General features: G+C 40.2%; 1 protein-coding gene across 1 annotated transcript; it reads right to left on the bottom strand.

Moving 5' to 3' along the window:
• Positions 1 to 15,847: 15,847 nt before the first annotated feature.
• Positions 15,848 to 85,477, bottom strand: lifr.L (LIF receptor subunit alpha L homeolog). The gene is made up of 20 exons (XM_018266325.2): positions 85,339 to 85,477; positions 60,224 to 60,376; positions 53,384 to 53,501; positions 49,779 to 49,927; positions 47,518 to 47,681; positions 46,789 to 46,963; positions 44,474 to 44,728; positions 42,955 to 43,084; positions 39,236 to 39,396; positions 36,967 to 37,109; positions 35,578 to 35,743; positions 34,664 to 34,740; positions 32,271 to 32,499; positions 28,691 to 28,861; positions 27,877 to 27,978; positions 25,597 to 25,764; positions 24,898 to 25,068; positions 21,374 to 21,467; positions 19,851 to 19,929; positions 15,848 to 17,726 (listed from the first exon to the last, which is right to left on the bottom strand). Exons 2-20 carry the CDS (start codon positions 60,303 to 60,305, stop codon positions 17,085 to 17,087), a joined length of 3,276 nt encoding a protein of 1,091 aa, XP_018121814.1. The 5' UTR covers positions 60,306 to 60,376; positions 85,339 to 85,477; the 3' UTR covers positions 15,848 to 17,084.
• Between the last annotated feature and the right edge of the window lie 37,805 nt (positions 85,478 to 123,282).

Here is a 123,282-nt window from a genome sequence, read left to right as displayed (position 1 = left end):
TCTGGGCTGCTTAGTGATCGTCATGAATTATCAAAACTGCACAAGTCAAATAATATCTGCCAGAAGCCGATACAGCAAGACTGATTAATAATCAGAATATGCAGACTGCACTGGGTCCTGTGTTGTCATGTAATCTAATGTGGATTTTTATTTGTATTGTTTAATACAAACTTTCTACAGTGGCTGCAGCAAAATAATCCTCCAAATAGAATCCCAGTTTATCTGTTTAAATCTGGCTCCATGATCTTTGTCCCTGCAGCTGGAGTTGGAAACAGTAAAGGGAATGTAAAGGCAAATATAAAATCCAATACAAATCTCTACACAGTGTAATAAGGGTTACTCACCCTGGTGGTCTAGTGGGGGGGCGGCAGGGACACCTGCCAAGCAATCCTCTTCCTCTGAAGTGATCCTCCCTAAGGCGCACGCGCCGCGTGTCTCTCCTATTTAAAGGTGCATGCGCACTGGCGTCATGACGTCAGTGCGCAATTGGCGCGAAATTCAAATGTTTAAAAGGGACATTCAGGTTTAGAATCTTTGCCCGTTATAGGATCTTGTTCCTGGTGCTTTGTGCTTTTGAAGCTTCTGTATTTTGTATTCTGATTCTGATACCCGTTTTGACTCCTGCCTGGCTTTGACGATTCTACTCTCTGTATCCTGACCCTTGCCTGTTTACCGACTCCGATTCTGCTTAACCCTCTGATTGACTTCCTGGTTTGACCCTTGCCTGATGTGACTACTCTATTGCCTAACGCCTTGTACTACGACCTTCTGCCCAAAGACTTTCGCTAACAGTCGTGCCCCTCTGCCTATCCAGAACCTCATGCCTTGCACCTCTCGTTTAAGTCCTGGTGGCATCCAAATAGCCGAGGGCTCCTCCCGAGGCCAAAGGCGGTCACACTACAGGTGAAGCACGAGCCGAGACCAGGGTGCTTGGAATTTGTTCTGGTGTTGGGTGCCGACCATGACACACAGTCGCCGACTGCTCTACAGGGAAACAAACAAAGCTGCTTGAGTTCTGCATGGCTGTATGTATGTATAATTATGATTTTTTTTCCCCTGCAGAGCAGTTAGGGACCGTCTGACAATTCCTATCCACAGCAGTAAATGAAGGGAGAATTTCACTGCATACAGTCAGGTTTCTTATAAAGACGGTACACATTTTTTCATTAAAGTATATTGGAGATAGGTTTCTTTTTAATTAAAGAAAGTAAAAATTGGATTTTATTTTTTTGCCTTTACATGCCCTTTAAGTTCTTTTGGATTCTGTAATACTGATCGTTTCGTAAAGAAGGGAAAAGGTCCTGATTGGCCAGCTTTCATTTTAATGGAAATATGCTCTGGATGGAACATGGAACACGTGGAGGCCTATTTGTCAAAGGTCGGATTTAAGTGGTTTTAGAGGTTTTTGAAACGACAACTAAACTCACAAACTCTAAAACTACAAATGTCGTGAGATTTATTAAAAAATCCAAATAAAAATGGTGTGAACAGAAAATTACACTGAACCATATAAATGTATAAATATAAATACCTTGAAAACCTCTAAAATGTGAGTTTTTCTGACAATTCCTAGCCTCTAAAAGTCTGAATTGATTTGGAAGTGTTCCAATAGGATCGGAGCAACTCTCATTGACTTCTGTACGACCGTGACAACTTTTACCTGCCGAAGTTTTGTATTAGAGGTTTTCGTGGTTTTCTCAACTTTGTAGAGCTTTTTTAAATGAGAAAAACCACAACATTTTTGATTCATGGAAAAAATTAGTAAATGGGCCCCCAAGTGTTGTAATGGCTTCATTTGTTGTTCTTTTTTAGGAAAAAAAAGTGGCAATAGAACACTGGAAATTTTCTGTTTCTCAGTTTAGATACTTGTAAATAAGGTGCTTTGGGTAGACATGACCATCAGTATCAACCTCTGAATCATACACCCGGCAGTTCTGAATGACTACAAGAAAAATGGGGTTGAGACAATTCTTGGTAACTTGCCAGCTAAAATGTTGTGTGTCATAGCTCTTACCAAAACCCTAGTATCCTTAGCTTTTAGCTTGATTTAAAATAACTGGTTATTGGTACAGGTATGGGACCTGTTATCCAGAATGCTCCGGACCTGGGGTTTTTCAAAAATGATCTTTCCATAATTTAGATTTTCATACCTTAAAGGAACAGTAACATAAAAAAATAAGTGTTTTAAAGCAATGAAAATATCATGTAGTGTTGCCCTGCACTGATAAAACTGATGTGTTTGCTTCAGAAACACTACTATTGTTTATATAAAGCTGCTGTGTAGCAATGGGGGCAGCCATTCATAGGAGAAAAGGCTGAGATTACACAGCAGGTAGCAGATAAGCTCTGTCTGTCTGGTGTTATCTATTATCCATTAGTTAACCTGTGCCATGTAGCCGTTTTTCAATTTCCGCCATTGCTACACAGCAGCTTGTTTATATGAACTATAGTAGTGTTTCTGAAGCCAACAGATCAGTTTTACCAGTGCAGGGCAACACTACATGATATTTTCAATAATTTAAAACACTTTCATTTTTTGGTGTTACTGTTCCTTTAAGTATGAAGATTTAGTCGCCTGGCGATAAATCGCCTTTTATTCGGGGCGACTAATCTCCCCGAACTGCCTCCCATCGCGTAGAATCTAACTAGGAGTGCTTCGTTTTCCGAAGTCGTCTGAAATTTCCATGTGAGGCAACTTCAGGCTACATCGGAAAACAAATTGCACCGATTGCCATCCCGTCGGCGGTTTAGATTCTAGCCGACGGAAAGGCAGTTTGGGGAGATTAGTCACAACAAAGAAGAGGAGATTTGTCTCTAATCTCCCCAAATCTGAGCGTGTGTTTCTGCCCTTAAAATGCAAGTCACAGTTTCCCCAAGAGATCTGCTTATCTTAAATAGCTAAAAATGTATCTAACTGCAGAGTATTCTGGGCTCTCTTAAGTCAGAAACTTTGTATCTTTTTCTGGCTGTTCATTGCAGGAGATCAAAGAGAAAGTCAGGACATTTCAGGAACAAACCCAGGACTGTGGGTTGAGCTGTCAAAATTGGGACTGTCCCACAAAAACGGGACATTTGGGAGGTATGCTGACCATGGCTGGTCTGCAGAACTGAACAGTAGGTGATGCTGTTGTTTGAAATTCCTATACTTGTATAATTAGAGCATCGACTGTACCACTTGGACCCCATTGTCCTAAGTAGACTATTAAAATGGCTTCTAACCAGTGAATTAGACATGCGGCAGCACCAATAGGTCCTATTCCAGGACAGCAGGAGCAGGGAATATGGCAGGAACTTGAATTTTAAAATGATGTGTAATAAATGATTCCTAATAAACTGCCAGAACCTTCTATGTATGCAAATCTCTTTGAGGAACCTCTACTAAAATAAGAAGAAATTACTCTTTTTAACACCGACCTGTTTGACTGTAAATATTGCTCCTTGATAGTTTTATAGAACAGACCTAGATCCTTTGTAAAGTATATACTGTAGACATATATTTTTAATAGATAAATAATTATGGACTCAACCAAAAAAAAAAAAAATTGAATTTAGATGTACTACTTGTTTGCACAAAACGCAATACTTGTTTTTCTGTACTATAAATATGTGTGCGCGGTTTTGTGTTTGGGAATAATCATTGTAAGCGTTTCCATGGCACCTGTTAGTTTTGTAAATGGTTGTATATTCGTCTTGTTTCAGAATAAATGATTTGTGTTATTGTAGTCCCTGGTTTTGCCAGAATTCTGGAGGAACGAGGTCAGATTTTCAAAGTGAAATCCAGGGGACACCTTTAAAAGTTTGGTGCACGAAAAGCATTGTGCAGATTATTTATTTAAGTCATGCTTACTTTTTTACCACTCCCCTTTAACCACACCCTTTTTAAGGAGAACTAAACCCTAAATACAAATATTGCTAGAAATGCCATATTTTAAATACTGATCTTAGTGAACCGGCCTAAAGGTTCAGCAACTCTATAGTAGTAATGATCCAGGTCTTCAAAGCTGTCACAGGAGTTTCCCATTTTGGATTTTGTTAGGAGTGTCTGTGACATGCACATGCTCAGTTTGCTTTGAGCAGCTGTTGAGAAGCTAAGCTTAGGGGTCATTGTAAACCATCAAGCAGATAATGAGGGTTGCCTGTCATATAAGCTGATGCTACAAGTCTGATTATAAAATTATGATGCTACAATTGTGCTGGTTTCTGAGCTGCCATGCTCCAATAATTATTTACTGGTCAGGTTCAGCCTTATATTGTGACATTTATATTATATATATTCAGTATCCTGTCCGTCGGCCCCTAAGCAAAGTGACAGCAGCACAGACCATGTACAGTTATTGATGGGGAGCTACTGGGGCATCTTTGGAAACACAGATCTTTACTGCTAAAGGGCTGTGGTTGCCTTGGGCTATTACAGAAGCACAAAACATAATGTATAGCATTTCTACCCACGTCTACCCACTAGGAGGACATTAGAGGGTGGGTGTTACATTTGCAATCTGTATGATCCCCTCTTTGGGTATAGGCCCACTTTATGCCCAGGTTTTATCCCAAACAGTAAATAAGCACCCTACCATCAATCTTAACTGGACATAAGTCAAGGCCTCTTGACTCTAGTATAATGAGTTCTCCAACTGGAATGTCCACAGGTTGTAGTCAATGTCTGAAATGTACTGTATGTATTAATAAAGCTTGGAAATCACCATATACCCAATAGCACAGGTAACTGGCACTTTTCATGAAACCTCACAATGCCCAGGCTACTCCAGAAACAACCACCTGGGCTTCCTTTTGTTTATATTTTTTATATCTGGAACGGTCTATTTCCTATGACGGACGAATGGCTAGTGTCAGAGGGTCAATATCTATTACCCCCGCCCTCTATGATGCCATAACGCTATAGGGCCCAAGGCAGGATGGACTATAAGGGCTAATGGTCAACTGTGGACAATGTCATTCATATAACTTATACTAGGCAATACAAATAAATGATCTCCACTCTGTTATTTAGATTCCAGAGTGTCAGCATAGTGTCAGTATGTCTCTTGGGGCCCCTTTTGCAGAAGTGTTGCTCAATAGCTGGCTGTACCACAATGGCTATGTTTAGCCAACAGATGTTTACAAGGCTGTGGACTTTATGTTGCAAAACTGCACATCTTACAGGAATGTATAAATGTATATGCCAGTAAGTCTCCTCGCCAGACCATGTATGGTATTTCCGTGTACCCCTTGTCACAATTACTGTAAATGCCTTCTGAAAACTATATAACGCTTGGACCAAGAGGTGGGTCTTTGGTAAGTCCTTGGGTGACATTCTGTGTGTTACTCCAACAGCTTACCCAGACAAAACTGTTATGTTGTATTCTGTGTGAATAAATTGCCTGACTATTACTAAAGGTTTTCCTTTACTGAGTTTTGTCTTACACAAGGTCAAAATGGTACTACTAAAAATACCATCACTTTCCAGATCCTAGCCTTGTGTCTGTTGGTTTTCTCTAATGCAGCAAGGCTTTTAGTGTGGTGGACCTCATGGGCCAGAGCTTGTGCAGTTGGTAAGAATCCAACTGCACATGCTACAAATAAGGCAAATATGGTGTTCCATTACCAAAGGAGACTGAAGACCTGGAAGATGGCGCCCTTGCGCTACTTTCTTTTCTTTAGTGTATACAATAGAGTCAGAGTTCCCAAACCCACCTCATAGCTGCACTGATGGCTCAGCTCAATCTAGTCAGTGGCTGACTCAGGATATGGTTCATAAAGCTTTACTAAAAATTAATTTGAACAAGGTGCCAGGGCCACATGGCATACACCCCTGGGTTCTAAGAGAGCTTAGTTCAGTTTTAGACCGGCCTCTATTTCTGATTTTCTCATTTCATCTAGTATGTATCATACCAGATGAAAGTGAGTCTGAGAAAATCAGATTGGAAGAAAGCTGTCATTCCTATATTTAAAAAGGAATTACAATCTCCGTCTGGCAATTATAGGCCAGTAAATTTGACATCTGTGGTAGGAAAATTATTTGAAGGCTTGTTAAGGGATCACATTCAAAATTTTGTCCTATTGAATGGCATTATGAGCAGCAATCAACATTGCATTATCAGTTTCGGACTGGCCTGCCGGGGCACCGGGAAAATACCCGGTGGGCCCCAGCCTTGGTGGGCCCCTTGCTTTAGTTAATTTGGGACTTGCGATGGTTTATGTAGTTGGTGTGGGCCTCACTAAAATCAGAATTGCATCGGTGAATGATTGGCAGTAGGCCCACCGCTTCCCGCTTCCTGTGTCAATCAATTTGCTTCCGCCTATAGTTAGCTGCCTGCTGCCAGTACCTTTGGTTGGAGTCGAGGCTGCTGAGGACCCTGCTATCCATTCCCGCTGCCGATTGGCTGCACTGCGTCTGCACGAAAAATTCTACGTTGGCAGGAAGCAGCAAACGTAATGCTGTCCCCGTATTCACACCGAGTCCGGTAAGTGTGACTGTTCCGGGATCTGGTTCGGAGCACAACCGCTTGTAAAGGTTTCGCAACTGTCCCAAGTTTGCCACCCGTGTTACTGTGGCGCTATCCGGGGCGCTTTTTCATTGCACGTACTTGCGCCGGGTGCAGTGGAAGAGTTAACGGGGTGTGAGGCCGCACTAGTGTAATCTCTGCCCATGTGTGTCCCGGCACCCAGCTTTGCGTTGTTCACCCTGTTATACTGGTAAGGAGGTAGGAGAGTGGGGCTGCGGAGAGTCAGTACCTAGCGCTTATGGCTATTGTAACGCTGTGCTGGGGGAGTATTGCTGGGCACCTGTGTGCGGCATTATAGGTATATAAACTGTAGCACAATGCCGCTTTCTCTTGTCTAAATATTGTTTTATCACTTGCCGTGTTTGTGTTTTATTAAATCTACTTTATTAGCAGGGGACCCAGAGGTGCACGGCGCGTCTGTCCCACTCGGGTGGTGCGGGGCTTGGGGTGACAGAGAAGGGGGGCAGGCTGGAGCACTGCTGGAAAAGTGGCGCCCCAGCAGCTGTGTGTAAAGAAGCAGTAAAGGGGAAAGCTGACCCTGTGCACCTAGGCTCCCCTGTCACACACCAGCACAGTGTACCCACTAACACTCCCGTCCATAGGAGGCAGGCGCTCTCACTTGCACAGGCGGTCCAAAGCCCAGTCCATAGCAGCAGCACAGCCCTCACTTACACCAGAGGCCTTAGGGGTGGGATAGTGAAGGAGAGGGAGCGAACAGAAAACCAGGAAACGCTAGTGTGGCAGCAGCAATGCCATCTACGCCACATGTCGCTAGTTCATGGAAAGTGTGTGATGGACACTCCGAGAAGAACATGCCGGAGGATTTCTCCTTAAACCAGAGCTTGCTGAACTTCCCATTCCTGGCCATGTGTTCCACCTGTGGTAAGCCCGGGATTTTTTTTGTAAGTGTTGGGAGGCCACACAATTGGGGATGTTCACGCTGGAGAAGAGGCGCTTAAGGGGTGATATAACTATGTATAAATATATAAGGGGGATCATATAATAATCTCTCTAATGCTTTATTTACCAGTAAATCCTTCCAGCTGACACAAGGTCACCCATTCTGATTAGAGGAAAGGAGGTTCCGGCTAAATATTGGGAAGGGGTTTGTTACAGTGAGAGCTGTGAAGATGTGGAATTCTATCCCTGAATCAAGAAGGGGTTGGATAGCTTTTTAGCAAGTGAGGGAATACAGGGTTATGGGAGATAGCTCATAGTACAAGTTGATCCAGGGACTGGTCCCATTGCCATTTTGGAGTCAGGAAGGAATTTTTCCCCCTCTGAGGCAAATTGGAGAGGCTTCAGATGTTTTTTTTAGCAGTTAGGCAGGTTTTATATAGACTTAAAAGGTTGAACTTGATGGACGTGTCTTTTTTTTCAGCCAAACTTACAATGTTAGTCTGGAACAATTTTTTTTCTTCTGTGGAGATAGAAACAAGTTGTCCTACTCAAGGAACCCCCAGATGCCCTTTCCCGCGCACCAACTTAAACTTCCTTATACGAGCTTGAAGAAACCTAGTCTCATGAGGCATGTCTACAAAAACGTAACTGGCCAATAGAAACATCCACTCCTCATTACAATTCTTGACAGGACATACAGTCACTGCTTCAGACCAACCTCAGGTGACCCACCCATATCATTTTTCCTTACACATTTTACGAAGAACAATCACAGGCAGCCACTCAGGAGTAAGAAAAATATATTTATTATAACATGATTGCAAAATGGACACATGCATCAGTGTTTATAACATTTAAAGAGGGTAACAGAGTTGCCATGACAATAGGTATGTTCTTACATGACCAGTAAAGGTGGCATTCTAGATCTTGGTATCCTGGATGTGAATGCTACATCATGCACTAATTGTCTATAATATATTAATTTACACGTTAATAGTTCATTTTAAATGCCCTCCTGTATAATAAGCAGAATTAAAGTTTACTGAAAGCACTGGCCACTAGTGTCCCTTGTATCTGCAGCAACGGCACAGATAAGACGCGCGTGCAATAGAACTACTCTGTGAAATAGTGGTTTTAATCCATTTCTTTTCTCAATGTTCATTCCCTCTTCCTGTATCTGCATTTATAAGTAGAAGTCATATTGTTCCAAATGAAACAGAGCAGCAAGACTGATAAGATGGTCAGTAGCTCTCAGTCATTAAGGCAAATAAACTAAACTGAAGGTGGACAATAAGATTTTTGCCCTGGTAAATGATAATTCTATAGGTGTCACACGAGTACCAGGAAGATGGTAATTTAAGACTCATTAAAAGTAATAAACATTCCTAGGCGCAATGACTTGAGAGCTTCTACATATACAGACTAGGGTCCAATCAAAACCTCAAGTCTGGCCATCAATAGGCAAAATATGTCTTACCTTCTATACTGGCAGAACTATATGGACATCCCCTCCCTACTTGCCTTGTGGTATTACATTTGCCAGTGCTATTATCCTCGCAAGGTCCTTCTCAAATGCCTTATTAATGAAAATACCTGCCTTGGTATCAAGAAGAAACCATAGGGCAGTGGTTCCCGAATTGTGGAGCTGGGTTTGAAGCAGAAGCATGAAGAGCTTAGCGTGAAGGGCTGTTAGGGTGATAATGAGGAGAATGGACACGTGGCCTCATAGATACACCAGAAAGCCCAGCTTGAAGGACACTTAGGGTGACATTTGGGGCGGAATATGTATTTGCTGTCTTAGATATTCTTGAAACTATGGCTAACTAACATTATCCTACATCTGTACTCATTTCTTGAGCTGAGAGAGGACCTAACTAAAGGTTGGACCCTCAAGAGGGACCATTGCCAAAAGATAGACCTTCAAGGAAGCTTGAACTAAAAACCACTGTCCTAAGGGACATATATTAAGGGATGGCAGCCTGCAAAACTATCACAGAGCCCTTGTACTCCTAAACAGCATGCTAACTGCCACACACCAGCACAGGGTCCTGCAAATACAGCCTACTCAAGAGCTTCTCAGACTGTGCTGCTGACCCCCTTAGAGGGATTCAAGCAGTGGATAAGAGGGTGGAAGATGGCAGCTTTAGTTGCTGCTAAGGAGTCAAAAGTGCAGGCTTAATAGGAGGATGCTGAACTGTGGGCCTGAGCAGCTGGTGGGATACCGTTCAGAACATCCTTGAACCTTGACCATAACATGAGCTAGAATGTCTAAACCCAGCATTCATCACAAATGGCAATTTCTACACTCCCAAAACAATCACATGTCATACATTTGCAACAAATAGGATACAAGCCAGTGTGTTAATGTGCAAAGAAATCTTATTGGCTGTAACATTTTCCCTTCAGTCATTCGGTGGCAAAAAGACCCGTACGAGAAGATCGAAAGCTTTTTAGGTCCAACAGCCGTTAAAAGGATAAAACTATAAAAATATATGCATACATTAAAGAGACATGTAACAACTTAAATTGGCTCAACATATAAACAAAAAAAAAAAACAATTGGCTCAATATAAAAAAAAAATAGAATTTTATACATTTAGGGAAATACTGCTTTAGCTTATGTGTACTTGTAGATCAGATATTTCATTTTTACATTCATTTGCATATATACATATATACAGCATGTACAAGAACATATGTGCCAGTGATTCCCAATCTAGTCCCAGAACTGGATGGACCACAGTTCCAAAAACTTATTACTGATGTTAAAGGACGCTGGGAGCTAAGTCCATACTACAATTGGGAATCACTGATTCGCACCAGTCAGGGACTTTACAGGCAGTATCACTTGCATTTATAACACATTTCCCCCATTTAATGCTTGGCTGCCGTTGAAATATATTCACTTTGCATCTAAGGATAGAAATCTACAAACATATAACACCAGGGGGGGGGCACAAACTGAATTTTTGTCCGGACACTGACGCCAGCCATTACCAGCAACATCTGCCCAGGTCTAGTATCCAATAACAACCAGATTGGATACTTCCTACATATTTATTTTCTGCTGGTTTCTAGACTCATAGCAAACGTTGCACCTTTTATTTTCACCCATTATTTGACCACACGTTGGATGATCCTTTAAGGCAGGGATCCCCGACCAGTAGCTCATGAGTAACATGTTACTATCCGACCCCTTGGATGTTGCTCCCGGTGGCCTAAAAGCAGGAGCTTATTTTTGAACTCGAGACTTGGAGGCAAGTTTTGGGTGTATAAAAAACCAGTTGTACTGCCAAACTGGGTCTCAATGTAGGTTGACAATCCACATAGGGGCAACCGAATGGCCAATCACAGCCCTTATTTGGCACCCCAAGAACATTTTTCATGCTTGTGTTGCTCCCCAACTGCTTTTACTATTGAATGGTGCTCACGGGTTCTAAAAGTTGGGGATCCCTGCTTTAAGGTATTCAACCAAGGGGCCTGTAGAACAACTGGCCCTACACAGACAGTTGTGTTATATAGTTCTGTTATAGTTTGGGCCTACAGCCTGAATGGACAGATCTAAAAAGGCGTGAAGAGGAGCTGTGGCTCTTCTACCTCCATCATCTGCTGATATAAACCTGACCTTAAAAATAAGTGAATGTAAAATTAATGAGGGTGCTATTCTAAGCACTTTTGCAATGTACATTCATTATTTTTTTTTTATTCAAAGATATTAAAGGATACATGTACTTTTAACAGGAATCAATTTTGTTTCAACAGCGCCACCTGCTGGTCATTTTCCCACCAGTCTGACCACCAAGTAGTCAAGGAAGTTGTCAGGAGAAAGAAAGAGGCTGCTCTGATGTTCTTCTGCTTAGGAAAACAATTAGAAACCTTTCTCAAATCTTTCCTAAGCAGAAGAACATCAGAGCAGCCTCTTTCTTTCTCCTGACAACTTCCTTGACTACTTGGTGGTCAGACTGGTGGGAAAATGACCAGCAGGTGGTGCTGTTGTAACAAAATTCATTCATGTTAACAGTACATGTAGCCTTTAATATCTTGGAATTATACATAAAAAATGAATGTACATTTCAAAAGTGCTTAGAATAGCACCCTCGTTAATTTTTTTATTCACTTATTTTTATGGTTTACTTATCCTTTAAGTTTAGGACTGCAGTCAGACAAGATCGGAGGAAGATATGTTGAAACTGATCCTCGAGTGGACATACGTGTCCAGAAAGTCAAGCATTATGGCTGAAATGAGTCAAACTGTGATGGAGAACATTAGAGGAGGCATTATATGGTATAGTAGATAAAAGATAAGTACTGTAGTGGGGCCTCCATGGAAGTCTGCATCAAAAAGAAGGCTCTCCAAAGAAGATGGAACCATATTGGTCTGTTCTTGCTCAGGCAATGGGCAGCCCAGAACCTAGAAAAGGGACCGGATACAGACTGAAGGTCCAACTATAACTGGGCTCTGTATAAAAAAAATACACTCTACAGTTGCACTCTATACAGACACCAGATCAGTGACAGCGTACTGAACCTATGTACATAAAGGTAGCTGAAAAGAATCACAATTTCACTTGATACTGTGGCTTTATATCTCTGAGTAACGGGCCACAAGGATTAGGACAGCATATATACGATTTTGCATTGATATTAGGAATATGTACAATGTTACTGACAAAAGGTGCTTTAACTTCTTATTTGAAACTGGATGTAACATCAATATTAAACTGCAATAAAAATTAAAGATTTTTTAAAAAAAATACACTCTACACTAAGAGGACCATTTATCAAACTTTGCACTTGTTATTTTGCTACAAATTGCGGAGTAAAAAGTTGCAATCCTGACCACAAAAGGCCGGCAATTATTTTTCTGTTCAATTTAACAGGAAACGGTTGTGAAAAATAAAAAGGTATCCAAAATTACGCCTACTAAAACCTGATGAGATGCCATAGCAGTCAATGGGAAGTTCATCTTCACCACTGAAAAGCAAACTGGAAGAAATACCAATTTTGTTCCATTTTACTCTTAAAGGAACATTAACACCAAAAAATTAAAGTGTGTGAAAGTAATGAAAATGTCATGTAGTGTTGTGCTGCACTGGTAAAACTGGTGTGTTTGCTTCAGAAACACTACTATAGTTCATATAAATAAGCTGCTGTGTAGCAATGGGGGCAGCCATTCAAGCACAGGGTACACAGTACATAACAGATAAGTACTACTATAGTTTATATTAGGGATGCACCGAATTCAGGATTGGGTTTGGGATTCGGCCTTTTTCAGCAGGATTCGGATTTGGCCGAATCCTTCTGCCCGGCAGAACCGAATCCTAATTTGCGTATGCAAATTAGGGGTGGGGAGGGAAATCATGTGACTTTTTGTCGCAAAACAAGGAAGTAAAAATGTTTTCCCCTACCTACAAATAAGTACTACTATAGTTTATATAAACAAGCTGCTGTGTAGACATGGGGGCAGCCATTCAAGCACAGGATACACAGTAGATAACAGATAAGTACTACTATAGCTTATATTAGGGATGCACCGAATCCAGGATCCGGTTCGGGATTCGGCCTTTTTCAGCAGGATTCGGATTCGGCTGAATCCTTCTGCCCGGCTGAACTGCATTTGCATATGCAAATTAGGGGCGGGGAGGGGAATCACGTGACTTTTGTCACAAAACAAGGAAGTAAAAATGTTTTCCCCTTCCCAAGGGGGGCATATGCAAACTATGATTTGTATTTGGTTCAGTATTTGGTCAATTCTTTCACAAAGGATTCGGGGGGTTGGCCGAATCCAAAAAAGTGGATTCGGTGCATCCCTAGTTTATATAAACAAGCTTCTGTGTAGCCATGGGGGCAGTCATTCAAGCACAGGATACACAGTAGATAACAGATAAGTACTACTATAGTTCGTATAAACAAGCTGCTGTGTAGCCATGTGGGCAGCCATTCAAGCACAGGATACACAGTAGATAACAGATAAGTTCTGAAGAATCCCATTGTATATTACAGAGCTTATCTGTTATCCGCTGTGTATCCTGAGTCTTTTCTCCTTTTTCATCTTTGAATGGCTGCCCCCATGGCTACACAGCAGCTTCTTTAGATGCATTAAAGTTTCTGAAGCAAACACACCAGTTGTGCCAGGGCAGTGCACCACTACATTATATTTTCATTACTTGAAAACACTTTCATTTTTGGTGCTACTGTTCCTTTAAAATGAACTCGGGAAAAATCAAGATCCTAGCTAGTTGCAATTATATTTCAAGTCGCAAAATTGCATGCAAGTTTTGATAAATGCACGGCCAACGAGAATTCATCGGCATTCATCTACAGCTCAGGAAGAATATGTTCCTTTGGGAAAATGAATGAGGAAGCACTAAAAAAAAAAAAATAATTAGCACCAAGATTTGCTTTTCGTTTTAACTGCAAAAATTAGAAAAACGGGAGGTTACAAAATTCTGCAATACATAAAAATTAGTGTTCAGCAACAGTTAATATAAAAATAAGGCTTTTCTTTAAAGCGTAATCAGGAAGACTAAATAAACGGGGTCTCATTTATGAAGTTTCTCACTCTGTTCCCTACAAGCCAAGTTAAGCACAGGAGACAGGCAACTCTTCGGAAAACCCATTTGGTTCAACTAAGGATCTGTCTTACAAATGGCTGATTCCATAAAAATCCCAGACAACACAAGGCAATGTTAGCAGCAATGTCACAAAGAAATCCTGCACAGAATGTGCCATCAGCCTGGCACCAAATCTCATTCAAATAAAAGGGGGAGCCCGAGTTTTACAGGAAGCAACTGAAGGGCCACAAGTCATGAACACTAAGGGGTTATTTATCAAAGTCCGATATCAATCTCAATATTTTCTGCTACAAACTCCGATCAAATCCATTTGGGTTTTTACGCTTATTAACTATTACATTTTCCCGAAAAAGTTGCTTTGCGTGAAAAAATCCGATTTTCACGATTTCTTTTTATCCGATTTTCACGATTTTTCCGGAAGTTTTGGGGTATTGCATGAAACCGAGCGCACATCAAAAAATCGTTGGGACTTCTCCCATTGACTTATACACAACCTCGACAGGTCTGAGATTTTCAGATTCTGACTTTCCATTCTCAGGGTTTAATAAATTCCGAAAAAATTCGTGATTTTTTAAAAGTCAGAATTTATAAAACAAAATCACACATTTTTCGTGATTTTTAGCATTCAGAGTTTAGTAAATAACCCCCTTAAAGTATCTAAGGAGGCAAAACCAGCCTATGGGTTTATTTAATGTTTACATGATTTTCTATTAAGACTTAAGACATGAAAATCCAAATTACGGAAACCTGTACAGGTATGGGACCTATTATCCAGAATGTTTACGGATAAGCTTTTTGTAATTTGGATCCCCCATACTTTGTCTTCTAAAAAATCGCGTAAACATTAAATAAACCCAATAGGCTGATTTTGTTTCCAATAAGGATTAATTATATCTTAGTTGGGATCAAGTACAAGCTACTGTTTTATTATTACAGAGAAAAAGAAAATAATTTTTAAAAATTTGGAGATTTCTGGCTTTGCGGGCGCTGGAAAGCCAATTTATAAATCAGCTTCTGGAGAGGAAAGGCTAACTCTGCCACTAAATGCAGAATATGGACATTTGGGGGCCGATTCACTAAACTCGAGTGAAGGATTCGAATGAAAAAAATTCGAATTTCGAAGTTTTTTTTGGGTACTTCGACCATCGAATTGGTTAAATTCGTTCGAATTCGAACGAAATCGAACGAATCGAACGAAAAATCGTTCGACTATTCGACCATTCGATAGTCGAAGTACTTTCCCTTTAAAAAAAACTTCGACCCCCTACTTCGGCAGGTAAAACCTACCGAAGTCAATGTTAGCCTATGGGGAAGGTCCCCATAGGCTTGCCTGTGATTTTTTGATCAAAGGATTTTCCTTCGATCGTTGGATTAAAATCCTTCGAATCGTTCGATTCGAAGGATTTAATCGTTCGATCGAACGAAAAATCCTTCGATCGATCGATCGCAGGATTAGCGCTAAATCCTTCGACTTCGATATTCGAAGTCGAAGGATTTCAATTCGAGGGTCGAATTTAGAAGTATTTTTAACTTCGAAATTCGACCCTTAATGAATCTGCCCCTAAGTGGCAGATTTATCTGTATTCAATCATTCGAATCGAAGTAAGATCGTATTCGATCGAATACGATTTGAAGTATTTTTTTTAAAAAAAAACCTTTGATTTTTTAAAGTTCATCAATTGACTCCAGATAGGTTCTAGGAGGTCCCCCATAGGCTAAAACAGCAATTCGGCAGGATTTAGATGGCGAATGGTCGAAGTCGAATTTTTGAGGAAAAAGAACATGATAAATTTGATATTCCAATTTTCAAATTCTTTTTAAATTCATATCGAATTTGGACTATTCCCTAGTCGAAGTACACAATAATAGTACACAATAATTCGAATTTTCAATTTGACCCTTGATAAATCTGCCCCTAAATATCTGCCCTGGACAGATAATTCCATTCAAAGGAGAAGAGAAACGTAAAGAGGCAACACACTACACTACGATCAATGTAGATGTGTTCCGTCTACTGTTCTAAGAGGAGACTCAGCGTGGGGTAGGAGCCAAGAGACTAGATTTACTGTGGGTGCCCAACAACTTGGCACCCCTGGAAATTCTACTTTTCCTTCTCCTTTCCACTACAATTCTCATCAGCCAGAAGCTGGGATTAGTAGTTTAACAACTGGACCCATGTAGTTGCTCAAAATTATAGTCCAGAATAAGAGGGTATTTAACTAATGCTTTACATTTTCATTGCTAGTTTTTTTTTTAAATTTTCTTTAATAGTTGATTTTTTTTTTATTGGTTCGGAAAGCGATTTCGGTTGTCCAGTGTACGAGGAATCAAATGATAATTCAATGTTAATGCTACATATTCTATGGCCTTATGTGGCTTTACTTATTAAGGTGTCTACAGATGCGACACACAAAAAAAAAAAAAATGTAAAAAGACTAAAACCTTTTTTAAAAAAAGTTCATCGAGAGAACATTTGAGGCGCTGGTCACCTCTTGTATTCCTGTTGTTTGACTCTCAGCCACCTTGACTTGGAGGCTGTGATCTCTAGTTGCACCAGTCACCCTCTCCTGTTCTATTTGGTGATATTTTCCATTGAATTGGCTCACTCAAACATTTGCCATAACCGCTCAATAAAACCAAAGTAGTGTTTCTTACAAAGAAAACAGAACCAAATACATTCATGAATGCCCTGGTCACAAACCAGGAAGACCCATTACATTTTCACAGAAAAAAAAAAAGCGACTATCCAAAATAAGGAAATACAGACATGTCCAACGTAAAATAGAAAGCCACGAGGGCTAATGTCTCGTTGATGGACTGATACTGAGCGTGGATGGTGTTTAAACCCATTTAAGGACCCCTCCACATATCTGCAATTGCTACTGGCAAGTGTAAGATCAAGAACAGGTTTCCTGTATGGAAAGGATACAGGAGAAAATACATTCCGCTCCTTTAACATTCACAGATGCCCTTTAGGGACGGATTTGTGAGCTAACCCGTTTCCGTGCAGAAGGCTAGAAGAAGACCATCGCTCCTTGATAATCATTAGAAGAGCCACGTCCTTCAATACTGACCTGACAGACAATAAAGTCATTCGATTCCACATTCAGTCTTCTTGCTTGTTCTGAAAGAGCGATGATAAGGACCATCCGACATGGGTGGGTTTTAGGTTGTCTTTATCATCTACAGGAGGAATCAGGAAATGTCTGGAGGTAATGGAACAAGGGCTTCCAAAGGAAGCATTTTCACTATTACTACCCAAAGATGTTGGGGAGTCTGCTGAAGCAACAGCCCAAGTGCTTGGGTTTTCCTGAGGCCTATAACCTGCAGCAAAAGCCTCTTCTACATGAGGCTGCTGCTCCATATTCACAGTGTTAATCGCTAGCTGCATCTGTGGCTTGTAACCTGCACTATCCATAAAGTTCCCGTCGGGTTCTTCTTCGGAATTCGCCTGTGGCTGGTACATAGATTGGATATCGATGTACACAACTTGGGAGGAGGCTGCAGACTCATCTAAAGCTGGGTTCCCCGTCTCCTCATTGGAAGAGGGTGGGCAATAAGACACGACAACATGATTTTCATCTTCTGTGTCAAAGTCCTCCTCTGGAGTCTGACCATTTGGATCCTCAGTCACTGGAGAGTGCAGTTCTGTATCCAGAATCTTTGGGACTGTCGAAAAGGTCTCCACCACTTCCACGTTATTGGGGGTGCAGGGGTTCATCTCCAATGTTTTGATACCTTTGTTGGCCTGAAAATGTACATATTATAATTACTTTACATTCTATGTATAAGCAAGCCTTATGATACGTGTGATGGCTGGGTGCAACACACACTAAGGAAATTCATATATGCATTCTCCCCCTAACAATAGGCAATAGCTTATATTTTAAATAGCGGACAAAGAAAACAGAGTATTATTTGGCATTTAGGCCGCAGATAGTTAGGCAGGTTCCAAATTTAACATTAAACGGATACTTAAAGGAACAGTTACAACAAATGAGTAGAGTTTTAAAGGTAAGACAATATAATGTACTGGTGCCCTGCATTGGTAAAACTGGTGTGTTTACTTCAGAAAAACAATTATAGTTCATATAAACAAGCTGCTGTGTAGCCACGAGGAAGCCATTCAAGCACAGGATACACAGTAGATAACAGAAAAGTACTACTATAGTTTATATAAACAAGCTGCTGTGTAGCCATGGGGGCAGCCATTCAAGCACAGGATACACAATAGATAACTACTACTATAGTTTATATAAACAAGCTGCTGTGAAGCCATGGGGGCAGCCATTCAAGCACAGGATACACAGTAGATAACAGATAAGTACTACTATAGTTTATATAAAGAAGCTGCTGTGAAGCCATGGGGGCAGCCATTTAAGCACAGGATACACAGTAGAGAACAGATAAGTACTACTATAGTTTATATAAACAAGCTGCTGTGTAGCCATGGGGGCAGCCATTCAAGCACAGGATACACAATAGATAACTACTACTATAGTTTATATAAACAAGCTGCTGTGTAGCCATAGGGGCAGCCATTCAAGCACAGGATACACAGTAGATAACAGATAAGTACTACTGTAGTTTATATAAACAAGCTGCTGTGTAGCCATGGGGGCAGCCATTCAAGCACAGGATACACAGTAGATAACAGATAAGTACTACTATAGTTCATAGAAACAAGCTGCTGTGTATCCATGGGGGCAGCCATTCAAGCACAGGATACACAGTAGATAACAGATAAGTACTACTATAGTTTATATAAATAAGCTACTGTGTAGCCATGGGGGCAGTCATTCAAGAACAGGATACACAGTAGGTAACTGTAAAGAATCCCATTGTATACTACAGAGTTTATGTGTTATCTGCTGTGTATCCTGAGCCTTTTCTCCTTTTTCATCTTTGAATGGCTGCCCCCATGGCTACACAGCAACTTGTTTACATAAACTATAGTAGAGTTTCTGAAGCAAACACATCCGTTTTACCAGGGCAGCACAACAGTACATTAAATTTCCATTACTTACATTTTTTGGTGTTACTGTAACTTTAATGAAAATTGGTTACTAAATGTTACATTCTCACAAAGTTGGTACATTTCAGTAGCTAGACACACGTAGACTGAATATCATACTACGTCACCAATTGAGCAAAGGCCCAAATTGCTGCATATTGTTTATTTTAGTTACATAACAGTGTCTAATATTGTATGATTTACATCAGCAAGGCCATATGTTGGATATTGTGCAGTATCTAATAACCAATTGGATACATATTGGGAGTCAGTGGGCAACAGGGTTGGCCAATCAGCTCATGGGTAGTCATTGTAGGGATGCACCGAATCCAGGATTCGGTTCGGGATTCAGCCATTTACAGCAGTATTTGGACGAATCCTTCTGCCCGGTCGAACCAAATTTGAACCCTAATTTGCTCTTGCTTCTAACCATTTGGCCTATTTCATGGTCATTCTCTATTTCTTTATGGGGGAAACATGCTTAATAATTGAAGAATATAGTAAGTAAAAGACTAGGAGAATAAAGCGGTTGAGTGAGGAGAGGAGGAATAATAGTTTGGAAGGTGGGTCAGTGGTCTTAGGTTTTCTGGTGGACCCCTGACATCCCAGTCCAACACTGTCCCTAAGTCATTGTTTAACTAGTAATGTTGGATGCATGGATAGCTTTTGGGAAGTAGAGGACCTACAGCTGTAACTAAGGACACATTTTTGCAATCTCAAGGGCCAAGAGCCCATCTCTTCTCTGCCATGAAACTATCTATACACCAAGAAAAACTGATTGCAGTATCCAGAAACTGCTCCTTTCAATCCCCTGCTGCCATGTGGAACAGTAATAAGCAGCTTTGCTAGAAAGACTACCTCGTTGACATTCTTCTGGAACTGCAATGCCTTGCTGTTCTCTGGATTGGGAATATCTGGATAAAACGTTTCCTTGATCCTACAGGCAAAAAAAAAAAAAAGTTATCAGAAGAACAGCTGGGTTTTCCAAGAGAGTAATAGAAATGGTTAAAAAAGACATAGAGAATAATGTCTGCTTGATTCTAAAATGGAAAAAAAAAGTAGTGAGGAGGTCCATGATCATATGAAGGTATAAGGCCATGAACTGAATACTTTTATACAGGGCATGGTTCTCCAAAGAATCTTCTACTATCATTATTCTTTACAACTTAGGTACATTATGTTTTAATAATGCTTACATTCCAAACAGTCATGTCACTCAAATGATTGATCAAAAGAACCGATTGTAGCTGATGGCATCATTAAACATCAATTTAAGGGTAGACTTGTGGATTATACAGGGGTTTTAATATAAAACTTCCATGGCTTTATAGAGGACCAGGCCACATTCCAACGCCAACTTCTAGGGGCAAATTTATCAAGGGTCGAAGTGAAAATTCAAATTAAAAAAATTAGAATTTCGAGCTATTTTTTTGTGGAATAATCCAAATTCGATTCAAATTTGAAAAAAATGTGAATATTGAAATTTATCATGTATTGTCTCTTTAAAAATTTGACTTCGACCAGTCGCCATCTAAAACCTGCAGAATTGCTGTTTTAGCCTATGGGGGACCTCCTAGAACCTATCTGGAGTCAATTGGTGGACTTAGATAAAACTTTGAATCGAATTTGATCGAATATGATGTTACTTCGATTCGTATGATTCAAATTCGAACTAAAGCGGGTTATTCAATTGTGAAAAAAACTTATTTTTTAATAAATTTCGGTTGGTCTTTTGTTTTTCCGAATTTTTTTTTTTTTTATTCGAAATCCAACCCTTGATAAATCTGCCCCCTAATGTGTTTGGCAATACATGGAAGTAGTGGGTTCATTTAGTCTAGAAATATGTATCACGGTCTGAGTTTAGAGTATCCTTGCCTTCTGCTTTCATTCCGCTTATCTGAATTAAGAAGTTATTTTTTATATCCTTTTTAGCAGAGGGAATAAAATAACACAAAGATGGTATCAGTCCCCAAACCATGGTATTGTTAAAAGTGCTGTAATCATTGCTGCTGTGATGAAATGTTAGGTTTCTGTAAAGATCAATTAAAAATTTTTTTTTAGCTCTACCAAAACGTAATACAGTAAATGCAAAAACAATCATGAACAAAAAAGAATATAATAAAGAGCAGAAAAATACCCAAATTTCACCCCAGTCTGAGTGCATATATACAGTACAGAGACAACAAGGTTTGTGAGTTTTTTTCAAAAATTATAAACCAAAAAGTGGTTAAACATTTAAATTAGGACAATCCCTTGTCCTAATAAATTTATTTAAATTTTTAACCACTTTTTGGTTTATTATTTTTGAAAAAAACTCACAAAGCTTGTTGTTTCTGTTAATATCAGTTAACACTGAAGTCATGTCCCCTTCATACACTCACCATTCCCTCTTCTTGTAACATATAGTGCTTGCCACGATCCCAAGAACAACGGCCACCACAATGGGGATGAGGATGGCAAGTATGAGACCAAGAGCTAAGGAGGAAAAAAAGGTTTTGTATTAGCTTTCATTTTTCTTTGTAGGTAACCATAAATAGGTACATTAGGTAGAAATGTCGAATATGCCTGTGCGTGTCTTTGTGTTTACTAACACTCGGGCAAATAATTATCTTTAAAAGGGACAAAAAAAACCAAAAAATGTAATTATGTGTATCCAGGAGCAGTAAACATCTTGTATATGACTTAAAGGGGTTGTTCACCTTTAAATAAACTTTTCGGGGGTTATTTACTAAACTAAATTTCACAAATTTTTCACCATTTCGAGGGAAAAATGGGAGAAATTCGCCCATTACTACTTATTACTTTTAACAGCATTGTGATGTATTTGTTAGATAGTTTAAGGGGTTATTTACTAAACTCCCAATGCAAAAATCACGAAACATTTGTGATTTTTTCCCCCCCTAAAATCGGACTTTTAAAAAAATCACAACATTTTCGGAATTTATTAAACCTAGAGGATGGAAAAGTCAGAAATCAGAAAATCCAGCATCTCAGACCTGTCCAGGTTGCATATAAGTCAATGGGAGAAGTCTCAATGATTTTTTGATGTGCGCTGGGTTTTGGGCAATACCCCGTAGTTTTCAGACAAAAAAAAACCATAAGAAATTGGAGTTTTCGGGTGAAAAATACGAAAAAAATCTTGAAAATAGGTTTTTTTTCCCCACAAAGCAAATTTTCGGGAAAATGTAACAAATAATCGTAAGTAACTCGAGCACATTTGATCGGAATCCTTCTGCCCGGCCGAACCCAAATTTGCATATGTAAATTAGGGGTGGCGAGGGAAAATGTGTGACTTTTTGTCACAAAACAAGGAAGTAAAAAATGTTTCCCCTTCCCACCCTAATTTGCATATGCAAATTAGGATTCCGTTCGGTATTCGTGCGAATCTTTCAAGAAGGATTCGGGGGTTCGGCCGAATCCAAAATAGTGGATTTGGTGCATCCCTAATTATTTAACTTTTTATTCAGCAGCTCTCGATTTTGCAATTCAGCCATTTCGTTGCTAGGGTCCAAATTACTCTAGCAACCATGCATTGATTTGAATAAGAGACTGGAATATGAATAGGAGAGGGTCTGAATAGAAAGGAGTAATAAAAAGTATCAATAACAATACATTTGTAGCCTTAAGGAGTATTTGTTTTTTTAGATGGGGGTCAGTGATGAAAAATATCAGAAGGCAAATAATTCAAAAACTATAAAAAAAAAATTTAAAGTTGCTTACAATTAGCCGTTTTATAACATACTAAAAGTCAACTTAAAGGTAAACTACCAGTTTAACTACCAATTCTGTATTTCATTAAGAAAAATGAAAAGACTCAGCTCCAGATTAATATCTATAGTTATTATTAATATGAACACAAAAAAAAAGACTCTCTTTACAAAATATGTTTTGCCTTTTGTTATATTTATAACATGTGCTGTGAGTTGTGTCTTTAATGCAAGTGCATGCATGGTTGTTTGTATTTTCTCTGAGATCTTCCTTTTGTAGCAGGATGAATTTATTCTGTATTTCCACAAAAGTGTTCCTTGTGTACCATGGTTTTTTGGGCTCCTTTCCTGTTTATTTTGCCCAAGTTGATGACATTACTGAGCCCAAGAACTAACAATCTTACATTTAAGATAATTTCTTATTACAACTGGTGGAGACAATCGGACTATAGTTGTTTCTCTCAGTTGCAGGAAAAGTAACCGCTGTCTGGATTAACGGCACACAAGGTGCTTCGCTTACTGATTCTATTCAGTTTAAATCAGACAAAATGCCCCTGTCCACACTCTAGATTTTTTGTATGACATAATTTTTACAAAATTACACCCAACCATGTAGTATAGCAAATGATGGTCTCATGATGACATGTAAAATGCTGCACAACACTGTTCTAGAACATTCTGAGTGGATCTGCATGAGCTGCGACTGGCGCTTATATACTGAAGCATGTTAAGGCGCAGATTTATTAAAGGGGAAGTAAAGTCTAAAATAGAATAAGGCTAGAAATGCTGTATTCTGTATACTAAACATGAACTTACTGCACCACAAGCCTAATCAAACAAATGATTTATGCTTTCAAATTTCACCATCTTGTAACTCTGTCATACATCTTTGCATGACCAAGACTGTGCACATGCTCAGTGTGGTCTGGGCTGCTTAGGGATCGTCATAAATGATCAAAACAGCACAAGTCAAATAATATCTGCCAAAAGCCAATACAGCAAGACTGATTAATAATCAGAATATACAGACTGTACTGGGTCCTGTGTTGTCATGTAATCTAATGTGGATTTTATAGTTTTTATATTGTATAATACAAACTTTCTCTCTGCAGAACCAGTGGCTGCAGCAAAATAATCCTCCAAATAGGATCCCAGTTTATCTGTTTAAATCTGGCTCCATGATCTTTGCCCCTGCAGCTGGAGTTGGAAACTTTAAAGGCGATGTAAAGGCAAAAATAAAATCCAATACAAATCTCTACACAGTCGCCGACTGCTCTACAGGGAAACAAACAAAGCTGCTTGAGTTCTGCATGGCTGGGAGGTAAGGCGGGGGCTCCCCCTGCTGTTCATAAATATGATTGTTTCCCTGCAGAGCAGTTAGGGACCGTCTGACAATTCCTATCCACAGCAGTAAATGAAGGGAGAATTTCACTGCATACAGTCAGGTTTCTTATAAAAACGGTACACTTTTTTTTAATTAAAGTATATTGGAGATAGGTTTCTTTTTCATTAAAGAAAGTTAAAATGGCATTTTATTTTTTTTGCCTTTACACGCCCTTAAATGGTCGAATAGTAATTTTGAATTCGAATTTTCAGATTTTTTTGGTGCCAAAATTCATACATTCAAATTTTAATCCCCCTATTCTAATGTAAATTTGAATTTGAAAATGTATCACACCTCAACTATGGAAACAGTCCTAATTCAAGTATTTGCCACCTAAAACCTGCAGAGATCATTTACAATGACAAAGGTCCATTGACCCATTTGGAGATGTTGATAGCCTTCTGACATTCGAGTTTTTTTTTCCAGAGAAACATTCGAATACGATTTGAATTTTAGGGTCGGAACTATTAGATCGAATATTGGACATTCAATTGTTTTCTTAAATAAATTCCCAGTTGGATTGTATATGGAGTATATTCAAATTAAAAGAAAATTCACATGAATTCGAATTTTGACCTTGGGCCTCTAAATGTTTAGTCACTGCGCTTTCCCCTGGCCAGGGGCAAGATAGAGAATGTGCATCAAGAGCAGATACACTAAAACTCTACTGATTCTAAATACATCTGTTGATCAAGTGAATGGTGACACCATGAAAAACTATTTTGGTTTCCTCTAGAAAGGATATGCTACACCACCTAATAATGGAGATCTGTTCATAAAACTACAAATGGCAAATGCTGTTTTGTATACTTACCATTGTCATTGGTAACTACATTGGAAGATTTAATGGGTCCATTTCCACCTCCGGTGTAAGCCAGCAGCCCCAATCGATAACTTGTCCCACTTTGTAGGTCTTTAATCTTCAGCATGCCCACTGCTGGGTTAGTGATGTTAAACTTTTTATTTTTTGTATCTGTGTGATCAGCTTTAAAGGGAAAAGGGAAGAAAAACTGTAAATAATATGTAACAAACTAGTAATACTACACTACTACTACTACTACTACTACTACTGTACGACTTCAGCAGCTATCCAGCAATCCTGTTGCAAGGGTCCAAATTACCCTAGCAACCATACACTGATTCGAATCAGAGACTGGAATATGAATAGGAGAGTCCTAAATAGAAAGATGAGTAATAAAAAGTAGCAATAACAATACATTTGTAGCTGTACACAGTATTTGTTTTTAGATGGGGTCAGTGACCCCCATTTGAAAGCTGAAGAGTCAGACATAAAAGGCAAATCATTCAAAAACTATAAAGAAAAAAATGAAGGCTAATTGAAAAGTTGCTTAGAATTAGCCATTCTATAACATACTAAAAGTTAACGTAAAGTTGAACCACCCCTTTAACGTTGTTCCATGTTTTGACTTGAATATGATCAAGTGTAGGACAAAAAGCATTCCATCTCAGTACTGTTACTGATAAAAGCGTACGTGATAGTAACCAGACTTACCAAAATCCATGAAGCTGGAATCAGATGTGGCATTTTCCTGCTTCACAATATACACAACGTAGCCGTGCAGAAACCCTCGCAGATCCTCCTCTGGGATCCCCTCCCATTTCACATAGACAGAGTCTGAAGTGGTCTCCACTACAGTATAATTCGGCGCTACTCTTGGTGCTGTAATAAAGGAGATGAGCATAAAAGTGACTGAAAGAAAACACACACAGTCACTGGACAAGGTATATTTTTATTAACATGAGGTAAAACCAAGGCCGGCACTAACCTCTTCAGTATGGTGCATAAAACATCTAAATAATCTCTGATTAGTGCTATGGAATAGGGTACAGGTATGGATCCTTTATTCAGAAGCCCATTATCCAGAAAGCTCTGAATTACATAAAAGCCATCTCCCATAGAGGTTTTTATAATCAAATAATTAAAAATTTTAAAACATAATTCCTTTTTCTCTGTAATAATAAAACAGTAGCTTGTACTTGATCTTAACTAAGATATAATTAATCCTTATTTGAAGCAACATTATTTAATGTTTATATGATTTTCTAGTAGACTTAAAGGGGACCCGTCACCCAAAAAAAATTATTAAAATCCTATTTTATCACATTAGTCAAGCAAAATGAACTATAATTACACTGTTTAAATGATTTGAATCTTGTTTCCTTCAGTCTTGGAATTCAAAATGATAGCAAGCAGGCAGCAGCCATTTTGTGGACACTGTTTTTAAGGAAAGCCATGCATCATCTCAGAATCTTGTTTGTGCACCAGAATGGTGGACCCGATGTCCATCCCCATGTCCTGGTTACACAATTAAATGGTAAAGAGAACGGGGGAATGTGTGGAGAGCAGTGACATCTAGGAAGTGCTGAATGGAAAGTGAAAGTAATTGTCTGCCCCGCCTCTATGCCCGTGGCATAGAGGAGGGGCAGACAATATTTGATTGACAGCTGAGATTTTTAAATGAGCTTACAGCAGTTATGAATGCTTTAATAAAAAATAGAAATTGGATTTCATGTTTAATTTGAAAAGGACTTTTATTATACAGATTTTTGTGTCTGGGTGACAGGTCCACTTTAAGGGTCAGGGCACACGCTCAGATTCGGGGAGATTAGTCTCCCGGTGACAAATCTCCTCTTCTTTGGGGCGACTAATCTCCTCTTCTTTGGGGCGACTAATCTCCCACGAACTGCCTCCGGTATGGCACTCGAAGCGCTTTGTTTTCAGAAGTCGCTCGAAGTTGCCTCACGAGGAAACTTCGGGCGACTTCGGAAAACAAAGTGATCCGAGTGCCTTCCCGCCGACGATTTACATTCTAGCCGGCAGGAAGGCAGTTCGGGGAGATTAGTCGCCCTGAAGAAGAGGAGATTTGTCACCGGGAGACTAATCGCCCAAAATCTGAGCGTGTGCCCTGACCCCAAAGGGGTTGTTCACCTACCAAACACTTTTTTTCAGTTCAATTGTTTCCCAAAAATAAAGACTTTTTTCAATTACTTTCCATTTTTTACAGTTTTCTCAAAATCTAAGTTTAAAGTTGAATGTCCCTGTCTCTGGTGTTTCAGTCTGGCAGCTCAGTAATTCAGGTGCAGATTCTGAACTGTTACAATTTTACAACATTTAGTTGATCCATTTCTCTGGAGCTTCTCTAGTATCAGCAACTATTGTTTCAAATCTAACAGCTGCCTGTAATGAAACTCAGGGATTCTGCTCAGCAGGGACAAAGATAAGAAAAGTATCAGCTACTGTAAATGTATCAATTTAGAACAGTTTACAGGGTCAGCGACCCCCACCTCCCAGAGCTGCTTTATAAGGTGAAAAATGAAACTTTACACTTCAATATTAGAAAAACAGTCACACATCGAAAATGGAAAGTGTTTGGAAAAAGCCTTTTTTTCTGGTGACCTATCTGAAAGTAACTGAACTGAAAAAAGTATTGGAAGATGAACAACCCCTTTAAGGTATGAAGATCCAAATTACGGAAAGATTAATTATCTGGAAAACCCCAGACTCGAGCATTCAGGATAACAGTGACTGCCATTTAAAGTGCTATGGTTCATCTCTGTGCCTTGTATGAGATTCTGTGTTCACACACAAACCAAAACCACACACATGCTAGGTTACATCAGCCAATGAATGGCCAGAACACTTCCTGTTCCAGTGAGATCACAGTGAGGTTAGATGATCTCTGAGGGAGCACACACACAATATCACAAAATGGTGGCAAGCCAATAAGGAGGGCTTTTGTCTGGAGGAATCTGTACATCTGAAGGAACTTACTTAGCTCTTCTGTGTAGCCAGTGACTCTTTTTATTAGTCGGTGCTGATGGTCATTGCAGGCAAATACGGTTATGTCATGCCTCACGCCAACAGGGAACTGATCTGTGAATAAAATCATAACAGGCCATTAATACAACACCACCAATCATTTTTTTTTAATTTAAAGGGGATAAAAATTTAGTTTAGGGATTCTATTAGAATTACTTTTACGGATGCACCGAATCCAGGATTCAGTTCGGGATTCGGCCAGAATTCTGCCTTTTTCAGCAGGATTTGGCTGAATCCTTCTGCCTGGCTGAACCGAATCCTAATCCTAAGGGGCGGGGAGGGAAACTGCGTGACTTTTTGTCATAAAACAAGGTAGTAAAAAATGTTTCCCCCTTCCCACCCCTAATTTGCATATGCAAATTAGGACACGGATTCGGTTCGGTATTCGGCCGAATCTTTTGCAAAGGATTCGGGTGTTCGGCTGAATTCAAAGTAGTGGATTTGATGCATCCCTAATTCCCTAATTTATTTTTTTACCTATGCACCATAAGAAAATTATTATACATGGCACATAAGTGTGATGACATTAAGGTGCCATGTATAAACTTTTCTAATTATTCAAATTTTCTAATTAGGCCCTGCTCCCCAGCCACATTCACTTCCTTTCTGCACAGGGCCAGCAGACCTGCTACAGCTCATCCTAACTAGCCCTTAGCATATTTTTATGGTAGAAGTTATACTAAAATACACATTTCATTTATTTACAAAGATATCCGTTCATGCAAAAGTCTAGCTAAACAACACTCCCCCTCCCATTACTCTGTACCTGATCTAATGAAACAGCCATTGGCATTTAAGCGTTTCCACCTCAGCGCAGAGATGTTAGAAGGAGACGATGGCTTCCACTGCACCACATAACCGCAAGAGGCATTCGCATCAAGCTGCCAGGTGATGTTAATTCCTTCTGCGTTTCCAACACCGAGTTCAGTAACGACATCTACATGAGAAATGAAGGGACATTTAGGGGGTTGTTTACTAAAACTCTAATTTTTCTCATAATTTCAATAAACCAAATTGACCAAACTCCCATCCATGATTTTACCTTATTTATTAAAAAACAAAACTCGAAATATTCGGTTCAGGAAAAGTCTCGATAATACTGAGTGAAAACTCAAATTATACAATTTCGGATTTTTGTATGAATCCCAGGGCAGACTACGATATAGTCAAATTGGAAAAAGGACTTCTACAGGACCTCGGCAGGTTTGAGATGGAGTATTTTTTGGATTCGGACAGCTTCGGGGGATTATAAATGTCGAAAAAATTAGAATTTTTTTCTCAACAAATTTGCATTTTGAGCTTTAATAAATAGCCCTCTTACAAAAAAAAAATAATAAATTAAATTGTAGCCTTGTTCTTGCTTAAAGGTACCTTTCATTTACAACTGGATTACTCATTTAAAGGGGGCCTACTACCACCCTAAGAAATAACTCCAAACCCTATTTTTAGTCAAGCAAAATACATTTCACTTATACAGTGGATTATTTAAATCTTGTTTCTGTTAGTCTTGAAATTCACAATCACAGCATGCAGGCTGGCTCTATTTTGTGGAAACAGTTATTAAAGGAGTTGTTCACCATTGCGTTAACTCTCCGTCTAATGTAGGGAGTGACATTCTGAGACAATTTGCAATAGTTTTTATTTTTTAGTATTTGTGGTTTTTCAGTTAACTTTTTAGTCAGCAGCTCTACAGTTTCCAATTTCAGCATCCTGGTTGCTAGGGTCCAAATTACCCTAGTAACCATGCACTGATTTGAATAAGAGATTGGAATATAATAGGGGAGGGCTTGAATAGAAAGCGGAGTAACAAAAATGAGCAACAACAATAAATGTGTAGCTTTACAGAGTATTTGTTTTTTAGATGGGGTCAGTGAGACCCCCATCTGAAAGCTGGAAAGAGTCAGAATAAGAAGGCAAGTACTTTAAAACCTAAAATAAATAAATAATGAAGAATAATTGAAATGTTGTTTGAATTGACCATTCTATATTGTATCATGCTCCAGAATGGGGCATGTGATGCCCATGCTCTAGCTTTACAATTAGATTGTGAGGAGGAAGAGGAAATTTTGGGAGAACAGTGATATCTAGGAAGTACAAAATGGAAAGTGAATGTAATTGCCTGCCCCACTTCTATTCCTAAGGCATAAAGGGGGCAGGCAATATATGATAGACAGCTCCTATTTTTAATGACTTTATAACAGGTATGGATGTTTTAATTAAAATAAATACATTTTTATGTTTAATTTGAAAAGGGCTTTTATTATAGAGTTTTTCATGTCTGTGTGACAGGTCCCCTTTAAAGGGCAGCTATCATTCCTGATATGCTTCCACCAACAGAGCTGATACAGCTTGATCTCTGGGTGGCAGAACTACTACTGACATGGGCACTACCAGCTGCATGGTAAGCACAAGAATATTCAAGGCCAGTGCATGCCCATAACAAACAAGCATCCCATAGGCACTCTGGAGACTTGAACATGCACTGGCAGCAAACTAACACACACATTCTAATGGCTATGCTCACAGGGCCATATTGGCTAGAAATGGTTTAAAGGAGAAGGAAAGGCTAAAACTAAGTAAGCTTTATCAGAAAGGTCTATATAAATACACCAGTAAACCCTCAAAGTAATGCTGCTCTGAGTTCTCTGTCAAAAGAAACACTGCATTTCTTTCCTTCTATTGTGTACACATGGGCTTCTGTATGTGACTTCCTGTTTTCTGCTTAAACTTCCTTGCCCTGGGCGTGAGCATGCTCAGTTTGCTCCTCTCTCCTTCTCTCCTCTCTGCTGTAATCTGAGCCCAGAGCTATGAGTGAGCAGGGAGAGACTCAGGCAGGAAGTGATGTCACACCAAGCTAATATGGCAGCCGCTTTCCTAAACAAACAGAGAGCTTCTAAAGATGTTTACTCAGGTATGGTAAAGAATTCTGCAGAATAAATATAGTGTTATAGCATGCACTATTGTGGCTAAACTATTGGCAATAAACTGCTTCGGTAGCTTTCCTTCTCCTTTAAGGATAATGCCTAGCAGGTCATGCCTTTGTCACAGTATATATTTATCTCCCCACCCGTAGAGAAGGCTGCATCATTTGTGTGGCCTTGTTTTGCTTACTTCTAGGAGAAAGTGAGAACTAAACCTATGGCTATAAATGCTATATTTTGTATACTGAACTTACTGCACTTCCGCATTTCTAAGACAGTATTGATCCAGGCCTGCAAAATTGTGCCCAGGAAACCCTATCTGAGTTAGGAGTGTCAGCGGCACTGCACATGCTCAGTGGGCTCTGGGCAGCTGTTGAGAAGCTAAGCTTAGGAGTTGTTGCAAATCACCAAGTAGAAATCAAGTTTGTCTGTGATAGAAGCTGATGCTACAGTGCAGATTATGGGGCAAATTTACTAAAATGCGAAGTTGCGCCAGGCGCAACTTCGCCGCACTTCGCCAGGTGTAGTTTCGCCAGCGCTTCGCAAATTCACTAAAATCCGAAGTTGCGCACAGGGGTAGCGTAAGGTTGCAGAGTTGCGCTAGCGTTGTTTCGCTATATAAAGCGAAGTTGCGCTAGCGAAGGCTAATTTGCATACGGCGCGAAATTCAAATTTCAATGGAGGAACACGTATCTGCACTACAAATGCCTAGAAAACCTTCAAATCTGCAAATAAAAATTTTATTTTGCCCTACACATGTGCCCACTGTCTAGGTAAGTTGCCATGAGTCAGGAAATGTAAGGGGGAGGAAGGGGAGCCACAAAAAATTTTCGATCTTTTTCAGCCTATCAGCCATCATGTAGAAAACACGCCAGCGTTTTTTGGGACTTAGAAAAAATTTTGACTTTTTTTTTAAACAATCCCTATCTACTCTATTGCGCTTCGCCAGGTCTGAGGTGGCGAAGGAAGTCTAGTGTAAAAGGTAGCGTTCACTACACTGCGCAAGTTAGTGAATTTGCGTAGTTTCGTCGCTAGCGAAGATTCGCCTGGCGTAAGGTTGCGAAGTAACACTAGCGAAACTACGCCAGCGTTCGTTAGTGAATTTGCGCAGTAGCGAAAATGCCAAACGCTAGCGAATTAACGCTAGCGTTCGGCGCTTCGCGCCTTAGTGAATTTGCCCCTATATGAGAATGTGAATTAGCACACATGCACGAGTGGTTATAGCATACATCTATGTTCTGATAGAGTTAAATATATTGCAGATAAACTGTAGGACAGAGTGTGCTGGAAACTCGCCATTCTCCCGGCAGAGAGTCAGCACTTATAATTTCCAAGAGGGAGGGTCTGCCATTGTTCTAGCACAAACACAGCGCTGAACTTTACCTGCCCTACATAAACAGATTATCTCTGAGTGCATGAATGTACCATTTGTCAGTTGCACGGTTGTTATCCTTGAAGGTGGAGATAATCCTGCAGAGTTGATGGCCACTACGGTAATTTCATAATCCCCGTTATCGCTGCTGTTAAGATTGATCTGTGTCCTGTTGAGAGGCGCTGGCAATACAATATTTTGAGGTTCCATGCGGCTGCCGAGTGGACTCCAAGACACGTTATAGGAATATATCTTTCCGTTGGCCTCAGTGATTGGTAAAGGCTTTAAGTAAAATGTAAATATACAATTACAAGACATATGTGCTGATGAAGAATGATTACTTTTATTGCAGTAATGATAAGGAATGGACACTTGTGGGTGCTCTACTGCTGCCTAAGGGCTAGTCCACACGGGGAGATAGCCCTGCGTTTGCGGTCGCGGCGACAAAGCGCCGCGCCAGTCGCCGCGACCGGCGCAGGCGACAGTTTTGTATGGGCGCCTATGTAAAAACGCCTGTGCTAACCACACGAGGCGATGCGCTTTTCAACAGTCGCCTGAAAAAGCCTGGCGAGGCATTTTCAGGCGACTGTTGAAAAGCGCATCGCCTCGTGTGGTTAGCACAGGCGTTTTTACATAGGCGCCCATACAAAACTGTCGCCTGCGCCGGTCGCGGCGACTGGCGCGGCGCTTTGTCGCCGCGACCGCAAACGCAAGGCTATCTCCCCGTGTGGAATAGCCCTTAAGGTGGCCATAGACGCAAAGATCCGCTCGTTTGGTGACATTGCCAAACGAGCGGATCTTTCCCCGATATGCTATTAACGAGCATGGCTATATCAGGGGTAATCTGAACGTTCGGCCATATGGCCGAACAATCCGATTACGATGCTCAATGGGCTCCGGTGGGATCGGTCGGGTCAAAATCAAACCTGTCCGATCGACCAAACGACCGATCTCCGCCGGATGAAAGATGTCGGCACTCTCCACACACGATCCGAAAATCATACAAATCCTCGATTCGAACGATAGGATCTGTGCGTCTATGGCCAGCTTTATACATATGGAACACATTATTAGGCATCAAAAAATGTGGTGGATCAGATACCATAGAAGTGTGTGTAAAAAAGGCCCTAAACAACATTGGAAGGATGCAGTTCCTCCCACAATGTTAGAACTCACCAATTTTTTAATAATTTACAGAGAAACTGGAATACTTTGATGCTAGAAATAAATCTCTACTATATAAACATAATAAGAAATGGGCTCCATGGAAGCTTATACTCAAAAATAAATAAGAGTAACTCCAATTAAGGGACCACTGGAAAAAACTGTGATATATTTATATAACTTGATTTAGTTGTATTTTACATGCCATTTTCTGTTTTCCTTTTCTTTCTTTCTTTCTTTCTTTCTTTCTTTCTTTCTTTCTTTCTTTCTTTCTTTCTTTCTTTCTGTATGTTAATTATTCTTTATTGTTTCTTCATGGCCGTTATGGGTCAATTGTATACTTAACATTGTTGAATCGGCTCACTAACAAGTATGTTTTATTGTATTATGTGAACCTATTCATATGTTCTAATATGTAACAATAAAAAATTCTAAATAATAAAAAAAGGTCCTAAAAATTAAACACCTTTTTATTAAAAAAAAAGCCTTAAAAATATGCAAAGTCTTGTGTTTCTTCTCTGAAATCTGCAAAGTGTGTTCACGCCACGTCAGATGTGAACAGAGATGGAGGCTACTGCCCACGGTAGGGACTGAAATCAGCCTGCGTCTTTCAGCAGGCTGATTTTGGCCCCATGTGGCCCTAGCCTTAAATTACAAAAATTTAATTGTTTTAGAGTAATAAAAATATAATGCAGTGTTGCCCTGCACTGGTAAAACTAGTATGTTTGCTTCAGAAACACTACTATTGTTTATATAAATAAGCTGCTGGGTAGCCATGGGGGCAGCCATTCAAAGGAGAAAAGGTTACACAGCAGATAAACTCTGTAGAACACAATAGTGTTATCTGTTATCCACTATTTAACCTGTGCCATATAGACTTTTTTCAATTCCCGCCATTGCTACTCAGCAACTTGTTTATAAGAACTATAGTAGTGTTTCTGAAGCAAACACATCAGTTTTACCAGTGCAGGGCAACAGTACATGATATTTTCATTGCTTTAAAACACTTTCATTTTTTGGTGTTACTGTTCCTTTAAGCGGATCATTATCAAGGGCTTCCCAGTGGACTAGTAATTAGTTTTATGAGCTTCTCTGAAGTTCTTCGAGATCAGGAAGTGAAATGAAAAAACTCAAGTGAAATCATAGATATTTCTTAATTAAAACAACTGGAAAAACACATGTTCAGCACAAGCCCTATTCATTGAGCTCATTTTGAAAAGGCGTGTATACTGTCCCTTTAAGGTATAGTGAAATAACACAATTAAAACAATGTGACACATACCTTCCAGTAAACTGTTATAGTTCTACCTTCAGGGTGCCTTGCATTCACTAACCAGATATCCAGATGTTTTGCTGGGGCTTTGAAAAAAGAACACAAGTGAACATAGTGTTAGTAAAACCAATTTTCTGTGAGAGATGAAAAGTAGGGATGCACCGAATCCAGGATTCGGTTCGGGATTCGGACAGGATTCTGCCTTTTTCAGCAGGATTCTGATTCGGCCGAATCCTTCTGCCCGTCCAAACCAAATCCGAATTTGCGTATGCAAATTAGGGGTGGGGAGGGAAATCGTGACTTTTTGTCACAAAACAAGGAAGTAAAAAATGTTATCCCTTTCCCACCCCTAATTTGCATATGCAAATTGGGATTCGGTTCGGTATTTGGCCAAATCTTTCGTGAAGGATTCGGGGGTTTGGCCGAATCCAAAATAGTGGATTCGGTGCATCCCTAATGATAAGGATATGATTTTTATGGCTTGTTAAAGGGGATCAAAACCCCCAAAAAATTAACTAAGCACTTATGTATAAATATGTGTTATTTTTCTAATTTTAATGGTTTCTAAGATTGGGTCGATGACACACTGAGTTTCAGATTTAGCAGTATAAAACTGTGAATATCTCAGAAACCACTAAAAACAGAAAAAACGTAAATTGTATAAATGCTCAGAGAAGTGCTATGAGTAAGCTTAAATTAATTATTTATTTGCATCTAGATCACCTTTAAGAGTTGCCGACATACCAGCTGTCAGCAGCAAAAGCTTATAGGAGCCTCCTAGTGTCCATACTCCAGGGCCTACACAAGATATATAGGCATTAAGCAGAGGATGAGCCTGCTCGTGTTAGTCATGAGGCGGCTAGTCAGGAGCAGAGAGTCTCTGGTTTTCCATTCACTGTACATAGGGTATAGATGAGTGTTACCTGCTTCAAGAGTGGTGTGTCCCTTCACAGCTGTCCAGTCGCTCCACTTCCAGAACGGATCCAACGCAGCACAGCGAATGCGAATATCGTACTTATGGAAAGGCTGCAGATTGTCTATAATGTAGCTGTAATTTCCATCTTCTGAGCCAATAACTGTAGTATTGTGCTGTTAAAGCAAACAAACCCCAGGTCATAAATCTGCATTAGCACTGAAATGCTCCTACAACAGGGGTCCCCAAACGCTGAGCCGCAGACAGTCTTCAACTGGGCCGCCGAATTGGATACTGTAGCACCAAATTGGACGCCGTTTCCCCAGTCCACGGGCCAACAAAGGTTGGTGACCCCTGTCCTACAAGTTTAGATCAGACTGCAAGTCCTTGCGCCAGTGTTTGCCTCCGTTGCCAGTAATGCAAGAAAAGCCAAACACTAGAAGGTGAAATCACCAGACAAGCAGATCTGGGCCTGATTTGTCCACCAGACTCCAGGCCAAATCATATGGAGGGGCCTACAGACACACTGACATTCATTTCTTTTGAGGTTCCCTCTAAAGGAGGAATATAGTAATAAGCAAAGTAAGCTGAAAGTCTAGTAACCCATAGCACCCAGGACTAGACTGAAGACTTGTAAAGCTGGATAGACGTGTTTAGGACTGATTTGATAATTTGACCGCTAGCCCATGGATCCCAATAGGTCCCTGGTCAATGTCAGACATGTATGGGCAGCTTAAGTGCTAATTGGTAGCTTAGGGGTACAAGACAAGGAAAAAAATGTTCATCTGTTACAACATTCTCTACCTAGCTGTCCTACATGATGGAAATAGTGGCTCACAAACAGTTAAATTTAAGTTGGCCACAGGCACAGATTTTTTGCACTATTCACTTTTCTCAATGAGCAGCTTGTGCAATTGCAGCAACATTCATTGACTAAAGGTCCTCATTAGACACAAAGATTTATATTTGGTGAACCACCGATTTTAGTGCAATCCAACCAATCCAAAGTCAAATTATCACGAAGTTAGTGGGAATCAAACGATGGTGCATCTAACGATTTTCTGTCCGACATCTGTTGGCCAGGTTAAAAAATTTTCATTGGTCAGAGTGAAATCTATGTATGTTTGCAGGGACAAGCAGGCAGCTCCCCTCAGTTTTCCTGGCTTCAACTAGACAACACAACTTGAAATGGTCTTTTTAGTTGATGGACAAATCGTACATTTAAACGATCGTTTCAAGATAATCTTGGTCTCACGGAAACGAAAAGATCTTTTGAAAATCTTTACATTTATGGCCAACTTAAGATGAGGAAAAATAAACCCAAACTAAACATATGCGTACTGACTAACTGAGCCATTCTTAGAAACACTGCACACATAATACACACGGGTCCACTTACCATTTTCACCCGCTTGTTGCTTTTTACTTCAATTTCACATGTGAGTTGTAGAGAGACAAATTTTCCATCCAAATGCCAAGCGAGAGAAATTACTTTATGGCTGATATCTTCTAATCTGACCTTCTCTGGGGCCTTGGGATGAACTGCAATTGTATAATAGACACATGAAACTAATGTACAGATTTATACTGGGTACAAGGCAACTGATGCCTGACGTGGAATACAATAAAAAAAAAATGTAGTGCTAATACTTTAACAACATTCAAACTTTAAAATGTTTTCATTGAAGGGATACTGTCGTGGAAAAACATGTTTTTTTCAAGATGTAGCAGTTAATAGTGCTGCTCCAGCAGAATTCTGCACTGAAATCTGTTTTTTAAAAGAGCAAACTGATTTTTATGTTTAATTTTAAAAGTTGGCATGGGGCTAGACATAATGTCCATTTCTCAGGTGTCCCCAACCATGTGACTTGTGCTCTGATAAACTTCAGTTATTCTTTACTTCTACACTGCAAGTTACACCCCTGCCTAATCAGATAGCAGCTACCTGACACAGACTTGACGGGAGGTGAATTTTTTTTTCGGGAGTTACCAGATTTTCAGCTCGGTTCCTCAGTCTCCCATTACTCTAATGCATTTCCACAATGTGACAACAGCAGAAGTTACGCATGTGCAAAACCTCGCCTGAAGTCACCGAAACTCCTCTGTGCATGCGCACTTTGCTCCAATAACGTCAATTAAATGTTCTGCGCATGCGCACACCGGATTCTTGCCTGCAAATGGGTGGAAATCGCCAGCAATCGGCAGAAATTTTGGGAATGCATCAGAGTGCCGGGAGACCAGGGGACAGAGCTGAAAATCTGGTAACTCCCGAAAAGATCGGGGGGAGTCGACAGCTCTGCTGAAGGATTTATTTGCATTGCTAAAAACCCTGACTGGGTGCTATTCTCATGTCTATCACTAGGTGGGGTTGGGAGCACGACTTGGGTCGTACTTAGGGATGGGCGAATTTTTTCGCGGTGTGCGTCAAAAAAAAAAGACACGTGTCAAAAAATTTTTTGCCGCGCAACAATTTTTTTTTTGACACCCATAGACTTTAATGGGCGTTGGCAACAATTCGCCAGCGGCAAATTTTTGGCCAAACGAAACTGCTCAAATTTGACCATCCCTAGTCATACTAAATTACAATGAGAAGGGGAGAAACAATAGCTGTCTCAAAGCAGTTCCATCCTGAAGTGCTGGCTCCTTCTCGAAGCTCAGACCAGTCTACTGAAAAGCCTCCCTCATTAAATTAGGAAATAGAATGTAGTGCATAAAATAAAATCCATAGTTAGCTCTTAATTAAAACAATATTTAAAAGTACGTTCAGCACAAGACCAGTTCATTGAATATATGTTAAAAAAGGGGATACGCTGCCCCTTTCATTTGTGGTATACTGTCGCAATATAGGTAAATGCAAAGCAAATTTGTTCTGAAAAAATATAATTTATATTACTATGAATGATTTTTTTGTAGGGATGCACCGAATCCAGGATTCGGTTCGGGATTCAGCCAGGATTCTGCCTTTTTCAGCAGGATTCAGATTCGGCCAAATCCTTCTTGCCGGCTGAATCCGAATCCTAATTTGCATATGCAAATTAGGAGCAGGGAGGGAAATTGCGTGACTTTTTGTCACAAAGTAGAAAATGTTTTCTCCTTCCCAGTCCTAATTTGCATATGCAAATTAGGATTTGGTTCGGTATTCAGCCGAATCTTTCACAAAGGATTCCGGGGTTCGGCCGAATCCAAAATAGTGGATTCGGTGCAATCCTACTTTTTTGTGCTTGCACAGGGATGAGATAAAAAAAAGCATAGTCTAGGCCAGTGATCCCCAACCTTTAGAACCCGTGAGCAACATTCACAAGTAAAAGGAGTTGGGGAGCTCCTGGGGTGCCAAAAAGGTCTGTGATTAGCCATTTAGTAGACCCTATGTGGACTGGCAGCCTACATTGAGGCTCTGTTTGGCAGTACATCTGGTTTTTATGAAACCAAAACTGAAATTAAAAATAAGTTACTGCTTTGAGGCCACTGGGAACAATATCCAAGGGGTTGGAGAGTAACATGTTGCTCACGAGCTACTGGTTGGGGATCACTGCTCTAGGCAGAACAAACAAAACCACTGCATGCTGTACATCTATAAATCTATGATAATTAGAACAATGAAAGAAAAACAAAGGTGTGGATAAAAATAAAATCCCTATAACATCTGTGCAGAGCGGCCAGGAACTCACCTCGATGTGTGACATTGAAGGAAAGAGACGCTTGAGACTTTCCCAAAGGATTCTCAGCTTCTAGAGAATACGCATAAAAGCTCTGGTCTTTGAAGACTTCACACATACAGCTGTACTCTTCCTCTGTATTGTGACACGTGACACATGTCATCCCCGAGAAGCTGATGGAAGAAACAGAAAGTTCCTAGTAGTGAAAGAGGTTCAATACCCTCACGTACAGCACTGTGGAATATGAAGGCACTGTATACAATATCAAGTTAGTAGTTTTGAATCGTCTCTTCCAAGTTTGGAAATACCCCCATATTACTTTAATGTTCATTTTACAAAATTTGGCAGGTTATGAAAGTTTGAAAATATTTCTCCTTATCTAAACTGTTTTTATGTGTCTCAAAATTGTTACAAAGTATCTTATTTGCACCAGTTAGCTGTTCCATTATTTTGGATTCGGCCGAACCCCCGAATCCTTCTTGAAGGATTGGCCCAATACCAAACCGAACCTAATTTGCATATGCAAATTAGGGATGGGAAGGGGAAACCGTTTTTTACTTCCTTGTTTGTGACAAAAAGTCGCATGATTCCCCTCTCCTAATTTGCATATGCAAATTAGGATTTGGTTCGGACGGGCAGAAGGATTCGGCTGAATCCGAATCCTGCTGAAAAAGGCAGAATCCTGGCTGAATCCCGAACCGAATCCTGGATTTGGTGCATCTCTAGTTTAAATTAACTTTTAGTATGATGTCGAGAGTGATATTTTGAGACAATTTGCAATTTTTTTATTATTTTATTACTAGCCATCTGATTGCTAGGCTTCAAATTACCCTAGAAACCATGCAATAATTTGAATAAATAGGAGAGGCCTGAACAGAAAGATGAATAATAAAAAGTAGCAATAACAATACATTTGTAGCCTTACAGAGCATTTGTTTTTTTCTCTTTTTTAGGGTAATTTGTTTTTCTTTTTTATTATTGTTGCAACCAAAACAAAGAATAAACATGTTTTCTTAAAGGGATACTGTCATGGGAAAAATTTTTTTTTTCAAAATGAATCAGTTAATAGTGCTGCTACAGCAGAATTCTGCACTGAAATCCATTTCTCAAAAGAGCAAACAGATTTTTTTATATTCGATTTTGAAATCTGACATGGGGCTAGACATATTGCCAATTTCCCAGCTGCCCCATGTCATGTGACTTGTGCTCTGATAAACTTCAATCACTCTTTACTGCTGTACTGCAAGTTGGAGTGATATCACCCCCTCCCTTCCCCCCCCCTCAGCAGCCAAACAAAAGAACAATGGGAAGGTAACCAGATAGCAGCTCCCTAACACAAGATAACAGCTGCCTTGTAGATCTAAGAACAGCACTCAATAGTAAAAACCCATGTCTCACTGAGACACATTCAGTTACATTGAGATGGAAAAACAGCAGCCTGCCAGAAAGCATTTCTCTCCTAAAGTGCAGGCACAAGTCACATGACCAGGGGCAGCTGGGAAATTGACAAAATGTCTAGCCCCATGTCAGATTTCAAAATTGAATATAAAAAAATCTGTTTGCTCTTTTGAGAAATGGATTTCAGTACAGAATTCTGCTGGAGCAGCACTATTAACTGATTCATTTTGAAAAAATGTTTTTTTCCCATGACAGTATCCCTTTAAGTTAACATTTGTCTCTGGTTTTGTTCAAACCTATTTCCCTATTAACAGCAGAGTTAGACACCAGAGACTCCATACTTTGTCAAATATGGCATTACCTCTAGCTTTATATTTGAGTTTAATTTTATTATTTAGTATTATTGAGTTTACTAGATTAATTCAGGAGTCCAGTGTGGGAGGGGTGGGCCCCATCCAAGGTATTATTATACATTTTTTAGTCTCAAACTTGCATGGGCTGTACTAAGTGGTCCACACACTTTGGGGGAAAGTACTTGCAGAAAATCTAGGGTAGACGCGAAGGTGTGATCAGTGACCCCGACTTGAAAGTTCAAGTCAGAAAAAGGCAAATAATTAAAAAAACTATAAACAAGAAAACAATGAAGAGCAATTGAAAAATTGCTTAGAATTAGCAATTCATAGTTAAAGGGGACCCGTCACCCAAAAAAATGATTCCAAATCCTATTTCATCATGGTGGTCAAGCAAAATGAACTTTAATAACACCTTATAAATTATTTGAATCTTGTTTCCTCCAGTCTGGGAATTCATAATTATAACAAGCAGGCAGGTGCCATTTTGTGGACACTGTTATTAAGGCAAGTATTTTATCATCTCAGAATCTTGTTTGTGCACCAGAATGGGGGACCTGATGTCCATCCCCATGTCCTGGTTACACAATTAAATGGTTAAGAAAACGGGGGGAATGTAGGGAGAGCAGTGACATCTAGGAAGTGCTGAATGGAAAGTGAAAGTAATTAATTGCCCCGCCTCTATGCCTAAGGCATAGAGGAGGGCCTGACAATATTTGATTGACAGCTGATATTTTTAAATGAGTTTACAACAGCTATGAATGCTTTAATAAAAAATAGAATTTGGATTTCCTGTTTAATTTGAAAAGGACTTTTATTATACAGCTTTTTATGTCTGGGTGACAGGTCCACTTTAAGGGGCCAGTTCCTGCTAATGCTATGGCTTGAAAACTCCACCTTCAATGCTGGCTACACCCCCAGTCATATTGTGACATGCAATCGGCCCTAGGCAATTCCACTTAAAACTTAGGGTGTGCCACAGTCCTTCATAGCTTGGGGGGGATTGTGCAAAAGGAAAATAATGATGCCCATTTAATTTGTTAATATTTTCATTAGACATTCAGAAAATTAGAATAGGAAAAAAGAAATTGCAGCCACTAAAAAAATAACAGTATATTGTGTGTGTTCTCTATTCAGGTGATTGCAAAGTTAGTCAACTGGGGGGTTGCTTTGAGTGCTTTAACCACCATGTTTTTGTCTACTTAAAAACACGGTGCTTAAAGGAGAACTAAACCCTAAAAATTAATATGGTTAAAAATGCCATGTTATATATAATGAACTTATTGCACCAGCCTAACGTTTCAGCTTGTCAATAGCAGCAACAAACCAGGACTTAAAACTTGTCACAGGGGGTCACCATCTTGGAAAGTGTCAGTGGGCTCTGAGCAGCTGTTGAGAAACTAAACTTAGGGATTGTCACAAATTATAAACAGAATTGGTCTGTAATATCAGATGATGCTACAGGGCTGATTATTAAATTCTGATGCTAATTGCACTGGTTTCAGTGCTGCCATGTAATAATTATTCCTATTAATTACTAATCAGCCCTATACTGTGAGATTTATATTCTAGATGTACTGTACATTTTGAGTCGGCCCTACGCTCAGTAAGTGACAGCAGTGAATCAGCAGAAAAGAAGATGGGGAGCTACTGGGGCATCTTTGGAGACATAGACCTTTACTGCTAAAGGGCTGTGGTTGCCTCGGCTGGTACAGAAGCACAAAACATAATGTACAACATTTCTAGCTACTTATTTAGTTTAACTTTCCTTTCCTTTAAAGCAGCCAAAACAGCCTCCTGTGCCATAACCCTAAAATGTATATCAAGGGTCCACCCTGTAGGCTGGATAATAGAATCATGGGAACCACTTAGGTGCATTGTCCCAGTGCCCACACCACTATGGGCAGGTTTATTTGGGGGTGGCCATTTTTTCTGCATCAAATACTTTAGAAACTGGAAACAAATTTGCTTCTTTCTTTTTACCTTTCACGGAGTGTATATTTTGTTTCTCGATCACTATACAATCCTGTTAACCTTCCAGGGTTCCACCAACACTTGATTTGCCGCAGATTATTTGTTTCACAAGTGAAGTTCTGGGGTATATCAGGAGGGTCTGTACATAATGAAGAAGCACACTGTTAAGATTTATGTAATGCCATTTGTATTTGTCTAGAAGTGGAAACAAAAAGGAATTCACAAATATATTTCCAATTTTAACAGCAGATTATACAGGTATAGGATCCATTATCCATAAAGCTCCTAATCAAAGAAAGGCCATCTTCTGAAGACTCCATTTTATACAAATAATCCAAATTTTTCCTTTTCTCTGTAATAATAAAACAGTAGCTTGTACTTGATCCCAACTAAGACATAATTAATCCTTATTGGAGGCAAAACCAGCCTATTGGGTTTATTTAATGTTTACATGATTTTCTAGTAGACTTGACGTATGAAGATCCAAATTACAGAAAGATCCATTATCTGGAAAACCCCAGGTCCCAAGCATTCTGGATAACAGGTTCACTATCTGTATATTTATTGTCTCTCTCTTTCCAATCATCCTCCTCCTCTCCTTCCAGTCAATACCTGGTCACAAACGCAGCAATATACTGATGCATTCATGTGATAATTCCAAGTTTACACTTATCTATTAATATCCAAAAGAACAGTACCATCTGCTGACTGGCCACAGTCGGCTGAAAATTAGGTTAGTGAGCAGAAGAACTTCATGTGATGTTGATCTGCTTAAAACTGACCAGAGAAAGGTTAGATGATGGCTCAGCTCAACCTTCATTCTTTGAACAGAACAACATGACAAGACGTTGTTAACTAATTAAAAACTCTGAACAGAGTATATGGTCTAAAAAACGAGGAAAGAGAAAAGATAGGCCAGAGCATGGAAATATTTTAGGGAACTTTACTTCAAGGATAGAGGAACATTGCCACTCCAGATTTGTGACTTGCACTTTAACAACAACTGAATGGCTATAGGTCTGTCAAAATTACCATGAGCTAGTATTAACTAGGGATGCACTGAATCCAGGATTCGGTTTGTGATTCGGCTAGGATTCTGCCTTTTTTCAGCAGGATTTTTATTTTTAATCCTAATTTTAACATGCAAATTAGGGGTGGGGAGGGAAAGGAAGTAAAAAATGCTTTCCCCTACCCACCCCTAATTTGCATATGCAAACAATGATTCGGATTGGTTTTCAGCCGAATCTTTCACGAAGGATTCGGGGGTTTCAGCTGATTCCAAAATAGTGGATTCGGTGCATCCCTAGTATTAACGTCATCTTCCCTACTAAACAAGAGAAATATCGGTAGGGCTGCAGGCTGGCCATGGTAGTCCTGTTAGGGGTTAATAATTTCAGCAGATAAATATTTAAATTTTTTAGTGGGTAGGGCCCCAGCATACATGCTTCACCAGTTGAAATAATTCTCCTGGAAAGAAACCAAGTTGAACACCCAATAAACAAAGGCTAAGCCTTAGAATGATACTTACATCCTACAAAGACCACAGTTCCACAAATCTGTTGATCTGTAAAGAAGATCAAGTTTGCACCACTCTCCTCTGACATTGCCAAGTTCTGGACTCGAATGCCACTGCTGTTGCTGCTCAGTGGGATTAATGGATATTGGTCATTCCCCAATTCTGCAGACAATATCTTAGTCCCGCTCTCCACTGTGCAGCAAAATGTCATGTTTGTGCCAACAGGGACCACTTTATCAATGGGATACATCTGGTGTTCGCTGCTGCCTGGTAACAGTAAGGCAAGTATTTGTTAGGAGAAGATGGCAAAGCATAAGTAATACTTAAGAAAGAGAAAGGGTACTTCCATGCCTGAGAAATACTTAGATAGAGCAAGTAGTGATGTGCAGGTCAGGTAAAACCCGACCCAAACCCGCCCTCCCTCCAACCGCGCCTGACTTCTGGTTCCTTTTATAGACCTGCGCCGCCCAGTCAATGACGTCATAAAAGGTGGCGGGGGGAGCAGACGAGCGGTTATAATAGTGGAAGCAGGAATCTGATTCCGGCAGTGTAAGGTGGTGGGCGGGGAGAGCTTGACCCGGAAATGGGGGTGCGAGGATGGCCCGAACCCTGACCCACCCTTGGGTTCCGCGGGTATCGTCCCGGCCCGCAAATCACTAAGAGCAAGGCTACTGCTATGCCGGAGGAATACTTAGTTATAACATAGTTACATAGTTAAATTGGGTTGAAAAAAGATAAAGTCCATCAAGTTCAACCCCCTCCAAATGAAAACCCAGTATCCATACACACACCCCTCCCTACTTTCACATAAATTCTATATACCCATACCTATACTAACTATAGAGCTTAGTATCAGAATAGCCTTTGATATTATGTCTGTCCAAAAAATCATCCAAGTCATTCTTATAGTCATTAACTGAATCAGCATCACAACATCACCCGGCAGTGCATTCCCCAACCTCACTGTCCTGTCTGTGAAGAACCCCCAACGTTGCTTCAAATGAAAGTTCTTTTCTTCTAGTCTAAAGGGGAGGCCTCTGGTACGGTGATCCACTTTATGGGTAAAAAGGTCCCCTGCTATTTGTCTATAATATCCTCTAATGTACTTGTAAAGTGTAATCATGTCCCCTCGCAAGCGCCTTTTTTCCAGAGAAAACAACCCCAACCTTGACAGTCTCCCCTCATAATTTAAGTTTTCCATCCCTCTAACCAATTTAGTTGCACTTAGTCTCTGCACTCTCTCCAGCTCATTCACCAGGGACCTATAAAGAGGCAGAATTATGTTTTCATCCCTTGAGTTAATGCCCTTTTTTATGCAAGACAGAACTTTATTTGCTTTATTAGCCACAGAATGACACTGCCCAGAATTAGACAACTTGTTATCTACAAAAAACCCCAAGATCCTTCTCATTTAAGAAACTCCCAACACACTGCCATTTAGTGTATAACTTGCATTCATATTATTTTTGCCAAAGTGCATACCCATAGTAGCTCCATGCCTGAGGAAAGCAAGTGCTCACTAAAGCCTAACAAACGCTCTACAATGGAGGGCACTGATGCACTGGAGTCTTGATGAAATACATACACTCTGAATAAAATATTTTCACCCCATGGTGAATATTTTACCTAACTTAAATACAAGTGCAAGCAGGCCAATGGTTATAAAAAGGGAAAGGCACTGAGGCGAAGCAAATTAATAAGCAGTGGTACATTAAAGGCGTTGTTTACCTTTGAATTAACTTTTAGTATGAGGTAAAGAGTGATATTCTGAGACAATTTGCAATTGGTTTTCATTTTTTTTTTTATATTTGTGGTTTTGCCAGTTTGTCATTTTGGAAATCTGGTTGAGTGGGGTTCAAATTACTCTAGCAACCATGCACTGATTTGAATAAGAGACTGGAATATGAATAGGAGAAGCCTGAATAGAAAGATGAGTATTAAAGAGTAGCAAAAAGAATACATTTGTAGCCTTACAGAGCATTTGTTTATGGGATCAGTGACCCTATTTGAAAGCTGGAAAGAGCCAGGAAGAAAAAGGCAAATAATTTGAAAACTTTGAAAAAAATGAAGGCAAATTGAAAAGTTGCTTAAAATTAGCTATTCTATAACATACTAAAAGTTAACGACGAAAAAAAAGGTTAATAGGTGCAGGAAGGAGATAATGTTGATCATCGATACATTTGGATGAGAAACATTTGCACATACATAAAGGGGAAATTATTAACACAGAGGTATATATATATATATATATATATATATATATATATATATATATATATATATAAAATAAATGTAATACATTTGTTTTGAAATTTGGATGTACTTACCATATACAGTATGAAGCCGACTCCAGTTGCTCCAGTCTTTCTGGCCATAATAATAGGGATCATCGATGAGGCATCTAATTTTGACAGAATATGATGTACAAAGCAAGGGGAAGTCAGACGTCCAATTCCAGTAGAATACAGTGTCATTTGGAGTCCAATGTTTCTTCCATAAAGCCTAGAATGTATAATATAATTAGTGATGCACGAATCCACTATTTTGGATTCGGCTGAATCCCCGAATCCTTTGTGAAAGATTCCTAATACCGAACCGAATCCTAATTTGCATATGCAAATTAGGATGGGAAGGGGAAATTTTTTTTACTTCCTTGTTTTGTGACAATAAATCAGGTGATTTCCCTCCCGCCCCTAATTTGCATATGCAAATTAGGATTCGGATCGGCCGGCCAGAAGGATTCGGCCGAATCCTGCTGAAAAAGGCCGAATCCTGAACCGAATCCTGGATTCGGTGCATCCCTAAATATAATACGTGATATGTAATATGTATACTTTACACTACATTATATTATCAACACAAACACAGCTACCAGTATTTTACTCCCAGCACCATAGATTCCTAAAGGATGTGGAAAGTTTGTACTGAAACAACTGGAGTCATTGGACAGTAATTACATACAGGCAAGCAGTTCATCTAAGACACTTATCAGTCGACAGTGGAAACATCTCAACCCAAGTGTCAGTGAAATTCCACACATACAAAGGGTCACCTACTTTTTCGACAATATCCATGTTCTCGCTGCGTAGAATTTGGATCTGACACCGGACTTCAACTTCGCTCAGTAAGGTGGAATTGTCCACACTCCATTGTACGTGTAGTTTATCAGTCTCGTTATCAGGCACGAATGAGAGAATCTCCGGGGCATGGGGAATAAAGGCTTGAAGACAAGAGGGTACAATTAGAGGAATATTATCTAATATATACCCTAACAATGTTAGAAAGAGGACTTCCTATGACACAGCTAAAATAAGCTCATGGACAATTGGGGGTTATTTATTAGCCCAAATTTTAAAAACTCAAATTCTACGATATTTATTATAACCTGATGCTGCAAAAAGCTGAATCTGAAAATCTGTCATCTCAGACCTGGCATGGTCATGTATAAGTCAATGGGGGAGGTACCTATCTCAATTTGAAGTAGGGATGCACCGAATCCAGGATTCGGTTCGGGATTCGGCCTTTTTCAGAAGGATTCGGCTGAATCCTTCATCCTGGCCAAAACTGAATCTGAATCCTAATTTGCATATGCAAAAACAAAACAAGGAAGTAAAAAATGTTTTTCCCTTCCCACCCCTAATTTGCATATGCAAATTATGATTTGGCACAGAATTCGTCGAATGATTTGGGGTTTCGGCCGAATCAAAAATAGTAGATTCAGTGCATCCCTAATTTAAAGTTATCGGGTCTTCGCCAGAAAATCCAACTTTTTCTGGGTTCTCGGGCAAAAACAACACATTTGTAGTCTTACAGAGCATCTGTTTTTAGATGGGGTCAGTGACCCTCATTTGAAAGCTGGAAAGAGTCATAAGAAAATGGCAAATAATTCAAAAACTATAAAAAGAAAAATGAAGACCAACTGAAAATTTGCTTAGAATTAGCCATTCTAAAACATAGTAAAGTTTAACTTAAAGATGAACCACCCTTTATGATAAAGGCAACCCTCAGGAGTACAAAAATGTAATTATGTCACATGGACTGTTGGGGTGAACTGAAATGAATAGAAAACAGATGGGGTCACCCTGCCTGTTCTTTACCAAATCCCTGCTCCAAAGAGACCAATGGCATTTTCCCTAATATGACTGGAAAGTGACCAATGGGACAACAAGCCAGGGTAGAGCATGTGTCTTACAGACTGGGGTTTAGAGAACCTGCTATGACATTACCACGTTGTTTGAAAGTTTGGTGCCAGGGATAAAGGACTTTTAAAGATGCCGGGTAAGAGGATTTCATTTAGTTGGTGAGGATTCAGTGTTGTAGGTATACCCAGTAACATATTGGTCTTTATGGGTTACTGAGACTTTGTCTACTCAATCACCTCTCTAAAGGTCTTTGACTCAGAGAACACCAAAAAAGTTAAAGGAACAGTAACACCAAAAATGAAAGTGTTTTAAAGTCATGAAAATGTCATGTACTGTTGCCCTGCACTGGTAAAACTGATGTGTTTGTTTCAAAAATACTACTATAGTTCATATAAATAAGCTGCTGAGAAGCAATGGTGAAAATTTAAAAAAAAAAGTCTATATGTCACAGGTTAAATAGTGGATAACAGATAACACCATTATGTTTTACAGAGCTTATCTGCTATCTGCTATGTAACCTGAGCCTTTTCTCCTTTGAATGGCTGCCCCCATTGCAACTCAGCAGCTTGTTTATTTAAACTATAGTAGTGTTTCTGAATCAAACACATCTGTTTTACCAGTGCAGGGCAACACTGCATTATATTTTTATTACTTTAAAACACTTTAATTTTTTGATTTTACTGTCCTTTAAGATCAACCAGGCCTAGCCTTCCTAGTCATTGAACACACTCCATCACCAATATGTTACCCCACTGCATCTTCACCACATGGGGAATCTTAACAGGGCCTATTGCTCCAAACATAGAGAATATATTTATATATATAATTTTACACATGATTAAGTCTTGCCCAAAAATAATGACATTATTTTTAAGGTGACGGAAATTCATCCTTTGCTCAATCCCCAAATCTGTATTCTTGGTATAAATAAATTATAATAAAAAAAAAGTCGCAATTCCAAGTATACGTATATGGATACCCTTAAATGCCTTATATTAAACTGGCCCAATGTTTTAAAGGTATCTACATATTATTGTATCTACTGTACATTTCCACATACTTCCCTGTTACTACAATTCAAATCAATAAATAAAAACCATTTTATAAAAACCACTGTAATTATTATTATGCAGGAAGTAATTTAACCAATAAACAGCTATTTAAGAAATACTTACGAATATCGCTCATAGTTTTCTGAAATCTGATTTCAGGACTGCCCTGGGCATTGCTAGCTTTTATACTTATGCTCAACGGTGCAGTCGTTTCAAACTCAACTTCCAGAGAACTTTTGTTGGAACTGAAACATACTGAAGAACCAGAAGTGCTAAGGAAAAGAAAAAAAATATTTAGAGAATAATCTTTCTGAAAGTGAACCAGAGACAGTTTTATTTATTTATTGGTGTGTGAACCCCCCTTGAGAAATGCTATTATGCAGAAATGTCAGGTTTATTCTCATTTTGGGCGAGTGTATCCGCTTCTTGTTATTCTTTTTGTGCTTTGACTACGATCAGGGTGTTGTGTATTTTCACTATACTATTGAATTGGACTAATCTGTATGCATGATCAATTAAAAAAAAAAAATATTGCTTTGTATGACACATATTACCTTTCTATTAAAAAAGATCTTTTTTGTAATACCACCTTGTTTTGATAATTTGTTTGAGTGTGCAAGCCCATTATAAGGATAATTGTGTATTTTAAGCTACCCTATAAGGGGGTGCTTTTTGGGCTCTTACCTAATAGTGTATATACTCAAGTTGTCTTTATTGGTGTACCCTCCATTGATTTGTATTCTTGTTCAACAATGGTGGCCATATTAGCACCATATGCTGGCTGCAGTCAGCAGAAAATTTCATTAGTGAGCAAAGCAAAGTCTTTTGAAGATGATTTGCTTGGAACTGACCACAAGATCATCACGACTCTTCTATGCTCACTAACTTAATCTTTGGAGCAAAGCAAAATCACACGAGTGAACAGCAAGCAGTGCTGTTGTTTTAGATTCTCTATATTAGCAATGTAAAAAAATAGTGATATCTTGCAAAGCAGATAAAATGTGCACTTTTTTGTGTTAATTTGGATTAATTTAGAATAGGTCAGGTTGGGCTAAGAGTAAACATAACCTAACACTAATGGTAAAGGCACACAGGCAGATCCGGGGATAATTAATCATCCTGCTGGCGATTTCTCATTATAGCCGGCGGGAAGGTAGGGGAAGGCAGATCGAGGAGATTGTCGCCCCGAAGAAGAGGCCATTAGTTGCTGGGCGACTAAATCTCCCCGAATCTGCCCTTACCCTTAATATGCATCTCCCTTGTACAAGGCCATTAAATAAATAGGTGTAAGATGAGCCTTTACACTCTGAGGTAAGTGTGAGATAATGGACTGAGGGGAATTCATTTGTTTAAATATAATATTTTCAGATCAATAAAGCCGGCTACCATCAGTTTAATAGGGGATACAAAGGAAAAAGTAAAAAGCTTACAAAATCCAGTTGGTGTAACATAGAGCTTCTCTGGCTCTCCCCTCCCCATAGCTGTGTCTCTAGAATAGTAATTAAAGAAGAGTCTTGCAACTTGCACCCATATTTGTACCTATTGGGGTAACTGCTTTATTCAAAACACAACCTGATACTTGACGGTCACCATAAATGCTGACAGCATCAAAGATCAAAAATGAAGCTGTCAACAGAGGGCAAGCGAAGTGAGGCAGAAAATCCTACTTTGAGACCCCTGAACTGCACCCATACTCACATCTGCAACTCCTAGTCCTGCACTGGGGACTTTAAAGAGCAGACAGAGGCAGGAGCACATTAAGGGCAAGGTCAAACATACTGTTTTTACACTGCGTTTTATAAAAATGTGCAGTCGAGCGGAATTACGCACCGAATAAAGCCAACATCCGCCATGCAACACCAGTATTTGCTTTTTTCAGCAGAAACGCCAATACGTCAAGGAAACGCCATATTTTTAAACTCCGCAGGTTTGGAAATACACTTCAAGCAGGTCACGATGATGCGGCAATGGCAGAGCTCTTCCCGTCCGTACCGTCTCCTACTCGATCACAGCTGTCGCGATATGCCGATCGCTTCACGTTGGCTACAACATCTTCTCCTGAATCACTTCTGATGAAGTGCCTAGCTTGCGGGCACGAAACACGTTAGAATTGCACACCCACCGTTATAATGTAACTGAATTTGCGCTTCAATAAAGCCGAGTTGATATTAAAGATCTGCAGCGATTCAGGAGGAGATGTTGGAAATACACTTCGCCCAAATACACCTCGTAGTTTCAATACGGCGGCCAAACTCTTGTGAGATGGATTGCGCATATACATAATTGCGGCATTGTATGCTGCTGACGTACTTATGTTGCATATTGACGATCAGTCCGGCTACAATTTGCATGTAAATTGCTTTTCCGCTTGGCTATTTTTCACAAAGGTTTACTAGAATTTTTCCGAGTGGAATTGTGGGGGAATGAGAAAAAACAGAAATGCATGTTGGGAAAAGAAAACGACAGGAAAAATGCATATTATCATGCGAGTGTGGTTGCACTGGTGTATTTATGCTGAACTGTGCGTTTTTAAAAACACAATGTAAAAACCTCACCCTAACTTACACTATACAAGTGTTTGCACAGAAAATAAAAAGCACAGAATACGCACGAGATCTGTTATCTGGAGACACATTATCCAGAATGCTATGAAACCAGCACCGCAATGTAATTAAACAAACATCTATGTATTCGTGTATAATTATCTGTAATACAAAACAACGTCTGGTGTTCCTAACCCAAAATAAATCAATGTTGATGGCAAAACGATGACATTGGGTTGTCTGACCCTTTACATGCCAGCAAGCTACAGATATTATATGCAGACAGTTCACTACCGACTGTTTTTCCACCCAATAAAAGAATGTACTTCTAGCATATAAAACTTGTGCCAGCCTGGGTATAAATGGCTCTGCCCGACTCCTCTGCAAACTTTCACCCTCCCTCAAAAAATCAACAGATTGCCATGCCAAGCATGTAGGCACAGTCAGTCCAACAAAATAACCTGAACCCTACCCAACAACAGGATTTCTATAAAGTAAAGCCACAGCTAAAGGCCAGTCTCGCTCTCTCTTGTAACAATCAGTTTCCTTTACATCCCTCTCATTCTGCCACTAGGGGTCACTGTTATTTAAGTTGAAGGAGCAGCATTTTTTGTTTTTTAGGGTAGGGGTTTGCAGAATCTTAATTGAGAGCAGGACAATTATGGATAAATAGCTGCCTGTACAGGTTCTATATTCAAACGTTTATGCCTTATAGAGTATTATAAACCTAATACATTTAGAATTATTGCTATTTAAGCAGCACAGGCTTAGAAAGGGCAAGCTAGGGGTAACATGATAACTTGTTAGTGATATGTAAGGTTAGCGTGGGTGTTAGACAAGAGTAACGGCTATAGCTCCATGCCATGTCTGTATAAAGGTGAAACTGCAAGGGGTGCACATTCACATGCTACTTATGTTACCAACAGGCTGCGTGCAGCATGAATATACACCTGTATTCTGTATCAATACTCATTATACTCATGTAAATAACATGCTGCATACAGCATGAGCATGTAGCTGTATGATTACTATTGGTAATATACTCTTGTAACTAGCAAGAGCATACAGCATGAACACACACCTCCGCTATGTGTATTACTACTCTTTATTTTATGACCATGTCTGTACTTAGCCTACACTTAGTAATGCACCAGAGTAGTACGTACTACATGGATAATAACTCACCTATAGCAAATCTGATATAGAATGTCCGACTTTGTAGTGTTTGGTGCAACCCAGGAGCAGACGGCAGTCTCTAGATTGTGGGTGAAGCATTGTAGGTTCTGAAAAAATCCTGATGAATCTGAAACAGCAGAAGTGTAGCATCAGAACAACAAGGAGCAGTCACAGCAGTAACAAGAGATTATATTCTATTGGCAGTTTACAAACCAGAGGAATCCAAACAAGTGCCTCCTGCTATTGCTGAGCTTCAGCCACTCTCAAGACACTACTGATGATTCTCAGTTATTAGTCGCTTGAGGCCCACAAAGACTTGCTGCAGTGTCCAAAACAAGACTAAAGGCGGTCATACACTGTAAGATTCGCTCATTTGGCTAGGTCGCCAAACAAGCGAATCTTCCCTCAGACAGGCCCACATTGGGAGGGCGATGTCGTGGTAATGAAATCGTTTGGCCCTAGGGCTAAACAATCCCATTACAATGAAGGGGATACGAAAAGTCGGAGCAAGGACCGCATCTATGAGCCTATACAGTCCTCGATCCGACAGAAAAATCAAGCCTCCCTGAGCAAAATCTGCCCGCTTTTTGGTCAGATACCGATCGGGGAGGCCTGTCGGAAGGCCCCATACACGTACAGATAAACTGACAAATTGGTCTAAAGGACCCGAATCGGCATCTTGAATCTGCCCGTTTATGGCCACCTTTAATCTACCCAATAATGGAACAAAATGTCATTCTAAGCAACAATCTAGCAGAAACCAGCTATTGAACAAGCCCGGAGGAGCACTGGATTCTGCTACATGAATTCAAGAGTCAGAACCAAAGAACAGAAAGGGACAGAGGCATAACTGTGGGGGTCAACATCCTCTGGAGATGCTGGTGGCTCAGAGTGGGCTGGCAGGAGGCAAGGGGTGGGCGGCTAGGTGGTGGAGAGTGGGCAGACAGGCAGGGGGGGCTGATAAGGGATCTCTGTGCAATGGGCCCCTCTCTAAAAAAAAATTCTGGGGGGCCTGGCAACCACTAGCTACACCGCTGGAAAGGGATAAACAAATCCAGGCTGGGGTTGCCTTGGGAAAAAATCCAGTTTTCCCAAGGCAACCCCAGCCCTTTAGCAGTAAAGATCTGTGTCTCCAAAGATGCCCCAGTAGCTCCCCATCTTCTTTTCTGCTGATTCACTGCACATGCTCTGTGCTCTCTCATTTACTGAGCTTAGGGACCCACTCACAATATACAGTACATATAGAATAGAAATGGCACAATATAAGTCTGATTAGTAATTAATACAGATAATTACTACATGGCAGCGCAGAAACCAGTGCAATTAGCATTAGAATTTAATAATCAGCCCTGTAGCGTCAGCTTATATTACAGACCAAACTCATTTTCTGCTTGATAATTAGTGACGAGCCCTAAGCTTAGCTTCTCAACAGCTGCTCAGAGCCCTCTGAGCATGTGAGTGTCACAGACACTTTCCAAGATGGTGAACCCTGTGATAGGTTTGAAGTCCTGGATCATTGCTGCTATTGAGAAGCTGAACTTTATAAGTTCAGTATATAAAATATGACATTTTGGCCATATTCATTATTAGGGTTTAGTTCTCCTTTAAGCAAAGAAGGTTTTGGGAGGAGACTTCTGATGGACACTGCAGCAAGGCTTTGTGGGCATATTTGGGCCACTGTTCAGGGGCCTGAAGCAGGCAGAGGCCGAATAATACAGGTCCTCTAGGGGTATGAAGGGGCCCTCTGATTTCTGATGGAAATCATTCAGCATAATTCAGTTTAGGGTCCCTTAGCACAAAAAAAAGTTACACCTATAGCCTGGGCCGACACTTTGATCATTTAACCTTTAATGTTTTTTTTAACCCTTATTAATACTCAGTATTAAATATACTGGCCCACAAGCTCCCAGTTACACACTAGTAGTATAACATTCCAATATCCCTTACTGACAAAACTTGCTGCCTTTACACTCATACGCAGCAGCATACACAGAGACACACACACACACACTTTCCTGGTAAAAACACAAATCATTTAACATGTAGATCTAGGAACGTTCCCATTTGATCTTGGAACAAGGTCTATTTTTGAACTGGCAGAAGCAGAGAACTGATTCACACTGATTTATGGCTTTTCTAATGACATGCCTGTGTGTGACTAAATGTTTATACTGCAGTGAGGATGTTGAAAGTGGTTGCAACTGAGGATTAAGCTGGAATGCAAGAAAACAACATTAAAAAAAATGCTTATCTGTGTCAACGCACAACCATGTTGGGCTCTTGTGAGCAATCTACTTGTCAATTAGTGTACTGTGAGTTCATCAGTACAAGTTGGATACAGACAGGCAAAAGAACAGAATAAAGTCCTAGCAAATGTACTCTTACCCCACACAATGATTTGGCAACTAGAGGCAAAGATGGGTCTTTATGGGTCTAGGAAAAATGTATATCCCTACACTGAGCTCAAAGAAAAGCAGCTTTAGGCTAGGGCCAGACGAAGCAGAAATCAGCCTGCCGAAAAAAAATTATAGTTCTCTGGGAAGGGAGTGTGACTGTGGGATAGCAAGTATATTAGGGAGAGATGGTGCCTATAGTAACAGTGGGATAATAGTCTCTGGGAAGGGAGTGTGACTGTAGGATAGCAGGTATAGTAGGGAGAGATGGTGCCTATAGTAACAGTGGGATAATAGTCTCTGGGAAGGGAGTGTGACTGTGGGATAGCAGGTATAGTAGGGAGAGATGGTGCCTATAGTAACAGTGGATAATAGTCTCTGGGAAGGGACTGTGGCTGTGGGATAGCAGGTATAGTAGGGAGAGATGGTGTCTATAGTAACAGTGGGATAATAGTCTCTGGGAAGGGAGTGTGACTGTGGGATAGCAGGTATAGTAGGGAGAGATGGTGCCTATAGTAACAGTGGATAATAGTCTCAGGGAAGGGAGTGTGACTGTGGGATAGCAGGTATAATAGAGAGAGATGGTGCCTATAGTAAAAGTGGGATAATAGTCTCTGGGAAGGGAGTGTAACTGTGGGATAGCAGGTATAGTATGGAGAGATGGTGTCTATAGTAACAGTGGGATAATAGTCTCTGGGAAGGGAGTGTGACTGTGGGATAGCAGGTATAGTAGGGAGAGATGGTGCCTATAGTAACAGTGGATAATAGTCTCAGGGAAGGGAGTGTGACTGTGGGATAGCAGGTATAATAGAGAGAGATGGTGCCTATAGTAAAAGTGGGATAATAGTCTCTGGGAAGGGAGTGTGACTGTGGGATAGCAGGTATAGTATGGAGAGATGGTGTCTATAGTAACAGTGGGATAATAGTCTCTGGGAAGGGAGTGTAACTGTGGGATAGCAGGTATAGTAGGGAGAGATGGTGCCTATAGTAACAGTGGATAATAGTCTCTGGGAAGGGAGTGTGACTGTGGGATAGCAGGTATAGTAGGGAGAGATGGTGCCTATAGTAACAGTGGGATAATAGTCTCTGGGAAGGGAGTGTGACTGTGGGATAGCAGGTATAGTATGGAGAGATGGTGCCTATAGTAACAGTGGATAATAGTCTCTGGGAAGCGAGTGTGACTGTGGGATAGCAGGTATAGTAGGGAGAGATGGTGTCTATAGTAACAGTGGATAATAGTCTCTGGGAAGGGAGTGTGACTGTGGGATAGCAGGTATAGTAGGGAGAGATGGTACCTATAGTAACAGTGGGATAATAGTCTCTGGGAAGGGAGTGTAACTGTGGGATAGCAGGTATAGTAGGGAGAGATGGTGCCTATAGTAACAGTGGGATAATAATCTCTGTGATCAGTTTCGGCCTTGGTGAAGTAAACGCCCATCTGTTCATATAAGTGGTTCCTGATTGGCTGAAGTTGATTGGTTGCTATGGGAAGCCCTGTCCTATAAGATCACAGGATACAGACATGTTTCTCACAAATGACTGAGGAGATTGTTAGAGGGAAAACATTGCATTCTACTGTGTTACTTTGGAATGATGGCCACTTGGTGATTACAAATTACACATGCTTTTCTGTCCCTCTCTAGCCCCGCATACCAGTAGTAGATCAGTAACTAGTAGAGAACCAGGGAAGCATAAATACAGTCAAGTAGAAGCATGTTACTAAATAAGTCATAAATCACTGGGGCTCGTTTTTGTCAGGTTTATATTCTTTTAATTCCCTGTGACTCACATTAGAAAATGATTGCAGTGTGTATTCAAAAAGATACAGATTTAAATTCTCGCCAGACACAGTGTAGTGAAGCAGCAGGGCACAGTTTAGCCATACAGCACCATTATTGCCTTCAGGAACTACAACTCCCATAATGCCGAGTGCTGTTGTTCAGAGCACTTGTCCCAATAAAACTAGGGTTTTATTTTACCACAGTGGATTTATGATGATGTTACAGCAGTGTGACTGGCTTTTATGTTAACCACTTTCCTGCGCTCGATACTTTCCCATTTACCTAAGTGCAGATTTACCGGCACTGGTTTTCATTTTTTACTTTAATGGTTGTTTTTCATTCTAATTCTATGTGTTGCCTCACAGTAATAAGTCCCTACAGCTGAACAGATTTTCTTCCTTTGCGGTCACACTAAGCAGAGACTTCTCAGCGGAAACAGATGGCTTCCAAATGGACAAATCTACCATTTACCAGCCGCAGAAAATTGCAATTTGCTTTGCGAGGATGCATTAAATGGAGAATGTACCCTATTTGGACCGTGTCTCTGGCTTCCCTTTACCTTCCCTTGAACAGACAGCTGAGTGTGATAGGATGGCTTTGTACCTAGAATTATTATTATTGGTATTATTATTGATAACATGGCCCCTGTCCCTGCATAATTACTTTTATATATAAGGGAGGAGACCATATGCTTCATTTGTTCAGCAGAGTTATTCTCCTTTGTAATGGCAAAAATATTCAGATCTGCACTCGCCCTTACCTGCTCCTTCTTCCGAAAGGGGTGGGGGGCAGCCACCGGGGACACTATCCAGCCAACAAAGGGGTAAGCTATCAGGAGCACAGCCACTGCATGCAAATCAAAAGTTCTGTGTGTGTGCTGCTGGTAGCAATGCTGATCCACATGCAAAATCATGGCCCCTTTCTTTGGTCTCCCACTGGACCTGTGGCTAAACCCAAATTGTCTGGCCATCCTGATATTATCCAATCAGGTTGCCAACTAAAGGCACCATCCCTCCTTACTATACCTGCTATTCCACAGCCACAGCCCCTTCCCAGAGACTATTATCCCACTGTTACTATAGGCACCATCTCTCCCTACTATACCTGCTATCCCACAGTCACACTCCCTTCCCAAAGACTATTATCCACTGTTACTATAGGCACCATCTCTCCCTACTATACCTGCTATCCCACAGTTACACTCCCTTCCCAGAGACTATTATCCCACTGTTACTATAGGCACCATCTCTCCCTACTATACCTGCTATCCCACAGTCACACTCCCTTCCCAGAGACTATTATCCCACTGTTACTATAGGCACCATCTCTCCCTACTATACCTGCTATCCCACAGTCACACTCCCTTCCCAGAGACTATTATCCCACTGTTGCTATAGGCACAATCTCTCCCTACTATACCTGCTATCCCACAGTCACACTCCCTTCCCAGAGATTATTATCCACTGTTACTATAGGCACCATCTCTCCCTACTATACCTGCTATCCCACAGTCACACTCCCTTCCCAGAGACTATTATCCCACTGTTACTATAGGCACCATCTCTCCCTACTATACCTGCTATCCCACAGTCACACTCCCTTCCCAGAGACTATTATCCCACTGTTACTATATGCACCATCTCTCCCTACTATACCTGCTATCCCACAGTCACACTCCCTTCCCAGAGACTATTATCCCACTGTTACTATAGGCACCATCTTTCCCTACTATACCTGCTATCTCACAGCCACAGTCCCTTCCCAGAGACTATTATCCTACTTCTACTATAGGCACCATCTCTCCCTACTATACCTGCTATCCTACAGACACACTCCCTTCCCAGAGACTATTATCCCCACTGTTACTATAGTCACCATCTCTCCCTACTATACCTGCTATCCTACAGTCACACTCCATTCCCAGAGACTTTTATCCCACTGTTACTATAGACACCATCTCTCCCCACTATACCTGCTATCCCACAGCCACAGCCCATTCTCAGAGACTATTATCCCACTGTTACTATAATATAGGCTACAAACAAAGGTTCCACTCGCACACCCTGGCCTACAGCTCGATGCCTGGTGCTCGGTGATGGAGAGGTCGGCACCCTCCGAAATGTACAATCGAACATTGACAAAGGGGTTTACCCCGGAACGTTGCATTTTTTCTGCTGAATAAATACGCAAGGGCTTGGCCCTGCTTGCACCTGCCTTTGAGTGCCAGTGATTCCTGTTCGACTATAATATAGGCACCATCTCTCCCTACAGTACCTGCTATCACACCAGTGAGGGCTGTTTTTTCCAGTAATCAGTGTTCCTGTAAAAAAAAAAAAAAAGAAGAAAAAAAGGCACCATGGCCGATGGTGGATTGAATTCAGTGGGAGATGCAAACTACCACCCCCAAGTTTTCTTGTCCTTTAAAATTCTGCTTTGGAATGGGGAGGGGGCTACACATCCCACTCCTATTATGGAGCCAGGAGATTACCATTCAGGGCTATATAGGCACAATTCAGAGCATTTGCCACCTGTTCAAACTGAAAACACAAAAATGTGGATTTTTTTTATCCTGAAATCTGTAACATTTTGCATTTTATTTGCCCTAACAACTGTGGCAAGAAATAATGTATAGGAATTAAACAACAACCCAAGCAGGACGAGAAGGGTGCACTCACCTTGTTCCTGACTCTTGGCGAGACTGGACACCCAGCAGAAAACCACTGCAAGAAGAAGGCAGCAATGCAGCTTGTTCTTCATTCTCCTATCAAGTCTGTCTCCCTGCAGCTGCCAGAGCTTATGTCAGCCAGAAAGTCGGCCTCATCTCCCACCTGTTAAAGATAAACTGTTAGTTAGGCCCGTTTAATGGAATATGTTCATTCACGTGAAGAGAGTACAGACTGCTGTGCCAGAGCTGTATAAAATTGCATAAAATGTATAAAACATTCTTATGAGATTCACTAAGTCACCAACAACTTTGTTATCACAAAAGACGGAGTAGGTTAAGGGGCCCATGCAGCTAGCAAACTAGGGGCCCTTTGTTATGCAAAAACATATTGACTCTAGACCTCTAACAGCAAAAAGCATTTTAAAGAAAAGTAACACCAAAAAAATGAAAGTGCTTTTCAGGAATGACAATATAATGCACTGTTGCCCTGCACTGGTAAAACTGTTGTGTTTGCTTCAGAAATACAACTATAGTTTATATAAACAACCTGCTGTTTAGCCATGGGGGCAGCCATTCAAGCACAGGATACACAGTAGAGAACAGATAAATTCTGAAGAATCCCATTGTATACTACAGGGCTTATCTGATATTTGCTGTGTAACCTGAGCCTTTTCTCATTTTCAGCCAATGGCTACACAGCAGCTTGTTTCTATAAACTACAATAGAGCTTCTGAAGCTCAATACACCAGTTGTACTAGTGCAGGGCAACGATACATTATATTTCCATTACTTTAAAAAACTTAAATTTGTTGGTGTTACTGTTCCTTTAACATACTTATATAAGAGGCATGAGCAAAATGGCGCCCTGGGATAAACACAATGGGTTTTCCTGCTTTCATCCACATGTCCTACACAATATGCCTACAAGTGGAAAACATATGCTTCAGATTAATATTGTTTATGAGAAAAACAAAATTATAATTTTAACCATCTATCTTCTCCAGATGTTACTAAACTACCAGTCCCATCATCCCTATGGGAATAGACGTTTCAGACATTTCTTCTCAATAGATTGTTTGCTTTCAGCAGGTCACAAGCCACATACTGCCAAAGTGCATTCATGGACTGCTGTCCAAAATCTAGGTCTTCCCATCTCACAGCTGTTTGGTGTGATTGGATATTTACTATTTTGGATCCCCGAATCCTTTGTGAAATATTTGGCCGAATACAAAACCGCATCCGAATTTGAATATGCAATTTAGGAGCCAAAGTGATTTCATGCACTGCGGTCCAAGATCTATGTCCTCCCATCTCACAGCTGTTCGGTGTGATTTGACATTTACTATTTTGGATCCCCGAATCCTTTGTGAAATATTCAGCCTAACACCGAACCGCATCCGAATTTGAATATGCAATTTAGGGGAGGGAAAGGAAATAGTGACAAAAAAAAAATTCTTATTTCCCTGTTTTCTGACAGGGTTCGGATTCGGTTAGGCCAGGCACAAAGATTTGGCTGAATCCAAATCTTGCTGAAAAAGGCAGAATCCTGGCTGAAACCTAAACCGAATCCGGGATTCCGTGCATCCATAATATTTACCCTCTTTAGGGTTTTCTTTCTGTAAGATGGTCTTTCTGTAATTTAGTTTGCCATACCTTAAAGTCTGCAAATAATTATTTAAACATTAACGGGGTGGTTCACCTTTCAGTTGACTTCTAGTATGTGATAGAATGACCGATTCCTATCAACTTTGCAATCGGTTTTCATTTCTTAATTCTAACAGTTTTGTAAATATTTGCCTTTCTCTTCTGCAGGGAGAGTGAGAGAAAGAGAAAGTGAGAGAACATGAAGACATGCCCTTGAGGTATTGTGAAAAACAGAAGCCAGTTGATTAAGAGACCTTGCACTTTATTTTATTTTTTTTGTTCCATGAAATATATGCCCATAGTTTTTATGGAAAACTCCACAGCAGAAGCAGGTAGCAATATTTGTTATTTCAAGAGTCAATCAATAGAACAGAAACGGATAAACAAACAGGACTTTCAGTAATAATTACATTTACAAATAGTCGTCGATCTATAAACTATACACCTGGGCTCAGCTAGAGCACAATAAAAAGAAAACTAATTCTGCCTTTTCTGGAAGTAGCAGCTCTGTATAAACAAACCCACCCCTTCCCTAAATGGTTAACTTTGTGAGGACTTTGAGATAAAGAAACAAAGAAGCCAAGAGTAAGAGAAACCCTAACCATTACTCAGTTCAATTCTTGGTATGGCATTAACAGAATAGAGTAAAAATAACAAGTGACCCTAGCAACCCGGACAGCATTATAAGTTTCCCTTTGTAGGGAACAAACTATTCCCAAACCTGTAGTAAATACAACCAGCCGCAGCAATGCTAAGATTCCCTTTATCTGCATCATGCCGATTGCTAATTTAAGAGCAAACTTTTCCATTGATATAAATACACATGTAAAAACTAGAAGATGTTAAACCATACTGGACAAGCACGGGCTACGGTGGCAATTAATCATCTTAATATCCTTGTAAATATCCTGGCGAGACTCTTTACTAGACTAATCATGTTAATGTGCCGGAACGTTTATTTGGATATACTTCAATGATGTCTGTCCTGCAAATAGCAGGGCTACAGGAGCATCCGACAATTTACTTGCTAAAAAACAAATACAAACCATGGGCTAATGGTATAAGGGATTGAAAAACAGAGCAGTGCCCACCCAAAACTGCCTCTGCTGTTAATTTTGCTTGCAAGAGGGCAATCAGACCAGTCCCTAGATCAACTTCGGACTATGAGCTAATTTCAGTATCTTTCTAATTTTCTTTTGCCATCAAACTTCCTGAGGCTAATAAATCTATCTAATGAATCGGCCAGTACAACCACAATTTGGCATGATAGGATGGAACTTTTCCTCTTCCAATCAGAATGAACGCCCTTGTGTCAGCCTATTATTATTATTAACATGTATTTATATAGCGCCAACATATTGCGTAGCACTGTGCCTACTGGTAAATAATTCATCTTCCCAGTGCATAAATAAACCGCCTGCATTAGGGACTTCTGTTTGTCTGTAAATCAAAGGGTGAATGGAGGGGGTTGTTTATGCAGAAATACACAAAAAGGGGCACTGTGGGAGCAATCCAAACCTAAGTAAAATATATATTAAATAAAGTACCCCCTAAAATATAAGGATACTATAAGTCACCGAGGAGTTTCATGACCATATAAAAGAACGAGGCAGAAGGTCATGGAACTCCAGGGTTAGTTCTAATATCCTCATATTTCCCAACAAGGGTACTTTATTTATTATAATACACAAGTTTTAGTGAGTCATGTGACAAAAATTACATCACTACTCACTGTTTATAACTGATGACATCACTAGTCACCGGTTATATGGATATAATTTACAAGATCTAAATGGCTTTTGTGTATTAGATAAGTATAGTGAAAGTGAATGGAGAAATTATACAGGTTGGCACAATACTGAACTAACAAGAATGTGGTGCATTTAAAAAATGTTTATACAGAAAAGCCTTACACGTTTCATGCCTAAAGAGCACTTGATCATGAGCCGGTGATTAAGTGCGCTTTAGGCACGATACATGTAAAGGTGGCCATACATATAGAGATCCGCTTGTTTGGCAAAATGATGGAGTGGATCTCTCCCCGATATGCCCACCTTCAAGGTCGGTTGGATCATAATGCAGCAGCAATACCGGTGGTCGGATCGCGGGACCGCATCAACAAACATGCAGTCCACGATCCAACGGGATTTTTACCCCTGCCTGATCGACATCTGGCCTACTCTCAGCCAGATATCGATCGGGGAAGCCTGTCGGGGGGGGGCAAACTCACGGGCTAATAAACTGTCGACAGTAGGCAGCTTTTATCGGCCACTGTATGGCCACCTTAATGTTTTTTGTATAATGCTTTTTTTTTTTAAAATAGACCACTTTCTTGTTAGTCCAATATTGTGCCAACCTGTTGACATTTCCATTGACATTTCCGGCTGAAGGCTTCGAGGTGTGTGCACTATCCATCGTGCGGCGCTCGATTTCTCCTCCCTGCCTTCTATAGGAGATAGCCAGGGAGGAGAAATCGAGTGCCGCACGATGGATCGTCGCCCTGCCGCCGTTTCTGAAGAGGAGCGCATGCAGAGAATCTGTAAATAATTTCTTAATAAAGACTTAGTTAAAACTGCCTTGGTGTTTTTTTTCGTTAAGTAGAATATAATTTTTTTAACTTTTTTTTTATGTTACTGGTGCTTTAATAGGCAGCCAATTAAAACAGAGATAAAACAGATTCAATTCAGTAAAAAAAAGGTAAAAAACCATGGACGAGATTTAATTTGAGATGCAATTCAATACAGAAAAACTGTTTATCACTGTTTATTGAAGTCTATGGGAAAAAAACTAAAACTGAATTAGGAGAAAAGTTTTTTTCTCCTCGAATTGAATCTCGTCCATGAGTTTTCACGTGATAAAACCATGAGATAACATTTTCTCACTGTGGCCCAATGCAGGAGGAAATTCTCTAAAGTGAATTAATTAGTATCCCAGTGTTTCCCAGATTCTGTATTATTATTATTATTATTATTATTATGCTGCTTATTTAGACAAGCAGACATCCATGCAATAACTTGCACAGCAGTAACATCCTAGGGATTCATTTGTTTTGACTTGTTGTTTAACACAATGTCCCAAAGCACTAGGCAAGGAAGCCTCTCACTCTGACTCGAGGCGAATGGGCCGTTTCATCAGGCAAGAGAGAGCAACAGATGTGCCCTGAGCCTGGGTCCAATTCTACATCTGCTAAATAAACCAAGGATAAATGTCAACAAAACTAATATTCTGTTTATTCAACAGGAAAAGTCCTATTATTACATACCCAAATGCATCATAAAAGCTTCCTGGCAGAATCCATCCAAAAATGTTTTTTTCTTGCCTAATGAAAGAAGATGCACGTCTTTCCAATATACAGTAATTAAATGGGGTGGTTCACCTTTAAGTTAACTTTTAGCATGTTCTAGAACAACCAATTCTAAGCAACCTTTCAATAGGTCTTTATTATTTATTTTGTATAGGTTTTTAATTATTGGCCTTGCTCTTCTGACTCTTTTAAACTTTCAGATGAGGGTCACTGACCCCATCTAAAAACAAATGCTCTGCAACGCTTCAATTGTATTGTTATTGATCCTTTTTTTTTTTTACTCATCTTTCTATTCAGGCCATCCCTTATTCATATTCCAGTCTCTTATTCAAATCAGTGCATGGTTGCTAGGGGGAATTTGGACCCTAGCAACCTGATTGCTGAAACTACAAACTGGAGAGCTGCTGAATACAAAGCTAAATAACTCAAAAACCACAAATAATAAAAAGTGAAAATCAATTGCAAATTGTCTCGGAATATCACTCTCTATATCATACTAAAAGTTGATTCAGAGGTGGACAACCCCTTTAACTGTTAGTATGTTATAGGATGGCTAATTCTAAGCAACTTTTCAATTGCCCTTCATTTTTTCTTATTTATAGTTGAATTATTTGCCTTCTGCTTCTCACTTTTTCCATCTTTCAAATGGGGGTCACCGACACAATGCTCAAAGGAAAAGTCGCCGGGCCGGTGCAAACTATGAAGCAGGGGAGCACTGGCCAAGGGAAGGAAGTAGCAAATCACTGGGGGGGTCTCTAATAGCAAAGAAAGGTTTTTGGCCATTGTACCGTCATCCTCCCCACCCTCCAACGTGTCAGAGAGGAAATTCTAGCCATATGCATGTAAATATAGTTATCCTCTGAATTCCTTTGCACGGGACTAATTACTTGTCTAATTTTGCCCAGGAATGTGTTTTTTTAAGGAAATGTACAAAGCTTGTGTAGTGGAAATTGTGAATTCCAAAGTCACCAAAGCTTCCTCACTTGTAACACTTCCAAGGAATAATACATTGCTGTAAGGCAGCCAGGACATCTGGTAGACATGTTACATTAATGGTTTCTCAGGACAGAGACAAGAGATGAATACAAATATGGAGTTTAGGGAACGAGCTATCAATCTGTGCCTTGCAGCACTGGGAACCCAGGTTTGATTCCAGCCACAGCATTATCCAGGAGTTACAGTAACAAAAGTGTTTTAAAGTAATAAAATTATAAAGCATTATTGCCCTGCACTGGTAAAACTGATGCGTTTTCTTCAGAAACTCTACTATTGTTTATATAAATAAGCTGCTGTGTAGCAATGGGGGCAGCCATTTAAATGAGAAAAGGCTCCGGTTACACAACAGATAGCACATAAGCTCTGTAGAGCATAATGGTGTTATCTGTTATCCCCTATTTAACCTGTGCCATATAGGCTTTTTTCAGTTTCCACCATTGCTACACAGCAGCTTGTTTATATGAACTATAGTAGTGTTTCGGAAGCAAACGCATCAGTTTTACCAGTGCAGGGCAACACTACATGATATTTTCATTCCTTTATTACACTTTAATTTTTGGTGTTACTGTTCCTTTAACTGGGAGTCTGCGTGGGTTTCCTATAAATACCTCGGTTTCCGCTCACACTCCAAAACCCACATAGACACATGGAGAACATACAACTCCTGGTTCACTGGCTGGAGTTAAAGGGATGGTTCACCTTTACGGTAAGTTTTAGCATGTTACAGAATGGCTAATTGTGAGCAACTTTTCAATTGGTCTTCATTGTTTGTTTTATTTATTTTTCTCTCTTATTCAAATCAAAGCATGGTTACTAGGATAATTTGGGCCCTAGCAACACGATTGCTGAAATTGCAAACTGGAGAGCTGCTGAATAAAAAGTTAAATAGCTCAAAAAACACAAATAAAAAAAAAAAACCAATTGCAAATTGTATCAGAATATCACCCTCTACCTCATACTAAAAGTTAATTCAAAGGAGAATTCAACTCTAACATTAAAAAAACCCTACCCCCCTACCCTACATAGACCCCCTCCTCCCCCCTGCCTAAGTGTTATCCCGGTCAAATGCCCCTAACGTTTTACTTACCCCTCTGTGCAGATTCAGGCATCGGAGTTCACGGGCGCCATCTTCTTCTCTTCGGTAATCTTCGGAAACGAGACCGTCGGATCGGCGCATGGGCAGTTGGAGCAATTATCTGTATTGCGACAACTGACCATGCGCCGAAAATCACGTAAATTTACGCCAGTCTCATTCCGAAGATTACTGAATCGGCTTAAGACGGTGCCCATAAACTCCGCTGGACAGAATCTGCACTGAGGGGTAAGTAAAGAGGTAGGGGGGGTCTATGTAGGGTAGGAGATTCTCCTTTTAGGGCTAGTCCACACGAGGAGATTCGGGGAGAACTGCCTCAGCGTTTTTCCCCATAGGCTACAATGAAAAGTCGTCTGCGCTAATGCACAAGCGGTGATCCGTTTTCAATAGTCGCCCAAAGTTGCCTCAGTGAGACGAGGCGATTAGTCGCCAGGCGACAAAATCTCCCCGAATCTCCTCGTGTGGCCTTATCCTAAAGGTGAACAACCCCTTTAAACCGAGAGCTCCAAGGAACCAATGCTGACCACTGAGTTGCCATAATATGCAAAACCACGTCAATGCCTTTCCAGTGAAAATCCTCACAATGAGGCCCGTATAAACACGGATCTGCCCGCTAGCATCTCTCTAAATCTAATTTCACTTCAGAAGGAAAAAATTGTCTGATCATCTGCCTCCATTGTTATAAATGTCAATCGACTTGATTAATTGCTGTAGCTTCGCAAAAAACGTTGGGCCTTGGGGAGCTGCCAGATGAGATCTGCTGCCACCTGTATCCCGGGCTTTGCTCCCAGCGCTGGCACACAAAGGATCCATTCAAGCAAAGCGCTCCCTGTGCAGTCTGTTTATGTAATACAGATTCAACAGGGAAACATCACGGCACTCGGTGTGGAAAAGTCTTTGCAATCGCTCAAGCAACGAGAGAATTGCTTTAATTACCCACAGTGGCATAATTACATGGTATCACCCTGCCCTGGCTTTGATTCGTCCTTACAGTGGTACGTCCCACTTCTGGGCCCCAAGTAAAATCACACGATGCTTGATTCTTGGCAGTTATTTTGTATTGCTACAGTCAGACACCTTTCTCTGTCTACAGCCACGTCTGATTATTTATTATTATTATTAGCTGCTATTTATATAATAACAATGTGCTGTTTGTTTAGTCATTCACATCATTTACTGCCCCTACAACTGTGATTAGGGACTGGGTATGGCTGGGACCGGTTATCCAGTGTGCACAAGACTTGGAGTGTTCTGCATAATGGATCTTTCCATAATTTGGATCTCCATACTTTGGGGTGGTTATTTTACGAAGCCTCAATTTTTTGTGGTCGAGGTTTTTTGGACAAAAACTTGAATTTTTAGAGGAAAGAAAAACTCTCAATTTTTGAGAATTTTTCAAGATTTATTATACCCCAAAGGTGCAAAAAGTGAAACCTGTCGAGGTCATGTAGAAGTCAATAGCAGATGTCCCTTTTACAATTTGAAGATACAGGTATGGGACCTGTTATCCAGAATGCTCGGGACCTGGGGTTTTCCAGATAACGGATCTTTCCGTAATTTGGATCTTCCTACCCTATGTCTACTAGAAAATCATGTAAACATTAAATAAACCCAATAGGCTGGAGTTACTTCCAAGATGGATTAATTATATCTTAGTTGGGATCAAGTACAAGGTACTGTTTTATTAGTACAGAGAAAAAGAAAATCATTTTTAAAAATTTGAATTATTTGGATAAAATGGAGTCTATGGGAGATGGCCTTTCCGTAATTCGGAACTTTCTGGATAACAGGTTTCCGGATAACGGATCCCATACCTGTATCATGATCTGCACTGGGTTGCGTCTGATAAAAAATTCAGGGGTTTTGGTTGATAAACGATAAAGAAACAAGTTTTCGCTTGATTTTATCAGGTTTTTCCTGACTCCACTTTTTCGAGTTCTTTTATTGATAGATAAAATAAAATCGTGGATGGGAGTTTGGTCGAGCTTGGTTCAATAAAAATAAGAGATATATTCAAGTTTTAGTAAATAACCCCCCTAGGTCTACTAAAAAAATGTAAACATTAAATAAACCCAATAGGCTGGTTTTGCTTCCAATGAGGATTAGTTGTATACCTTATTTGGGATCAAGTACAAGGTACTGTTTTATGATTAGAATAATGATAAAATGAAATAATTTTTGAAAATGTGAATTATTTGATTAAAATTGAGTTTATAGGAGATGGAAATCTGGTTGCTAGGTTTCAAATTACCATAGCAACCACGCTTTGACTTGAATAAGAGACTGGAATATGAATAGGAGAGAGCCGTATAGAAAGATGAATAACAAAAAGTAGAAATAACAAACAATACATGTGTAGCCTTAGGGCAGAGACACACGCTCAGATTCGGGGAGATTAGTCGCCCCAGCGACAAATCTCCACTTCTTTGGGGTGACTAATCACCCCGAACCGCTTCGTTTTCTGAAGTCGCCGAAGTTTCCTCATGAGGCAGCGTTCCGAGTGCCATCGTCGATTTACATTCTAGCAGCAGGAAGGCCGTTCGGGGAGATTAGTCGCCCGAAGAAGAGGAGATGTCGTCGGGCTACTAATCTCACTGAATCTGAACGTGTGTCTCTGCCCTTACAGAGCAGTTGTTTTTTAGATGGGGTCAGTGACCCCCGTTTGAAAGAAGAAGGCAAATAATTTCAAAACGATAAAAAAATGAATAATGAAGGCCATTTGAATTCTATAACATACTAAAATGTAACTTAAAGGTGAACCACTCCTTTAGTTATGCATACATGTACACTGCCGTCGCCTGCTGGGAAATGTGCACATTCAATAGCAAAGGGTGGGATAGGTGAAACAATGCCTAATTAGGCAGAAGCAGCGGGGGCACAATGGATCGCAGCCGTGAACCTGAGCATGAGTTCACTATTCTGTCTCACCATACAAAGCCACCTACAGATATATGCAGCACTCATTTCCCTGTCTCCCCCAGAGAAATTCCCTTCCTGGAAATAAACAAGCAGGTTCCCTCATGTTCCTTGCATGCTGTTTGTAACTCACTGTTTATTCAATCTGCTGCTTTCTAAGCCTGGTGCCATGCAACCCGCATTCCTGAGCAGCTTGCTCTATGGCAGCACGTCTGCTGCTTCTCAATGGGGTCTAGCCAGCTGCTCAGTCTATATAAATAGCCTATATATCACTGTACCAGCACTGCTAGCCAACAGAAATCCACTTTATCTGGATCTATATAGGAATACAGTAGCACTACAATAGTATTCCCCTTGCAGCCAATGGGAACATAGAATAATGGGAGCAAAGAATATGGGGCAGATTTATCAAAGGTTGAGGTGAATTAGCGAATGAAAAAAAAATTGAATTTTGAGCTATTTTTTTTGTACTTCGAATAGGGAATAGTCCAAATTCGGTTTGAATTTGAAAAAAATTAGAAATTTAAAGAGTACGGAGTCTTTAAAAATTCGACTTCGACAATTCGCCGTCTAAAACCTGCCGAATTGCTGTTTCAGCCTATGGGGGGCCTCCTAGAACCTATTTGGAGTCAATTTTTTATGGGAAAAACTTTGAATCAAATTCGATCGAATGCGCTATTCCTTCGATTTGGACTTGGGCCGAATATGGACCTATTTGATCGAAAACGGACCAAAAACTTCAACTTAATTTCGGTTGGTCTTTTTGAATTAGAATTTTAAGTTTTTTTCAATTCGAAATTCGACCCTTGATAAATATGCCCCTAAATGTATCTTATTATCCTCACACTCCTCGGGAGGGCGTTTACTGTATCAGCTGCAGTTTTCCTGTAATAAAGCAAGACCGTCGTCCTGAAAACAATGTGAAATATTTTCTTTTTGGACGCATACATTTTACTTTACAGCTTTAGAAGTTATTGGCATTCTTTGTGCTTGCATGAAGAAATAGCAAAAGAGAGAGTAATATTCCAAGACAATTTGTAATTGGTTTTTATTGTTTATTATTTGCGTGTTTTTTTTTTTAATTCCAAGTTTGTTTAGCAGCTCTCTAGTTTGGCATTTTAGCAGCTATCTGGTTGCTAGGGTCCACATTACCCTAGCAACCTGGAAGGGGTTTGAATGAGAGGCTAGAAGATAAAAAGTAACATTGGAGCCTTGCAGAGAACATCGGTTGCCGAGGGTCACTGACCCCCATTTGAAAGCTGGAAAGTGGGAAGGCAGATAATTTAAATACTTGAAAAAACAAATAAATAGGCAGAGCAGTTGATAAGTTGCTTAGAACAGGTAATTCTATAACATACTAAAAGTTTGCCAAAAAAGTAAATAAAAAGTTTTACTAAAGGTTTAACAGTTAAGTTTAGGGTTTGTTCAGCTAAATTAACTTTTAGCATGATGTAGAGAGTGATAATCAATTAGGTTTAATTTTTTTATTATTTGTGGGTTTTGAGTTATTTAGCCTTTTATGCAGCAGCTCTATCTGGTTGATTTGAATAAGAAACTGAAATATGATTAGAAGAGGCCTGAATAGAAAGATGTGTAATAAAAAGTAGCAAAAACATTACATTTGTAACCTTATAGAGCATTTGTTTTTAGGTGGGGTCAGTGACCCCCATTCCAAAGCTGGACAGAGTCAGTAGAAGGAAAATAAAAATGAATAATTAATAATGAAGACCAGTTGAAAAGTTGCTTAGAATTGGTCATTCTATAACATACTAAAAGTTAACTTAAAGATGAACAACCCCTTTAATATTAAGATACTATTATTCTTCAGTATTAATAACCATGTAAAGGAAGTTAATTTTGGGAAGATGGTGTCCCTTCAAAAGAACACTGGTGCGGTCTAGTGCCCATGGGAGCACAGCGTGGCATCCTTGGAGGAAAGTCCAGCTGCAAATGGAATTCTACAGGTAAAACTGCTGAAAGAACAAATAATTCACTCTACCATATACATTTTAATTCCTGAACCAATAAGTGTATTTTTTAGTTGTAATATTGGTGTGTAGGTGCATCTCAGGACATTTTGCCTGGTCATGTGCTTTCAGAAAGAGCCAGCACTTTAGGATGGAACTGCTTTCTGGCAGGCTGTTGTTTATCCTATTCAATGTAACTGAATGTGTCGCAGTGGGACCTGGATTTTTACTACTGAGTGCTGTTCTTAGATCTACCAGGCAGCTGTTATCTTGTGTTGCTATCTGGTTACCTTCCCATTGTGCTGCTGCTGGGGGAGAAGGGAGGGGGTGATATCACTCAAATTTGCAGTACAGCAGTAAAGAGTTACTGAAGTCTATCAGAGCACAAGTCACATGACTGGGGGTTACGTCTAGCCCCATGTCAGATTTCAAAATTAAATATTAAAAAAAAAAAACGTTTTCTCCTTTGAAGAATGGATTTCAGTGCAGTAGTCTGCTGGAACAGCCCTATTAACTGATGCGTTTTGAAAAAAAAACATGTTTTCCCATGACACTATCCCATTAAGTAGCCAAGAGAAACAGCTAATAATAGAAGAGAACATGGTGGCCACGTAATATGTAGCTTACGTAAACCTAATCCAAAACCTTAATAGCCTTATCGTTTGGTGTCCTGCAGTTGCCCTTTAAAGAACAGAAGGAAAGAGAAGACAAGTAAAGGCTGGTGAGCTGGGCAGAAATCATTGGTAAGCAAAGGAATGTGCCACAGCCTGGGCAGATAATATAAAAGACTGCAGGCAGCTCGAAGTTTAGATCCATTTACTGCATTACACTGCTGTATGTATCTGCATATACAGAGTAATAAAAGAACCCTTCTCATTCCCTAGCTTTGCCTGGGTTGCACATAGTGCTTGGGTATGCCAGCCATTACATGTATAAGGCTCTGTATTACAGCTCCCCAATGCCTACGTGGATGAATTATTTTAAACCCTTGGCAGGCAGGTAAAGGGCAAGGGATGGAGCCAGAGTGCTTTCAGCAGCAACTTCCAGTCAAATCAGCCGCAGCAATTAGATATCAAAAAATCATTAACCTGACAAATGTCTAAATTATAGACATATAAATAGAGGTAGAATAAATAGCTCCGGGAAAGCACTTCATGTGAAGTGAACTAGAGATGCTATTGAGTACTGCCTCTCTTCAACCCACCCCTGTCTCATGTTATTAAAGGGGAAACTGCCCTGAGTACGTTTTTTATCTTCCATTATATTTCCCTTAGTTCAGCATGATGTGAAATTATTCACATAGCATCCCTTCTTTGCATAATGCCGTTTATAACAGGCTAAAGCACTTGCCTCGACTGATATATATTATAATTATATATTGCTGTCTATAACACAGAAACATGCACCCAGGCACCCAGCGTTACACCCCTGAGATAGAAATTTACTTTCATTGTTCCTGCAGATTGTATCATATGAATTCATGATGGCAGCAGTGTAGCAACCTTGCCCAGAGGTAACAAATGAGCCACAGATAGTATCATCACATTTCAACTAATTCACATACACCCATGGCCGCTTATTGGCTATAGGAACACAAGAGCTATGAATAACCTATAAATGATATCCTTATAAACGGTGCTTAGTGATGTCATCGATTATAATCGGAGCTTAGTGACGTCATTTCTATCACATGACTCACTGAAACGTGTGTATTATAATAAATAAAGTACCCCTTGTTGCAAAATATAAGGATATTATAAGTCACCTCGGACTGTATAAAAAACACGAGGGCAAATGGTCATGGAACTCCTCGATAACTTATAATATCCCAATAGGGGCTTCCTTATTCACAATATATATATATATATTTATATATATATATATATATATATATATATATATATATATATATATATATATATATAGTCCAAACAGTGAATGCACTCTTTCCTGATTTCAGATATAAAAATGGGTGCGTAGGTCAATACAACATAGCAAATGGACTCGCACTCCTTGTTTATCGTGAAAAAATAGATGTGCTTTATTCACAATGCATTGTGAATAAAGCACATCTATTTTTTCACGATAAACAAGGCGTGAGGGTCCATTTGCTATGTTATGTGTATATATATATATATATATATATATATATATATATATATATATATATATAACCTACTTTCCTTTCAGATAACACTTTCACCTGCGCTATCACAACCATCTCTCTACACCCATACGTACAGAAACCTTAATGCATTTGATCCACAACAATTATCACCAGTAGCAGCACAACCCATCTCTCATATTAACAACTTTTCATGTCCAATTATGGCAGCTTCTCTCTACATCAATGCTCTTTCAACAACTCTTGACTCCCTAGCTCCTTCTACTACCCATCTACTACCCTTCACAGTTGACCAGCTAAACCCCAACCCTGGCACACTAGTTTAGTGTAGATCACCTGAACAACAGTGGAGAAAGTCACAAACTGATCCTGACTTTATGCACTTCAAGCTCATGCTTTCCTTCTACAATGGAGCTCTATCAGTAGTCAAAAAACTATAGTTCTCTTCTTTAACCTCCTCTCTATCCACTAAACTGCAACGACGGTTTGCCGCATTTAACTCACTACTATGCCCCCCCTCTGCACCCTCCTCCCATTAATGTAACTGCCCAAGATCTTGCTAATTTCTTTAAAGAAAAAAAATCGATCTCATTAGACTGAGCATATCATCTGACAACAATCTCAGACTAACGTGCAGTCCACTCACATCCACTTTGATCTCCTTCACCGCCACAACACTAGATGAAATTAACAAACTTAACTTGCTCAAACCCCACAACCCGCTCCCTTGACCACATACCTTCTCACCTCCTTTATCCAATCTCTGATACACTCCCCCCATGAACTTAGCCATCTTTTTAGGCAGAAGCGTAACTAGAGGGGGGCGGGCCCTGGCGCAGGACGCGCAGCCGGACCCCCGCCCCCCTCCGTACACCCGGAAACTGGCCAGAATATGCGCCGCATAGCGGCGCGCGTACTGCGCGTACTGCCGGGGGGCCCTGGCTCGCTCGCACCCCCTGCTCCCCCAGTAGTTCCACCACTGTTTTTAGGGCAGAGACAGGCGAGAAGATTCGGGGAGATTAGTCACCCGGCAACAAATCGCATCTTCTTTGGGCAACTAATCTCCCCGAAATGCCTCCCCGCCGGCGGGATGGACACGGAGAGATTTGTTTTCTGAAGTCGCCCGAAAGTTTTCTTGTGAGCCAACTACGGGCAACTTCAGAAAACGAAGTGCTCCGAGTGCCATCCCACCGGTGATTCCTATTCTAGCCATTGGGGAGGCAGTTCGGGGAGATTAGTTGCCCGAAGTAGAGGCGATTCATCGCCGGGCGACTAAATCTCCCCAAATCTTCTTGTATGTCGCTGCCCTAAACCTTTCCCTTTCTACTGGCACTTTTCCATCTTCAAAATAAGCACTTATCACTCCTATCCTCAAAAATACACTGCCATACACTCCAATAAACTGCAGATTTAATCTTTCAGTTACGTATATCAGTCTGTGTATGGGGGGCCTTTAATGCTACTGCTAATCCTATTGTACTCTGTAAACCCTTGTTTGTTATTTACTGTTTGTTTCCCTGTTTGTTATTGAATATAAAGCACTGCGTAACTTGTTGGCACTATATAAATAAATGATGATGACTATTGTGAGCAGGTTTTGCTTTGCATTATGCACTGAAGCTTTGTGCCTCTTTTATGCTAAGCTTTGCCTATAAATAATTAGTACAATATATTTCCTGTGTGTCGGACACAGAGATCAGAACCTTACATGGGAGAATTAAGGTACCCTCAAATGGTACAGTAGGCATAGGTCATGATACCTAAAATAAAACCTGGAGTGGACCCCTGAGGATAATTCACATGCTCCAAGCCCCCCCCCTCAACGCTTCCCTGGATTCCACAGAGCACTTCAGTCTGAGAAAAACTCTCCTCCCAAGAATGTCGCAGAAAGATACTGCATCTGGAATGTCTGAACAAACAATCACATTGTCCCTTTTGCCCTGTTCCACCCCCAGCTTTAATTTACAAATGAATGTCCGGTTCACTGCCATATCGCAGAGCTTTGCCTCTTTACCCCAGAGACAGGGAGCAGACGTTTAACACACGCATGTGAAACCAAAGGCCTTGTTATAAAAAAAAAAAAAAAAAAATAGGAGCTACCTATTATATAATTTACAAATCTCCTTGCATTTGCCTTCTCACAAATACTCTACACCGTAGGGTAGAACTCCACAGGCGATTTAAAGTGTGATAGCTTCCATCCCGACGCGATGAGATGAATCGCAGGCGTCACATTGGATGCGCTGAATCGAAGGAAAGTAATAGGAATGTCGTACGTTGTTGCTGCGTGCAACACAACGTTTTCCGATTTCTTTTTTCGGCAACTTCGTGACTTTCGGTGCATGCGCAACAGATTCCAACCGGCAAATGCTCCTACTGCGCATGCGCTGCCAAACGCCAGGGAATCCAGGAAGAAGACCTCACGGGAGAAGATGGCACCTGTGAACTCCATGGGAGAGGACCTGCGACGAGGGGTAAGTAGCAACTTAGGGGCATTTGCCCAGGAGGGGGAGGTAGGCCGGGGGGAGGGTTTCCTTCTCTTACACAAGGGCATTTGTTTGTGCGCTTCCCAGCGTTGCACTTTCCTCCATTCAGCCGCAGGGGAGCACAGGAGTAGACGCACTGAATTATTGTCAATGGGGCTGTACTCACACAGACGCATGTATGCGGCGAACGCACGAAAAATGCAACATGCTGCACCCAACCTGCGTTTGGAGCTTACATCGTTTGTGTGAGTACAGCCCCATCTAGTCCTGCGCTCCCCTGCGGCTGAACAGAGGAAAGTGCAACACAGGGGAGCGCACAAACGCTCGTGTGTAAGGGCACACCAGGAGATTCAGGGAGACTTATTAGCCCGGCGACTAATCACCTATTCTTTGGGGCGACTAATCTTCCCGAACTACTTCCCCGTGTCTTCCGCCTGCTTCAATGATAAAACGCCTGCGCCAATGCACTTGCAACGCTTCGCCCGAAGTTTACTCGTGAGGAAACTTCGCAAATCGAAGCGCCGCGAATGCATTGGCGCAGGTGTTTTTCATTGAAGCAGGTGGAAGACACTGGGAAGCAGTTCGGGGAGATTAGTCGCCCAAAAGAAGGGGCGACTAGTCGCCGGGCTACTAAATCTCCCCGAATCTCCAGGTGTGCCCTTACCCTAAGAGCCCTAATTCAGTTTGTTTATATTATAGGCATTACTGGCTTGAGATCAGTGTGTCGGTGTTTCTTTGTGAAAACAAACAAATAAGCAAGATCTCCTGTGAGTTGTCAAGTTTTTCCTACAAGCCTCAGCGCTTGTGTAACTCTTGGGTTTGCTGCCAACCTACCTGCCCGGGACAAACACAGGATTCCGACTTCCCTTTCTTTGTGCCACGCACATGAGACACTGTGTACAGATTCACTTCCACATTTGACTTTGCAATTCTCTCTTTAAATGTCCAGCCCTTTTTCAGCATGGCTGTTTTCTGATTAACCAGAATGAAATACTCTCTATTTCTGAACATTTTTCTAAACTTGGAAGTCGAATTTTCACCTTCCTATGTCTTTCTGAAGCAGCTCGGGGGGGGGGGGGGGGTGAGGAATTATTTGCCTTCTTCTTCTGGCTCTTTCCAGCTTTCAAATGGGGGTCACTGACCCCATCTAATAGCAAATGATCTTCAAGGGTACAGATTTCTCGTTACTACTACTTTTTACTACCCATTGTTCTAATCAAGCCTTCTCCTATTCATATTCCAGTCTCAAAATGGAGAGGGGCCCTTGAAGGCCCGTATGGGGCCCGTCAAGGGATTTTTATGTCTGCAGTTTGCTGAAGGACTCCAAAGACGTATTTGTATTTTTCAGTTCAGTTGTTTTCAGATTGTTCTCCAGAAATAAAGACTTCTGCCCTACCAATCACCAGCCTATTTGCCTACAAATAAGCATTATACCGACCACCCAAATATTTCTACAGCCTTTCAAAAGCTGGGCAATCATAGTGAGATCTGCTCATTTGGAATAGTCAAAATCAGGATGATCTGATCTGGAAAGGGATGCACTGATGCAGTCCTCCCTCGATGGGATTTTTAGCCGATAACTGGCTCAATTACATTTTTTTTTTTTAAATTATGCAATAACAGGTTTAGGTGAACATCCCCTTTAAAACAACCAAAGATACATTTTGCAGCCAATTAGACTATGAATGCAGCGAGACCTTGGGGCAGTTGCTCCTGCGCAGAAAGATCTATTGAACCCCAAGTGGCCAATGGAGGAAGATCGGATTGTTCCAGCAGTGCACAACCACAGCGAGAGGCTAATGGGATATTGTCCAAATATTAGTATCAAAAATAAGGTTCAGTCTTACTATTACAGAGAAAAATTTGAGATTTTTCTGGAGAACAGATTGTATAACTGCATAACAATCCCAAACATGCGCCCCCCCCCCTGAGAGGCTGAACATCATACAGTCCAGTAACAGCTGGGCCCAGACACAACTTGGGACGGAACCGTGTAATGAAAACAAAATGCTTCACTTTTGCCTCCAATCCCAGCTTCATTCAGACTTTTTTTTTTTTTTTTACCAAAGTCATGATTTCCCAGAAATCACAGGACTTGTTTATACTCTCAGGCTGCCAGCAGCACAGCAACGTCTGTAGCCGTGACTTGGAGATCAGAGACAGGACACATTTGTGCCAGAAAAATTTGGGCACTCTCTTAATTCCAGAAAGTCACACCAATAGACCTAAGGTCCTGGTCAAACACCCAGAGAAATCATGTGAAGTGTTATGGAAATCTGACCATGATTTAATGACAAAATACTACAACTATTGCTCCGCTGAGCCCCACTATTTTCGGACCATGTGTGGAGAGTTCCGACATTTTTCGTCCGGCGGAGATCGGTCGTTTTGGTCGATCGGACAGGTTAAAAGATTTCTGTCAGCTGCCGATAATATCTCTGTATGTATTGCCGATCGAACGATTTTCAGAGGGAGACTGTCACCAGCTTTGTCGGACATAACTTTCGTAGGATTGCTGTCAATGGCTGATCTGTTCTTTTACTACTTTAATCGGAATGGTTAGTGGCAGGTTTGGGAGATGGGGAAGTTCGAGGATTCGAACGATCGGATCTTTGCATCTAAGGACCAGCTTTATACGTCGGAGTTCTTGAGCAATCCCTGTATGACAGCTCCAGGCTCCATGTCTAACAAAACTTTCCATTGAAAAGCAGCATCAAGGGGGTTATTTATCAAAGATCAAAAATTCGGGTTTTTTATTTTTCTTTTAAAAATAAACATTTTTCGAGTTTTTTTTATACCTAAAAATACGAGTTTCGCTCGAAAAAACTCGATAAGTTTGACTGATTTGAGTTTTTGTTTTTTATTTTGCAAAACGTGATCCATTCGAGTAATCAAGTTTTTCACCCCGACTACACAGATTCAAGTTTTTTCTTTGAGGTTTTCTTTAATTTTAGTTCTGAGTTCATTCCAGGTCTAAAGAAGCTCACAAAGCTCTAAAATTCGACCTCCCCAAAGTGTGAGGGAAAAATGAAAACATTTTTGCAGATAAAACACCCACATGATATTTCATGTCATCATTTTGTAACCATAACACGCATTAATGATCACAAAATGAATTATGTCTACACAAAATAAGTTAGGTAAATACAAAAGTAACTTAGGAGAAGACTGAATCCTGCAAATATCTATAAGGCTGCAGGTTATGTTTCTTGGCTTCACTCTCCTAACAATGCTGCACCTATGTATCATGCCATGCTCTAATAGACAGTGCTCCTGAACTGGAACACCCAACAAATAAAAATCAGATGCACGTGAGAGACATGGAATTATCCATAATGGGACACAACCCCCCAATAATCTAGGGGCCCTCCACTGATTTTTGTATCCCTGTAGCATCTAAGTGCAAAAAGTATCACATCTATACACCTTTACCAGCACTGATGACATATCCTGCAGTCAAGCCGCTATATGGAATAAACCTGTCGAATAAGCAGAACTGTATTAAACTGGGCTGAACCCACAACTGCAGTGATTGTGTCTCTGTCCAATACCGATCAACTTCACTCGTCCAAAAAAGTCATTCAAAGCAATTTTCATATATCCATTTTTTTCAGTGGTAGCAGAAGTCAAATCTTACCAGTTCTGCCTCATTATTTCAGGAGTCAGAAACAGAACTGTGGAGAACAGAAACACCCAGGTACTGTTTTCAATGGCAATTTATTTCCAAATAACTTAAATTTCAAATAATTATTAAACCACTGAAAATGTTTAATTTGCGTCTGTTGGAGTTGCTCAGAATTAAATGTTTTTTGGGCTATTTATTTCACTAAATTACTGCCACCTAGTTACTGTTTATAGCTCAGTGTTTGTCCCCAGCTTGGTACAATTACTGTAAATGAAAACTGTAATGTATGCACAGCAACACTATACAGTCATACTTATTACATTCACACAATTATGTATGAGAAGACACTGTGTAACTATGTATTAATTAAAATCTCCAGACCTTGATACAATATTTCCATTACTGCCTCACTGACAAAGAGCCACGGAAACCAGATTTTGTAACAGAAAATCTAATCATCGAACCAGACAGGAGTCCAAGTGATCACACCAGTATGGAAAGCAGGACTTTACCAATAATACACTTATTTATAACTCAGGATATGCTTCATTCAATGTTTCCTTAAAGGGATACTTCATGGAAAAAACATTTTTTTCAAAATGAATCAGTTAATAGTGCTGCTCCAGCAGAATTCTGCACTGAAATCCATTTCTCAAAAGAGCAACTGATTTTTTTATATTCAATTTTGAAAACGGACATGGGGCTAGACATATTGTCAATTTCCCAGCTGCCCCAAGCCATGTGACTTGTGATCTGATAAACTTCAATCACTCTTTACTGCTGTACTGCAAGTTGGAGTGATATCACCCCCCTCCCCCCCCCCCATCAGCCAAACAAAAGAACAATGGGGAAGGTAGCCAAGTCACAAGTCACATGACATGGGGCAGCTGGGAAATTAACAAAATGTCTAGCCCCATGTCAGATTTCAAAATTGAATATAAAAAAACTGTTTGCTCTTTTGAGAAATGGATTTCAGTGCAGAATTCTGAAAATTCACTGATTCATTTGGAAAAAAAATGTTTTTCCCATGACAGTATCCCTTTAAGTAGACAGCAAGTTGCAGAAACCAAGGGGCTCTCTGGAGCCAATGTAAGCGATGCCACCCTAGAGACTGGAAAGGTTAAAATGAGATTTGATTGTTAGCTGTAGGGCAATCAATCAGTACTTGTAGGAAGCAGTAAAGCCACTTTCAGATACAGCAACAGTGAGAGATGGATGGAAAAGTAATTGTACACATTTTTGGGATTTTCCACCCAAAAAAAAAAAAGGATTTTGTTGGGATTTTTGCCGGAAAACCACAAAATCTTGCATGAAACCCAGCGCAGATCAAGATATCCTCGGGACTTCTCCCATTGACTTATATGAAACCTGGGCAGGTCTGAGATGCTGGATTTTACGATTTGGACTTTTTCCATTCTCTGGGTATAATAAATCCCAAAAAATTGTCATTCGTTATAGGTATTTACACCCAAAGTCACTCCTTGTATTTTTTCCAAATAACCAATGCCCTTTTCCCACCACCTGTTATGGATTTCATGGAAAAAGCCTCCACACTATGTGCATGGTCTGCTTTTCTCTAACTGCTTTTTGTATGCTAGATGTGGCTTGCTCCACAGATCGGCAGGGCCTCTGTGCACGTAAACTAAGAGGCAGATTTATCAAGGGTTGAATTTAAAATCCGAAATTCAATTTTTTCGAGTTTTTTATGGTCAACATTGGCAAAATCGACTAGGGAGTTATTCGAGTTTTCGGATCGATTTTATTCATCCAAGTTTATAAAATTTTATTTTTTTTTAATACATTTTGATTGGTTGAATTTCGAGTCTATGGGAGTTTTTAAAAACTCACATGAATTCGAAATTCGACCTTTGATAAATGGACCTCCCTGTGGATTTTGGCATGGAAACACAAAAGAATAAATAGATGCACACAGGCCGACAGTGTGGAACTACACAAAGGAGCAGTTGGGAGCGTAAGGAATGACCAAGAAAAAAAACAACAAAAGAATAAGAAGCAGGGAATGCCAACAATACAAAGATTCCCTGACAGCCTACAGACAATGCTGGGAGTTATTAACATTATTTTTCAGAGATAGAACATAATTTTGACAGTTACACAACATATAATTGTTTAGCTAATTAGTAACGAAAAGAAATAAATTATGGTTTTTGAAAACCACTTTTTAAATTTATCTGATTAAAGGAGCTCTCCGTCCAAAACAAGTTTGGGTTTTCGCACATACGGGTATGGGATCCGGTTTCGGGAAACCCGTTATCCAGAAAGCTCCCAATTACGGAAAGACTGTCTCCCACAGACTCAATTATAATCAAAGGATCCAAATTTTATAAAATGATTTCCTTTTTACTCTGTAAGGGGCACACCTGGAGATAAAACGGCTCTTCTTTCGGGGGGCTAATCTCCCCGAACTGCTTCCCCGTGTCTTCCGTCCGCTTCAATGAAAAAACGCATGCGTGAATGCATTTGCGGCACTTCAATTTCCGAAGTCGCCGGATGACTAAATCTCCCCAAATCTCCTTACCCTAATAATAAAACAGTAGCTTGTACTTGATCCAAACTAAAATATGATTAATCCTTATTGGAAGCAAAACCAGCCTATTGGGTTTATTTAATGTTTACATGATATTTTAGGAGACCTAAGGCACAAAGATCCATTATCCGGCAAATCCCAGGTCCCGAGCATTCTAAAGCACTTTGTATCTTGACAGCGCTATATAAATAAATGATGATGATTCTGGATCACAGGTACCATACCTGTACTAAAAAATATAATTCTCGGCAACTTTCCAATTTACATTCTTAGTCATATGCAAACGTAATTGCTGCTGAAAACAGTATCTGTCTAACCCAGTGCAGCAGAAGCCGAGCAATGAATACAATTGGAGGAGAAATGACTACTGCTACATTGTTTTAGGAGTCAGAACCAGAGAACAGAAAGGGATAAAGAATGAATATTTTCAATTGCATTTACAAATGACTTTAAAAGCACTGACCATTTCTAATTGACGTACATGGGGAAACTTGCTTAGAATAACGTTTTTATACCGTGCAATAACAGGTTTAGGTGGAGATCCCCTTTAAGCAAGCATTCTGCAGTCCATTAGACTGTGCAGCCATGAGAGCAGCAAGAGGTTGGGGCAGAGGTTTGTTACACACAGAGAGCTTTCCATGGTACTGTGCAATAGGACAACATGTACAGCAGCTAATAGCAGAGGGTAGTCCATTCCCAAACTGCACAATCCCTGGATAAATGTCAGCACCGATACACAGTCAGACTCGACCTCCACACGCATTTCCCCCAATACATTCTCCTTCCCCAGTGTATCACGGGGTACAAGCGAGACAGAGCAGCATGACACCCTCTTCCCACACAGATTTTATAAAATCATTCCTTGAGTGCTTTGATGACAGTAATACATAACATTTGCCTTGTTTTTGTGTGAGGTTAAGTCGAAGAACCAAAACAATCTGTAGACTCCAAAGTTACATACCCAAACTTTCCCCAACATCCCCCCCCCCCAGTAAAAACAATAGTCCCGGCCCAGTAATTCATATAACCTCGCACAAATACATTCACAGACAGATTTAGAACATGATTTGTCAATTGTATGTAACACACTGGAAAACCTAGGCTGCTTGACTTGATTTTAATGGGCCCCCCCCTCAGTGCCAACTCCTGATCTGGGTGCTGCATGTTATTGATCCACTGGTATCAAATGGGTTCTACCCCTGTGTCAACACCTGAGTAATCTGGTACTACTGGGTCCCACGGTCCTACATGTCACTGTTTCCTGGTATCAAACTGGTTCTATTCCTGTGCCAGCTCCTCAGTAATGTGGGTGCTAAACTGTCCTACATGTCCTGAGTAATCTGGGTGCTACACTGTCCTACATGTCCTGAGTAATCTGGGTGCTACTAGGTCCCACTGCCCTACATGTCCTGAGTTATCTTGGGTGCTACTAGGTGCTACACCTTCTAACATGTCCAGAGTAATCTGGGTGCTACTAGGTGCTACACTGTCCAACGTAATCTGAGTGCTACTAGGTGCAACACTGTCCTACATGTCCTCAGTAATCTGGGTGCTACACTGTCCTACATGTCCGGAGTAATTTGGGTGCTACTAGCTCCCACTGCCCTACATGTCCTGAGTAATTTGGGTGCTACGCTGTCCTACATGTCCTGAGTAATCTGGGTGCTACTAGGTGCTATGCTGTCCAACATGTCCTGAGTAATATGGGTGGTACTAGGTGCTACACTGTCCTACATGTCCTGAGTAATCTGGGTGCTACTAGGTGCTACACTGTCCTACATGTCCTGAGTAATCTGGGTGCTACTAGGTGCTACACTGTCCTACATGTCCTGAGTAATCTGGGTGCTACTAGGTCCCACTGTCCAACATGTCCTGAGTAATCTGGGTGCTACTAGGTGCTACGCTGTCCAACATGTCTGGAGTAATCTGGGTGCTACTAGGTGCCACATGTCGCTGCTCTGCTGGTATGAAACTGGTTCTATAGCTGGTCCCAGTGGGCTAGTAACAAATGGATTCTACTCTGTGCCAGTTAATGACTTGGGTGCAAGTGGCAGTAGAAGCTCATGAGTCGGTGCTGACGGATGTCACTAATGTAGTTGCTCCAGTCTGATCAGGTGGTGCCAGGACAGTGTCAGAGGGAACTGGGTGCTGTTACATCGCTCCACCCAAAGAGCTGGGCCGGAGTGTGTTGTGTCCCATTGCCGGGTGCCAGTCTGTGTCCAACAGTCCCAGTATATTCACATTCCCGATCCTCGTGCTGCTCCCGGGTCTCCCCTTCCCTGTGTTTTTCTCCCACCTCCCCCCGCTATGAGCGACACCCATTGTGCCAAACACTGAGCCGATGCCACCCTCCAGCACCCGCACTCTCTACCCTGGATACCCCGGCGTTGCCCCCTGAATTTTCTGCCCATGCCCACGTACCTTGCCCGCGTAACTTTGCTTCTCCGTCCGCAGCCTGAGGAGCAGCAGCAGCAGCAACAGTGAGGTGAGTCACTAGCCGAGTCTCTTCCCTTCCCAGAGCTGGGACCTCGTGACGTCACCGCATCCCTGCTCCATTGCCCGCCCCTCTTGGATTTTGAGGCGTGGCTAAGTAGTGAGTCAGCTCCCTGGTGTGGGCGGGAAGGGGGTGGGTCTGGAGTGAGCTGCTTAGAAAACACTATACTGTTCTCTATAGTCATATTCCTGTCTGCTCTTCACATAGCCGCTGCCTCAGGAGCTGCTGGATTAGTAATATGCAGAAGACTTTTGTACATACCTCTTTTAAATAAAGTGCTTCTGTTTTGTACATATACTAATTACTAGACGTCTTAATCGTCGTTTTTTATTATTTCTGGATTTTTGAGCTTTTTATTCAGCAGCTCTCCAGTTTGTAATCTGGTTGCTAGGGTTCAAATGACCCTAGCAACCACTGGCATAACTAGATGCTACTGGGCCCCACCGCAAATTCATTTTAGGGCCCCCACATATCCAGAGGTTGTCCTTTTTTACTTATATTTACTGAAATTGCTGATTAATTAGGGTCTCATAGGGTCCTCTGTACCTCCTGGCCCCTGCTAGTAACCATGCACTGATTAGTATAAGAGACTGCAATAGGGTTCCCACCAGCCGGTAAAACACCTGCCAGGGCCGGTATTACAAATTTACCTGCAATGTAGCTGCCAATAATTTGTAATACCCTTAACAAAAGCCCTTGTCCTCCGGTGGAAACGTACATTTTCTTCTTCATCTTACCCTCACGCAATGTGGCCCGGCCCCCTTTTGAGGAACGACCCCTACTTCTCCGCCCCTTTTTGCATCACGGCCCGGCCCTTTCGTTTCCGCCCCCACCACTGGCCGGTAAATTTTTTTAAAAAGATGGCAAACCAAGACTGGAATATGCATACCTCCCAACTGTCCCGTTTTTAGAGGGACAGTCCCTCTTTTGACAGCTCAACTGGTAGTCCCTCATTTGTACTGGAAAGTCAGTTTTTCTCTGCACTGAACAGCCAGAAAAAGAATCAAAGTTTCTAACTTAATTGGCTTTTGGCAGAGAGCCCAGAACAGCCGCCAGGTGCACTTGGAAACTTTTGTAACAATTTCAGATAAGCAAATAAATAATTGTAACAATATAAGATAATAGGTCCCTTGGGAAAAGTTATACTCACAACTTACAGGGCAGTTCATTAGCAAAACTGTAATAACTGAAAAAAGCCACAGAAATGTGTTCAAACTTTCATAACCTTCCAAATTTTGTAACATAAACATGGTAATCAGGTAACTTTTTTGTCCCTCTTTTCCCTTTTATTTCCAAAATGTTGGGAGTTATGGAATATGAATAGGAGAGACCTGAATAGAAAGACGAGTAATACAAAGTAGCAATAACAATACATTTTTAGATGGGGGTCAGTGACCCCCATTTGAAAGTTGGAAAGTCCCCAAAAAAAGACAAATCATGAAAAAAATCTATAAAAAATAAATAAACAATGGAGTCCAATTGAAACATTGCTTTGAATTAGCCATTATAAAACATGCTAAAAGTTTACTTAAAGCTGAACCACCCCTTTAATAGCTTTGAATAAGAGGCCGCTGTATTTGCCATAACCCTTAAACAGCTCCTCATGAGTATGATTCCATAATTACCCACTGTGTATTTGAAAAGAATAACAGACAGAGGAAGCCCTACAAATCATTATGGGACCTAAAAGAAGATCTGTATCACAAAGCCTAGGGAAAGGATGGCTATTAAGCAAATGAAACCCAGCCAACAAATATATTGATTTTCCCAGCACTGTTGATGTGACATACTGTCACAATGCCCTTGATCCTACTAAAATTAGTCCCAGGGACAATTTGACTTGTAGTAATTTATGTCTCATTCTGAAATGCAAACAGGAGTTCCCCACATAGGGCTCAAGGCAAAACCAATCACGTGTCCTTTAGAAAGATGGTTAATATGATACTGACATGTTTGCACTTAGCATCACTAAGTATCACATGGCTGTCTAATGGGCTGTGGGCTGGGTGTGGCCTTTCTCATTGAGCGAGTGTTAAATATTCCCAATAAATTGAATATATTGGGAAGCACTGATTTATACACCAATCATTTTGGGTGGAGACCTCCAGCCCTCTAATTGTATTCCACTGCTGATGCTGCATGCTCTTCCTCCTCCTTGCACAGAGCTATGGTGCAATGCTTTAAGATGGTGTAAAAAGATTACACAAAACTGTAGGCTACCACACAACAATTCAGCTAAGGAAAGAAAAGTGCTGAAAGTGGGTGGACAAGTTACTTATAAGGTCAGATAGAATAAAAAGAGATAAAGTCCATCAAGGTCAACTGAGGAGTTGATCAAGAGGAAGGAAAACCAAACCCTTCTTGCTCAAGTTCGTGACATTTGTGGGTTTGTTTTCTCTACACTGTGTAGAATTACGTAGAAACAGATTACCATTCAGATGGGGCTTTCACTCCTACACCCAATTTTTTATTAAAAAAGAGTTTTTAAACCACCAGTGGTGGCAGGGCAAAGGGAATATTAGGGCCAGGCCAGGGTGTGGCTGTGGAATATGGAGTGTGGTCGAGCTTGTACCATGATCATGTAAATGCATCAGGTATCAAGGAAGGTCATTATACTTTCCAGGTGACTTTTAATATCCTCATATTATTTTACCATGCCTATCATTTTTTATATTAAACAAGTTGCACTGAGTCATATCACAAAATACATTACTAACCAGGAGTCATATGAGATGATCTTGCTAAGCACCATTTATAAGGGTATACGGCCAGGTATGGTCCGTGTTATCCAGAATGTTCGGGACCTGGGGTTTTCTGCATAAGGGATCTTTCCATATTTTTGCTCTCAATACTTTAAATCTGCTAAAATTATTTAAACAACCCAATAGGATTGTTTTGCCTTCAGTAAGGATTAATTGTATCTTAGTTCAGATCAAGTACAAAATATTGTTTTATTACTTCAGAGGTAAAGGAAATAATTTTGAAAAAATTGAGTTATTTACTTATAATAGAGTTTATGGGAGATAGCCTTCGCATAATCTGGAGCTTTCTGGATAACACGTTACCGGATAACAGATCTCATACCTGTATTTTATTATGAAAAATATCTATTAACATAAGTACTATAATAAAAAATTTATAATGCATTATTAAGTAGACTCTTGTGTATTATAATGAACATCCATATTAGTAGCAGTGTGTGTGTTATTTTATCTCCAGATGAGGCCTACAAATATAAGTTTGGGCCTGTTTGAGCATGTGTTGTTGTCACCAACTTGCCTTGTGAATGAAATGCAATGACCATGTAACGATTGCGTTCCATGTTGTGCTGCCATATTGTCATTATTTTGACTCAAAAACCAGATGGTTGTTTAAAATAGTTTTCTTTTATTCTTCAGGTTTTTATGTACTATATATTTTCTTTTTATTTCTGCTTGGTTATATTTTCTATGTTTTACTTTGAACCTTTTCCTCTATGTTACTTTTATTTCCTCTACTAATTACTTGATTCTTACAACTCATCATTCTCTTAATGGGATGGGATGTTCAACAATGCATGAGACCTCTTTGCTCTAACAATTGTGTGCCGATCAAGAGAAAATCTGTGACATCTTTGCTCCCCTAGAATGTAAAAAGAGAATATATGTATAATTTGATATAAAAATGAAAATACAAATACAAATAAAGAGTTAAAAAAAACCCAGATGGTTTGTTTATGGGATATATTCCTAAAACATTCAAATTAGCATTTCCAACTCTCCCCTGCATTCACTAACCCTATAGAAGCTAAAAGAAAAACAGGGGCTCCTTGGGTTTCGGCACAGTCTTGCCACTGGATTTGAGTTGGCAGCACTGATTATAAGATTATTGGCAGCCTTGCATACTATGGAATATGATCCAGTTGCTTATGAAGGTGACTTCCATTATTTGGAATAATATAATGGGCCTTTGTTTTCAAATGAAAGAGGAGCTGATGCCAAATCAGTTTGGATTTCTCTTTTGCTCATGTTCCCATTTATACCTATCCAAGAATCTAGAACTGCATTGCTGTCTATGGGCACCTATGTGAGGTGGCCCACGTACTGTAGATCTATATTTTTCTGCCTTCATTTTTATCAGTATTCTTTTTAATAAAGTTAAAAGATGCCTTTACCATATGAAAAGCTGGCCATACACGGAGATATCCGCTCGTTGCCAAACGAGGGGATCTCTCCCCGATATGCCCATTGAGGTGAGCAGATCCGGGCCCTAGGGCCCAACGATCGGATCATAATGCTGCCAATACGGGCGATCAGATCGCGGGACCGCATCTACAGATGCGGCTGTGATGCGACAGGATTTTTAACCCTGCCCGATCCACATCTGGCCGACTTTCTGCCAGATATTGATCGGGGAAGTCCGTCAGGGGGCAGCTATTATCTGCCCATGTATGGCCACCTTTAGACTGTAAAGGTCAGCTCTTACTCATAGTAGCCTTCATTCAACAGAATTATTGATGGAAGTGCCTGTAAGTGTACAGGGGAGATAGATAAGGGGGTTTCTATTCTGCTGCTATTCGGCTGCTATCAGTGAGAGCTGATGCACAGAGACTGCCCCATTTTGGAATTGTTTAGATACCCCAATGTGCCATCGAAGCACACATAGACACAGGGAGACTGATCAGTCTTTGAATTAGAATGTAGAAAAAAATACCAGTTCTTGATCTCGGCATAGTTTTAGATAAAAACACAGTTGTGTTGATTGGCAGGATAAAACTAGGGATGCGCCAAATCCATGATTCGGTTCGGGATTCGGGCTTTTTCAGCAGGATTTGGATTCGGTCGAACCGTTCTGCAAGGCCAAACCGAATCCGAATTATAATTTGCATATGCAAATTATGGATGGGGAGGGAAATCGCATCACTTTTTGTCATGAAACAAGGAAGTAAAACATTTTTTCCCTTTCCCACCCCTAATTAGTATATGCAAATTAGGGTTCAGATTCAGTTCGGTATTCGGCGGAATCTTTCGCAAAGGATTCGGGGGTTCGGCCGAATCCAAAATAGTGGATTTGGTGCATCCCTAGAAAAAACCTTGTTTGCCACAAAATCCCACTCTTCCATTCATTCAAATTCAACTTCAATGAAACGTGAAGCTGCAAATTTCTCAGATGGAGGAAAAATGTTAAAAAAAATAGGCCCCAAAGATAATTAGATGTTGTTAAGAATATATTTATGCAATCAGCCGATGATGGATCACCTTTTTATTGTTACAGTTTGTAAAGCAAGACCCCTGAGACTGACACTGAGACTTCAAACTGGCACCTCCCTTTAATGAAGCAGGACAGGAGACCTCTGCCAACATGGATTCCCTTTTGGGACCCCAGAACTTTCTGCTGCAGCAATGCCTGGGAACCTGAAAATGGCAGTGAGATAAACAAAGTAAAGTATATTCAAGGACCCATCAGACATGTAGTTGTTATCAGGCTGAGTATATACTGTATGAATATATCCTATACCTGTAATAGGAAGTAGTCATTTTCTACACAAGCCCCATTTATTTTGTTCAGGTTACAAATTAAGGAAAAATAAAGATAAATCATTCTTATTTATTGATTTGTCATTTTATAAACACGGCATCAGTACTAGGTGATTTGTGGTTGTAATAATGGGAAATAATGTTAATGTTTTTATTCTCTGCAGTGCTTTTGGATTAATTCTAATATAAAGCCAAGATGTGTTGGAGCATGTGATTTTGGAGAAATGTCACGGCAACCATCATAACCTGTCAGCAAAATGAATTTCTGGGAAACATCGAAAAATAAATCATAGTGTCTCTGAAAATGAGGCCATCAAAGTGATCTGTAATGTGGTTGATTCTATAAAGTCTGTAAGGCAGAATAACTCTCAGATCAAGTTGAAGAAGATTGTGTATTTTATCTCTGTTTGAAACACCAAGAGGAAAAGAATAGTAGCAGTACAGGTATAGATATATACTCGTTATCCAAAAAGCTCCAAATTACAGGAAGGCCTTCTCCCAGAAATTTTAATCATATAATTAAAAGTTTTAAAAATAATTTCCTTTTTCTCTGTAATTTCAAAACAGTACCTTGTACTTAATCACGGCTATATATAATTAATCCTTGTTGAAGGCAGAACAATTGTATTGGGATTGATTAACATTAAAATTATTTTTTGTATATTTAAAGTGGACCCGTCACCCAAACAAAATTATTCCAAATCCTATTTTATCATGTTAGTCAAGCAAAATGAACTTTAATTACACTGTATAAATTATTTGAATATTGTTTCCATCAGTCTGGGAACTCATAATTATATTAACCAGGAGGGAGCCATTTTGAGGACACTGTTATTAAGGCAAGCCTTGTATCATCTCAGAATCTTGTTTGTGCACCAGGGGACAGGGACCCAATGTCCATCCCCATGCCCTGGTTACACAATTAAATCGTTAAGAGAGCTGGGGGGAATGTGTAGAGAGCAGTGACATCTAGGAAGTGCTGAATAGAAAGTGAAAGTAATTGTTTACCCCGCCTCTATGCCTAGGCATAGAGGCGGGGTAGGCAATATTTGATTGACAGCTGATATTTTTAAATGAGTTTACAACAGCTATGAATGCTTTAATAAAAAAAAGAAATTGGCTTCCATGTTTAATTTAAAAAGGACTTTTATTATACAGATTTTTATGTCTGGGTGACGGGTCCACTTTAAGGACTGATAACGGGTACCATACCTGTAATTCTATAGAGATATACTGGAAAGTAAATTTAAGGAGTTTTAGATGGTTGCTCTGGGTTACTAGAACTGGAGCAAAGCTTTCCTCTGTTGCTGGAAAAAAAAGGCATATATACAAAGATTGCAGCACTCAGGACCCACATCTGCCCTAACTAGTCTTTCCCTTAGGGCAGATGTGGGTCCTGAGAGAATATTGCGACAAGATACTATAGGCACAAGTAGAAACGGTACCTTTCCCTGTCTGTCCTGTAAACACTGTAATAGTTGTTTAAAAGGGGATATTATTTATCATCCTCATAAGGGTACAACCATAAAGATTAAGGGGTACCATACCTGTCTATCTACACATGTAGTATATGCCCTTAAGTGCCCCTGTGGACTTATGTATGTGGGCCAAACCACGAGGCAACTTAAGGACAGGATAGGGGAACACAAATCCGATATAAGACGGAAAGTCAAACAAAGCCCCGTAGCTAGCCATTTTTCAGATGTTGGCCATTCTGTATCACAATTACGCTTCCAAGTACTACAACATATCCCTAAACCCAGGAGAGGTGGTGATAGAGTGAAATCATTATTAAAATGTGAAGCAGGTTGGATTCATAGATTGGATACTTTAGCCCCTAGAGGAATGAATAAAGAATATGAACTAAGTGCAGTGTTATAAAATACGATACAGGTTGTTTTTAACTTTAATTTTTAATTTTTTAAAAAAAAAATCGGTTTTAATTGTGTTATACTCTTTATCTTCTAGAAAACATCATCTCATTGACCATACAGGAACAAAAGAATAGATGGTCGTATATATATCTGTGTATTATTATATACTATGATGAAACACATGAAATCCCATTTGTTGGTGATTACTATAGTAATGTGTATAAATTATATACAAACCCTGAGATATGGATGTTTAAATTCTAATATATGCAGTTATGGGTGGTGACCACTAGTTGATTTGGGTATAAAAAGGGAAGTGCTAATGATGCTTTGTTAGCTTGAAAAAGGACCGTGTGGGTCCGAAACGTCGCTATGCTGTACTTGGAATAAAGGCGGTTTTATTATTCATTTGGAGTGCTGCAATCTTTGTATATCTGCAGTTGAAGGTATGTGGGGATGAACACATTCCATTGCGGGCACCCTATGAAGGAAAAATCCTTGAATGTGTCAAGTGTGCTGGATAATTGATGCGATTGGAAAAAAAAGGCATGTCAGTTGTTACTCTGTTAGTAGCCCTGGAGCAAAATTCATGACTTTGATGGCATTACCCATGTCCTCAACAAACTTGGGTGAAGAAATCAGAGTGTGTTGGTAATGAGGTAAAAAAACACATTACTATCGTCATCCTAGATCCAAAGTCACTAAAAACAGCTGCTGCTGAACAGTCTGATAAGCAGCCATTAACATATGATTATGCTTACCTTGTTGTCCACTAATAAGTAACCCATTTAACTTGTAAGTTACAGATAAAGAGACACAAATGAAAATTGGTGCTCTAGTGCACAAAAACCTGCATATTTACAGGCACGGCCTAAGGTGCCAAGTTTTTTGAATGTTTGGATGTTTGCCCAACTGCATCTCTGTTTCCTCCTTCCTCAAGGCACCCAGAGCGCTAGGTACTGGGTGCACTTAAGATATTAAAAGTCATTTGAACCTCCCAGCCCAGATGTCTGTAGCCACAAGCAATCACACTATGTGCACACTATGGTGTGGAGGAGGCTCAATGAGCAAGCGCATGATGCACACACTTGTTGAGGGGACTGTTTGTGTGATTGCAGGCCTGGACTGCCAATCTGTGGATTCTGGCACATGTCAGAGGGCCTGATGTAAGATGCCAAAGAAAGTCACAAATTATTGGGCTGGTGGGGGCTGTTGGAATCTCTGGGTACTTGGAATGCCAGGGCCTATTCTTAATCCCAGTTCAGACCTGTGTGAGGGGTGCAATAAGAGGTATGCCTAAGGGCGTGTTGTTTTGAAGTTCGCCACTGCGGGTTTTTGGGTGGCAGTTATGAGCGAGGGGGGCAAAACATGAAGCATCTGTAACCCATTTTTGGCCACCCCCTGGTGCCAAGGTGTTACTTCACAATATTTCTGATTTACAGGTCCTGAGTCCCCTTTGCAAGGTGAAAGGGTACTGGGAATTCTTCTCCAACAGTGCCTCACCTAATGGGATGGAATACACCTGCGGGTGGCCCCATTAGGAATAACATGCAACACACACTTTGCTTTTATAAAAACAACTTTATATAAGGAAAGTGTAATTTTAAGGGTAAGTAAAAACACATTTACATCATACAATATATCCCACTCCCAAGGGAACCTGTGGCAGTCAATTTCCTGGCCCTCCATGCCAGGCAAAGTCCCACACTACTCATTTGCAGATTAAAGTCTCAGTCCCTTATCCCAAATGAGTATAATAGGTCCCAAGTAGCACTAGCAGCCCAAATACTTCTCCCTCCAGATTTAGCTCCCTCGTGGCAGGCATAAACAAAGCCTGGTTCACTAATGGAATATGCTGGATACTCTCTTTTTACACCCTCCCCTGGCATCACTCACCCTGGGGATTCGCTCAGATGGGCAAGCTCACCTAGAGCTGAAGCAGGCTTCCACAGCGACATAGCTCCCAGCACTGTCTATTGCGCGAGCGCACTGTTGCTGAATCCATAGCTGAACTGTAGTTCCCAGCACTGTATATAGCGCGAGCATTTCACATTCAGTTGGGAAAATTCAGAGCTTCCGACCCTCTTGATCGAGCTCCTAGGCATGGGGTATCGCCACCCCAGCCATAGAGGCCTTCCTGCCTCTACATAGTGGCAGCTGAACTCACTACTCCTTAGTTTACTACAATCAGCAGAAATCCTCCAGCAGTAATGGCTGACTGAGCATATGGCAATCTCCTTTTATAGGGCTGCTTTTGGTATCAGCCATGCTGCACCAATCACTAGGGATGTAGCGAACTGCCGATTTGGTGTTCGCAAACGCCGTTCGCGAACACCGGCAAAAAATGCGAACGTTCGCGAACAGTTCGCGAACTTCAAACACCCGCTAAAATCGTACGATTCGAACGATCGAAGGATTTTAATCGTTCGATCGAAGGATTTTCATTCGAACCGAACGATCAAAGCCATTCGATCGAATGATTTTCATTCGATCGAATGCTTACAATCGTTCGAACGAATGGAAATCGTTCGATTTTTAGCGGTCGAAGGAATTCGAATGGTCGAATGGTCGAACGATCGAACGCGAACTCAAAATGCGAACGTTCCCAAACGTTCGCGAACATTCGGCGGACGCGAACGGTCGAAGTTCGCGCGAACTAGTTCGCGGGCGAACAGTTCGCTACATCCCTACCAATCACAAGGGCTCTGACCCTTAGGAAACCCTGTATCCACCATGAAGCGCCAAATGAAAAAGGGAACTTAAACCTTAGGGTCCCTACACATCTACTTGGTGTCTTGTGGTGGTCAAAACACTACACATTCCACAGTCAGGGCCATATTTATACATACGTGCCTATATAATTACTAATTTTAGAAGAATAAAAATCCTGCCCAGCCACCACCAGAGTTTACCTGCATAATTCCGGCAGCGGAGTTGGTGATGTGAGGGCGTCAGCTGTCGATTCATTGAGGTGTGACATCACTCATTGCGGAAGTGTCACCCCAGTACCTAAATACAGCACTGGCCCCAATGTCTGCTTTCAAACATGGCCACGGCTAAAAAGATTATCACTAGAATATCAAAATTACAGAAAGATCCATTATCAAAAAACCCCAGGTGCTGAGCATTCCGGATAACAAATCCCAAACCTCTACTACCATCTGTTTAAAGAGTGCCAAACACTGTTCCCTTCTGGATGCCCTGTCCTGGCTCCATCAGGTGTTTATTATTTGGTAAAGTTTAGTCAAGAGTTCCTCAGCAATCCCATTGCCCCGCCATTCAGAACCATCAGTAAACGCTGCATCAGATACCAGAATGCTAGTTTCTTCTGTTGAATGGAAGGGATTTATGAGGTTACAGTGATTGCATTGATTCCATGGCAATATAAGCAAGGATATTGTTCAAAATATTAAATGATTGAAACAAACTAAAATATAGTGAAATATATTGAGGCTGTATAAAGGAACTCATGTGTAAAGATCTAGCTTAGTGCACAGTGACCTGTGGAAGTTCAGAGCTGAAGTTGAAAAGGCACTGGGGTGTGACATATTAACCAGCGACATGCCCATAATTCTGTCCTTGCTCTTATGGCACAGCATATTATTAACTACCTTCACGCCTTACTGATTTAGAGTTATTCACCAGCTATACCTGGCTGCCCACAGCAGGCTTGTTCCAAAATGTTTGTTTAGGGACACTACACTTAGCAGTTACCAATTTAGAACAATTAATGTTTTGTTTGGCTCAAACATTTGTTGCATAATGTGTTAATATGCCAACTGAGCTTCTACTAAGCAAATGTCCACTGTATCCCGCCCTGAAACTAATCTTGCCCGTAGAAAATTCTGCATCAGTTTTAACGAACATTTTTATAAGGAACCAAACATTTGAACCCACTGCTTTAAATAAAATTTAGGGTCTTATTTATCAAAATCTGAATTTATCTGACTATTTAAATAAAAACATGTTAGACCAAACTAGAATTCACAATCGGACCTTACTTTTTACTAAAAAAGCACGATTTAATCAGATCGGGGACAAACACGGAAGAAACTTTTTTTCGCCGAATCGCTTGATTTTTTGGGCTTTTTCCTGAATTTTTCGGATTTTTCTAGTCAGATTTTTGGGCTAATTCCAGCGCAGACCACAGAAACTTCCAAATAGGATAGGGATTGACTTATAAACAACCTTGGTAGTTCTGAGATGCTGGATTTTAGGAGTCAGACTTTTTCCATCCTCAGGGTATAATAAATCTTGAAAAATTTTAATTTTTTTTCCACTCCGAAAAAACATGAGTTTTTGGCATTGGGACTTATAATTTACCCCTTAGTATGTTATAGAATGGCTTATTCTAAGCAGCTTTTCATTTTAGTTTCTGAATTATTTTTTTCTCTTTCCAGCTTTCAAATAGAGGTCACTGACCCCCACCTAAAAAAGAAATTCTCTGAAAGTCTATAAATGTATTGTTATTGCTACTGTTAATTACTCATCTTTATATTTAGCCCCCCCCTATTCACATTCTAGTTTTTTTATTCAAATCAATGCATGGTTGCTAGAGTCATTTGGACCCCAGCAACCAGATCGTTGAAGCTGCAAACTTGATAGCTGCTGAAGTTGCAAATAATAAAAAATGAAAACCAATAGTAACTTGTTTCAGAATATCACTCTCTACATCATATGAAAAGTTAATTTAAAGGTGAACAACCCCTTTATACATGGATGTGAGAAATCACTGTTCTTTGATCAGTAGTGATAGGGCGAATTTGTGAAAAATTCACGAAACGGCGGGCGTTTTTGACACCGGCGGCCATTTTTGACGCTGGCGTTCATTTTTTTCGACGCTGGCGAATTTTTTCGGGGCGAAGTTTAGCAGGCATTTCGTGAATTTATTCGCTGGCGGCGAATTGCGCAAAAATTATAATAAATTCACCCATCCCTATTGATCAGTATAAAGGAACGAGGATGCCTACTGGGTTATAAAGGTCAGGGGTATTCATGTTGGCTGTCCTGTATATATGGGAGTAGTGTACCCCCTATTGTAAAATATATAGTGAATAAAGTACCCCTTCTTGTAATATATAAGTATATTATAAGTTACCAAGGAGTTCCATGACCATATAAAAGTACGAGGCAGAGGTAACTTCTTTTACAGGGATAGTAAGGGAAAGGAAAAAATGGGAAAAAAAGAGGGAAGATCCAGTGTAACAAAAATGTAAGTAGTAAGGTAAACTTACCGATACTAACAGGGGGTCCAGGTGCTCAAGCCCCAGACCTTCAGCTCGGGGAGGCAATGTTAGACATGTAGATTTCAGTGGTAGACTGGCACAAAAACTGGACTTCACTCCAAAATAGATGCAAGAACAAAAGTATTATTTATACAAAAAGGAACATCTCAGGGAGAGGCCTTACGCGTTTCGTGTCTTCTGGGCACTTCATCATAGGCTAACTAGGTAACTTCTAATATCCTCACATTTTACAACATGGGGTCCTTTATTTATTATAATACACAAGTTTTAGTGAGTCATGTGACAAAAATGACATCACTACTCACCACTTATAAGGATATCATTTACAAGATATTTATGGCTTGTGTGTGTTATATAGTGAATAAAGTACCCCCTCTTGTAAAATATAAGGATATTATAAGTTACCGAGGAGTTTTATGACCATATATATACAGTTCATGGAACTCCGAGGTAACTTCTAATATCCTAATATTTTGGAACTGGGGGTACTTTATTTAATATAATACACAAGTTTCAGTGAGTCATGTGACAGAAATGACATCACTACTCACCGTTTACAACTGATGACATCAGAACTCACCGTTTATAAGGATATCATTTACAAGATATTCATGGCTTTTGTGTTTTATAAGGATATAAGAATCCGAGGAGTTCTATGACCATATAAAAGCACAAGGCTTAATGGAACAGTAACACCAAAAAAGAAAAGTGTTCTAAAGTAATGGCAATATAATGTACTATTGCCCTGCATTGGTAAAATTGGTGTGTTTGCTTCAGAAAATCTACTTTAGTTTATATAAACAAGCTGCTTTGCAGTCATGATGGCAGCCATTCAAAGCTGAAAAAGGAGAAAACGCACAGGATACTTGTGAGGCAACTTCGGGCGACTTCAGAAAACACAGCGCCGCGTGTGTGCTTTAGCGCAGGCGACTTTTCATTTTAGCTGATGGGAAGAAACGCGAAGGCAGTTCTGGGAGATTGTCGCCCAGAAGAAGAGACGATTAGCCGCCAGACGACAAAATCTCCCTGAATCTCCTCAAGTGAACTAACCCTTACATTAATCTAATGCAATCCAAGCCTAGTCAGTGACATTATTGTTTTCTGACCTCATGGTGGGTGGATTAAAAGCGGAGAACTAGAATAATATACACAGCTCTTTCTCACGACCTCTTCCCAACAAAAGAGAATAAATAAATAAATAAATACTGAGTGGCTTTACAGATGGGGAGAACACAGGTGCAAAGCTCATAGAAACATAAGAACATCTTCTTATCAAGAGGTCCTGGGATCCCAAGCTCAGCGGTGCTACAGTTCCATAGAATGTGAGGTTTGGCTTCCTGCCTTCTCTATTAAAGGAAGGGCCATGTTTTCTTTCAAATGCCATTTGTCCCCAGGTCATTTATCTACATCTAAACTGGTCATACACAAAGAGATCCGCTCGTCTGGCGACATTGCCAAATGAGCAGATATTTCCCGATATGCCCACCAACAGCAGGACTATATCGGGGTAATCCGAGTCGGACCTAGGGCTGAACGAACTGATTACAATGAGGAGCAATGGGCTCCTAAAGGGTCGATCGCCTGAAAAATTAAACCTTCCCCCAGACCTTTGTGGGCAGATATCGATTGGGAAGACCCGTTGGAAGCCGGGCCGTGGAAAAACCCTCTGAAATTTGTAGAGATTTATTATACCCCAAAGCCGCTTAAAATCTGAATCCAAAAATACTCCATCTCAAACCTGTCCAGGTCATGAAGTCAATGGCAGATGTCCCTGAAGTTGTTTCTTGACATCATGATCTACACTGGATAATCCAAAAAAGTCTGGGTTTTCGTCCAATAAGCCGGAAAAGTCTTTGCAACGAAACTTCGAATTTTCGGAGCATTAATTGTACAATATGAATTGATGCTCCATTTTGTCGAGACATTTTGCTGCTCGAGACATTTTTCTAGAAAAATTATTGATAAATGAGTTAAGGGCGTTAAGTTTACATTGTTTTCATAAAAATTTTTTTTGGAGATTTAGTAAATCAACCCTTAAGTGTGTTACAGAATGACTAATTCTAAGCAACTTTTCAATTGGTCTTCAATAATTAACTTTTATGGTCTTTAATGATTTGCCTTTTTCTTCGGACTCTTTCCAACCCCATCTAAAAACAAATGCTTTGTAAATTGCAAATCTATTGTTATTGCTACTTTTTATTATTCATCTTTCTAATTATACACTCCCCTATTCATATTTCAGTCTCTTATCCAAATTGGAGCATGGCTGCTAGGGTAATTTGGACCCTAGCAACCAGATTGCTGAAATTGCAAACTGGAGAGCTGCTGATTAAAAGGCAAAATAACTCACAAACTATAAAAAATCAAAAGCAATGGCAAATTGTCTCAGAATATCTACATTATACTTATCAAGGGAGATATACTTATCAAGGGACGTATATATGCACAGGCTGGGATGCAACTGGCTGGAGACAAATAGTGAAGATTGTTAAAGCTGCAACAGGCATTTATGGATTTTAGGAAAATACTAGAAAAAAAAATAGAATCTTCTTTCCTAACAAACAGTTTCATAAGTTCCTAGCTGATACCCTCAAGGACAGGTTATGGCTTGAATGCCTAAACAAGATAATGACATTCATTTTGCTTCCTTTTTGCATTGTTCTAGTAAACACTCATGTAGTCCAAGGTCAACATTTCTTAAACGGAAACCGTAAACTGATAAACTGGCTGGTGTGAGTATTAAAGGGATACTGACACTAAAAAACTACTTTTTAAAATATGAATGTACATTAAAAGTTACCTATAGGTCATGTTGATTGTTTTTTGCTGTGAGGTTTATTTTTGTAAGAAATTGTTAGTTGAAGTTTCTGAACCTGACTGTCCCATCTCAGCCTGTCAGTTAAAATTTCTAATGCTAACGGACTCCTGCTGCACAAATATGGCAGCCCCCTCATACAAGAACATGGGGAGTCAGACAGGTAATGTAAAAGCCTTGTGCAAATACTTTATGGCAAAGTTATAAGTTGCTTTCAAAGGCAATATTATGATAGATGTAAAAAAAGAGTTTCATTTCTGGTGTCAGTAACTTTTTAAAGGGCCAGGGAAACCCACAGAAATGGCAACTTCAAAGACAAACATTATTATTATTATTATAACGATAGAATAAGCAGAAAAGTAGCTTGCACATTCAGGCCACAGCATCCCATTGGTAGAAAGATTAAAGGGATTGTTCACCTTTAAGTTAACTTTTTGTACGTTATAGAATGGCTTATTCTAAGAAACTTTTCAACTGACCTTCATTTTTTCTTTATTTATTGTTTTTTAATTATTTGCCTTTTTCTTCTGACTCTTTCCAGCTCTCAAATAAGGGTCACTGACCCCATCCAAAACGTACTGCTCTGTAAGACTACAGTAGATTTATTAAGGGTCGAATAGTAAATTCAAATTTTCTAGTTTTTATTCTAGTGTCAAAATTCACACATTCGAATTTGAATCCCCCAATTTGAATTTAAATTTGAATGTGAGATTTATCACCTCGACCATGGAAACAGTTCTAATTCGAATATTCGACACCTTATAACTGCTGGGTTCATTTACAAGTCAATGGCAGAGATCTGTTTAACCATTTGAATATGTTTATTATTTATATGTTTTTTTCAGAGGGAAACTGGATGCAAAATTGTTTCAAATTCGATTAGAATTTTAGGGGCAGGACTATTCGATCAAATATTAGACATTCAATTTTTTTTCTTAAATAACCTCCCATTCGAGTTGTGAGTATATTCAAATTTATTAGAGTAAAGAAAAAAATCACATAAATTCTAAATTCGACCTTTGATAAGCCTGCCCATTATTGTTTTTGTTACTTTTTAGGGTAAGGCCAGACGAGGAGATTCGGGGAGATTTTGTCGCCTGGCGACTTATCGCCACGTCTTTTGCGCGACTATCTCCCCGAACTGCCTCAGCATCTTTTCCCCATAGGCTACAGCGCAAAATCGCCTGCGCTAATGCACACGCGGCGATGCGTTTTCAATAGTCGCCCAAAGTTGCCCTCTCCTATTCATATTCCAGTCTCTGATTCAAATCAGTGCATATTTACTATGGTAATTTGGATCCTAAAATTTAAAACTGGAGAGCTGCTAATAGTAATAATAATAAAAAATGAAAACCAATTGCAAATTGTCTGCAATTTTGTCATCTCTACATGATACTGCTACAAGTTAACTCAAAGGTGCACAATCCCTTTAGGGCAGAGACACAAGTGGAGATTCGGGGAGATTAGTCGACTGGCGACAAATTGCCTCTTCTTCGGGCGACTAATCCCCCCGAACTGCAGGCTAGAATAGAAATCGAATAGAATAGAAATAGAATAGTTTCCTTATGAGGCGACTTCAGAAAAGAAAGCGTTTCAATTGCCATCCCGCCGGCGATTTAGATTCTAGCAGGCGGGGAGGCAGTTTGGGGAGATTAGTCGCCCGAAGAAGATGTGATTTGTTGCCGGGCTACTAAAACTCCACGAATCTTCTCGTCTGTCTCTGCCCTTAAGGGTTTTATTGCAAAAGGATTACCCTGTAATATGGCTGGGAAAACAGTGGGTCCTAGTCATTTATGGCTGCATGCTGAAGTTATCGAATTTTTAATGTCTGGTCAATGAACTGGATCTAAGCAGGGCTCATCCTTCGTTATTACTAGAGACTACTAAAGAGATTGTGTAATTTCCCTTTACTCACAAGACCGTGGGATGAAGAGCGAGACTGAATGGGGACCTTCCTTTGGGATCAGCTAGTAACTAACTAAGAAAAACATATGCAGAATTAAAGGGAATGTTTTTTTCTGGAACGGCATTACTCATATGTTGTTCATAAATGTCTCTCAGTGAATGTTGGAAGTTTATTAATTCAAGTAATAATTTCCACAAACATGCTGTGGGAATTCCAGAGGTGCCGGAAATGCATCATGGTCTTTCATGCCGTAACACTGCAGTCCTATTAGTGACTGAGCTGCTGAGCATTAAAGAATAATGTGTAACATTTAGGGATGCAGCGAATGCAGGATTCGGTTCGGGATTCGGCCTTTTTCAGCAGGATTCGGATTTCACCAAATCCTTCTGCCTGGCCGAACCAAATACGAATCCTAATTTGCATATGCAAATTAGGGGCAAGGATGGAAATCGCATAACATTTTGTCACAAAACAAGGAAGTAAAAAATGTTTTCCCCTTCCCACCCCTAATTTGCATATGCAAATTAGGATTCATATTCGATTTGGTATTTGGCCGAATCTTTCAAGAAGGATTCAGGGGTTCGGCCGAATCCAAAATAGTGGATTCGTGCATCCCTAGTAACATTCACCTGCCTGTTTCTCCAGCATACAAAAGGTGTACTCATACTGCACTCTAATTTGGATAACCAAGTCTGCTATAAAATTATTTTCAGGATAACCGTTCCCATACCTGTACATTAGGGGGGTTATTTATCAAAGTCCTAATTTATCTTAACATTCCCAGCCACAAACTCTGATCTAATCCACACACTCTGATCTAATCCACACAGGTTTTTTTGGGGTTTTCAGCGTATTCATTTGATTTTCCCAAAAAAAAATTCGGGAAAAAAATCGGAGTTTCACAATTTTTTTTAATTATTTCACTCAAAAACTCAGATTTTGTATGTTTTTTTCCCGAAGACTCCGAAATCTTCAGGGTATTGCACGAAACCCAGTGCACATCAAAAAATCATTGGGACTTCTCCCACTGACTTATATGCAACCTCGACAGGTCTGAGATCCCGGATTTTCTGATTCAGACTTTTCCATCCTCGGTATAATAAATTCTGGAAAATTTGCGATTTTTTAAAACTCCGATTTTATACTGAAAAATCTAACATTTTTCGGGATTTTTGCATTCAGAGTTAAGTAAATAATCCCTTAAATTAGTAATGCTTTACTTTGAAGACGTTAAATTCCACTTTAATAAAAAGGGTCAAATAGACGCTAACATTGGAATGGAATTGTATAATGTTTCTGAATTTCCATTTCTCTTTACAGCATTTCAGAGATTGTGTTAAACTTTATGATCAACTGGTATGAAAATGATGATGATTTTTGTTCTCTCATTGTGACAAAAAATGAACTTCTACAGGAAGCAACTGATTGCAGCAGCTCCAAGGCAGATAATACATTTAAATAATCAGGAAGAGCAAATGAAAATGCATTGGACATTTACCTTGATAAAGGAGATTTATAAAGAGAAGAGTTTGGTAAAAACAGAAGTCTTTTTAAAATTTAAGTTAAAAGACAATATTTTCCAGTATCACAATCTATTTTAGAAGTAAAGTTTACTGTATTATTTGTTAAAGGAGAAGAAGAGGTCCAATCCACAGGGGAAGAGGGTGGGGTGGTAGCAAACGTTAGGGCACACCACAGGGATTGTAATGACTTAAAGGAGAATTCAACCCTTACCTAAAAAAAACCCCTACCCCCCCCCCGTCCCTACGTAGACCCCCTTCCCTCCCCCTCCCAGCCTAGCTGTTAGCCCGGGGAAATGCCCCATACTTTTTACTTACCCCTCGGTGCAGATTCAGTTCACGGCAGCCATCTTCTGGGTCTTCGGTAATATGAGACTGAGACCGGTATAGCAGGGCATGCACAGTTGGAGCAATTTCCCAGTTCGTGACAACTGTGCATACGCCGAAATAGACGCAAATTGCCGAAGCGCCGGAAGAAGACATGAAGACCCGGAAGATGGCTGCCGTGAACTGCGATCCTTGAATCTGCACCGAGGGGTAAGTAAAAAGTTAGGGGTCTTTCCCTTTGGAAGTAGCTAGGCTGGGGGGGGGAGGGTCTACGCAGGGTAGGGAGTATCAGGTAAGTCTTTACAATCCTTGGGGGTGCCCTAACATTTGGCACCCCATGGATTTGACACTTCCTTCTCCTATAAGTGATATAAATTATCTGATCGGGCTTACTGTCATTTGCAAAGCTTAGCTACTGTAAATGTATTTGCTTGGTTGCCAGTTCCTTGATTGTTAGCAGATAGGGTTGCCACCTTTTAAAAAAATCTCTACCGGCTGTTGGAGGGGGCGGGTATAAAAGGGTGGGCCCTGGCTGTAAATGGGCGGGTCGCGACAATTAAGGGGGTGGATCCATGGCACGTGATTGGCTGGGCCATTCGTGATGTCAAAGGGGGCGGGGCCACATCGCACGTTTGGACTCAAGCCAGCAGCAAAAAGGTACGTTTTTACTGGCTGGGTGCAGGCCACGGGCATTTGTTTGATGTATTACAAATTTACGGGCAGCTACATTGCCGGTAAATTTGTAATACCGGCCCCGGCCTTTGCTGGTGTTTTACCGGCTAGGCCGGTAAAATACCGGCCAGGTGGCAACACTATTAGCAGAGCCTTGTTCTGTTTTAGCCACAAAAAAAGAAAATACTGTTTATTAACTAACTGATATATGTAATAAGGCATACTTTTGAAAAAAGCAGAAAATTACAAGTTTCATCTCTTCATCGGGCATTTTCAATACATTTTCACAGTTTTAATTAAGAGGAATGAAGTGATTTGCAAACTTCTAATTAGGTGACAAAAGTGCTGCTAAACTGTCTAGACTTGGGTGAGATAATTTCCAGACCCCCAACTGCTGCCAAATCAAGCTCTGTAAAATAAATTCCAAAACCAGCTGGCTTCCATTTCTTCCCTGTGTTTCTGTTTCCAGATAAAGAAATGTTTTGAGATGGGGAAGGTTATTTACTAAAATAACTCCACCCAATCTGACCTTATTTATTATTAAAAAAAAAGCTGGTTAAAAGTTCGATAAAACTGAGAGAAAACCTGAATCATACATTTTTTTCTGGGGTTTTTCCTGAATCACTTGGTTTTTTATTTGGCTTTTTCCCAATAAGCCCTGAGTTTTTGGATTTTTTCTAGGAAATTCCGAAATGGTCGGATTTTCAGGCTAATTCAAGCGCAGACCAGAGACGCTTCCAAATAGGATAGGGACTTCTCCCATTGACTTATACACAACCTTGGCAGGTCTGAGATGGTGGATTTTTGGATTCTGGCTTTTTGCAGCATTGGGCTTTAATAAATCTCAAAAAATTCAAGTTGAAAAAAAAATTAAAAATTCGAGTTTTGCTCCAAAAAACCTGACAAGATAAATTCGGGATTTAGTAAAAAAAAACAACCTCAGTGTTATTCCCTGAGAGTAAAGATACCAAAATATGTCCTCAACAGATTCATGTAGCATTGGACAGATAACGAAAGCCGCCCGATGGCCAACCTCTGTCTCTTTCTCATTAGCAATTTGTGATTACATTCCTAAGACATTACTGGATGGAATTAGAAATGACTTATCCAGCTGTTACCATTCTATTTCCAGCTGTCCTAGGGGTCAGGAGCAAAACATGACAAAAATAAGGGACTAAAAGGCAGCATGGGACACAGCATGCTATTCATCTGCCATAGCAGTTGCTTCATATGTTGATCCCATTTTCTGCAAGCTGAGCAATTACTGGTGTTCCTGTAGCTTCTTCAGAAAAAAAGGTCATATGCATTCCAGAACCAACAAGCTAAAGAGCATGCAGCACTAGAAAATCAAAGTACAATTCCACTTTTGCACCATTCCAATAAAAATGACTGATATGTGTATATAAAATACAGTTACTTCCTTTTTTAAGATTTATATCTTCTACAGTTTCCCAGGTGGGGTTTGTTTTTTAGCAGGTGAAAGATGTCATTAGATACCAAACGCTACCGACCAGTAAAAAACAGGCCTTCTTTATGTTGACAAGTACAGGATATATACTGTAAATACAGGTATGGGATCCATTATCCAGAAACCCATTATCCAGAAAGCTCCTAATTACAGGAAGGCCACCACTTATCCAAATAATCCAAATTTTTAAAAATGATTCCTATTTTCTTTGTAGTAATAAAACAGTAGCTTGTACTTGATCCCCACTAACATATTATTAATCCTTATTGAAGGCAAAACAATCCTCCTTTTGGGTTTATTTAATGTTTACATGATTTTCTACAAGACAAATTACAGAAAGATTCATTATCCGGAAAACCCCAAGTTGAGAACTGTTAGGATAACAGGTCCCATACCTGTATATAAAGGGGTAATTTAAAAAACAGCCACTAGTGTGGTCAGGCATGGAAGCAAATGTTGTGTTTATCAATGCCATTTATTCAATTATTTGTGTCTAAACATGCTCCCCGCACTTCCATAGGCCAGTGCCACGATTAGGGGCACATTTACTAAAGTGGGAATTTTCTACTTGTCCAACTTCAACAAAGTCCACCTCAATTTCACAACATTTACTGAAAACCCTTAAATACACTTTTTCAAGAGAAATGTAGTGAATTGTCTCCTTGTGTAAACTCAAAATTCACCATACAGTTGTAGTGGAGACAATTCTCTAAAGGATTTTTGCTATGGAGAAATAACGTATGTAAAATTATCATGGAGGTGCTGATGTACATAATGAGATTCAAAGCTGGCTGCTCTGTCTTAATAATGGTAGTTTGCCAGCCTGAATCTGGAGACATTTTTTTAGCTAAAATTCGTTCTTGTGCGCCTAGTAAATTAGAGAATATTCACTAGAGAAATTTCAACTGGGGAAGACATGTGAATTTACGCTAATGCAAAGAGAATATTCATCACTGTGAATTTAATATTCCAAAACTTAATGTATTCTCCTTTTAGTAAATTGGGGAGGTTGAGGGGAATCTTATTTTTTGGTGAAACGACTCCAAATTTTCACTTTCACCGTCTTGTAAATATGCCCTGTGGTGGATACACCCTTATGCTCCTAACAGCTTCTTGGTTTGCCTCCACCCAGAGCCATTGCGTCGGCCTGGTGCAAGCACATGGAGCAGATTTAGGCGAGGAAAAGCTAGAGTATGTATCTTGGCACTGAAATGAGCTCTGTGTGACTACACATTGGCTGATGCAATGGTTCCACGTGCTTTTAGGAGCGTAGGGGTGGATCAAACACAGACTGAGAATCCGCCACATCCGCCATCCTGCTGAATAGTGTGCAAGTGTCAGGGTTGGACTGTGCCAGGGGGACACCGGGAAAAAACCTGGTGGGCCTCCAGCCCTCATAAGCCCTGCCGGCTCAGACCCACTACCGACGGCTGGCACAGCCTTTGCTCCTTCCTGACCTCCTCCCCGTCACATGAAGAAATAATGTGCTTGAAGAAAGCATTCTCTGGCGGCGGAACAGATGGGGGGGCCGTGGAAGGCGGGTGTGTGGGCCCTTGATGTGGACTCAGACCCCCTCCCAGTCCGACACTGACAAGAGCAGCTTTTAACGCTGGGGAACCCTGGAGCCACCACCCAGCAGTGGTGGTAATTTCAGGGTTCCCACAGCAAACTTGCACCAAATGAATCACAGCATTTTAATATTGAGCACTGCAATCCCACCCCTACTTGCTACTTACATCTTGCACCCAAATTGCAAAGACACGCATATGCAATTGCATCTTTTTATTGATGCATCGGACACAATTGTGTCAGGCACAACTCCTGTTTGACCAAAATTATGATGGTATTCTGGGGAAAATGATGCATTTTGGGTAAAAAAACATGCCTATTTGGACATCACAGTGTGTTCAAAAATAACCATTACAGCCTGCAGCCTTCTTTTTCTCAGGTTTTCCTGGCAAGCAGATATTTATTGCATTTATTTAAAGTTGAGCAGGTCAAAATTTTATCCTCCCACATGTTTATCCTGAGTTATAGTTCAGCTCTCCGATTCCATGAAACGCAGGCCCTGCTACTTGTTGTCTTTTAATACCCATGGAGGACGTTGAAATTTATACAAAGGCATTTTGGGATCCAATATCAACAGAGCTGAACAAAAAGGTTATGTGAAATCTGTGTGTTTATTACACAGATCAGAGATTAAACATATATTCAGCCAGAAGGTATTTGAAGTCCATAAAAATATTTCTAAGACACAGGAATCAAACAACCAGTGGGATATTCTTGTAAATAAAGAGAAAACAACATGAAGCAAAACAAAGTAACTTATAACCCTCTCCCACCATTGCTTCAACTAGAAGAAAAATGCCATAACAACGGCACTGATTGTTTCTGTAAATTGATAAACCGTCATTAAATATTCATCACAAATACAGTTTTAAGTGCTAATGGCTTCAAGCATTAAATGTCGGAGGTAATGTGGTATTTCGTATTAACAAAATATGCAAGGCAAAAAATAATACGTTTTCTTTGTTTTCGCATCATATCGATCAGGCCGCAGCAAACAACTGCTAAAGAGATCATTTATGAGGATTGTGTCAGAAATACAGAAATAAGAGTGTAATATTAGGGAATTTGTACAAAACAAAAAAAACATGAGGGTTATTGCTGCGTTGATTGAAGCCAAAGACATTCAAGGCTGGAGGTCGCTCTATTGCTTCAATAGCCGGCACACGATGTGATGATATTTGTAACAAACCAACAGATACTTAGTACAACTATGCAGAAGTGCAGAGAGTGGCTGTAGACCTTCAATCAATGAAACATCCTCGCATAACAATTGCAGCAAACTTCGTGCGACTGCAACAACATGTATTCGTCGTAAATTAGCCCAATGGATTTGTTACAGTTTTGCCAAGAAGCAAAGTGTGACCAGTTATTAATTGCTTAGCTTTATAGTATGCCTCTGTATAAGCTTTAAGAAGACCATGAATGTAACAGACAGCCCTTAATAAAATATAGTGTATTATACAGAAAGCTGTTACATTAACATTCGTGGTCAGGGCCCCATAAAAAAAAAATTGTGGTCAGGGCCCCCATAAAAAAATCTGGTCAGGGCCCCCCATAAAAATAATTTGTGGCCAGGGCCCCTCTTAAACGTCCATGTAAATTGGGACTTAAACTCTATGACCAATAGGGGAAAGGAATGGACAGAAATACCTCCCCCTGTGCTCCCTTCCGAAGTCAGCAGCTCTCAGAGAGCAGGGGGGCCCAGCTAATCAAATAAGTGTGGCTCTGCCGGGCCCCCCTTACCCTCTGGGCCCGGTACAACTCTCCCCCCCTGTCCCCCCCTGATGGTGGCCCTGATTCCGATTAATAGAAAAGAGGTTCCACCTAAATATTCAAAAGGTTTTTTTTTACAGTGAGAGCTGTGAAGATGTGGAATTGTCTCCCTGAATCAGTGGTACAGGCTGATACATTAGATAGCTTTAAGAAGGGGTTGGATGGTGTTTAGCAAGTGAGGGAATACAGGATTACGGAAGATAGCTCATAGTACAAGTTGATCCAGGGACTGGTCCAATTGCCATTTTGAAGCCTCTGAGGCAAAAAGAGGTTTAACTTGCAGATAGGCAGGTTAAAATAGAGTTAAAAGGTTGAACTTGATGGACATGTGTCTTTCTTTCAACCTAACTTACTATGTCACTATGTTACCAGATAAAGTGAAAATTTTGCAATAATTATAGAAAATGTAGCTAGAAGGGCTGCGCTGATCAATCTGATAACCATAGCTGACATGTTTTACATCCTTTTCCTATAAAAGATTGTAGGAGTAATTTACTATGATCATGAATGCACAGGGGCAGAACTACCTGGGGTATGGGGGGGACAATTGTACCTGACAATTGTTGAGTATCCGCGCTGAAAGCTGCACCTGGGGGGCGGGGTAGCTGCTCTGCCTGCACCCGGACTCTGGCACCGATAGTTCCGTTATTGTGGATTCAAGTGTTAGAGCACTAAAGGGCTCAAATTGTGCCTTTTAGTAAAGTATGTGTAGTCTGGCTGCACTCTTTACCTGGAGCTGGATTTGAAGCCAGCAGACACAAGGCTGTCCTGTCCTTACTGCCTGCCCTGGGGAATGATTCCACCTCTGAAGTTAGAGTGTGAGAAAGTGCCAGTTGTACGTTGCAGTAATTCAAAAAGGAGGTGACCTTGTTGAAGGACATTATAACACTAAGGGCAGTAATGATGGGGTTGTTGGCAGTCAAATTGAAAGACGTGGGCAAAGCTGAAAGTTCAGGATTTCATGAAGATAACAGAATACGGTTTTAGCTTTTAACATTTCTATTAAACTATACAAAAGAAAAAAAAATTTAAAATAAAGGCATAGTGTCATTTTAAGTAGGGCCAATAGGGAAACATTACCACTTTGTCTGTTATTTCACTGAGATTTAGGGGGTTATTTAACAAAGTCCGATCAAATAAGCTCGGGTTTTTTACCCTTATTTATTATTACATTTTCCCGAAAATTTGCATTGCGGGAAAAACACCTAATTTTCACAATCTTTTGGGATATTTCCATCCGATTTTCAAGATTTTTTTCAGAATTTTAACCCGAAGTTCATGGTTTTGCACAAAACCCAGCGCACATCAAAAAATCATTGGGACTTTTCCCATTAACTTATATGCAACCTCGACAGATCTGAGATGCCGGATTTTCAGATTGGGACTTTTCCATCCTCGGGGTTTAATAAATTCCCTAAAAGTTTGTGATTTTTTTAAAAGTCAGATTTTATTTAAAAAAATCATGAATTTTTGCATTCGGAGTTTAGTAAATAACCCCCTAAATGATATTTAACACACTGTAGCTTGGAGGCAGTACAGGTATGGGATCCATTATCCAGAAACCTTTTATTTTTTATTAAACCTTTAATTTATATTTTATAATATAAATTAATCCACATTTTTAAAATGATTTTCTTTTTCTCTGTAATAATAAAACAGTACCTTGTACTTGATCCAAACTAAGATATAAATTAATTATTCCTTATTGGAGGCAAAAACAGCCTATTGGGTTTATTTAATGTTGACATGATTTTCTTGTAGGCTTAAGGTATGAAGACCCAAATAACAGAGATCTGTTATCCGGAAAACCCCAGGCCCTGAGCATTCTGGATAACAGGTCCCATACCTGTATAGCCAATCTTTATCAAACAAGAAATGTTACATTCTAAAAGTTTCGTTTTGGTGATTATTAAACTGCCGAGGACAAAAGCCTCGGGAACCTGAGTCTTGGAGCTGCAGATTCCATCCTTATTTTTCCTGCCATGTCAAATTGGAGACTTTTGATTTATAAATCTCCAGCTTTGCAACAAACTAGTACGGGAAACGTCAGGAGTTTCCGGCTTCCTTCCTGATCCTGATCCACATCTTGAGCTTTGCTGGAGCGAGAGAGGCTGAAGTGATGGGTGTAACCCACAGTAAAGTCTAGGAAGTGACTAATTAAACAGTTTTTTACCATTTGCAGGGCGCAACCGACTACAATCATTGCGTAAACTCATCATTTTCTCTTTTATGTGTCACTTTCGCAGACAGGCCTCACTTACAGTTTATTAAATAAAATAGAAGCCTCATTTGCCTTTCTGTGTATATGAGCTCGAATCTGACACAGCTCCAGTGATATAAATCTGTATTAATTCCCCCACAGGATGAAAGCTCTTTCTTAAGTTGTCCTGCAGTGTTAAATCTCTTCCTATAACATGATTAGAATTAATCACACCGGATCCCTCCTTTGTCACCAATGATCCTGCACTGACCTCTGCAGCCCTAACTGGACCTGTCTAACACACCTGTCTCTTATAGTGTATATAAAATATCCTTTAATTCTTCAGGATTTAGATAATGGGAATTAATCTGCACCCCTATATATATATATATATATATATATATATATATATATATATATATATATATATATATATATATATATATATATATATATATGAATCTATTAAATTTGTACAATGATAAAAATAAGGACAGCAGACACAGCAGCTGCTGAAATGCACATTCACACAGAGGGTTGGGTGAGTGTCCTGACTAATGTGCAAATCCAATACATGTTTGTCAAACAGATACTCCAGTAACATATTCTTTTAAATGACAACGTCGAGTAGGTCATTCTTTGGTCCTCTTTTACATTTGTAATGGGGAGACATGATGTCACAACATATTTGCAATACATGGTCAAAATTGGTTTTGAGTGTGAAAATTAATGGAATTATTTATGGAAATGTATTATGGGAAAATGTATGGAATTCTCACACTGTTAATGAGGTGCAACTCCAGGGTCAGACTGGGCCAGTGGAACACCAGGGAAAAAATCCGGTTGGCCCTGGTCCTCATGGGCCCCACCAACCTAGACCCACTGAACAGTGTTTTAATGGGACCCACCAGGCCTGAAGCCTCTGGGGCCCCACACACCATCGCCTGGGCCACTACAGTCGCAAACTCCTCTGTGCCATTGATACCTCCCGCACCCCCCCCAGCGCTTGCGTGCGTGTACGCTTTTCTGGCACTGTGGCGAGAACGGAAAGAAGATGGAGTGAAGTAGTGGGTCTGGACCGATGGGCCCCGAAAGAGCCAGTGTCCCGCCTGCCCAGTCCAACCCTGCCACTGCCTGAGATGGTGCTCTGCTTCAGGAAAGGTACATGCTGTCAGGGGAAGGGGAAATGTAGGTAGGGTTGCCACCTTTTCAAAAAAAAAAATTACCAGCCAGTGGTGGGGGCGGGAATTAAAGGGGTGGGCTGTGATACAAAATGGGGCAGATCGTGCCACAAAAGAGGGCAGGCCATGTCACGCGATGGCCAGAAGACATAGAAAATGTAATTTTCCACCGGAGGGCTAAGGGCTTTTGTTAAGGGTGTTACAAATTTACCGGTAAATTTGTAATACCGGCTCCGGCCTTGGCAGGTGTTTTACCGGCTAGGCCGGTAAAATACCAGCCGGGTGGCAACCCTAGTTGCATGAGAAGGTACAACATACCAAGTGAACCCTGGCAGTAACTTCTCTTCAACTAAAGTTGAAATAGCTGGGGGTGCCAAATGATTATAATTGCTTACCTGATAGCAGATATTCTTTTTAGAAGAAAAACTGCACTGGCCTGGGGTATTTCTGCAAAAATCTTCTTCCTCTTTTGTCTTTTTTTCTCCGGGCAGATGCATGAGCAATAGAGTGAGAAAGATGGATTTTTACGTCTAAGTTCCGTTTTCACTCTACTGTATATGTGCCTGCCCATTTTTTTAGCAAACAGGAGCACCTGTCTGGGGTAGCAGGTAAGCGATTAAAGGAGAAGAAAAGTAGTTTAGCACTTGGGGGTGGTGCCAATTTTTAGGCACCCCCAAGTGAATATATATATGCAGTACTTACCTGAAACCCAGAGCCAGCGCTTCTATCAGCAGAAAACTGCACCGGCCCGGGGTTATTCCAGTGAGCACCACGGAGAGCTTCTTCTTTCTTCGTGCGGCTGCGCATGCGCATTGGAGTGAAAAGCCGAACTTTAACTAAAAAGTTTTTCATTCTACTGCAGGTGTCTGCCCCTGGATTTGAAAAAAGAAGAAGACGGAAGAGGATCGTTCTGTGGTGCTCACTAAGGCACAGGATACACAGTAGATAACATATAGGTTCTGAGGAATCCCATAGTATACTACAGATCTTATCTGTTATATCCTGTGTCTTTTCTCATTTTTCAGCTTTAAATGGCTGCCCCCATGGCTACATAGCAGCTTGTTTATATAAACTATAGTAGTGTTTCTGAAGCAAACGCACCCATTTTACCAATGTAGCATAACAGTACATCATATTTGAATTACTTTAAAAGACTTTCATTTTTTTGGTGTCAGTGTTCCTTTAAATTAGCACTTTTGTGCCCGTTAATGCTCTGGCGATTGGGCCTGGGATGGAAACTGACAGATATTGGGACTTTCTTTTATGTCATAGATTTTGGATGAATTAGCTCCCAGCTCTACTGGGTTCTTTTGTGTTTACCTTCAGATAATAAACCATAGAAACATTTGCATTATACAAATACAAAGAGAAAATAAATATAACACTGTCTGATGGTTTAAACTTCAGTTTGTCTTTTTTTTCATTATTTCCATTTTTGTCCAGTTGGTTGAGGATTGTCCTGGGCCACTTCAACGATCCAGCAATTCAACTTGCTGTTATTAAACCTAACAGCCTTGATAAGGTTGTGCTGAAAGGCAGCTCAAGGTGTAAGTGATCCAGAACTGTATGAAAAAGCATGTGGTGGCAGGAAAATAATTGGCAGTTGAATAATGGAAAGGCTGTAGCCTGCAGTGTCATATAAAACATGTTTTTTTTATATATTTATATTGGATAATGTGTATATGTTTTTAACTTCTTGGACTTTGGTATAATAATGCTTATTCTATTTATATACCTTTGCTTCTGTACATGGATATGGAGTACAGCACAACATGGAGTCCTTTCCTGTTTCTTAAACAAAAATAAAATACAGAAGCCAGTGGAGATAAGGCAAGACACGGAGAGCGGTCTAAGGCACTGAATAGGGGTCATGGCAGCCATTGTTCTCTGTGTTGGAAGTCTCAGACTTCCATCAAATATGAAAGAGAAAATCAAAGCCAAAGAAAACAAACATGCGACTATATGAATGCTTACAGGCTCTCTGGAGGATCGGTGGAATCTTCATAGTTTTTGGAACATTATTTGTCCTCCATGAAACGCTAATTTGCTTTGGTTTCCTTTCTAGTTCCATCCCTAAGCTATATTTAAATATTTGGCTGAGTAGTTGCTTAAGGGTCAGGGCACACAGGCAGATTCGGGGAGATTAGTCGACCGGCTCCAAATGCCATCCCGCCAGCGATTTACATTTTAGCCGGCGGGAAGGCAGGGGAGGCAGTTCGGGGAGATTAGTCGCCCCGAATCTGCCTGTGTGCCCTGACCCTAAGGGTAGTGACACATGGGGAGATTTGTCGCCTGCGATTTTTAAAAGTGAGTTTCGGCTTGTTTTGTCTTGACATAGAGAAAAATGTAAATTGCCAGCTACGGCACACAATGCTATTTGAAATCGCCTGCAGTCCTAAAACGCACAGAGACCCTTTTTGGAGTGATTTATCAGAAACAGCATGAATATTCAGAAGTAGTGAAAATCTGCACTAGCAAAACACACAAGGAGATGAGTAGCTGCGATAGAATGCAAATTCTTATGCGCGCGGCATGTTGTAAGTACGTAAGAGCGTATGGACTTAATCTCTAAGGCAGCAATTTCACATTCTTTGTTCCAGCAACCACACGCTCACTCATCATTCGCATAAGAAGATATGCACAATACTTGTGCGAGAATGTGCCACAGAAAATGCCTTTTTAAATGCCATTTATTTGACACAGATAGGCTCGTTGATCTTGTTGAAGAACGTCCAGCTCTTGTGGGTTGAAGTTGCCTGAAATATCTGCTTGCAAAAAAACGATTGATTTGTCGCCAAAACTCACTTTTTAAAAACCATAACATTTCATAAAAATGTTTATGAAATGTGTCAGTGATTATGTCTCAGTTGGTTCGTTCTTTGTTTATGTTTGTAGCTGTCATAAAAGGCATATTGTTGCTCTGCAGGGCCATATTTCTTTAGTTCATTTAAAATTCAGTAGTATATTACCCCTTTAAGGGCAGAGACACACGGGCAGATTCGGGGAGATTAGTCGCCCGGCGACAAATCTCCTCTTCTTAGGGGCGACTAATCTCCCCGAACTGCCTTTCCTGCCTTCCCGCTGGCTAGAATGAAAATCAACTGCAGGATGGCACTCGGAGCGCTTTATTTTCCGAAGTCGCCCGAATTTTCCTCGTGAGGCAGCCCCGAAGAAGAGTGTGTCTCTGCCCTAATTCTCTCTGTATATTTCATGAAATTTATTTTAGATGCCTTGGCTTCCAACTCTGATTAGCCAACCGATGACATGAACAGTAGTCATGTACTCTAGTGATGAGGGAATCTGTCCCGTTTCACTTCAAGGAAAAATTTGCGAACCTATGAAAAAAAACTGCAAAATTGCTAAAAATTTGCGAAACGTATCGAAGTCAAAGGGCGTCAAATTTTTTTTTACGTCTGGCAATTTTTCTCTCTCCAAATGCATTAAAGTTAACGGGCATTTTTCTTATGGTGACTTTATTGTCCAAATCCATTAAAGTCAATGGGTGGTTTTTGTTATGGTGAGTTTTTTGTCTCTGCAACATTTATGTCTTGTTGATTTTTTTTTGTGGCAAATTTTTGCTGCAGTTTTGTGAAAAGATTTGCAGATGGAGCAATTCGAAATTTCACTGTGAATCCATGGCATAGAACAATCAGCATATGCTTAGGAGTAGATTGTGAATTGCATGGTATTCTACTCTTTAATCCTACTAAGACTGTAGAAGGAATATATTAGTATTAGGTCAAGATAGCCCATAATCAGTACAGATATGGCATCCGTTATCCAGAAACCCGTTATCCAGAAGCTCCAAATTACGAAAAAGGCCATTTCTTGTAGACTACATTTTATCCAAACAATCCAAATTTTTAAAAATGATTACCTTTTTCTCTGTAATAATAAAACAGGAGCTTGTACTTGATCCCAACTAAGATATAATTAATCCTTATTGGAAGCAAAACCAGCCTATTGTGTTTATTTAAGGGGGAATGTAATTAAAAGTCACAAGCGTTATTTAAAATGGCATCTTTGCGCATGTTTAGCACTGCTCGCAATGTAAAATCAGTGGCTGCCGAATATTACATGGCGCATTTTTGCTAAGCAAAGGTTTAGCGCTAATACCTGCTCTGAAGTTTCTTTAAATATTTTGTTGCTAAAATGACATTGCACTTGCTAAATTTAATTACATACGCTGCGAATGTTCTCAGAAGCCATTTGTTCGCAAACGTTGTGATGAAGTCGTCTTTGTCCAGGTTTTTGCATTAGTGAAACATATTACATTCCCCCATACATGTTTACATGGTTTTCTAGTTAACTTAAGGTGTGGAGATCCAAATTACGGAATGATCTGTTATCCGGAAAACCCCAGGTCCCAAGAATTATTGATAACAGGTCCCATACCTAAATACAGTGGTTATTTAGTCAAAAACATCTGGCTGTTTGAATCAAGATGAAGATATATTGAAATGCCAATAAGTAATGGAGAGAAAAATGTACATGGAAGCCAAAGGAAACATTTGTTTGATCATAGTTTCCCAAAACATTAATATAAGAATCAGGGTGAATAGACAAATCACTTAAAGGAGTTGTTCACCTTTAAATTAACCGATGTAGAGAGTAATATTCTGAGACAATTTGCCATTGGTTAATTATCCAATTAACCATGCACTAATTTGAATAAGAGACTGGAATATGAATAGGAGAGGCCTGAACAGAAAAATGAGTAATAAAAATAAGACATAACAATACATTTGTAGCCTTACAGAGCATTTGTTTTAGAAGGGACCAGTGACCTCCATTTGAAAGCTGGAAATAGATGAAAAAAATAATTCAAAAACTATAAACAATAAAAAAACAGAAAAGTTGCTCAGAATTAGCCATTCTATAACATACTAAGGGGCACATTTACTAAGCTCGACTGAAGGATTAGAAGGAAAAAAACATAGAATTTTTTTTCGGCTACTTCAACCATCGAATTGGCTACTTCGACCTTCTACTACGACTTCGAAACGAATGATTTGAACTAAAAATCGCTCGACTATTCAAACATTCGATAGTCAAAGTACTGTCTCTTTAAAAAAAAAACTTTGACCACCTACTTCGCCACCTAAAACCTACCGAGCACCAATGTTAGCCTATGGGGAAGGTCCATCGAACGAATTGCGGTAAATCCTTCGACTTCGATATTCGAAGTCGAAGGATTTAACTTCGATGGTTAATTAACTCTCGATATTCGACCCATAGTAAATGTGCCCCTCAAAGTTAAGTTAAAGGTGAACCACTCCTTTAAGTAAAACCATTGCAAATACATACCTTCTCTTCTGGAACCACAACGCAATGTCAGTGATGTCTATTTAGCTAATGGGGGCCTGATCCAATATTGGTTCCAAAAACCCCAAGAAATCTTAGAAATCCAAGTGACCATACACGGTTATTACAGCCCATCGGTTTACTTACTTTGGCCTAGTTATTTCTTATTGTTATGTCTGATTTCCAACATGGAGAACAATGACTAGCTTGACCCTTGACAATAGTTTTAAAAGTCCCCTATCATTTTGGCACTTTTCCACCGACTTTGAAATGTATTTATTTTTTTACATCCCATTGTTTTCAAATCAACTATGAAGCTTTATCGTAAATCCATGTTAAGAAAAAAGTCATTAAAAGGAAAAAGAAACCGATCCTACCAAAAAGCTGTGACGGATTACTGTAAATGCAAGTGAGAAGTCATTAAAATAAAAAGGAAACTTATTCTACCAAATAATTACCCAGAGACTGACAGAGCGACACTGAACAGTTTTGTACTGATATCTACGGTAAGTAGATTTAGTTTGATAGAATTTTGTTAAAGAGCGTTATGATTCAAAATCAAATGAAAATTGGTCTATTTCAAATACACAGGTTATAGTACCCATCAGGGGTCCCCAACCTTTTTACCCGGAAGACATATTCAAATGTAAAAAGAGTTGGGGAGCAACACAAGCATGAAAAAATGTTCATGGGATGCTACATATGGCCAGTGATTGGCTATTTGGTAGCCCCTAGGTGGACTGGTAGCCTACAGGAGACTCTGTTTGGCAGTAGATTTGGTTTTTATGCAACTAAAACTTGAATCCAAGCCTGGAATTCAAAAATAAGCACCTGCTTTGGGGCCACTGGGAGCAATATCCAAGGGGTTGGTGCTTCTCACGAGCCACTGTTTGGGAATCACAGGTACCCATATAGCAAGTTAACATTTTCTGAACATTGTGCTTAGCAGCTCATTTGTGCAGAGTACTGAACCCCTGGAACCCTTTCTAATATACGGTGGCGGTGTAGTTTCCCTTTCTGGGCATTCGAACACAGAGGTAAGAACTCTAAGGTTTCATTTACAAGCACAATTGACAGTGCTAATTTGGAAAGGTATTTGTGCTTACAAGTGCTCCTATTGTAGCCTCTCTGCCACAATTTGCCTTTAATGTTATGGTTTGGGCTGTCACAATTGTTTGGGGGTGCAAAACGGGACAGATGGGGTGATGAACGAATCTGTCCCGTTTTGCTTAGCTGAAAACGTCGTAAAACTGAGCAAAACATTTTTTTTTTTTTATGTGCAACAATTTTTCTTGCTCCAAATGCATTAAAGTCAATGGGAATTTTTTCTTATGGCAACTTTTTTGTCTTTGTGAAATTTTTGTCTCGGCCAGTTTTTTGTCGCAGTTTAGAGAAAACATTTGTAGATGGCAAAATGCGGAATTTCACCGAGAATCCATGGCTGCAATATCACTATTAGGAACTCCCAAGTGATTAGCTGATACCCTGGGCCAGTGTTCGCAGAACACTGCCCAGTCCCAGGGTTCTTTTCAGCAAGCACCACAGAGCGATCCTTTTCTTCCGCTTCTTTCTTCAAAATTCTAGGGCCAACAATTGTGCAGTAGAGAGTAATGGCTGGCCTTTTAAACTTAGGACTTTCAATCTTCTATGCTTAAGCACTTATCATATATAAAATGATATGTAAAAAATATATTTTTCCTTTAACCAGATACCCTGACTGTTCCATTGAGCAGCCCAGAAATATTTAGACATAAAGCAGATATTTAATCTTTCGTTTTCCAGTATTTGTTCCCAGAACAACACCTAATGCAAGCATGCTGGGAATTCATTCCTTCGCGCCACGTTTGAGTCATGAAACTATTCCGTTACATCTTATCTCCTCCTTTATCTTCTGTTTGAGTGATAGTAGGCAAATGCATATAGGATATCTAATAAACGCTGTGTGTGTTATAGACCAGTGTGGTACCTGTTATTTGAGCACAAACTAATGAACATGCCGCTGTGTTTGTGTCTGTGTTTGTGTGTAACATGTAGAATTTGGCATTACTCCAGCAGAAAGTTGTTAAGAAAAAAAGGGGGCTAATGTTTGTCCGTGTATTGCAATTTATTTAAGCTGAGCATGTAAGAATCATTCCTGCTATGACCATATTAAGCAGCTGGGCAAGTTCAGGAGATACAGTAGAATAATAAGAGGTCAGAAATAATTTCGGGTCCCTGCAATCTCTCCAATAGGCGACAAGGAATTTACCTCTACACTTAGTTTAAACATGTTTATGATGATGCTTGTTGGAACTTCATTCTTCTAGCCCTCACAATCTTGTGTTAGGCAAGTTTGCCTGTTCCTCACTCATGGCATTCTCTTCCGCAACCTGGACTCTTTTAAAGTCTCCTGCCTCAAAGTATGCTTTTTTAAAATTATTATTTATATTTTCTTTGATATTTACTGTTATCTGCACTGCTCGGCCTGGGTATGGTCATGATGGGTGCACAGAGGGAACCTAATAGAAGAAGATTAAGCAGCCAGAAAGGCAAGGCATATCTGTGGAATGTGCTTTTGCTGTCTAAGATACGCTGGGTGCCTTGTCTGGCTGCTTTATCTTGCGCCTTGCCAGTGGTTTTACCATCAAGAATCTGGGTCTTCCCCGGAATAACCTACAGAGGGGCCCAGTGTGTACTGAAACCTTACTATGAATATGCACACCTGCACCTGGTTAGCATTGTGGCTATATAGGAAGCTGATCCCATGGTCTGGGCCCCCCTGTTGCTCAGGTCTGCCTCCTCCACTGCGTCTTGTCTTTTCTGGCTGCCTAATCTTCTCCCGGCTGTCACTGACCATGTAACCATCCCAGTGCTCCTATCAGCAGAAAACTGCACCGGCCCGGGTTATTCTAGTGAGCACCACGGAGCACTCCTCTTCTGGCTCCTTCTTTCTTCAAATTTCCCAGGGCAGACGCATGCGCAGTAGAATGAAAAAGCCGGCTTTTTAGTTAAAGTTTGGCATTTCACTCTAATGCGCATTCACAGCCGCCAAAGAAAGAAGAGGATTGATCCGTGGTGCTCGCTGGAATAACCCCCGACCAGTGCAGTTTTTTGCTGATAGGAGCACCGGCCTGGGGTTTCAAGTAAGTAACTACAATCACTTGGGGGTGCCTAACATTTGGCAGCCCCAAGTGCTAAACTACTTTCCTTCTCCTTTTAAAGAAAATAAAAATAATAATTGAAAAATCTAGATGGGCCCCTAATCACCGTGGGGCCTCCATACAAAGGTTGTAGACTACATGGTCTTAGAAAGCTATCTTCCATTTTATGAGAAAATAACTCAGGGAGCCTATACGAATTAGGAATTGATATCCACTACCTTTCTGCAGAGGCATTCCTAATACAAGAGAAATACTTATTCCTATATTAAAATGTTTCTGGTCATTGACTGGACACCCTGTGGCAGTGATTGCAAAACTTGGGGGCACAAAACGGTGTCAGGGAGCTCCAGACTGAAAGCCAGTTACAGGGTAATTAAGGGAGAATGCTTGTTTGCATTCCTGGATATATCTACAGACTGACCCGAAGATTAAGTAGAGATTATTTAGGATGAAATTTAGGGTGAAGGATTGTTGGAAGTCGTAGATATTCTTAGCTGAATGACTAATAGCAGAGAGGTTTCATATATCTTGGTGGGGCCTCAACAAATGCTGGATGGGAAAGTGGCCCCAAAAATGGACTGAAAACGTCTTCCCTAGGGTAGGATTTTACAAAGTCTGACCCTCTAGTTGTAGTTACACAACAGCACATAGAGCACTTCACAATGGTGGTGAGGTGGAAGTACCAGCTACCCCATATACAATTACCCATACCAAAAATGATGAAGTAAATGCGAATTCACTTAATGCACATTTTGAAAATAAACTTTGGCTTGAAGGGTCTGTTCACCTTCTGTGAATATACAGAGCCTGAAATGCATAAATTTAATGAGGGTTCTGCTTAAACGGGTCATTAAACCGTATCACATGACCCCATATTCACTCTGATGCCAAGACTGAAACAATGTCACTTTATCTTGGGATCCCCTGGCACCACAAACCATTCATTTCATCTTTTTTCCCTTAACAACATGACAATTATTTGACTCCAGTAGGAACACTTTAATACAAGGAAACAACAGGGAAATTATATATGCAATTGAATACTGACCACGTTCGCAGTCTACTGGAGGAAATACTCCTTCAAAGCAAATAAAAATCGAGGCCAATCACTGAATCTTTTGTTCTAAACCATTTCAACAAATAGAGTTGTTTCAGCTTGGGAACAGAGTCTAATAGCCATTGTAAAAGGCACCAGAAACAGCAGTTCTAGAACCAGTTCTTGGGGGCTCATTTATTAAATCTCGATTTTTTTCTGGTAAAGGTTTGAAGGGGAAAACTGAAATTTTTAGTGGAAAAATAAAAAGTTGCATTTGTAGAGATTTATTATACCCCAAAGCTGCTAAAAATCTGAATTCAAAAA

Source organism: Xenopus laevis, chromosome 1L (assembly GCF_017654675.1).
Source record: "Xenopus laevis strain J_2021 chromosome 1L, Xenopus_laevis_v10.1, whole genome shotgun sequence".
NCBI lineage: Eukaryota > Metazoa > Chordata > Amphibia > Anura > Pipidae > Xenopus > Xenopus laevis.
The sequence above is the reverse complement of the archived record's forward strand: the minus strand, read 5'-3'. Positions and strand labels throughout refer to the sequence as shown.

Bases quoted from the DNA above. Each gene is read 5' to 3' on its own strand.
- lifr.L (XM_018266325.2), bottom strand. From the start codon at position 60,305: ATGAAGAACAAGCTGCATTGCTGCCTTCTTCTTGCAGTGGTTTTCTGC. The intron at 35,744-36,966 runs GTAAGTGGACCC...TTGCTTTAACAG, and splicing joins GCAACAAGCGGGTGAAAATG to CACAATACTACAGTTATTGG. The intron at 19,930-21,373 runs GTGAGTGTATGA...TTTTGCCTGTAG, and splicing joins TGTTACAAGAAGAGGGAATG to GATCAAGGAAACGTTTTATC.